The sequence below is a fragment of the Phoenix dactylifera genome, unplaced genomic scaffold (assembly GCF_009389715.1).
Source record: "Phoenix dactylifera cultivar Barhee BC4 unplaced genomic scaffold, palm_55x_up_171113_PBpolish2nd_filt_p 000261F, whole genome shotgun sequence".
Taxonomy (NCBI): Eukaryota; Viridiplantae; Streptophyta; class Magnoliopsida; order Arecales; family Arecaceae; genus Phoenix; species Phoenix dactylifera.
In genome coordinates, this window is record NW_024067752.1 from 436,159 (window position 1) to 580,337 (window position 144,179).

The 144,179-nt window shown below is 39.8% G+C and overlaps 3 protein-coding genes and 1 long non-coding RNA gene across 8 annotated transcripts; 1 reads left to right on the top strand and 3 right to left on the bottom strand.

Annotated features, from left to right (window-relative positions):
• Positions 1–7,727: 7,727 nt before the first annotated feature.
• LOC103717358 lies at positions 7,728–83,577 on the top strand. 3 transcript variants are annotated; one of them, XR_005507714.1, is made up of 42 exons: positions 7,737–8,099; positions 8,268–8,346; positions 10,962–11,039; positions 11,134–11,214; positions 15,493–15,569; positions 15,671–15,725; positions 15,846–15,894; positions 16,155–16,292; positions 19,535–19,616; positions 26,047–26,125; positions 26,239–26,285; positions 26,410–26,604; positions 30,652–30,727; positions 41,568–41,648; positions 41,760–41,840; positions 48,836–48,912; positions 49,045–49,099; positions 49,202–49,250; positions 49,354–49,491; positions 50,941–51,022; positions 51,111–51,189; positions 52,103–52,149; positions 53,017–53,231; positions 53,566–53,653; positions 53,842–53,961; positions 54,090–54,208; positions 54,289–54,361; positions 54,452–54,571; positions 56,906–56,974; positions 57,069–57,239; positions 57,332–57,379; positions 57,596–57,737; positions 67,011–67,108; positions 72,709–72,853; positions 72,934–73,019; positions 73,088–73,198; positions 75,123–75,197; positions 75,867–75,946; positions 76,110–76,298; positions 76,388–76,498; positions 77,176–77,256; positions 83,167–83,577. XR_005507714.1 is itself a non-coding variant. In XM_039117701.1 (42 exons), exons 1-42 carry the CDS (start codon positions 7,836–7,838, stop codon positions 83,347–83,349), a joined length of 4,299 nt encoding a protein of 1,432 aa, XP_038973629.1. In that variant the 5' UTR covers positions 7,756–7,835; the 3' UTR covers positions 83,350–83,577. The 3 variants fall into 3 exon arrangements, 1 of the variants encoding a protein (XP_038973629.1); XM_039117701.1 differs by having other exon boundaries at positions 7,756–8,099; positions 75,881–75,946; XR_005507715.1 differs by lacking the exons at positions 72,934–73,019; positions 76,110–76,298; positions 76,388–76,498; positions 77,176–77,256; positions 83,167–83,577 and having other exon boundaries at positions 7,728–8,099; positions 75,881–75,906.
• A 4,569-nt stretch (positions 83,578–88,146) lies between these two features.
• LOC103715045 (HMG-Y-related protein A-like) lies at positions 88,147–90,097 on the bottom strand. 2 transcript variants are annotated; one of them, XM_039117702.1, is made up of 3 exons: positions 89,762–90,097; positions 89,094–89,607; positions 88,147–88,514 (listed from the first exon to the last, which is right to left on the bottom strand). In XM_039117702.1, exons 1-2 carry the CDS (start codon positions 89,810–89,812, stop codon positions 89,119–89,121), a joined length of 540 nt encoding a protein of 179 aa, XP_038973630.1. In that variant the 5' UTR covers positions 89,813–90,097; the 3' UTR covers positions 88,147–88,514; positions 89,094–89,118. The 2 variants fall into 2 exon arrangements, with proteins under 2 accessions (XP_038973630.1, XP_008800773.2); XM_008802551.4 differs by lacking the exon at positions 88,147–88,514 and having other exon boundaries at positions 88,857–89,607.
• Positions 90,098–93,922: 3,825 nt separating this feature from the next.
• On the bottom strand, positions 93,923–95,979 carry LOC103715044 (3-ketoacyl-CoA synthase 6-like). Its single transcript, XM_008802550.4, has one exon. The coding sequence runs from the start codon at positions 95,776–95,778 to the stop codon at positions 94,312–94,314; it is 1,467 nt and encodes a 488-aa protein (XP_008800772.2). The 5' UTR covers positions 95,779–95,979; the 3' UTR covers positions 93,923–94,311.
• Positions 95,980–116,164: 20,185 nt separating this feature from the next.
• Positions 116,165–118,448, bottom strand: LOC103715043. Of its 2 annotated transcripts, XR_005507716.1 has the most exons (3): positions 118,110–118,446; positions 117,857–117,969; positions 116,165–116,524 (listed from the first exon to the last, which is right to left on the bottom strand). It is a non-coding gene; the product is annotated as an uncharacterized LOC103715043 (long non-coding RNA). The 2 variants fall into 2 exon arrangements; XR_003387167.2 differs by lacking the exon at positions 116,165–116,524 and having other exon boundaries at positions 117,711–117,969; positions 118,110–118,448.
• Between the last annotated feature and the right edge of the window lie 25,731 nt (positions 118,449–144,179).

Consider the following 144,179-nt stretch of genomic DNA (forward strand, 5'->3'; position numbering starts at 1 on the left):
CCCATTAAAGGTATTTTAGTTATTTTAATTTAAAACTATTTATTTTTTAATGGCATTAGATGACATAGGTACATATGCAAAAATAAGAATAAAAAAAGACAGAATAGCAAAATAAGTGTTTGACGAGGGTATACATGCAAATATCAATTTGGAAGGGTATCCACGCAAAATTCAATATTTAGAAGAGTATTTATGCAAAAAACTCTCTCTCTCTCTCTATATATATATATATATATATATATATATATATATATATATATATATATATATATATATATATATATATATATATATATATATATATATATTCTCTGGGTAGAAGGAGGCTCTAAGGCCATTATTAGGATAGTTGCATCGATTCGATATCATCCCTGCACTTTTGATCCAGAACGCAGGAAATGCTTCCCTTCATCAGTATGTATCAACTGAGCTTCAGATGCCATTCCAGCCAACCAGTCTACGGCACTACAACTCTTTTTTTTTAGGGCTCGTTTGGTTCGCAGGAAGCATTTTCCTTCCTAGGAACATGATTCCTGGGAAACAAATTCCTAGGAAGAGAATGCCTAGGAAAGTACTTTTGGCATGTTTGGTTGACCATGGAAAAGTGACAAATTTCCAAGGTGCTTATATTTGGTTGGCCATCCACTTTCCTAGGAAAGTTATATATAATTCCTATTATGCCCTTAATAAAAATTAGATTTTTAATGCCTCTTTAATGCTTCTTTAATGCTGAAGGGACTTTTTGGGAAAAAGTAAAAATGGAGTGATTCCCGCCTCATGGGAAAGTTACTTTCCCATGTTTCTCATGGGAAAGACTTTCCCATGAAATATGGGAATCACATTCCCATGGGAATACAACTTTCCCTTCTCTCTCCTTTGAAAACTCCAACCAAACAAGAGGCATATCATTACTTTCCCGTTGACCACACTTTCCCCCTTTTTTTTCCCGCGAACCAAACGAGCCCTTAGTAATATAACTGAAGAGCGGTCTGAGAAAGTCCAACGATATAAAGATATATTTGCTGTTCTATTTGTCAATGGAAGCACCCTGTAAGCTAATTCTTATCACTGGTTTAAGGTATTCAGGAGGTTAGAAAAACCAGTGTACCTATCTTTAAGCTAACAATTAGAAGCTAAAAAGAGCTCAATTTCCAAGGTGGGCTCCTTCAAAGCAGAGCTAACAAATTACAGCATAACCACAAGATGATGTACAATAGGAAAGCTGGCATATAGTATAATGTGGTATAAAAATAAGCCTTTTTTGAGGAAAATATAAAACTAAGACATTTATTTTTTTAAAAAAAACATGTTTAAACGAAACCAAATCAGGAGAAAAAAAATAAGCTGATGAACCATGTTCTGTTTATGGTCATAAAAGAGATTTTCGGTACCGTTGTTCTAATACATAGGATGTATCCATCAAACGATTCCATTTGGGCTATCAGCTTGCCTCAGTAAATGCAAGTGATGGTATCATTCTCTCAGAGCTTGTTATGTGTCATAAACTGCCATCCTGACTTTGTAAACTAAAGACTATCATTGATTCTAGCAACACATGCTAAAATTCCATGCATCCATGTAACATAGGCGCACGACATGGACATCAAATTTCCTGGTGTCCAGAAGAATCTGACATGGGAACTTCTAAAAAGCTGGATCAGGAGAGAGCACTGTATCTTATAGACTTACGTGTTGATATTTATTGATGTAATGAGCGAGACGTATTGCTCCTTGGTCTAAAGAATTGACAAAACATTTGATAATGTTATGTTAGACTTCGAGAATTTTTCATGCACAAGTGCCAATCATAGACAAGAAATAACAGCAACAGAAATTGTATGAAGTATAGGTGTGCAATGAAGCTTCATCAAGTGCCAATGCCCAACACATCAAGAAACCCAAAATTTGGATCATCTATCTAACATTAGCATGCTTTGTAACAATCCAGGACCTCATCCAAAATGACTAGTTCGAAGGTATTATTTGAGTTTTTTGGATTTGCATAAGTACTGATGTGAAACTAAACACACGCTCGCATGAGTCTTCACATACTCTTCTTGTTTAAGCTTTGGCATTCTTTCGTGCTGTAGTGTGCTTTGATACCATTTGTAGTAATACAGGACTTCATCCAAAATGACTAACTCGAAGATATTATTTGAGTTTTTTGGTTCTGCGTATAACCGATGTGGGACTAAACACACGTCCTCATAGGTCCTTACATGCTTCCTCTTTGAAAAAGATTTTAGATAAGGCACAACGTTTATCCATTTAAATAAGAGATGGGCGAAGCCAAGATGTGACATAACAGGTCAACCAATAGCCGATTGTATGTTGTCGCAGTTGAGCAATCTTACATCAAGCAATGAAGCCATTGGATCTTTAATTCAATGGATACACCCATTTGCAACCCAAACTTCGCATATTGACATCTTACAATTTTCACTAATTATTTATACGTTATTCCTCTAAAACTTTGTATCATTTATTAATTGTTTGAAATTTTCCTTTAAATCATTTCACCAGTATATTATCAATCAAAAATATTTTTAGAGCTGCTACAATCTCAAATTGTAAACAACCACTAAAATCTTTACTTAAAAAATATTTCAATTCCAAACACTAACTAAAATTTAGAATTTGTCCGTCAAAGCTTACATGAAGCATAAGCAAGAAATAATTTCTTGACCATAAAGATTTAGCAACATAGAGAAAGAACAAATGGAAAATCTTACAGCTTCTAACAAACTGGCCACCCATCCATCACAAGATGCTGCTCGAAGAACAACCTCTATCCTCAATCTGTAATAGTAAATAGCATATAAAGATGACCTTAAATTGGAAAACAAAAATTTTGAAATTTTTGATCTATTTACTAGAATTGATTCAAGGATGAAACATAAATCTTTTTACAGAGTGAGCAGAGATCAATAACAAATGGATGCCAGTAAGCCAAGTATTAATCAAAGAATTTATATATAATTCAACATTCACCCTATTAATAAAGATAGAGATAGGTCAAGAATACATGCTCATAATGAAACATACTTCCATTCAGTTGGGGCATAAAGACTCCCATAGGCACAAAAATTTCCCTTGACAAAGGCACACATGTAAAACAGGCTCTCCACTAAATAAGGTACATATATCTCCCATAATTTTGAGGTGTTGGTTTTTGGGTTTAGTTGGGCCGCCCATGCTGGGCTAGCCTGATCAAGATGTTTTAACCAACATGTTCCAAGTTTTAATTTAGAAAGGGAGTAGTTATAAGATAGAAGAAACTACCGGGTAGTTTCCCCTCTCATTCCCTCTCTTATCTGCATACAATTAACATTTAAAAAAGAACCAAGAGAAAATAAAGAGAGGAACAAGAGGGTTGTGTTCTAAGCAAGAAATTAACCTTCTTCCATCCTATCTTTGCAAAAGCATTTGAACGGTGATTGGTGTGTTCTTTCCATTGTGATTGAACATTTGGCCTGTGTATTTTCGTTGGAAGAGATTATTCACGTGATTCAACCTCTAGATCCTGTAAAATTATTTTCTTTTGGTATTCCTTCAGGTAATTCTTGAAACCTAAAATTCTTTTATATAGATATACATCATTTCTCAGATTAACATTGGTATCAGAGCCTAGAAAGGTTGAATTCATTTTTTTTTAATATAAATTTGAGGTGTTTCAGTTTGATTGAAATACTCCGTTTTTTTTTTCAAAAAAACCCATGGGATTCCGTTCAATTTATCTGTGGTTCTCTGAAAAACAAATACGGAGAATTATGCTGCCTTGCGCGCTGACGCCTGCGTCAAGGCGGCAAGGCCAGCGCATCCCGCGAGACCTAGGCGCATGTGTCCCGCGCGGCCTGCGTCCCGCTCCCGGCGTAGCCCGCAGGGCTAGGCCGTCCTCACGTGTCCTGGATGGGCCGTCCTCATGTGTCCTGCGCGCTCGCTGTGCTCACGAGCGCGCTGCCCCGCGCGTCAAGGCGGGCGCGTCAGGAGCGGCCCAGGCGAGCCAAAGCGTCCAGCGCGGCCCGCGGCTGCGCGCTGGGCCCTGCGCGCGCATGACGCGCAGCGCCCGCATGCACGCTGCGCGGTGCATCGCAACCGTACGCGATTTTGCGCCTCAGCGAGCACGAACGTGGGAAGTCCGCATGAAGCCCAGCACATCTACGTAGCCCACAGCTACAAGTTTCCAAAAATTTTCTTATGTGCATAAATATTATTGTTACATGTTATAATATTAGTATATCATTCAACACATTTTTTTTAACAAAAAAAATGATGATGTTTTTTTTTTGTGGTACTGCTTCAGTTAAAAAAAAAAAAAAGCAAGGAAGGGAAGTATGGACGAAGGATAGAATATTATTTTTGAAGAATTCAGAAATTATAAGATGAATTCCAAATATACCATGCAAATGCACATAGGAAAATTGGACATATTAATAAGATCTCTTAGATGTTATGGCATCTTAGTCCCTGTTCGGGAACAAATTACTACTTTGCTTAATTCCTTGACAGCTGAATGGAAAACTGTTGCACTCGCTCTTTGGGAGAAATATAGAAAGGGAGAAGTTAAAAGATTGTTCCAAATCTTAGGTTTTTGCGGACGCGAAAGAGATCCTAAGGATCCATGGCTAGGTAGAGTGGGACAAAAGATTGTTCTAGACCAGTTGGTTTTCGACATTGGGAATAGATTATCATAACAAGAGCATAGAAGACTAAGTAGAAATTATGCTTTGAAATAATGCTTTGTCTGATTATAGAGAATGTCACCGAAAATTTGCTTATTAATCATTTTATGTTAAATAGTCACTTATGAAAGTGTCTATATATGAATTTAATCTCTTATGTATGTGACAAAGTATGAACTTGATTTGCAAATTATAAATGGCATGGACTGTATCTTTCAATAAGCATTTTTTCCTTAGCTATTATAATAATATGCTTTGATATATGATTGAGTGGGAGTTCTTAGGTTGGTAGAATTTTTGAGAAAGTTCTCACCTAGAACTTAAATTGTTGGAGCAAATAGTTCTAAATCAATGATGATTCAACATTTGAACATGAAAGATGATTGGGAATATAGCGAACTTTCGATTCCGTGTCTTATGTTAGATTATCATCGGTTTAGTTCGTATTTTTTGCTAAAACTATATATATATATAGTCTTAGAGGGATTAGATATGCTTTAACTAATGTAACAAAATGCGTCTGGGGCACAACGAGACATTTTTATATTAATTATTATATTTTTCTTTTGGGTAGTAGCTACTATGTTTTTTCCCTAACAGGTGCATAGTATTGAGCTCTCAAGTGCAAGTGTACTCGTGGGTCACACGGTTCATTTGCTGAGTATGAATCGCATAGAATTTGGATGAAAGTTGAAAGTTTTTTTTGGTCTTGGCAAGCCCATCATGTGCGAGTGGGAGATGTTGGTTTTTGGGTTTAGTTGGGCCGCCCATGCTGGGCTAGCCTGATCAAGATCTTTTAATCAACATGTTCAAAGTTTGAATTTAGAAAGGGAGTAGTTATAAGATAGAAGAAACTACCGGATAGTTTTCCCTCTCATTCCCTCTCTTATCTGCATACAATTAACATTTAAAAGAGAACCAAGAGAAAATAAAGAGAGGAACAAGAGGGTTGTGTTCTAAGCAATAAATTAACTTTCTTCCATCCTATCTTTGCAAAAGCATTTGAACGGTGATTGGTGTGTTCTTTCCATTGTGATTGAACATTTGGCCTGAGTATTTTCGTTGGAAGAGATTATTCACGTGATTCAACTTCTAGATCCTGAAAAATTATTTTCTTTTGGTATTCCTTCAGGTAATTCTTGAAACTTGAAGTTCTTTTATATAGATATACATCATTTCTCAGATTAACATGAGGTATATAGATTATTGGCACCAAAGCTCAACAGCACATTCCTTATTGGTTAGGACAAGAGCCATATATAATTCTGATCTTAAAAGATGCAAATCACATATTTTTATCACCTCAAATCACATAGAAACTATAAGAATTTTGAGAAACATGGAAGAATTTGAAAAATGAAGTATGCACTAGAAGAATATAATCTAAGTGTCACACCAATGATATAACACAATAAAGCATAGTCAAAGAAATGGAGAAGAAAGGTATATCATGAGCATCTACATATAACAACCCCTACAAAGAGAGCCTTTCATAGTATATTTAACAGATAGTATACAACCATATCTAACTAGTATTAGTGACCTCTTAATGTAACCTATCATCAAAATAGCTTTTAAACAAGGCTTGCTAAGGTCCATAATCATCTATGTATAATTCTAAACTGCTAGGGCGTTCAATACACATACCAAATCCTAGTGGTCTTACCTCTTCAACTGAGGTTCTTCTATGGATTGAAACCTTGGACATGCCCAAAACCTTCTGGACAAAGTGAGAACTTGATGTTCCAAAGACAATTGCACCAACCTCCACTTTCAATACAAGCCCGTAGTAGCCAAGTGGGGTCACCCTCCCTCTGTAGATTAGTCTATCAACACCACTACACCTAACTTTTTTTTATCATTGTGCTCAACTAGCTCTTCAGTGAGTCTTTTCTCTCCGTATTCTTCATGAAGGAATGGACAAGACTAATTTGAGATTTTTAAGAAAAATAAAAAAAGGCTATATCATACCAAGTAACATTCTGTGGTTTATGCACAAATTGTTCATTCCTAGTTCAACAACTTCTATGAATTACAAAAGAATAATGGTCTATATTCTTCTTTCATGCCATTAATGCTTCTAATATTTATTGCTCCTTCCTTTCCCATAATGTGCTAGTTTTTTTTTCCTTGTTTTTTTTTTTGTGGTACACTAACGTCTGTACCGTATTACACTAAACATGTCGTTAAACTAAAGAGGCAAAATCTGGAGGAATTTGAGTAGCATCCCAGTCTGTAGCTCGATTCCGCTCTCACAGTGGGTTACCAACCTTCCCTTGCCGTGCTAGTTACTATAGTTATAAGTATTCCTTTTTTTTTTGTGGATTACTATCTTTATAATTAAGTATTCAATTAACTTAAATCTCAGACTTTTCATGTTTTGTCTAATTATTTGATATGCAACTATGTATACATATATAAATTCTTAATAACAAAATTTCGAATCTTTACATGGAGTACAATCGTTTTCAACCATATGATTACATAAACTTAAATCTTGGCAGTATTTATCAATTACTTTATCCATTTTCTGGCACCCTTTCAAAGCGCTGAATTTGGCTTTTGATGAGGGTTTTTTTTTTTTTTTTACAGATATTTTATAGAATCATGGACACATCTAAAAAGATCAAAAGATAACAAATTTTAGAGCACTTTAGGCAGCTCTCTTTTATCAACCTAAAAATATCTCCAAAATAGTTAGACACATATAAAGCTACTCAGTTCGTAGGCTTATTAGCCTTTTGTATACATAATTGATTTGAAAAATTATATTGTCATGGCTCAAATATTTCAAAGTAGGAGGTGGCACCATCCATACCGCCGATGCACGTGGATCCGGCCTTTGGTGAGTTCGCTTTGAAATATCGGATGCTTATCCCGAGCCGAAACTTTCCGGCCCTCGCGCGCTTGCGACCTGGTGAGGTGGTGGAGGCGTGGAGCACGCGAGGAACTTTTCGGCCTTATCCATTACTACAAGACAAGATCTCTGACACGCTCGCAGGCCGTGGATCGCAGGACGAGTGGGAGTATCCAAGATGCCGGACGGCGCCACTCCCAGTCCTCCGACACGTCACGTGACTGCGTATCACAGCCTCTGATGCCGTGATCCCTAATCAGAGAAAGAAGAATCTATTTCCACCGTCACGGACGGCCATGATGGTCCCAACTTCAACTCTTCTCGAGTCTCACACCCCGATTTTATTTTTATTAGACTTTCCCTCTCGACCGAACGGAGCGCTTGTTCTCACTCGCTCCATCGCGAGAGAGATCGATCGAGTAGTAGAAAGGGGAAGTCGAAGAGCTGAGATCACGGTTATGGCGTCTTCAAACGTGGTCGGATTCGTGGGGCTGGACGAGCTGAGCTTGGAACTCGCTTCCTCGCTCATCCGATCGGGCTTCCGCGTTCAGGGATTCGAGGTTTCGATTCTTGCCTTTCGATCTTCTGGAGATCATTCCTTGAATCAAGGATAGCGATCTTGAATCGAAATCATTGTCTTTTTCTGCTATTTCTCGATGTTTTGAAGTGTTTTGGAGGATTAATCCATGAGGTTTGTGTCTCTTGGTTCATGGCCTTCCTGGCTGTAGGTGGTTGGGTCATCGGTGATCGACCGGTTCTTGGAGTTGGGTGGAGCCAAATGTGCCAGCCCCATGGAGGCAGCAAGAAGTGAGTCCTTTGCTCTGTTTTGTTACTAGTTGGTTAAATAAATTTAGATAGTTCGACTTTTAAAGCAAGCCTAGTGTGTCTATATATATATATATATATATATATATATATATATATATATAGAGCTATTACATACGTTTTGATAACTAAGAAAAATGGTTGCCAAAGAGGTGTTACTTTGATGTATAACCTCGCCTTTTGCATAGAAATTTTATCGATCAATGTGATTGCATGATGCCGTGATGTTGAGGGGCTGGGCTGGCTTGCAGGATCTGGTTTCTCTAAGACATAGCACTGGTTTGGGGTGACAAGTGTGTAAAAGCTCTACATAGGCCGGGCATGGTAGTATACGATGCTACATACTTCTCTCATGCCATTATATCTGTCTTCAAGAAGCATATATTACATGAGTTGGCACTTCTCAAGGCTTGTGTTGGGAAGAATATCTCGCTCTGAATTTGGATGGAAGCATTTCCACTGTATTTCTCACTAAAGATTATTCAAATGATGATGTCAGCGGCCTAGGTGTCCCGAGGGTCGCTAAGGTGTCCTGAGGCATGTCAGTTTCAAAGGCACTTACCCAAGTGCCCAGGCGACTGTCTGTAACAACATTATCATGTAACTTCTATTTAGTTCTTCTGAATTTTTAGATTACCCTGTATAAAACTCTAGATACTGACATAATGGACCAAAGAAACCTTGGGGGTTGAAAGTATCTTTATATTGTTTCTTTTTCTTGTAGCATTCATCTTTTAAAGAGCATCTAGGCTTCTTAAAAAACTTCTTGTGTGACAAAGAAAAAAAATCACTTATAAGTACCAGTTCCTCTATACATCGCCAAGGCACAAAACAAAAATAGCCCTTTAACACATATATTGAATTGCTATTTGCCTCAATTCTGATATGATGGATCTCTGCTGAATTGCTATTCATTGCTATTTGGCTCAATCTGCTACATTGGAATTATTTGGAACTAAAATAATGACCATCCTGACAGTTGATACCTCCTTTTCTAATAGAAAATAATAATAAATAACAGAAAATTTATAGCATTATTTACCCAAATCTTTGTTCAACAAACCAATTTTTATCTTTGCTACAAATATTTGAATTAAAGAAGGTTCTTAAGCTGAGTTATGCAAGTGTTAAACAATAATAACTATTTCCATTAGACAATGATCATTGTAATGAAATATGAAAATTTCCATTATTGATAAATAATAAAACAGAGCCCCTCCAAAATTGCTATAAGACCATTCTAACGTTCTGACAAGCATTTTTAGACCTTTTGTTGAAATCCTAGTTCCCTTCTCCAGTTACTGTTGCCATTGAAGCAAATATTCTATGTATAAAGAATATGACATAAAGTCTCCAATATATCAAAAAAAAATCATTTTTAATAGGCTGCCTCCTTGGTTTTAGAACAGCCCCGCAAACTAGTTTCCACAGCTTTGGATCCATCTCCTTGTCACTAATACATTGCCTGTGGAAACAAATGTAAGCAATAAACAATTTCAAGTCAGAGCCATCAAGGGACATGTGCAGTTTTCCATATATGCTCAAGGGCATGATGGGGGAAACAAAAGTCCAGGATGAAAGCGAAAGGGAACAATGCAAAGCAGATTCCCTTGTGGGTTTTAATATAACATTATCAGTAGTCTCTTCAAGATATTGTTTGCTGTATATAGGATCATAAGATCATACGTATTATTTTGATTCTTGTAGTTTCCAATCTAATCCACAATTGCCTTAACACAATTTTGATCAGAATATTTTAATTTAGTTTGTGTCATCTATCAAGTATGTGGCCAACATATTTACCTGTTATGGCAGAGCAGAATTAAGGTAACTTATTTTTCTAAAGCCTTCAACTATTTTCTCCCCCCTGAGCAATTGATTAATTTAAACTTTCAATTATTACTTTACTAATATGTGCCTAACATGCATCCTGTGTCATACCTAAGGACATAGTATTTGTACTAGTGAAAATTGATGGCACATTCATTGTCTTACTGATTGAATTTTAAACATATATTATGCCAAACGTCACTTAATATGTTGAATAAAATTTGATTTTGTAAGGGCTGGAAAACCAAGTTGTAGTATTTTCTGTGCTTAAATTGGTCTCCATTTTGCTTAAATCTAAAAATATTTTGTGTAGAACAAGCGCGAAGTAAGTGTCAACCCTGTAATGAAGGCAACCAAGTAATTAATTCCATTTTTCTGAAGTCCTTTCTGAGATGACGGCAGTCCATGCAGAAAGATCAAAATGAATAGAGTATATAGTATTTAATTGTCTTCGACCACTCAGTATTACTATATGGTCAGGCAGAATTATGAACATCATTATCTAATAATGCCAATGATTGTCCAAAGCTTGGATGAAATGGTGGAGTGCTGAGACCATGTTAACATCAATATGTGAAAATGAAGCTATGAAATGAATCCTTAAGGACATAGTTTGCTCTTCATTTTAGGAGTACATTTTTCTTAGTGCTTCTTCTGCTTCTTATTAGTATTATTATCTGGTGCATATTCTGTTTATGAATGTCAATTTACTGTTATATTGATTACCAGATCTGGATATTGTTTTATTTTAATTTTCTTTTGTACAGATGCTACAGCTATGATAATAGTGGCTTCTGCAGATGAAATGACTGAGGTTTTCTTTGGGAAGGAGGGTGTAGTAAGAGGTCTATCTATATCTATCTATCTATCTGTCTATCTATCTATTTATTCCACTTGTTTACTAAGCTATTTTCTATTTCTTTTTTTAATTATTTTTAGGATTGTGTATGGAAGCTGTTGTTATTCTTCAATCCACATTATCGCCAAGTCATATTCAGAAGCTAGAGAAGAATCTCTCAGGCATGCAGATTTTGTTTCTTAATATTCTTGTTGTTCTTATGTGCCAACTTTGATAGATCACGGTTGTTGATTTGTCATATATCTTGAATAAACAATGAGCAATTTTCTATGCACAACTCTTTCTGATATACATTTAGCCATGGGGTACGCAAGCATGTCTATGTATGCATTTATGGTAGTAGAGTTCTATATGCCTGTTCCATGTCTAATGAGGTTTAGGTATTTGTAGTATGCACCAATATTGTCGATATGGCAAGAGCATCATAGTTCAATAAGACTGTACAATATTCTTAGAAGATTAGTGTGAGCCTTGTTGGTTGTTTTATTGTGACCTAGAGGTCATGGGTTTGAAATATAGAAACAACTTCTCCACATGTGGAGGTAAGGTTGTGTACATCTGACCCTTCCCAAACTCTGCAATAGCAGGAGCCTCGTGCACCGGGCTGCCCTTAATAATGCTTACAAGATATGTACTGAAAACAGTTTGAGTAACTAATGCCTAATCAGCTAAATTCAATAGCATATTAATGAGGCAAATAAGAATAAATGAAGTAGATGCAAGTGTTGATTGCATAATCATAAGATTAGTTAACAACTTGGTCTCATCATTTATACAAAGTCGTACATATAATTCCTTTTCTACAACTTGACATCAATTTGTATTGTTGCCCACATCTTTTCCATTAAGTGCTTCACATACTTGCCATTGCTGTTTTATTGTTAGCCCTTCCAGTATATGAAATTACAAAAGACATGGAGAAGCTAAGCAACGTGAGATGGATTTTGTAGAGAAAAGATAAGGAAGAAAAATGAGTTGTGAATCATAAAGAAATAGAGGTTCCCTGCTACACTATTCACTTTTATTCTCAAGCTCTTTCTCTCAAGTTTTGGATCCCCTCTTATGGGTGCTCTATGTTGTTGTTTTGCATGATTCCCATCTTTGTATGCATATTTGGTGTTACTCAAGGTTTCTCGAACTTGCTCATTCTTTCTTCCCAACATTTGCTAGAATCTACTTTTGCTAGATATCTACTTTGATATCTTTTTAGTTTTTACTATTATCATCTCATGTATGATCACTACTGCCTGCACTTCAATCAAAACCAAAACCAAAATCATTGCCTAACATTCGATTTTGTCCTTTCTAAAGTTAAATCAACTGTTGAATCTTCAAACTTGAGAAAATGTTTTTAGGCTTCTCCTCATAAGAAATAAAAGTGATGAATTATCCTCTTTTTGTTAAATATTAAGGCATTATATCTCATTATGTTGCTAAGAGAGTGCTTCAGCCATTGGATAGAATTTTGGGTACTTGCTTGCTTGTGCCATGCTTCAAAGTTCAAACATTGCTTATCAGCTTGAAGCCTCTAAACTTGCCTAATTAGCCTTCTTTGTACTTGCTATTTTTTTTTGTGTCTGCATACACATGTAGAGAACCACTTTTTCCAGTTTGGGGGTATGCTCCTACGACTTGAACCAAATATTTGTGTTACATAATTGGCCACACTGTCCTCCCTACCTTGCTAAACTGCAGAATAAACCAAGTTTATTTATACAATTAATTATTTCTATTATCTCAATTTTGTAAATTAGAAACTTTCTTAAAATGAGAAGTGGAGATGAATGTGGAGTGAAAATTGAGAATTATGAAGTTCTGAAGAGTAATTATTTTCAGCATTTGGATCGTTTATTTATAAAGAAGGAGAAATTGAAGAGGATATTATGCATAGGATCAAGGAAGGAGGTATCATCCCAAATGGTCCAGTGTGGAATGTACTGAGCCATACTTGGGGTAGACCTATAGTTTCACCCCTCGGTTCGAGAAATCCGATGAGGGAGAGGGAGAGGGAGAATGAGAGAGAGGAAAAAAGAGAGAGGGAGGGAGGGAGAGAGAGGGAGAGGGGGCGGAGAGAGAGGCCGAGAGAGGAAGGGAAAGTGGACCCCCACATAAGAAATTGAAAAAAAAAATTAGGGGTGGAGTCCCTATTTCGTGTAGCTTGCCACTTGCGGAGGATGAAGGCTCAAGAGCCATCTCACCCCCCCTCTCCAACCTCTCTCCCCCTCCCTCTCCCTCTCTCCCTCCCTCCCTCTCTCTCTTTTCCTCTCTCTCCTCCCTCTCCCCCTCCCTCACCAGCTCTGCTTTGTCGGTATGGCTTAGATCGGATGACACAGTACCATACCGTACTATATTGCTAGGGAACTGATATAGGTTCCAGTATTGGCACAGCATACTTTGCATAGAATATGGTAGGTTGGATAAAATGGAGAAATACAATTGGGATATTATATGATCGTAGTATATTTGCCAAGTTAAAGGAAGAATTTATAGGAAAACCATACGATCAACCATGCTTTGTAGTATACAATATTGGGTGGTAAGAAAACAACATATGCAATAGATGAATGTGCCAAAATGAGAATGTTGAGATGGATATATGATAATATAAGAAAAGATAGAATGAAAAATGAAGTCATTTGCAAAAAAGGTTGAGGTAGCACCAATTGAGGACAAATTAAAAGAAGAACAACTTAGATGGTTTGGATATATACAATATAGACCGAGGGATGTACGAAAGAGAAGTAGAGGTAGACTAGAAATCATATGGGATGAAGTAACAAAGACGGACTTTATAGCTCAATATCTTTTAGAAAGTGTGGTTCTAAATAAAACGGAATGGAGAGAAAGGATGCATGTAGCTGACCCCAACTAGTTTGGGTTAAAGATTAGTTGAATTGACTTGAATTGAGTATCTCAAGTTTGTGTCTTCTCAAACTTTTGGTACACCAAAGTTGACTCTTGATCCTATTTAGTTCAATCCATATGTGTTGTCATCTTTTCTTGGCAAGAGACAAAGACTTCTAGCTTATTCTGAAATATTTCATCTTAAGGTTTGGTGTTGACAAAATGCTCTTGTAATGATCTTAGTTTTTTATTTTATGATTATTCTGCTCGTTATTTTATCTTGATGTAATAGTGACTCAATGTCTACTCTATGGTATGCTAAACGGATCGGAACCGGTCGGTTTAATTCATGCCGAACCGATGCCGGAACTAAATGGTTCTGTACCGGTATCGAACCGGTACCGGAACCGAATGGTTCTATACCTGTATCGGTGCGAACCGGCCCGGTTCGCACGGTACAAGCCGGTATCGGTGCGAACCAGGCCGGTTCGCACCGGCCCAAGCCTGGGCGAGGGGCCGCGTGCTGCATGGTTTTCCGCACTGGGAACCATGCCTGCGAGCTGGGAACCGTGCCCACACGCTGTTCCCCGGCCCGCGAGCAGCTCTCCACGCCCGCGTGGCCGCGCGGGACAGCTCGCTCGCGCAGGGCAGCGCGCCCGGGCGTTGCCCCGCGCGGGATATTTAATGCCACTCAGTGGCATTTAACTCGGACGCGCGCGCGTCCGCTCGGTTTTTTTTTATTTTTTTTTTCTTTTGGTCTTTGCCAGTACAGTACCATTCGGTACTGTATCGGTACCGATGCCCAGTGGTATGTTGGTACAATCGGTATGGTGAACCTTGGTCTACTCCGATCTTCAATATTTCATTCTCCTATTTTTCTTGCGATTCTCAACACCTCGTTTGTTTATTGCATAGTATCTTTTGTTTTCTTTAAACACTCTAACATGAATTTCTTTTCAATCAGTTTCATTCTTCTCCGTTTTTGTATATTTAGTACATTTCAGCTGTTGTCACTTAATTAGGTAACCATTATATCAAGGTTCGCCGTCTCGGTACCGGACTCTGTACCGGTGCCACACAAGCATAGTATCGGTACGGTATGAAATTTTTTTGGCGTATCGAGTGTCGTTATGCCATCCGTACCGGTACCAGTGCCAAACCGGTACAGTACAGTACGCCCCGTACTGTCCAATTCGAGCCGGTACGGCATACCATGCATCATATTGTTCCATCGTAACCCCTGATCATATTCTCCCTGCTGCTGTATGCTGCTACTTAACATAATCATCATTTTTTTTCATGTATTTGTGCTTATCTTGTTTGATGGGATAGTCAAAGTTGTATGAGTTTAACAATCTAATTCTATTCTTGACATCTGGATGTATGGTTGGAGATCAGGAAATTGGTTGTTGATGTTAGAGAGCAAGTTCAAATATGACAATAATATCTCATTATTATTATTGCCTGATTGGAGATTCAAAATAAATTGCTATGGATACCTATTCAAATGTATATATAAGAAGAGTTCACATATTCTTCTATTGATGTACTTCTTCCACAACATAATGTAATTATTAATCTCTTTTATTGTGCAGTTGAGGCAGGGAATCTGGTTCTTGTCGATGCACAAATTTTTCAAGGAGTTTCGGAGCCTCTGAAAGGAAAAAATATTGTGAGCTACGTGAATTGCAACACTTATCAAGGATCACTTATTGTTTTTCACTTTACAAATGCCATTTAGTGGCATTGCTGACACTTCTGGTTGCATCTCAGGTTGTCACATCAGGAAGCCAAATTGCAATGCGGAGGGCTCGACCTGTTCTGTCTGGTAGAATCACTTCCAGCATCAAAATCTTGCAGAATTTGTAGGCTGGAGAGTTACAATCTTCATGCTTTCCTCTTTTACTGTATCTTAGCTATGTATCTGACTATTGGATCATTTGAGCAGCTATCAGTGAAAAGGTTTTTTCATATGAAGGTGAAGTTAGTGTTGGAAGGTATTCCTCATTCTGAGCATCAGACTACGTATTCCTAATATATCGTTGGGCTGTATACATATATTTTCAGGCCAAACTTTTTGGTTTTCTTTTAGCTTTCATTGGGATGACCGATGACTATTTGCCTAGTTGGACCTGCATGGGTCATTTTTTCAAAAAAAAGGGACTATATGCCTAGTTGATAAATTATGGCGTCTTATTTTTACATTTAAATTTTTTGATCCATATCAAAATTTTCTTACTTTCTCCTTTGCTTGCAGAAAGATCCGGATGGTAAATGATCTGCTTGAGGGTATTCATCTTGTTGCTTTGGTGGAGGCAATATTTCTTGGTGTTCGAGCAGGAATTCATCCATCTATTCTCTATGACATAATCTCAAATGCTGCTGGAAGTTCTTGGTAACCAGATTTGCTGGTTATGTTTTTCTTTGAGACATATCCTATTTGACTTCTTTTTCTTTCAAAGAAAGTTAGAAAGAATGGCAAGAATCCAAATACATTTCTGTCTTTCCAAATACAAGCCTCTATGCTAAAATTTAATGAAATAGAAAGTATGCTTCTCCAATTTCTTCATTCAAAAGCAATACATATAAATTGCTTGAATAACTCCCACAAAATTAAGGAAATGTTTGAAAACAAATCCCATAGTTATGCCAGGGTTATGCTACTACTAATTTGAGAAAAAATACCTTATCCATTAATGCTGAATATGGTATCCAATCTTCCCATAATTGAATCACTACTTGGTCACTGCGCAGTTGGATTTTGGATTGAATCAATTTTGTCATTTGGAGCAGTCTTGGTGCTATCAGTTTTCATTGATCTGACTTGGTTGAACAATGCTAGAAATATTTTCATCACTAATCATTCTTTTGTCAACAAATCTAAGGGAGGAAATTTGCTCTTTTAATTTCCTTAATCGAATTTGTGGTACGCGCTTACTACAATACCTTCTACTTTGTATATGCATATTTAGGCTATGGGCCCCTATTAGTGATTATATCATTACATACTTCTCTTCTCCAATGTTATTACCAAAGTAGAGAAAGACCAGCACTAAGCATCTTGGATTACATTTCATTAGCTATTATCATGAATGCAAAGTAAAGGGTTGTATTCATTTTTGCTAAATGTGAACCCTTTTTTCCATCTCTGAAGTTTATTCTATAATGCTAACTTAAGGGATGGGATAGATTTGGTCATTTTAGGAGTTTGTCTGGGAATAGTTAATCTCAAGGTTTTAAATACCAGTGGGACGGCGGGGCGTCCCACAATTCTGAGTGTTGAGACAAGGCACTACCCACATGTCGCGACGGGATGAATCAGGAAATGGTCCGGGACAGAATGGGGGTGTTCTATTCCATGGAAAACCTAGGATAGGCCCATTGCATGATATTTAAAAACTTGATCAATCTCCTTGTCCCTTCTCCATATTCAGGATACTTTCTAACTTAATAGCATAAGTTCATAAACGATAGGGGAAATAATAGCTATTTGAGTGGCAAATTGTGAAGTCTTTATAGACTAAGAAACCCACATGGCACAAGATCATGTTATAAAAACATGGCAGAACTATAAAATTAGTTGATAGGCTAAGGATTCTTGGGATATTTTATCTGAGTTCATGAACTATATGCTTATGGGATGCTAGTGACATTACATGTATGCTGTATGGAAGAGGCTCGAGAGTCGATACCAAGATCCGGCGTACCGCCCGGTACGGGGCATATTGTATCGTCCAGCCCGGTACAGGGCATATTGTACCGTATGGAAGAAAACTGGTACGAAACATACCTTCAAGTTGGTACAAGCCTCGTACGTCTGTACTAAGGCGTATTGCTCCGTATCGAGATATATCAGTCCGTACCGAGGCGTACCGAAGTACATATCAGTCCGTACCGAGGCGTACCCAGATAAAAATTGAGAAAATAGGTAGGATAGTTATTTCGGTACAGAGGTATGCCGTACTGTACTATACCGAACCGAACCGATAAGGTACCGATATGATATCCGGTACCAAGATTGTGGACCTTGCTCGAGAGTTGAGACTGTTGAGCGCTTTTCATGTTTTACCTCTTTTTTTGGGCTATGAATCTTATTATTAATATTGTTGTCTACTTCTCTTTGAAGAACAACTTTGTAAAAACTTTATTGACTTAGTTGTGATTAAGAAAATATCTGGCAACCCTAGCATATGGAATGGAATATGACTATTTTTGGGATGTGCCTGTTATTGTTGAAGGAGAGAAATGTGATGATCTTCCTTAGCTGGGTCAGATCTTGGTCAATTTCATAAGATGAGGATATTTGGGGTCATTGACTTTATCTGGCCTGTTTCTGGGGTCTTCCGACATGTTGGATGGTAGCTAAAGTGCTTGAGTGGGGCTTTTTCCTCCTTCACTCCATCTTTATGACATACTCTGATGACTAATGGGCATTCTTCTTCTTAGGGCCAGCTGTGTTTAAGCACTGGACTTTGACTTCAGGGATCAAGCCTCTTTCATCTGTTGGCTGTGAAGCAGTTGTGTGATGCTGGTTTTTTGTATTTTTGTTAGGTTTCTAGGGCCTTCTTTTCCTCCCGCTTCCTTATATGCCCTTCTATTTGTTCCCTCCTTTTCTCTTTCTTTAGACTGACAGTGGACCATGTATTGGTCTTGCTCATTTCCATTTTACTGATTGTGTAATGAAATTGGGTAGTTCTGTTTTTGCCACCTTTTTGCTCTTGAAAGAGCAAAGTTTGGGGCATAAACAGTGTAAATTATCTAAATTAGAAGTCTTGGTGATCCTCTTCTCTAAAATTCTCTTCCAAAGTGATAATTATTATGCAAATCTATATTTTGAAAGGCCAATTTAAGGTTGCAATTGTAATTTTAAGTTATAAATGATTTTGGGTCTTCTTACTTTTTAACCAGATTTCTAGGCTTATTCCCCACACTTGCCAATAGTTGTTTGGCCAGAAATTGGACACTAATTAGGAGTTAATGATATCAGGTTGAGAATTTGTTGTAGAGCAGTCTCAAACATTCCTTGATTAATAAATAGGATTGCATCTTAATAGATGAAACTTGCTGCTTAAAGTTAGTCAAGGCTATAGTATCCCAAAATTCCTGCATTAAGTTTTAATTCAGCGAAGTAAGATGAGATAAACTAAAGCTCCGCTAAAGTCAGCAAGATGCACCAAGCTGATGTACCATTTTTGTAGTATTTGTTCTCTTTCTTTTGCTATGATGCTGATTATGCATTGTTCTTAAATTTTGCAATCACTTCAAAATGCCATGAGAGAAATGCCTTGTACTTGGCTCATGAAAGCTTGTCAAAATTTGATACAAATTTTCATTAATGTCAAATGAAGAAATATTGAGTTGATTCTCCCTTTATAATTTATATGTAGAATGTTGATAAACTTGATGCCTTCACCCACTTTGGATAGCCAATTTTTGCAATAATTTACTAAAAAAAGTTGGTTGGCACCTAACTTATCCCTAGAGAAACCTTGTAGTCAATGTCAACATGCTCGAGGCCATCCAAATAACTAGTTTTGTGCTGTTTCTATTTTCTCTTTATATATCTTCACTCACTAAGATTTTCAAACAATTTGGTCAGTTTGCTTGTGATATCATAAATGAATTGTATTTGTGTAGGATCTTTGTGGATACAGTTCCCAAATTGTTGAGTGGTGACCACTTATTGACAAAATCTTTGAGCACTCTAGTAAAAAATGTGGTAAGAATTCATTATCTAATTGTGTACCTTATATGGTTTGGGTAATTTGAAATATAATATTGTATTTAGTAATCACATTTCTTAATGCCCTAGATGATAGTCGGTGTTTTTTTTCTTGTTTCAAGACATTTGCCACTTATATGATGGTGTATATGTTTTTCCTTTCTTTCATATCACAAGATGCATGTTTATGCTGATTGAGAGTAACACAATACCATACTTATTTATGTTTCACATATCTTTGCCTTTCTACTATAAGGTACTCTATGTATTGGATTGGATCATATTGTGTTTTTAGTATGGTAAGCTTTTAGTTGATGTAAGATATAGTCTATTTATTTCTCAGACGGAGAGGTATGGACTATTTGATGGAAGTAATTCCTTAATCATGATTTTAAGTACTGATTAATATTGTGTGGTGTGGGCTGTATTCTACTGCCTCTAGAACCAATATGGTACAACGATGGTACAAAGGCTTGGCATGCCCTTGTATCATTACATGGAATGGGTGCTGTGCTGACTTCAATGGTGTAATATGTGTTGGTATGGGGTATACCATATCATATTGTATCAATATGTTACAAGTATGGCAGTTGATACCAAGGTATGCCGTATTGGAACCAATAGGCGTACTGGTCGCCTATCGGACCGGTACGGTACCGGTTCAAGGCGAATAGAGGGGCGTCGTGGAAGAAAAAAAAAGGTCTGCCGGTGCGCGCGCGCCCGCATTAGATGCCACAGAGTGGCTTAAATGCCACTTTGTGGCATTAAAGGCCCCACGCAGGAGTGCTGCTGGCGGATTCGTGCGCGGAAACCATGCGCAGGCATGGTTCCCAGTGCCGCGTGCGGTTCTTGTCACGCGCCCCTGCGGGCACGCTGCACAGCGCGGGGAACAGCGCGCTGCCCAGCGCAGGGAACTGCGCACGGGGGCGTTGCCCCGATGCGAACCGGTCCGGTTCGCACCGGGATAGTGGATTTATCCCTTAGTTCCAACCCCGAAAGGGCCGGAACCGTTTTCCACAGCCAAACTGGACTCGTCCGGTACAGGCTGAACCGACCCTACATACCATGCTTGCTGCCAAGACTTAAAACATTGGCCCTAACAAAGCCAGAAATTGATGTACTAGATCACAATGAGGTAATGTTGTTTGTTTTTTCTCTAGTATGCATATACAGGCATTATATTTAATTTACAGATAACAGGGCATAGAGACATTGTAGGAATCTCAGTCGGTTGCTTTGGGTAATCGAGAGAGAATGAGATTCTAGCATCTTGTTCCTTAAATTTACCATATTTATGGATATGGTTGGGAGATCTAATTCATACAACTACCAACCATGGATGATAACTATAAGATGGTGGAAACCTTTCTTAGATGTTGGAGTAGTGACTCCATACCAACATTCAGGTGTGTCATGACATTGACAGGCTGACCTGAGAACATATCTGATAAAACTGCGCTGTTAGAATAGACCACGTTCTTGATAATGTAATAGCCTTTTCATGTCTTGTGACTTGAGTGATCCATGTGGACTAGTATGAGTTGTTGTCACTATGATGGCCAAGCTATGTAGGTTCAAATAGAGTTTGTTTGGTGGCTGATTGGATGTACATGATTCGTATAGAGGATTGGCAGAAGCTAAATGAAGGAACAACTACTTATTTGGATGGTTAGCATGGATTAGACATTTAAATAAAGAGTTTTGATGAATTTATTTTTGTATAAAAATGAAACCATGATTAATATACATTTCATTTTGAAAAATGTTTCTTGGAGAAAGAGTTTCTTCATGTTTGATCAAAGCCAATAGCCCTTGGATGCACCATATGCACCGTTATGGGTTTAATAATATTACCATTTATCACAAGGACTGTGGGCTGTTATTATGTCAGTGCAAATGGTTGCATTGTCACATAGAGGGACTTACATCTCATGATCATTGCAATATTATTTTTTCATGTCTCTTCCAACTTAGTTATTAGGTTTCATGAGGTTTGATAAGTCTAGCTAAATTGATTACCTTTACACCTAATAACCCTTTGAGTCTTTGACTATAGCATCATTTCTAGTCTACCACTGTGGCCTGGCCCCACATGCTTAGTATGTATCCAACTTATGTGTCAATCTAGGGCATGGTTGAAAATGGTTAGCTAGAAGGAAGTTGTACACAATTGATGTGGGACTAAATACACTCTTGTAAGGTTCTAAATCCTAGTCGAAGTGTTCCTTCATCTTGAGTGTCGAGACAGGACGGGTCAGGAAATAGTTCCGGATGGGCAAGACATCCGTAATCCTGAATGTCATGTGAAATGTTTTGCACTAGGGAGATCTTGGGTACTTATAACAGGCCAAGAAGTCCAAATAATATCTTTTGGCTGACCTTTATGGGTGGGGCCTTGGGTTGTTAAAGACTATGTAAAGGAAGATACTCAAATTTATTTGAATTTTGAAAAGTCAAAACAGAGAAGAGGAAGACCTGGGGAAACTCAAATGGAAATTCTGGGAAGGCATTCTGATAGGTTGCTTTGGTTTAGGTTTTAGTCCTTGGGGAGAATGAAGGGCTTTAGCTTCACATTAGATTGATGGGAATCATGAGATAATGCTTGTTGATGGCAACCATATTAACAGTTTTCTCTTTGTTGATAGTATGTATATGTAATGGATTTATGAGTGCCTAAACATACCGGCTTGATAGTCTCACTCGCTTGTGTGTGCAGTCACATTATTATTTACGAAGCGCATTGTACTCCTTGCATGTCTATTACTAGACTTCTTTTCTAAAGAGATAAGGCTGTACACTGTGCATCTGTTATACATTTCCTTAGATGGGATCGGTAGCACTGATAACTAGTCAACTCATTATCCTGTTATGAGAGTTTGAGATATAATAGGGATGCTTATTGCATACATCCTTTATAAAGATGATTAAATGCCTATCTAAAAATGCATAATTGATAATTTTATTCTACTCATTTGACTGATGAGACTCTGAAGTAGCTGATGAAAATTTAAATTGTAGTCCACCAGACCCTTAGAATTAGTCTACTATGGTCCAGGTGGAAGGTTAGGTGGAAGGTTATGGTGATGATAAAGAGAAGCTTCTATTAACTGCTGACCACTTTGAAAAAGATTGTTTTCTCAAATAGGAGTCCAAGATGAATGTCCGAAATTGCCAAGACTATTAAAATAAAATGCTTTTTTGGTTCTGCAATAACTTTGCCTTATGAAAAAGTGTAGGTTTTCTAGGATTTCTGTTTGAAAAAGGTTTAGGGCTTCTCAAGTTATAGGAAGATTGTGCAAATTTTTGGTGCTTTCTTGGTTAGGAACATTCTTGTCAAAATCTTACGATCCATGATCAAGATCTACAAGTTGTATCAATATGGCCAAAGTGATCTGGATCTGATTCTTGGATCGAGGCCATTAAATGCCATAAGATCTGGATCCATGTTACGAAACATCCAATCCCTTGAATCTCAAGATCCAGCTTGATTGTGTTAGTTACGTATTAATCCATGTGGAAATCCACTATCTATAATTTATTTGACCATATACTAGAATTATCTGTTTATCACCATAAACTTTGAGCATGAAAAATTTGTGGGCCTGTCACTATTTCCAACTTCTAAAAGTTGAGGGAAAAAGTTTTGTTCATGGAGTCAAAAGCAAAAGGAAAATTTAGTATTTTGAAGCCATTTGTTAAATCCCAGTTCTTTTCTTAAGATAAATATTCTATATAATTTTAATTATAAGTAGTATAACAAATATCATGAATAAGTAGACTTGTCATTTATTCCATTAGGCATGCTATCGCTATGACGCTATGTATGGGTTTATGGAGGAAACATGACTTCTTATATGTATGACATTTTTCTTTATTTGTTTGAGTATTCTTTCCCCCTCCCCCAATTATTACATTTATTTTGTATTTTTATAATTTAGATGAAATTGTAAAAAAGATCTTATAACTCGTGTTTCAATGCATGATTAAATTTGATTTAACCTCCTCTACTTTTATGATGTGATCCTGATCTTTACAACATTGGTTAGGAATAATCTGAGGAAGAATAAAGATTTAGATTTTATTTTGGACAATTCATAATGTTGTAAATTGTAATTATCTTTCTATCAAGCTTCATCAATATTGAAATTTCTGTTCTGACTTCTGAGCACTGACCTTCGTAACTTGAACTGGGAGAGGGTGTTAATGCATACTTTAGAAGCTTCACCAACATCCAAAATTCTGATCACAGTAGTAAACTTGGTAATTTGAACTGGGAGAGGGAGTTGAAGCTAATCTGAGAGTAGGAGTAGGGGTCTTGCAATCATGGAATATTAGAAACTAGATAAGAGTAGATATTACTATATAAAAGATTATAGATTAACATAGAACTTTTCAATGTTTATTAGTAGCACGACGTGAAGCATAATCTGAGAATATAGCAAAAAGAAAACATAGCACAAAATTAATTTAGGAATGGATAGAGTTGATTGAAGTGTGTACACTCATGTGAATGCTTGCATGTGTGTTTGTTTGCTTGTTTGTGCATGCATGTCCAGAGTGGGCATGTCAACCTAGGTACGAGATTTCAGCTACTAGCATGCTGGCTTTCATATAAGTTGAAATTGCTCCATTTTTGACTGTCATCAAAATCGCTAATGTCAGCCATCCAATTCTTTCGTTACAGAAAAGGTAGTCTAAGGTTTTAAAGGATAATATATGGGAGATGGGTGTCTAGGTGCATACCTAGCACGCAGGCATTCCAGGCACCTAGGCTGGTGCCCAGCATTTTAATGCTACAACAGCAGCATCTACCACTGCTGATAGAAGCAGCAGCAGGAGAAGCCACTTCTGACCTCAGTGGCCACACCTGTAGCAGCAACTGTTGTCAACAGCAACTGCTGAAGACAACAGGAGAAGCCACAGTTGACAAAATCTGGCATAGCACTAACTCCTGGTGACTGAAGGAAAAGAAAGGGGAAAAGAGAGAAGAATAAAACAAAGAATGAAAGGAAAAATAAAAATAATTCTTAGGCGGTCAGTCCTCCCTGATGGCTGCTGCAGCTACTAGTGCCATTACTAGCTCCTGCTGCCCTTCTTCTCGTTGGAAAAACCTTCTCCTACTTTCCTTTCCTCTCTTGGACAAACTGAGGATAATATTGGAGAGGAGAGGTTGGTGGGGGGAGTTATAACTTAGATGAATCGAGTACTGTTAGTTAGAAATCGATCAGTTATTAACCTGACCTGTTCTACCAGTTTAGAGTTTAGACTGGTTGGGCCTGCCCTCGATGCTCATCTTGGGCTAGGCAGCTGCCCAAGCACCCACTAAGAGTTGTGTACCTATATGGGCTGCCTAACACTTAAAGGGGTGCTTGAGGCCTAGCCTGCATAGCTACCCAACTAACATTTTTGAAAAAAATTACTTTATATGTAGAGGTCAAGTCTACTTGCATGTCATAAATATATATTATAGAGGTCAGGGAAAATTTCAGATGCTCTCCTTTTATTTTGAAGATACTGTTGGTTGGAAACTATTATCCATTAGTGTAGTGCCATCTTATGTCTGGGATTGAAGCTATCATGAAAAGCAAACGTCTACCCAATTCAAAATAATATGTGGTAGTTTTTGTTCTTCCTATCATTCAATTCATTGTTTTTAGTGGTTAGACAGACTGAACCTAAAGCTAGAGAGCGCAATTCAACTCATCATAGCAAAAATATGCTTGCTATTTGTGTTAAAATATCAGTCCCTTGTGTGGAGTTAGATTAGAGTGTTATGCATCTTGAAACCGATGGTCAATTATAAAGTTATTAACTTCAAATTTCAAATTGCTAAAAGTATGCCATTAGTGTGGCAAAAAAAATCAGAAAAAGTGAAATATGGCTGCTCGAATGTCAGTTTGGAGATCAAATTTTTATTCTTCTTGTATCAAAAGCTTTTTAAGAGCTTTAATCAAGGTATGCTGAACCGGTACCAATAGGCATACCGGTCGTCTACCGAATCGGTCTGCATAACAGAGCACGCGCGGCGCGCTGCGGTGAACCGATGCGAACCGGACGGAACCGTCCGGTATGCATCTAGTACCGGCTGGTTCCGGGGAACCGTTTTTTAATGCCAAACCAGACCGGTCGGCGCCGGTACCGGTTTGGTACGGGCTGAACCGGCTGGCACGGACTGGTTCAGCATTCTTTGGCTTTGATTCTAAAATGTTGGAAAGTAACTGTGCTATGAGAAAAATATTATAACCATTTACAAAATGTATGTTATGCGTGCTAGCTTACTCTTTTAATCGATTCATGCTGTTTCCCATTAAGTTGGCTTTGTTACCGTTCTACCAAGCTGTACACGTACTAGTGTTTATTGCTTAAGGTTGATATGCTTATGTTTTTCTGCTTAACTCACTTTCTTTTCCATTTCTGATGAAATAAGGGATTTGTGTTGGACATGGCCAAAGCAGTCACATTTCCTCTTCCACTTTTGGTCATTGCATATCAGCAGTTAATACAGGGTACTGGATATTAGTTACTAATCAAATTTGAACAGAGTTTCTTCAAATGCCTGATCTCGAAATGAAACATGCTTATGCATTACATTTCTCACTTGTACACCACTTTTGTGCAGCCTCTTCATGTACTTGTGGAGACTTTGCTTCTGCTTCACCATGGAAGGTGAATCACAATATATTTGTTATTGCTTTTTCAATAGGCTGTTGAATTTTTACTTGAATTTGTTGGGTTGTCAAAATATACTCTTGTATCTCTAGTCTCTCATAGTCTCATTACTCTCACACAGATCTGGGAACAAATGTTTGGAGTTAATATTAGAGATGCAGCTAATCAGAAGTCCTATAACCCTGGTCACCTAGCAGAGCAACTTTCTGTGACATCCAAAGGTGTAAAAAGAATTGGTTTTATTGGTCTTGGAGCAATGGGTTTTGGCATGGCAACACATTTGCTAAGGTCAAATTTCTACATCATTGCTTACGATGTAAGAATTCTTTCCGTTAAATTCTATATGGGTTTCCTGAAGTTTCAAGTTTTTGAGCAGTTAGGAGCTGTTGATTGAGAATACATTGATGCTGCATTTGTTACTTAACATGTTATATAGATTCTTTTGATTTTGATTAGGTTTAATTTTGATGCTTTAAATAACATCAGCATAGAAGCAAAATTTTGCACAGAGGGTTCTTCAAATATTGCACAAGGGATGATCTCCCCAATGCAATTAATGTAACTAATGCAATACATAATTAACTTATGTATGCCATCTGTGAACTAAGAACTGAGATTGACAGTCATTTTAGTTCAATATGACTTTCTCTCTCATACTGTCTTTTTCTTTTTAAATGCACCTTATATTATATAAGATGATTTTTGTACAAACTTTTGTAGTCTTAAGCTTATCTCTGTTCTTTCTTTAGTATTTCCTCTACATTGACTCATGGGAATTCTTTTTGCCCATCCTCTTTATATCTATTTTATTTTATTATTCATTTTAATTTTCTATCCGATTAGGGAGAAGAAATTAATTTTCTCAACCAGCTCAACTTGAATCTTTTAAGAAAATCTAGAAAACGTAGGAAAATTGGTGAAAGTAGGGTCTTGCTCCTCTTTTCTTTTATCAAAGAATAACAAACTGAGATAAACAGCTTATGTTTATACTTGTGAGGGCCATCCTTGCACAATTCAGGTCGAATTCCTTTTCTAATTGAAAGAGAACATAGGTTTCCCAAAATTAACATGATTAATCATAAAAAAGCTAAAATCATGCAGAAGGTAGATCTTGACTTCTACATTGATCTTGCCTTAAACCGCTCCAACTAATCTTCCTATATTTGAAGATATGGCTAGTTAAAGTCTATTTTGAAAAGGAAACTTTTTCTTTGACCAGCAATTTTGGGGTCCAAATGATGGAATTTGGCCCTGATTGCTTGGTGCACAGTACCCTTTATAAGGGTGGGTGCCACATCGTATAGCTCGAAAAGTTACCTAATTTCCGAAAAAAGAGCTCAATTGATATAGTATGGGCATGCTATGGCCTCCAGAAGTTTGCACGTGATTCTACTTTTTGATGTGGTGGATCTCTCTTCTGAACCCTGTCCAGTCCTCCTATAGAAGCCAAAATGATCCACATTAAGTCCGATGATCCTCTTGGATCATGATATCCTTGTTTGATCCATCATTACATCCCTTATGGGTCTTATTCCTTAGAAACTTTGACAACCTATAAAGATCTAGTGTCTGCCAGCAACTTTTTTCATGCTTAAGCCTCAAGGTAGATGATACTGCCATTTAAGTGGCTTAGCTACTAATTCTTCAAATGATGTAGCTATTCCAACATACCATTTTACTAGAGCTTTCTTTTTTATTCTGTTATTCTTGTTTCAATTTATCATGTATATCTTTCATTTGTTTCTTGCTTTTCCCTTTAATCTCTTCTAATTAACAACTTCAATCATCAAGCTTTGGGCCTTTAGTCCATCATTTTGTGAATGACAAGTAGATCCGCTCATGTTCAAGAATATTTTACGAGTGCTATCAACTTTCTATCAATCATTTTGAATTGATGTCATGTTCCTACTAAGACGACTTTGGTCAAGAGAGGAGCCATTTTTGGAACCTAGAATGCTAGTTGACTGGTAGGGATGCCTAATTTACTGTTTTTGACCTTTTGTAGTTTAACATCATGCTTTTCTGGAGCTCCAAAGTATGCCAAAATCACCAAAACTATTGTAACCGAAACTCTACGAACTTGTCCAAAACTGAAACCAAAACCAAAATTTCAAATCTTGATTTAATAGGCTCCACTAGAGTACTCCTAAGAATGCTCAAAACAACAATAGGATCTGTTAGATGGATGAGACCACCTGAAACCTGATAATTCATATAGTATCCATCTATCCTTAATAGATTCATATTCTATCTAGGATTCATAAGTCAGCTATGCACTTTCTCTTCAGTTAAGAGCTTCTTGGGCTTCTATGCTATTTCCATCCACCCATCTTCTCTCTCTGAAATTTTCTTTTGGAAGAACATGCGTGTGGAAAACAAAGGATGATAACATGTTAATCTTTTTTGTTTTAGGAAAAGTCATAGTAGCTTCAAGATTTGGAGATCAGTCATAAGACACATGAAAATATGAATATTCTAATATTAGATATATAAATCATGAAAGTACAATATAGAAAAGTAGGAGCTTGTTTTATAGATACAACCAGGGTTGGTGGAACCGTCCCGAATCGGTCGGTTTTGGCCGTTTCGAGCCATACCGGTGGCTCACCTGTACGGTTCCGACAATGGAAACGAAACTCATTGTCGGAGCCGAAGAAGGAGAAGGAAAGAGAGAGCAAGCAGAGGAGGGAGGGAGAGGGAGAGGGTGGGACACCGGCGGAGGCCGCAGGAAGCGATGCCGCGGTCGATTCTTCAGTTTTGAACGAAACAGGGGTCCGGCCGCAGCTTACAAAATTTTGCGATTTTTAAGTGAAGGCCAGCCTCCGCCGGCATCCCTCCGTCTCTCTCCCTCTCTACCCCTTCTCTCTTTCTCTCTCTCTCTTTCTTTCTCTCTCCCACGGTACTGTGCCCTCTCCTCTATTAGTATAGGTCTGACACGGCCCCTACCGACTTGTGCTGCCAGAGAACCGGTACGGTGCCTGGTATCGGTTCTGCGGACCTTGGGATACAACCCTCTTGTTTGCTCTAAAATATAGATACAATAAGGGTGCTTACTAAGAAAGCTATCCGTTTATGAATTATCAAGTAATATGCTATCAAAATAAAAAAGCAATCATGGATCTAACAGGATTAGAGCCCTCCATGAGGTTTGCTGTATCAGTGCATACCGCCCTATACGAGTGTACTTTATCATTTTGGTACTGAACCGAGACTCAATACACTGAACTGACCCTATAACAGTATAACAGTAGGGTACCAGTACGGGGTCTTGTATCGAGACGGCAAGCCTTGTTCCATGCTTTATGTTACCTACATATTTCTGATAAAAATGCTGAAATGTCCTCAATGTAATAGATGTATGAAGTTCAGGAATTGCCAAAGTTTGACACTTCCTTTCCCCCACTTGGGGTCCTATCTTAGGTCCCACAGCCTTGACAAGAAACCAATATTTCCATTAAAATTAGCATACTAACCATCCGATATCAGATCCATGACGGATTTTTTCTTAGATGGTTGTGGGGTGCATTATTTATTAATCATAGCTGATTTCACTGCCCTAAATGCTGCACAATGTGGGAGTCCTACAACTGCAGTTGGTGTGAGGAGAGAACAGTTATGAGGAAAACACCACTGAACCAAAGTAGCATAAAATATATTTTATCATTTAAAATCCAAAACATGTGGGCCTTTGAGGGGAAAAAAGAGGCTTCAAGCTCTGAGGCCAGCGGCATTGACTGGCCTCAGAGCATTTTCCATTATATATTAGTAGATGGTATCAAGTTAGGTTGAATGAGATGTTTGGAGTAGGCATTCTGCAGAAAAACTCCTTATGTCGCTAATTATTTGATTTGCACATTATGCGGTTATACATACATCTAGAGTTGTGCTAGGTATTTCGTGCTGATCATCTATTCTCATATGATATTTAAAATTTGCTTATTGTCATGGAAGATTTGAATTCATTGTGAGGCGCTATTCTGCTACAGCAAATTAATTAAATCTCAAAAGGTTAACTCCTGGTTTGGTGCCCTAGAATATTAGATGGAAGCATGAGTACTTAATTACCCTTTAAGTTTGTTTTAAATTGGCATATACCATACCAAATAATTAATTAGATGCTATTGAGAAAAATAATGACATATAAATTGTGTTAAATTTTCGCTCACTTCTTTATAAAACATTTTATTTTGTATCACCTACATTTCATTTCTGTATACTCAGCATGGACAACCTATTATGTGTAAATCATCAATAATGTGCTACAAAGCTAGTATAATTTTCTGATACTTATGTACTTTTTATTGAAAGTTTTCTAGTTTTCATTGACTTACTAGTTTATGCTTGTTTGATTTTATGTTTGTAGGTGTATAAGCCAACTCTAAATAGGTTTGCAGATTTAGGTGGGATAGTGGGGTCCTCTCCTGAAGGAGTAGCTAAAGGTATCTTCAACAATAGACCTCTACATATAGAATCTGCAATAGAAAGAATGAAGAAAAACTCTGCTCAAGCAGCATCATTGTCTTACTAGTTACTTTTTATACTGTGACCATGCTAGTATTGTGCATTGCAGCTTTCATTCTCTCCAGGCAATGCCACTCCTGATTAAATTATGTTATGATACTACAAAAGTAATCATTATATCAATTGCACCAAAAACTTGTCAATGTATAATAAATTATGCTTCCACTCAGATTAATTTATAGTGCAACCACAATTTGCAGAATTTTGTGTCTTTTCTTTGATGAAACCAACTATATGCTACCTCATACTTGCAATCTTGTCTAGTCTTTATGGATTTCACTAGAAGGGATTGAGTATGATTCAGTAGAGTTCAAGGACATTTTTTTGACTGAGTTCTTAACTCTGTAAATCAGTACCATATTCTTTTCCTAGGCAATATTAAATAAAAAGGGTTCTAAATCATGAAACTTTGAAGGCCAATTTATATGTACAAAAAGTTACCTCTTTGGGATGCATTTTAAACCCTTTCAACTGGCTAGCCTATATAATAAGATCCCTTTCTCCTGGACTCGAAAAGAATCTTGGCAACATGGGGAAAAACGTGTTTCAATATGGAAATTTTGGTCATAACATAAAGTAGAAGCAAAAGATTCAAATTAAGTACAACTCTGTATAATAAAATCCATCTAAAGAATGATACTAGATAGTAAGGAGCCAAGGATTTAAGTACCATGTTGTACTAGTTTATAACAGCTGTATTGTACCATACTTGTAACAACCCAGAACTTCGCCCAAAATGGCTAGCCGGAAGGTATTATTTGGGTTCCTTGATCTTGTATAAGTACCCAAGATCTACCCAGCGAATAACCGATGTGGGACTAAATACACGCCCGCACGGGTCCTCACATACTCCCCCCGTTCAAGCCCTGACGTCCTCGTCAAGCTAAGGGTTCATATCTATTCAAATCTAATCACAAACACCACGATTGGCTCGTGGTCAGTCCCAATGGATCCATGCTGCAGTGTCCCCTAGTCCACATAGGTTATGGGCCGGGTCCGCACTGATACCATTTGTCACAACCGAGGATCTCATCTAAAATGGCTAGCCGGAAGTTATTATTTAGGTTTCTTGATCTTGTATAAATACCCAAGATCTACCCAGCGAATAACCGATGTGGGACTAAACACACGCCCGCACGGATCCTCACATACTCCCCCCGTTCAAGCCCTGACGTCCTCGTCAGGCCAAGGGTTCATATCTATTCAAATCTAATCACAAACACCACGATTGGCCCGTGGTCAGCCCCAATGGATCTGTGCTGCAGTGTCTCCTAGTTCATATCTATTCATATAGGCTCTGATACCACCAAATCTGTCACGCCCCGAGCCCGAGGCGCGGCAGACGCCGCACGCCCGCACGGCGGGCCGCACGGGCGGGCTAGGCATCGGATCATATCAAAGCAGATACAGCTATTCAAAACTGACATAATTATTTAAATTGTTCAAAAGCGGACTCACAAAACTCCAAAATAACATATGCCAACATAATTCAAATGTCCAAACTAAACTAACTAAAATGCCAATAACTGAAGAAATCGTCGGAAAATCTAACGCACTCCTCAATCCCGTGAGATCAAGCCTCTGGATCTGAAAAATGAAGAAAATAGAATAATGAGCTACACTAGCCCAGTAAGCAACAAAATACCCCAAAGTGGGGTCAGAACATATCAGATCAAATGCAGGATAATATCTGGAATAAATCATAAGTAACATCATTTGTTGTTTTCAAAACTTATTATCATTTTTCAGAAAACATAATATCAGAATCTCAACATAATGGGCTACGGCCACGTAACCCAGTGGCATGGGTTGCACAAGGTGCCAAACACCACTATTATTAAGCACCGGTGGTACGGTGTCCAAATACCACTATTCTAATCACCGGTGGTACGGTGTCGAAACCGGTTCCTCACAGATTACAAGTCGACAGGGCCAACGTATAATCCCCATTGGCGGGGCCAGAACAGGACAGAACAGATCATAGCCATGCTGAGAATGCATATATACAGAAAAATAGATTTCATAAATTATCCAGTTATATTTTGCGGATTTCAGAGCATATAACAAAATTTTCAAATAAAATTTAACATGCCTGACCCATTTTACTGAATACAAAATATATGTCAAAACATAATCAGTTTATCAAATAATTTAGAAATCACACTTGAAGTATTAAGTTACTTACCTCTTCTCGCTTGATTCCTACTTCAGATAGACGGATCAGGTTCACCTGTTTAAATTTAATTAATTCCTTATTAATTTCAGAGCTAAGCAAAATCCAAAAATAATACTATTGGTCACGGCCCAACAGGGTCCAGAGTTGGCCCATAATGGGCATGGCCAGATAGGGCCCATATTGGGCACGGTCCAATGGGCCCACATAGACCCAGCTAAATAGGGCCCCCAAAGTTGGCTTCTAATTGGTTCATTTATGCAATAAAATTTATTGCAGGGACTAATACTTAATTATAGGGTATTGTTCTATAATAAACTTTAGTGGAAGGACCAATCAAATATATTTGGGGAGCCTTATGTAATAATCTTTCTTATAGGGACCAAACATAAATTACAGAATACCCTTTTTGTGAAATAATATACTGGCAAGGGCTTATCTACAAAATTTCATTTATTGGCCAAATGGGTTCGGATTCCGGATTCGGGTTTGGGTTCGGGTTTCATATTTGGACTGGGCCCACAAAAGGGTACGACCCAAATAGGGCCCGAACTAGGCTGAACTGGGCCCGATTTGGGCCCACAAAAGATTATGGCCCATCTGGGCCCAACACTATTGAACTGGGCCTAAGTTGGGCCCACAGTGAACCAGGCCCAAGTTGGCCCAGTTCGGCCCACGATGGGCCTTCATCTTCCCCAAACTCCCCATGGACAGGGGAGATGGGTACCAAGAGAAGGGAGAGGGGAGAGGGGAGAGGGCTGGCTAGGTGGCCGAAGGCCACCCCTCGGTTGACGGCCAGCCGGCCGCTGCGACGGCTAACGGGGAGGAGGGCAACCGAGATGATCTCGGTTTGTAGGGCCGAAACAGAGGAGAAATCAAAGGTAAATGGCAACGAAATGAAGAGCCAAAGAAGAGGCCTACCGGTGGACGATGGAGGCGGCGGATCCCAGCCGCAGGTGGCTCAGTTCGGCGGTCAAGTGGCGGCGATGGCCGTGGGGCTCTCCGACAGGAAGAAGATTTCAAAACAGGGGAGACTCGCGACGGGGTTTCGGACAGTACTCGGCCGGGAGGGCACGCCGGTCACCAAGGAGAGGAGGAGGAGGGAAGGAGGGAAGAGGAGGAGGAGGAGATGGAGGAGAGGGAGGAGGGCTCGGGTGATCTCCGAAGGAGGAGGAACGGGGGTTTTATCACCCCATTTCAACGGCTCTCCGTTGCGGGAATTGCGGCGGAGGCGAAATCAGCGGCCGTGCGTGCGGCCGCGAGGTGGACGCGGGACGACTGCGGTGCAGCCGCGGGATGCCCGCGGCGTCTCTGCGCCCGAAGAAGAAGGAGGGGATCGCAGACGCGATCCCCTGCTACGCCCCTTCCAAAAGAGGCGTTGGGCTGAAGTCGGCTGGGGCTGCCGGCTTCAGCCCAGTATCTCACATTCTCTCCTCCTTAAGAAAATTTCGTCCTCGAAATTTGAGAGATCTAGGCCTTTCAAATTTAGAAATGCTCAGCCTATTGAGTAATACAAATCCAAGATCTCGTTCTCCTCGGTCAAAATCAGTGATAGATAGCTTTAGATCAATTATCAAAACTTTCATATAAACTCGCAAGATTAACACTAGATAAGTGACTAACTAAAATCTCAGACTGAAATTATCATCTTGATGCATGTTCACTCGAGATCGGATCAGGATCGATTCACAATAGGATTGATTAAAATTAGTTGTGTTTGGGATAGAACTTGAAATAAAATGAATTTGATGCTCATATTATGGTAAGGAGCAGATCCCACAATAGATAATGACCAACCTTAGAGTCAAATCATTATATTGCTAAGAATATGATTCGCAAAATGAACATGTACTGATGATCATTAGGTAGCAACGATTTATCTCAAAAATGATTTGCATCAAATCACAAAAGCAAGTCTGGAAAGGCAAAGTATTGATACTATGATTCAATATGTCGCAAAGCTTTTAACTTAAACTTATAAATCATAAGATGGAAGCAAATAATGCATGGTTTATTCCGATACTTAACAAATTAGACCATATTTAATCAATAATCAACCAATCTTGGTCATGATATCCTCAAATTTTTCTTAGCATACCCAAAAATAGCAAAGTCTATCCAAGAGATAACATAATCTTATCATGATTGACCTGAGAATCAATAGCATACACCTTCCCTTATTAACAAAATCTTTCATTATTGAACAACATAGTCTTTCATAATAACATGTTACCAAAACACAGTCAATATTTTTGACCAGTTTAAATTGACTCAGTCCATCATACTTTCGCTGCGCAACTCTGATCAATATTTTCCAAACTTTCTTATTGATCCCACATCATCAGCAAAATTTTTTTTTTTTTTTTTAATATCCAAACAAAATTTTATCCTTGCTTCCCAAGTACACTAGATCATGATTAACCCTTGAGATAGTTATCGTATTTGTACCATCATATAATCAAGCAATCATATTCTAGATCCAAATTTGAACTAAGCCAATTCTAGTTTTCCTTAACAATTCTATTATACAAGTTGATATTTATTCGAAGCTTCGATAATTAAAAGATTCTCGATCGATTAACTTACTAAGGAGCTTATTTAATCATCCCGAATCTTTTCTTTTAGGCTAAACTTATTTTGGCCTCTCATGAAATCCCCCTTGCATTTCTCATACGGTGATACAAAATCCATAATCAACTCATAGCCTTGATTTATAAATATTTAACTAACAAGAATCTAATAATCTGGTTCAAAGATTTACAAGAAATTCCACAAAGATATAAACTCTATGATTTTACATTGAGATCAACTCCTCAAATAAGTAAAATATTTTTATTTGTAATACTGCAAACATTTCAGGATCTTGTAAATCTACTGGACTTAGAGAATTTACTAATAACACAATGATATCCATATCGATCAAAATCAAAAATACTATACTTTTCAATGATTTTTATTTTTATTTTTATTTTTTATTTTCTTTCAAGCATCAAGAACTTTTCTAAATCAAGCAAGTCCTATTTTCGACCAACCCAAAAAAAATATTTAAATCCACCAATATTCTCAAGATTACTAATTGACTTTCCATCAAAATATCAATCTTAATTGTTTTAAGTCTCAAGTAGAGCCAAATAAGAATTATTAAGTCTCATCCCAAAGTATATTTTCCTTCTATATACGAGCTCCATGCATGATCCACATACAGATTTCAATGAATATTTTCTAGTCCAAGCTTTAAACATCTTTTTATAGATGAATCTTAAATTGCTACCAAAATAATTAACTTCAACTAGAAGCAATATTCACAGTGCCTGATATCAAGTTAAACTTCCCAAATAATTACATTGCACGATAATAACTCATGATTAATATTCCTTCACTTAATTTAGTCAAAATCTAATTAATCATAACTTGAAATACAAGTTGCTCTGCCAAGAAAACTCTTAGAGTAGCTCATTCACACTTTGGTTACGACCATAATTAGGTTGCAGTCTAATTTTAGCATTTCAAAATTATGATAAAATAACTCAAATTTATCAATAACAAAAGCAAATAAATGCCTTCATCTAATGGCCTAATGTCTACCCATCTCTCAAACTTTCTGACGAATCCTAAAGATCCTAAAACTTAAGCTCCATCTGACTATTTCAAATACAATCCCTAGGAATCTGAAACCTAAGCTCTGATACCATTTGTAACAACCCAGAACTTCGCCCAAAATGGCTAGCCGGAAGGTATTATTTGGGTTCCTTGATCTTGTATAAGTACCCAAGATCTACCCAGCGAATAACCGATGTGGGACTAAATACACGCCCGCACGGGTCCTCACATACTCCCCCCGTTCAAGCCCTGACGTCCTCGTCAAGCTAAGGGTTCATATCTATTCAAATCTAATCACAAACACCACGATTGGCTCGTGGTCAGTCCCAATGGATCCATGCTGCAGTGTCCCCTAGTCCACATAGGTTATGAGCCGGGTCCGCACTGATATCATTTGTCACAACCGAGGATCTCATCTAAAATGGCTAGCCGGAAGTTATTATTTAGGTTTCTTGATCTTGTATAAATACCCAAGATCTACCCAGCGAATAACCGATGTGGGACTAAACACACGCCCGCACGGATCCTCACAATACTAGTGATAGATTGGTACTTGGTATGTGTCCTGTTACTGTATCATACCAACATATGATAGTTGGGGTCACCATTGCTATTCTAGCACCAATGACCATACTTAGGGTCAACGGAACCGCCCCGAATCGAGCAGTCTGGTCGTACTGAGCCGTCCCAGCAGCAGACCGGGACAGTTTCAGCAACGAAAACAAAACCCGTTGCCGAAGAGGGAGAAGAAGGAAAGAGAGAGCAAGCGGGGGGGGGGGGTGAAGAGGGAGAGGGAGGGAGAGAGGAGGGTGGTGGAGGGCTATCGGAGGCCGACGCCCGAGTAGGAGGGGAAGGCCGCGGCCGGATCCTCTGTTTCATTCGAAATAGGGATCTGGCCGCTTTTTAATTTTGTGATTTCTAAGTGAAGTCAGTAAATCGTTTGTTGGTCCATACTACTTGTTGGTACGATATATCATTTGTTGGTACTGTACTGTACTGGTACCAAAGAGCTTTGGGTACCAATACTGAGCCTTAAACCTTGTGAGAAATATTGTTTATGTCTTAAACTATCATAAATTGCCCTGTTGCAGTCCAAAGCATTCTTATGTATTAGTTTGATATTAAATATGGTTTGCTAGTCTATGAACTTGTATGTGTTAATGATGAATTGATTCTTAGAGCTTCAAGGTTGTCATCAACACTATGGTGTTGATTGGTTCCTATACTTGAACTTCTATATTAGTCCCTATGAGATCCCAATTTGGTATAAGTCGAGAATCTAAATATCAAGAGGTCCATGAGCCCATCTCCAATACGGACAATTTAAGATGTGGAACCTAGGTTTGTGTTAATTTAGACCCATTTATTTGCAACAACAACAATATTGGAAAAAAAGGATGCATTTTGTTGAACACATCAAGTTGTATACAACAAACAATTATAAAAATCTATTAAAAATGTTTGAAGGTTAATTTTGGATTTACCATAGTTGGAGTTGTGTGACACTTTCTTTTATGCATGGTTTGCCGAATCGGGCCGAACCACCCGGTTCGGGCAGTACCAAGCCAACCCGGTGCAAAATCGTTCGGCCCAGTTTGGGCAGTGTCGAGCCGGCCTGGTGCGACATTGGATCGGTTCTTCTTATATTTTAGGTTCCGGCCCCGTACCACTGGAACTCGTACCAAACCAGCTGGAACTGGTTCCGAACTGACCGGAACCGGGTGAAAAGGGTTTGAATCGGCCGAAACCGGGCGGAAAGGGTTTGAACCGACCAGAATCGGCTGGTTCAGTGCAGACTCAGTGCGAATCATTCCGGCCGGTTCAGTGCAGACTCGGTGCGAATCGGGCCAGTTCGTCCCGAGTCAACTCGGTTTCGAACTGAATTGTCACTATGAACTAATCTGATGCTTTTAAAGTATCATATTGCTATTGGAAAGGCCCCCAACAACAAATGAAAGAGGTGAAGAGATTTCAGCAGCTTGTCCTTCCTAAACAATCAAAAAACTCGCCAATTCAGCAGCTCAGCAGAAAGATAAAAGCCTAAATCAGGTGCATCTTATTCCCTCATTGTTTTTGGCTTTGAAAAAATAGCCCGAAAATTACAAAATAAAGAAAGATCATATGAAATTTTTTGATGTGGGCTTGATTTTGTTATATGTTGTAGATCTATGGACGATCTACACGATCACATAAAAATTTTTAATTTTTGAATTATATATAATTTTTAAAAATTAAAAATATGTTTTAAGATTAAAATAATAATATTTTTAAAATTTATAAAAATTAAATAAGTATAAAATCATAAACATATTTAGGGGCATGCAACTTACTCTCCATAAAAAAATGGTGTCTATTCATTCAAGTTTCGATGCGATCATGCGCATAGTGTCCTAGGCCTAAATTTAAAAAAAATAAAGAAATAAATAATCTTTGATGCATGCCCAAAGGCTTAGAAAAATATATGTAGCACACGGGATAGGGACTATGGTGCACGATGTGGTAGAGTCCGTAAAGATACGATTGCATATAAAACATGGGCTGCTCGAGGTCATTCAGGAAGGCATGATGCAGCTGCAGACAAGGTTCGCTGTACCGGTCGGTACCAGTCGGTACCGAGCGTACCGTACCCGTACCGATGGGTACCGGTATTGGTACACCAATGTCGGTACGGTCAGTACCGAGCGTACGGTACCGTACCGACACTCGGTACGCCTATACTAGTGCGGCACCGGTACGGGGTTCGGTACTGGTACGGCGAACCTTGGCTGCAGATGACCTCACACGTAAAGTAGAATTCATAGACATATAGGGTTTCGAGTCATATATTAGATCCTATTATTCGTAACCACAGGCAGGTTATGACCCATACGAATATGGATATGGTGCGTCTGAGACATTTTCCGATGGCACTATCCTACGCAGTCTGGAGCATCTTACGAGTCGAATTTTGTTGTCGACATATTCGGATGGGCTCCTTCACAGCCGTATTATCAGTCAGAAGACACCTCTCAGAGCCAGAGCTTCAGCGAGAGATCCGACAGCGCTTATAACCCGATGCGCATTTCTTACGAGATAAACGTGCAAGTCTACGCCGCCGCTTGATTAGAGGAGTGGGTTGATGTGCCTTCTGACTATGCTGATATCCAGATATCTTTGAAAGCCATCGCCATTCGACATGATTTTAGATATCAGTATGTTGTATTTTAAATTTATGTAATTGATTGTATTATTTTATAATTTTTATGTCGTTTCTTGATTTAAGAATATTTTATATTGTTCCTTGTAGCTGCAACATCTCACTAATCATTTTATGATTTATATCATTTTGAAACAATAAGATGCATCATTTAGGTTAAACCGAGATTATAGAAATATCAAAAAAAATCAAGAAACATCAAGAAAACACCAAAAAAAAATCAAATTAGACTTAAAATCATTGAAAAAGTTCAAAAAGAGTGATTGCCAATTAAATATTATAAAAAACTCAAAAAAAATGGACGTGCGGGTACGAAACCGGCGTGCCCTACTTGTACTGGCCACGGTACCATACCGGCCACCGACCGGTACAAGTCCTGGTACTGATTCGGCGGACCTTGCTTTTATGCCTTTTGAATGTACTCTTTAGGTCTATTTTTATTAGAATCTGTTGAGTTGGAAATCATACTGATCTTCAAGGCCTTCAAGTTGTGCTTAAAGAGGTTGCTTAACCTGATAACCTTTCATAGTTACGATGGCTACTGGTTGACCATGTTGTGCCATATGTGAACCATATTGTAGAGCTAATTTTCATGTTTATACATAGGATTGAGAATGAATGCTATAAGAGCTTCTAACAAAGGTTTCCAAATATAGCTTCATAGATTGATGATTGAATGATTCCAGCCCTTCGTTGCTTGGATCGATGGTTATGGCTTCTAGGCCTGTTCTTCCATTCATTGGATCCTTAAGCCATAAATCCCCTATTCAACAGCAAACTTGACTCACTCATGTATTGTAATGGAACATGGGTCTTATTTCTAAACTGAACCTAATTCAAACCTCATAGTTCACCAATTCTATATAATATATATAAATATATTACATACTATAATTTTATGCCTTCAACATTTCTTATTCCTACATGAAGGTCCCGAGGGACAAGGAAATCCCTCCGAGGCGTCCCTATAGCCTCAACCTCCTTGGAAGGTATATCTTCTTAAGGAAATATGAGCCAAGAAGGTTTTGGGGTATGAAGAAAAGGGCATTGAGGGGATATATCTTGATAGGCTGAACCTTTGTAGAACTTTTTGAAGTAATTTGTGAAGGTGAGGAAAGGAACTTCCAAACGAGCATATCGCAGACCAATGGTAGTAGCTTTAGGGATGTCGGTCATGGGTTGTTGGATCTCAGGGAAATATGTGAGCTAGAGTTGGAAGATCTACAAAGAGCCTCCATAGCCCTAGGTTCTTGAACTAATCTCCCTGAGGCCTTGGTAAAGGTTGGCTAATACTAGAGGGGTTAAAGCTATAGGACGATCCTCAGCCGAATAGCAAGCAATCGAAGATGTGCCTCCATAATCATACTGTTCAAATTACAGTCAAGTTGCATGTTATCTTCTAAGTCTACATTTGGCATTTTTTCCCTAAAAGAAACAGATTTCTCCTTCATCTTAATTTATTTTATAAGGTTAACCTTACTCTAGTCTCTGCATGCATTTTATAATTTACTTGGCTGAATTTATTGTTTTGAAAGCTTCTTATGGACTTCTTTAATTCAAAACAAAATGGAATTCCATGATCCACGCAATGTATCATATGAATATATGATATTTTCAGTCATATGTGAGGTGGTACTGCAAAAATATCATTATTCCTTTTGCAAGTTTTTGGTTAGCCCTTTGAGTGTATTTGGTTAAGAGATATCTTTCTGACTTGCAGCGCAGTAATTGCTCTTAGGGATAGTATATCATAAAAGCAACTTAGCATTCATATGTGTATATTTTCCAGATGTAGAAGTGCTTATTGTCATGGTTGCAAATGAAGCTCAAGCTGAAAGTGTTCTATATGGAAATTCTGGTTCAGTGTTTGGTAATTTAAGTGTTTTCTTCGTACTTTTGTAATTAAACTATAGCAATTTCTTTTGCATTTTCAGTATCCTTACACAATATATCATTCATTTAATTTACTATATTTTTGCAGCACTTCCAGCTGGAGCAACTATAATTCTTTCTTCTACAGTCTCCCCAGGTTTTATAACTCGTCTTGAGCAACGATTAAAAGGTTGAGCTTCTCCTTTGCATGATTCAATTAGTTGCAACGAAGTAATATTAGTAGAGCATAAATATGAGTAGGCATCATATTTTTACAATTTTTCATGATCTGCTCATCACTGTTAAAGTTTGTAAATGTATTAGTTACTGAAAAAGTTGTTATGCATTTGTGGTGACTTAGTAGATGTCTCCATTATAAGATTATGATTTTATATGCTTTTCATGATTATGCATCAATGTTTTATGAGGTAACATATGATTATTTATTTGAGAAAAGATATTGATGGGTTAGTTAGAAAAATATTGGTAACTACTTGCTGTTGCATGTCATATATGGTTTTGAATGGGTAAAAAAAATGGAAGGTTTCATAGCTTTCAATAAATAGGTTTAGATGGCACTCTCTATGCAAGATTTAGTGATTAGGCATGTTTATAATGCAACTAAAAGACGAAGTAGTTGGAATTTCAGACCAAACTGCATTATGTTATCTAATATACTGATGAGCTGGAGAAAAAAAAGGGAATCACTTCTGATTTGATATTTTTTATTGTCTGAAATTTGAGGTTCTTTTTTGGTATTCTGAGTCTTCTGGGTGTGCTTACTGCTGTTCCATTGGTCAGAATTGTAAAGGCATTTGAGCTGTGTTGTGAGTCTCATATAGGAGTAACACATGGATAGGCAGCCAAGTCTTTTCTGTATCACTTACATTTTGGATAAATGCAGTTTATGGACTTCATATCATTTCTCCTTTTGTAATAAATGTTTGCTATTTAGCACCAGATTATGTCTGCTCAGGACTGATGCAGAAAGATCTCAAGCTATTTGTATTTTAAATTTGAATTTGTCTAAGGTTTCTTGGGTTTTCAGTCTTAATAAAAGAAACTTTAAAATGCAGATAATGTTTCGGCATCTGGGATTCACAGGAATGCCACTTTAATACCAAAGAACTGTTTAACATGATTAAATGTTACAATGGATTGTCTGTTGTCATATTATAAAAGCAACAACTAAATTTCTGCTTTGGTAAAACAGGGATATCAGCATGGTTTTACCGTAAATCAGCTTCTTAATGATTTCTATCCTGGTCCTGCAATATTTAGTTTCTGATTGAAAAAATCTTCTCCAAAAAAGGAAGAAAAAGCTGTAGCTTTGTTCTAACTTCTAAGTCTGCAGAAGATGTGAATTGCATGTAATACTATATTTATAACATCCAGTTCTGATCCTAATACTGCTCTCGAAACAAAACTTTACTATAAGCTGGAGTTTTTGTCATCATCCTACAGAAACTCCTAATAAAAGTTAATATAACAAAATAAAGAGACATTATGCAACAGAAAGTAAAAAAAGAGGATTGTTTCTTGTGACTGAACTTGTTTTCAGAGGCCACTAAGGTGAGAAGAAATCCTACAAAAGAGATGAAAGTTCAAAATTTTGACCAGCTTGATAGAGTTTTCATCTTGAGCAAGGATCCAATTGAAGAATGAGTAAAGGTGGTTTCAAGGAGGGAGAATTAAACTTGATGACCCATTCTATCGCTAACTGATGCCAATAAGGAAAATAGACCCTCTGTCAGTTTCAGAAAGATTTTAAAGTGTGATTGAGAGAAATATGAAGGAAGGGTTACCTGAATTTCTATATTAGCTGCATGATAATGAATCTTCAAACAGTTTGATAATGTGATGAAGTTTTTGAATGATGGATCAACTTAATCTATAAATGGTCAAATTGTATTGACATAGTTAGCCTATCCCTTTAGCAAGTCATGGTGGAGTAAGGATTTTGAGGAGAAATCTTCTTATTTTTATTGGCTTTACATGTCCTTAACATGTGAAATGTATGAATGATGGATTTGAAATTGAATGATATGATTATGATAATTATGCAATCAAGGAGAACTAAGACTTCGTTTCTTATTCATTAAATATGTCAGGGTTATAGATAAGGTGAAACTTCATTCAAACGGCTGCTGGTTGTGGATGATAAGTTTAATTTTTCATATTAAATAAATATGTTGTTTATTCAAAGTTTTCCAAATGCTTTCGGAGAAATAATTCCTCCAGTGTCTGAGTAAATTCTAGAGCCTGATGGATGGGGAAAGGATTATGAGCTTGACATAGTCACTTTCCTTTCCCAAATACTAACATCAATTATTGGACATAGTGTAGGGAGAAAGTGGCAAATTATCGTGCTTACACAAAGGGATTAAATCTCAAGATGTTTCATCTTAGGGGATTCATGTAGTACTATTTTCCTAGGTCACTTACATTCATAGGTGTATACTGTATAGGTCACCTCAGATGTTACAGATCTCATTGATGTAATGTTTATCAGACACCCACAAATTTAAATACAGCCAGTTCATTACAGAATTGATGGACAGAAAAATGATGCTAGTATGGGTGCAGGACGTCGATTTTCTCTTGAACCAGTCTGTACCTACCAACCAAACCGGTATGTACAACCATATCAGTTAATTGCTGGTTGCTATTTATTCTTGTTGATATTTACTTTCTCGGGTTGTTTCAACGGTACCAGTACCGTACTAGTATTGTAGCAATTCGGGACAAAACTGGTAGGGACTCAGTACTGATATTTAAACCCTTGAATACACCTATAGCTCTTTGCTAGAAATCCCAAGCCTGGCTTGCTTGCACGGTCCCACATGCTCTATGTGTGGTTCAGTTTACTTTAGAACAAGTGCATGCATATAGGTGGGATTCTAGGGTGTGCACATGGGTCTAGAATTGTCAGTGTGGTCTCCTAGAGATTGTAGAGGATTTTTGTTAGCCCTATCGGGGCTTTAAGGTGTCCTATTGGCCCTATGGGCTATATGAGAGATGCTTTGGTCTTTGTATATTGATATGAGTCTACATTAATGGAGTATTGGGCTTCATATATTATTCAGACCTAGTTATTTAGGGTTTTGGGCTCTAAACACATTTAGGCCCTTATCCAGGCCCTTACTGAGTCCATCTGTCACAGCCTGGACCCAGCCTAGCTTGTGGGATCTAGATGAATAACTATCCTAGCTTACACAAAGTTTGCTTAGCATGAGCAAGATCATAATCTATAGTTATCAAAAAAGAATAGTAGCTACATCCGTAAGATAAACAAGTTACATCTAAACATAATTCTCCATAATTCAGAAATTAAAGAAATCTCCCAAAAGAAATGTGTTACAACAAATCTATTAAACACGAAATGTCATGAACAAAGAAAAAAGTTCAACCTTACAAATCCTAACTGAAGGAGTCTATGTCTATAAATTTGTTACATAAACAAATCTTAAACAAAATCCAAGGTTCCATAAATCAATTCATATAATTTAACCAAATGAAACAATATGTATGAAGCTCCCCAGCTAGCATTAATAGTCAATGCCTTTCTGATTTGTCAAGAAACTCTCTGTAGCTATTTAGTTTGTAATGGTAGAATCAGTGAGTTTGACAATGCAGTAAGCATCACACGCACACAAAGGTGGGGAACAACCATGGTATGGAAAACCAGCCACAGATAAATAGTATATCGCCACCAAGGTGGTAGCCTAGTGGTACTGGGCAGCAATTCTAACCACAAGGTCCCAAGTTCGAATCGCTGCGGCGACGATTAAATTGTGGACCGGAGCTCACTACTTTGGCCACTGCTTGGACTTGTGGTGTAGGACCGCTCTTGAATCGCTAGTAGCCGGAGTGGTGCCGGGTGTGACGTACTCACACGTGGGACTCGAACCAGAGCTCAGAGGAGTAGCTGAGCCGGGCCCACGGGTGGGGAGGGTATGAGTAAAACCGGTCGGGGTGCCCAACACACGGCCATTTCTGCCCGCATCGAACATTCTCCTAGCGGGGCGGGGGCCCAGTGGGGGCTGCTACGCGGGGATGAGCTTGTCCCTTCCTCCCCCCTACCTCTTTTCATTAGCAAAAAAAAAAAAAAAATAGTATATCAAAAACAATTGTGACAAAATAGAAATATTTAGCACTGCACAACAAAAAAGATTTTTAGCACAACAGCACAATACATAACAGAATGTAAACAATAGGCAGTGGATAGTGTATGGAGGATAATATGCAACACATACTAATTACTACAAGCTGCAAATCATATTTCAGAGGAAAATAATATTGTAATGAATAGTAAATTGCAATAATTACGCTCAATTATGGTATATCGTATCAGCCCGAACCGGGTGGTACAGAGTGTATCGTACCATACCAGTTCGGTATCGGTATCTGGTACGGGTGATGTACCGATATTTGGTATGCAAAAAAAAATCCGTACCATACTGTATTTAAACTGTGCTAGTGTAACACCGGTATGAGGTCTGGTACTAGAACAACGAACTTTGCACTCAATGCAATTAAACCATCAAATGACTTGGTATGTTGTAACATGTACAGTAACAGTGCAATGCATGAGTTGTATTAACTAGGAACTAAAGGCCAAAAACTTAGTCCTTGTTTTCCAGGACTGGGATGTCCTCCATAATGGGCCGCACATGCACATAATTCCTGGGGACTTAACAGTGCATTGGTACCAAAGTCAGCAAAATAAACCTCTGCTGACCAGGGTCATAGTGCATCATTTCTCCATTCTCATGAAAGCCAACTTACCCCTACCGGCCATGGTACATTTTTCATAATAAAACTAATTTAAGTTTCAAAAAGCTGTGCAAGTTGACTAAATAGAATTTCCCATGTGGTTTATTCAAAATATAATGACAAATAACCCTTATGGAATCATAACTAAAGTGATGAGCTGCATTTTTCCAAAAATTATTAGTATATAACTCATATACGACAATAAAAATACATTTAAAGTAACACCACCTCTCTTGAACACTAAAAAGCTAATTGCATGATGTGTCATGTGTGCGCATTCAATGAGTGGCATTAATCATGTATTGTTCATTATAGAAATGAACTCTAGGACCTAATAATCTGACTTAAAGGAAACTAATAACTTCAGAGTCTTTATCAACAAACAGTTAGACAAGTTGAAAGGTTATAGGTTTCGTTTCGGAGATGATCCGTAGCAGAAAATAAAAAGCACATTGTATGCAACCACTTACCATGAACTCTTTCAATTTCAACAACCAATAGCCCCAAAGATACTACATTTGTTCTGCATTCAAATCTAAAATCATTTACAATGGTGTTTAACAAGATGCACTGAAATTTGTCCCTTGCCTTCTAAGTTATAATAATTAATCTTATCAACCATCTGGCATATCCTTTTAATATTTCAACTCCTATGGATGACTTCCTAACATTTAATAGTCCTAAATCATCCCCAACAATTCATAAACCTCAAGGCATTTGATGAATATACAGCTATAGGAAACATATCTAGTATAATAGTACTCTAAATTTGCCAATCCTGGTAGCTTCAATAGATTGGTGCAGCCAAGGTTCACCGTACCGGTACCGATAGGTGTACCGGTCGCCTACCGGACTGGTATGGTTCTGGTTCGTACCGGAACCGGCCGCTGCGAACCATTTTTTTTTTGCATCTGTGCGCGGATGCGCAGGTCCCCATTAAATACCACAAAGCGCATTAATGATCACGCGGGGTAGCGCGCGGGCGGGGGAACCGTGCGCGGGGCTTTTCCCAGTGCAGGGAACCGCGCGCGAGGCGGTTCTCAGCTCGGTGAACCGCGTGCAGGCGTAGTTCCCTGCACGTGGGGGTGGGCAACCACGCGCGGGGCGCTTTTCATCGAGGTAGTGCATGGCCCTTTCGGCCACGCGCTTTGACACCACAGTGTCGCGCTGTGGTTTAAAAATCCATAGCACACGGCGCTATGGATAAAAAAAAATACTACACCGGTGCGAACCGACCGGTTGGCACCGGTATCGGCCAGTACACGGCTGGTACGCATGTGTACTGGTCGGTTCCGGCCCGAAATGCCCCAAAACCGGTTTCCACGCTGCTCCGGTACCGGTTTCAAGCCGGACCGGTCCAATGTGGTCCGAACCAGCCGGTATGGACTGGTTCGGCGAACCTTGGGTGCAATCTACCAACTTAGGATAAGATTTTCAAGCTGAAATCAGTTGGGGAAATGGTTCATGGGTGTATTAAAATCCTGAGAATTTGAGACCAAATCCAAATTTTGGATAGGCAAACAAGGTCCAATATCCGCCTCAAAGATGAAAATTCCAGCAACTTCCAAATATGCTACAAACTGAATTTTGTGAATACTATAATCTCAGAGGAAAATATTTAAACTCTGAAATTCTGTGGTCTAAAAGACCTATGTTTGATCCTATTGCATACTAAAAATTATGCCCTAACTCAATTTCTATGTCATGCCACTAAAGGATTTAATGCACTGCATCTTGCATTATCTTCCTTGCAGTACAACTCTAATTCTCATCCATGTTTAGCACCTCTAGGAGTAGAACTAGTTCTTGATTTTCTCCTTATTTCAAGATCTACAAGTAGACATTTCAACCTCTATGGGCCTGTTTGGATATATCTATAGGCAAGGTTTGCTGAACGATTACCGGAGGGTTTACCGGCCGGCAAACAGTTCACAGAATCGAGTCGCGAGAAGGAGGGGAGTGCAGAATTGAGTTGTGAGGGGGGAGGAGAGCATTGGAATCGAGTTGTGAGGAGGAGAGGAGTGCGGCATCGAGTCGGAATCAAGTCGTGAGGGGGATGGGGTCAAACCATTTTAAAAGGCAGAACCTTGCTAGTCCTCGAATGGTTTGGTTCAGTATGCCCCAAAACTGTGCTAGCGACCAGTCCTTAGTAAAGACATGAATAAAGAATTGGATTAGCTCATTATGGCCAAATGGTGGATACCATGTATCATAAATGAATTATGAGATGTTTTCCCAAATTTGAACTTGCCTCTAGTTAAAGCTACTGGCATTCACAGTTGACCTGAGTAGGACTATCATATTTTGTGCTTCTTCGATGTCATCGTTTGTGTCACTGTTTCCTTTTGCTAGTGCTTGTTGTTATGTGAAGTTTTATCTTAATTGTATGAAGTACTGAAATTTTAACAGATGAGAACAAGAGCTTAAAATTGGTGGATGCACCTGTATCTGGTGGTGTCAAAAGAGCAGCTGATGGAACACTTACGGTAAGGTCTAATTTATCTAATTCCTGTCTCATGAATAATTTTCTTATTAAGTAATACATATAGGGAAATTAGAGACTGATTTATGTAACTGATTAACTGAAACTGCTCTTTTTAAATTTCCTTTTTCAATAGATAATGGTTTCGGGCACAGATGAAGCTCTCTCATGTGCTGGTTCTATTCTCTCAAGTAATCATCATATGGAACAGTTACTGTTGGAAAAGATACTATCTTTTATATTATTAGATGAAATATGGAATGTGATGGGTTCTTAACCTTTGTAAATTACAGCGCTAAGTGAGAAGCTCTATGTCATTGAAGGTGGATGTGGAGCTGCAAGGTAAGATGTTTCAACTTAGCAAGCATGATAACTCAAGGATGTATTATCAAATACATTTTTAGCTTACTGGGAGGAATTCTAACTACCTCTGTTTTTCTTCCAGTTCTGTGAAGATGGTTAATCAACTGCTTGCTGGAGTTCATATAGCTGCAGCAGCAGAAGCCATGGCATTTGGAGCTCGATTGGATCTAAACACCAGAATGCTTTTTGAAATAATTAAACATGGAGGAGGTTATTCATGGTTCGCCTCTTATTTCACATATCTTGCCAATTTGTTATCTAAAAAATTGGTTTACAACTTTTGCTTCAACGGACATACTCATATCCTACCATTGGTAAATTATATTAGGTGTGAACATCAAATAAGCTACTATAGAGCTTAACTTGATATGTAGTGTAGAGAGTTCACATAAGTTTCCTGTTCTGTATAGTTACTAGGAACTCTGCTTATCAATGGATAGATGGCTAAGCGTCATAATGAACATTTTGTATTCTTCATTAGATGAAATGTTTGGAGATTTAGTGTATCCCTCATCGGTATTTTCTGTTTATCAGTCTGCAGTAACTCCAAGTCCGAGTACTGACTTCCTGTTATTAAGGTGAAACTCGTCACTTCATTTTATGGGAGTGCTTTGTGCAAGAAATAAAAGATAATGTATTTTGGGCAGGTGAAACATGGAACACCAAGGTGCATGCTTTACACATTATGTTCAACTTTCATCTTTAATAAGGAAGAAGCATGTGTTATACAAGTAGGAAATTAGACGTCTATCTTAAGGTGCCTAAAATCCTACCTGTTGAAAATGGACAACTAATTGTTGAGATAAACAGACAGTAGATGCACTTTGGATTCTCAAAATATTAATCTCCTGGAGTTCTGCTTTGAGCAGCCTATTTTATCTCTAACTCATGTATTCTGCATCGAATGGATTGTTCAGCCATCTCAAACTGTGGGCATGAGGATTATGTTACCTTTTATTCTTGCTTCTTATCTTGTATAAAGAAAACTCCTGTGCATAGAGCCATGGATAATAAATAGTGAATTGGTGGTTGTTTCCTTGGTGACTGGATTCTATCTCCATTTTTATTTCTCTTTTCTGTTGTCTTCTACAGTGGTAGAAGATACATGGTGGAGTGGAGTTCTTTGTTAAAGCTTCATGCTTTCTTTTGTTCCACTTATTTCTTCTTTATTAGAAAAATTAACCTCAAATGGTTTTGCTTTCTATTTGATTGGAGGGTGGAATTATAAAATTTGATAAAACTACACTAGAGTATACTTAAATAGCATAGCATGGTACAATAAATGATATCTGACTTTGTGAGCCATAGACTACCATGGGTGTGGCGGTTGGTAAAAAAAGGGCACTCCGCTACACCAGGCTCCTGCCATTGTCGGGTCTGGGGAACCTTACAATTGTGCCAAGGCCTGCCCTCAAATATAACAATTGGTATTGATCCTTAAATGTAACTTCTATGCAAGTATGTTAGAAAAAAAGTCAGGCATGGCAGGTGTATTTAATTGATAAATTATTGTATTAGTTTCATAAGACAAAACTTTTGACCGGTTACTTTAGTATGAACAGTCATGAAGTGTAAACTATTACATGTCAATTCTTAGAATCTTTGTCTAGAACAGGTTGTTTATGTTTTATTAACAATTGTATTAGTGCATCTATTTTTTTATTGGCAGGATGTTTGGAAATCGTGTGCCACACATGTTAGAAAATGATTACACACCATGCTCTGCAGTTGATATCTTTGTCAAAGATCTTGTACGCCTGTCTGCCTACTCATTACTATCATCTTATTATATCATGTTGCTTCTTATGTATATTTATTTTTCCTTTTTGATGTATTCAGGGCATCGTGTCTAATGAAAGCTCCAATCTTAAGATCCCACTTCATATTTCAAATGCTGCCCACCAACTTTTTCTTTCAGGTTCTATATCTTCATTTTCTCATATTGCTTCTTTACCCTTTAGTTTTCTAAGTTTAGTGGATATCTTGTTGTTACAACATGTCAATCATTGTTTATTGAGAGTTGAGAAAGGAATATCAAGGTCGGTGGAACTATCCCGAACTAGAGCGTACCAAGCTATATCGGCGGCGGACTGGAATGATTCTGGCAATCAAATTGAGAAACTGGTGAAGGAGGGGAAGAGGGAGAAGGAAAGAAAGGAAGAGAGAGAGAGGGGGGAGGGAGGGAGAGGAAGAGGGAGGAAAAGAGAGGTTGGTGGAGGCCAATGGAGGGTCAGGGGGGAGGCCCCTTCCTCCCTCCTCCGCCCCTCCATGCCTCTCCGCAGGCCATCCGCCGGCCGTTTGCCACCCTCTATCTCTCTCGTCCCTTTCTCCCTCACCCTCTCCCTCCCTCCCCTCCTCTCTCTCTTCCTCTCTCCCATTCTCTATCTCCCCCACCCTCTCTGTTGTGTCAGACCGTGCTTCGCTGACCTTCACCCTCTCTCCCTCCCTCTCCCTCTTCCTCCCTCCCACTTCTCTCTCTCTCTCTCTCTCTCTCTTCCTCTCTTCCTCTCTTCCTTTCTCCCTCTCCCCCGCTCTCTCTGCTGTGTCGGTACAACCTCAGCACGGAACAGCATGGGGGCATGCTGAACTGTGTTGCTGGGCAACCGGTACGGGCCCCATTATCGGCATAGTGATCCTTGCTTCCTATGTTCAATTCTTTTTGAAGGTTATGATTTTCGAACTTCATTAGTTCTGTATACTCTCATTTCATCTCAACTCATCATTGTTAAAATTGATAATCTGTCCTCTCTTTGTAATCTTTGTACTATTCTACTATTCTGAGTGCACATAATATTTGACTCAGGTTGCCTCATGTTATGTTTATTGACCAGGTTCTGCTTCTGGCTGGGGTCGATATGATGATGCTGCTGTTGTTAAGGTTTCACTATATTGTGCTCTATATTAATTTTATTTGATATTTAGTAGGTTGCTATCATATCAGACTTGAGGGAACTTACATGATGGCAAAGTAAAATAGAAGGAATGTTGTTACCCTCTTAAGTTCCTTAATGATTTGATTGTAATATCTGTTATTTTCATTCTGTGTCACAATTACAAACTCTACATGGTGGACTTCTGTTTTTGATGATTTCTTTGTTCTCTTACATAAAGGTCATCCATATATCATGGATAAATATATAATTATTTAATTTAACATAAAAAATAATGTAGTTTTATGATCATGAAGTTCATTGTTGTTCACTTTGATTGTTCACTCGATCGATATTACATCTGATGTTTGTAAGAGTCAAATTCTTCAAATCATGTTCTTAGAAGCTGGATTATTTCTGAAATTAGTTTAATACAATGAAAATGCTTATAAATTCTGTTTTATAGAATTATAGGTAATTATTGGAAAGTGCAGGTTTATCAATAAGTTGTTATATATGTATCAATGTTTTGCTTCAGAAACTAATAAGCATTGAATTCCTGAAGTGAGATTAATCCTTGTAAGTCACCATCAAACAAAAGAATTTTATATTCAGTCAGCAGAACAAAAGTCATCATACTTATGTATAATGTTGTCTACCACTAGTATGGCCAACACAAACTCAAGAAGGTTAATATGGTGCAATATTGTTTTATGGACAATAATTCAGAGTGAGCTAATTATACTATGCCAAGAGGCTCAAAACTACTCACACAAAGTACCTATGAGTTCATGGATTACATAAGCTGATGTGAAGTTCACATTTGTACATTTGATTGTTTGTTGATCACTCACAGCTTGGTGGTGTCCTGACAGGTCTATGAGACACTAACTGGTGTTAAAGTTGAAGGGAAAGCTTTTCTTCTTAATAAAGAAGACCTGTTAAAGTCTCTTCCATCTGAATGGCCAGCGGATCCAATGGAAGATCTTCATTTACTGGAGTACCCGACTACCTCAAAAGTTTTAGTAGTTTTGGATGATGACCCCACTGGAACTCAAACTGTTCATGACATTGAAGTCTTAACAGAATGGTAAACTATCCAGGTTTCTTTGTTGTTATCTTGTCGTAAGATTGAGATGAAGACATGAAAAGGTATTGGTAATGTATGATTAACTGTGATTATCATTTGTTTTATTAGAAAAACAATATGTTTTGATGAGCATGTGCTTTCTTATTTGCTGATAAAACTCATGATGTTTCCTCTTTCATTTACTGTTATCATAGATTTTTAAGTTTTAATGAACTTACAATAATTTTAAGATAGAAGGAATTGACTGTTTATGAGAAGAAGAGAACATTGTATAATTTTTGTTTGCCAGGTGAATTTCTTCATCTTAGTGTTTGTGCAATTTTGAAAAATGCAGGAGAATTGAGACACTTGTTGAGCAGTTCAGCAAAAGGCCTACCTGTTTCTTTATTTTAACTAATTCACGATCATTAAGCACTGAGAAGGTAGACACTTCTCAATGTTCAATAGCATTAACCTTAAGATTTGAGCAATTATAACCTTTTTTTCAGCTTTTGTTATATTCAATTCATCTGGGAAAGGTAGTATTGCTAAGAAACTTTATTTTAGAAACCACAAAATATTCTCATTTAATTCATGATAATTTTATTCTTGTGTCCTGGAAATTTCACAGGCTATCTTGTTAACAAAAGATATCTGTAGAAATGTAGACACTGCAGCTAAAAGAGTTACAGGCATTAATTACACAGTGGTGTTGAGAGGTGATTCAACTCTTCGTGGTCACTTTCCAGAAGTAGGTTATTTATGCTTTTTGTTTCTTTGTTATTATTATTAATCTATCAAATTATGTATCTGTTATAATATTTCACCTTGAAAGTATTTCCAATCTTAAGCCGAATCCTAATTACTAAATATTTTCAGGAAGCTGATGCGGCTATTTCAGTATTAGGCGAGATGGATGCGTGGATCATTTGTCCTTTCTTTCTACAAGGTGGACGTTACACTATTAATGACATTCACTATGTTGCAGATGCTGATAGGTAAATAGTGATTTGCACGTTGGAAATTTCAGTTCTCACATATACAGATTCTTTGAATGGGAGCTTGATCTGTTACATAGGCTTGTACCTGCTGGGGAGACTGAGTTCTCCAAGGATGCTGCCTTTGGTTACAAATCTTCTAATCTCAGAGAGGTAAAATAAATTCTAATCAGGCTGTCTCGTATGAAAGCATAAGTAAATAGCACTGAAAAGATATGTGTGAGTCTTGATCTGAGTATACAGTGGGTTGAAGAGAAAACAAAAGGGCGAATTCCAGCCGGCAGTGTTTCTTCAATTTCTATTGATCTCTTGCGTAAAGGAGGGCCTGTTGCTGTTTGCAAGCATCTCTGTAGCTTGCAAAAGGTAATTCCCTATTGTTCCTACTTGCTATCATTTCATGTATAAGAGCCACAACAGAACTAGGATTTTGGTCGAGACAATAAGTAATTCACTTTTTCATGATGGAGTTTTGAGATAAGGGAAACCATCACTACCATCCTTACCAAGGTCCGCTAAATTGGTATTAAGAGTTATATTGGTCAGTGACTGGTACGGTATGGTACCGGTTCAGCATGTTGGTATGGTATAGTAAACCATTCATCTGACAGGTACATTATATTCCTTTTTTTTCTTTTTTTTTGTTGTTTGTCATTCTTTTTGTTTCAGTTATTAATTTAATGGTTGTGGTTGTTTAATTTAGGATTTTGATAGTGTTGATATCTTTTTTGTCATCAAATGGACTGGAAGTGCAATTAATGCAATTATAACATAAATAAATGCATGAGTACATATAATTGAATATACATATAGTATATCGAATGGACTTAAAGTATAAAGGACAAACTGATATATATATATAGAGAGAGAGAGTGTGTGTCTATGTCCCTCGTAGATGTTGATATCACAGTCATAATCTGGGCTTAGGATATTACTCCAAATTTATAGATAATCTCCCCTATATCCCTGCATTCCCAAAACCTATGCTTGCTGGATAGCCACCCTAATGCCAATCCTCTCTCTGATACTAGACAGGCCATTTGAAGATCATGGTAGTGAAATCCGACCCATAAGCTGACTGAGGTTGTGGAAGGTAGTAGCCACTTGAATACGATGCCTCAAACGAAAAATATTCATGCGAGTCTAATTATTAGTAGCTGAATCAAGCAACACCCATACTGTAATAACAAATAATAGTTTTGAATTTCAACATATTCCCTTCTAGATTTTGTTTGTCAACATTTTAGACAAGAATGCCCTTAATCTTTTTTAAAACTACTATTCTCTCTGCATCAAATCTTAGGAAAAATGTAGATCCAGCCAATAAACAAATGACTTCCATTTTTCAAAAAATAAATGAGGCAGCATAGTAGCTCTTTTACGTTTATTTTTTTTTCTATTTTAATTATTTAATTTCCACATGTATCCAGTCCAAGAAATATTGAATCGGCCCATACCGGCCAGTTCAGCTTGTACCGAACCGGTACTGGCACTGACCTATTAGGTTCGGCAACAGAAAATAGTTTCGGCCCCATAGGTACAAGGCCGAACCGGATGAAACCGGATCGGTTCTGTCCAATTCGGCTAGGACTCGGTGCGAACTAGCACCGAGTGTGGTTCAATATGTGGCATTTAATGCCATAGCTGGGGCTGTGGCATGCCACTACCACAGCTTAATGCCATAACTGTAGGCCACAATGCGCTGTTTTTAGCCAGTTCGGACCTGTCCGAACCGGTACCTACGCCGACTGATACGCCAACCGGTACCAGTTTGGCGATCCTTGATCCAATCACGAACCAACTAAACTATAATAAATTAATTGACATCTAAATTGTAAATGTTAAAATTAATAGAACTATTCAATATTGAATATTTCATCTTCATATGGTAATTTTTTTCTTTTAGTCTAAAAATATATTTTTTACAAATATTAAATATCTTATTTAAAAATAAATTATTCAATCATTTTATTAAATTTTTATTTTAGTAATTTTCTCATGATGCAGCCTAAAGTTTTGTTTTCATTTTTCTCTTTAAACATACATTGCATGTGCATGATTGCTAGTAAATGAGAAAAAGACAAATAAATCAACATGACAAATAAGGAAACAAATTTTTTTACAAAAACCTGGTGGCCTCAGGTACAAAAGACAAGGTATACCGTACCGGTTCGGTACCGTTATTTGGTACGGATGGGGTACCGACACTCGGTATGCCAAAAAACTCCGTACCGTACCGTACCGACATTGTGCTAGTGTAGCACCGGTACGGAGTCCGATACCTAGACGGCGAACCTTGACAAAAGGTGTTCAAATTCGTGTCTATCAATGGGTCTTCAAAGAGGAGGCAACATCTAAAGCTATCATGGACGGAAGTTGTGAGGCACTAAGAAAGGATATCGAAATTTTTTTTATGACATCAAAGGTAGCTTTAACTCAGAACAATAGGCATATAAGAACTCACAATGCTGAGCCAGCATAGCTTAAGAATAGGCCTGTTGGTTATGGTTATGGATGTAGTCATTATGAAAAGCTTAGAAAATGTTAAGGATCATAAGAAACCTAAACTTTTTGAGTTGAAGTATTTCTTACTTTTGTAAAGATAACATGGTATTCACTTTCATACGCTACAGGTGTATTGTCAGTTCATCATCAATATCCATTTCTTACCAATGCATATTATTTTTGCATGTTTAATAGGGGTCAATATGTATCGTTAATGCTGCAAGTGAAAGAGATGTAACTGTAATCGCCGCAGGAATGATCCAGGCAAGCCAGCTTGTTGTATATTCTAATTAGAGTTGCTTAGCATTGTTCATGTATTGCTCAAGCCTCAAGTATTTTACAATTAATCTCTTGACAGGCAGAAATGAAAGGAAAACGTTTTTTATGCCGCACTGCTGCAAGTTTTGTATCTGCTCGAATTGGAATAAGGCCAAAGCCTCCTATCTGTCCAAGGGATCTTGGCATAACCAAAGATAAATTTGGAGGTCTCATAATTGTCGGTTCATATGTTCCAAAAACCACCAAGCAGGTCTGACTTTCTGATTTTTTGTCGTTTGCTTGTCTTATTCCCTTTCTCTTGATGTGAATCCATCTTACTTAGTATGATTATGTGCTGCTCAGGTTGAAGAACTAAAGGCGCAGTTGGGCCATACGCTAAGATGCATAGAGGTACATTACTTTTTCAAATGAAATCATTTACTTACAATTGGAATTTGGAAAGATGGATAAAACCTCCTATTTATTTCTGTGATTCCACGTAAGCTTCTTTTTAGATGTAATTGTTTTTGACTGTTGCAACATAATGTTTTTTAAAATTGTTTTATGATTTAAATTGTTTGTCATCTTTATTATGTATTTGAGTTCCTATTCTTTTTTCTTGAGTAGGTGTCTGTTGATAAAATTTCCATGAAGTCGATTGAAGAGAGAGAGGAAGAGATTAGTCATTTAGCTGAAATTGCATCTGCTTCCTTGAAGGCCAGGAAAGATACTCTTTTGATGACCAGCAGGCAACTTATTACAGGAAAATGTTAGTTTCATCTTTTCTCCCTCATCTTTTGTTTAGATGCAGTTGATTCAATACATGTGGTTGAAATTTCTTCATGAATGGGAAATCTTTCTACGTATGCTAAGTACTCCTTTTAGACTAACCATCTCCCTAAGCATCCTCATTTTAGATGAAGAGATATTTCAGTACGAACATAAAAATGATTGAAGAATCTGATCACCTGAGACTGTTGGGCACTTTACCGTAATAACAAATATTCTCTGAAGATTTTTAACCAAGTGATTCTTTCATTAGTCAAGGGTATATTGAGTCAAGATTATTAAGATTTGTTCAACTTTTTAGAATTTTTGTGATATATCTACTGTTGACTCGTATCTTACTCAAAGAGGACTAATTGATTAGACATTAATAATTCTAAGATTGTTGGACATGGTGCTTCTTTTGCTGTTGTGTGCAATTATTGCACTTTCTTGTTTTTTACTTTTTTTTGCAAATTAGTCCCTGACATCTTCCATATTGCAAATTGATCCCTATCTTTTTTGTATTTTCATTTTAATCCCTGAAATCTTAGAATATGCACCCCTTATGTAAAGTTAACTAGAAGAGGTCAAAGTGAGAAAGAAGAGGCCAAGCCCGAAGTCTCATTCATCTTTTAGGCCAAGGGTATTTTTGGCCTTATACATTCCTAATTAGCAAATGGACCAATTTGTGCAAATAAAGAACTTACAAAGATTTTTCTATAAACATGAAAACAAGAGGGTTTAACATGCATATATGCTAGATTTTAGGGATTAATATTCAAAAAACTCATTTTTACCTAAAGAAAAATAGATACGTCAAGAGTTTTATAGTGTTGCATGCAAAGTACGTGGTACCGACTGTACCAACGTACTGGTGGGCATCGGTACCGGTACGGTACCGAACCAAACCGAGCCGAACCGGTACGGTACCGATGGGGCTGAAAGCCAAAAAAAATTTGTAGCCGGTACGGACTGGTCGGCTCGGGTCGGTACTGGTTCGGTACGGGCCGGTACTGCTCGGTACGGTTCGGTACCGAAATATGTAGCTGTACCATACCGGTAGGACCTGGTACCGGTATGTACCGGCCGGTACCGACCCGTACCGACCGGTACGGCAGACCATGGTTGCATGGATGCAGGCATGAGAATCAAGTTTAGACATGTGCCAAAGTGTTGGACTTGGCACAAGGAAAGAAGGAGATGCATGGATAAATAGAAAACATCAAATGATATTATTTGTTAATGTCCTCTGATATGTATACTTATCATCTAAAGTTCCAAATTAGCTTAAGCATTTAGAAAAATGCTCCAAAGGTTTTTTAACATCTACATACTTCACTAGTCTCTAAAAAGAAAAAAATATCGCTTCTAACTTGATTATAATGTGTTGAACAAGTTGCTCTGCAATTAAATAAAACTAATTAGAATCCAAGTATCCGATGTGTATCTAGTTTGGATATGTATTTGAAGCACATTCCAGGAGCAGAATGTGAGTGTCCAGGTAACACAAGTTTTACATTCTTTGTACCTTTTTTACAATTACTTGAATTCCTGCTAAACTAGTCAAATCTCTGCAATTTAATGGGATTCTGAATCTTTACTCCCTTCCAAAAAGTATTAGATACCTAAGCTTGTGACTGAGCAGTATAAACAACATTGAGCATCCTGATACATAGACATCTAGAGAAAAATTATGCAAAACTATAGGGAAAACATTTTCCATAGATAAATTAGGTCATGAACAATATATGCAAAGTGACAAGATGGATAATACCCTTTCTTATGACTGTATGGATCAGGACTTTGGCCAAGAGAAAATTGCATCCAAGTTAAAAATAGTTAAGCTCAAGGATGTTGGAGCCCAAATTTAAAACATTTTGAAGCATAAGGAAAAATTTAAACAATTGAAAAATAGAGATGATCAGTACCAAACTACCAATCATCTTTGAGGGCTCGTTTGGTTCGCGGGAAAAGGAGGGAAAATGGTGGTCAACGGGAAAGTAATGAGATGCCTCTTGTTTGGTTGGAGTTTTCAAAGGAGAGACGGAAAAGTTGTATTCCCATGGGAATATGATTCCCACATTTCATGGAAAAGTTTTTTCCATGAGAAACATTGGAAAGTTACTTTCCCATAAGGCGGGAATCACTCCATTTTTATTTTTTTTCCAAAAAGGCCCTTCAGCATTAAAGAAGCATTAAAGAGGTATTAAAGACCTAATTTTTATTAAGGGCATAATAGGAATTATACATAACTTTCCTAGGAAAGTGGATGGTCAACTAAACATAAGCACTTTGGAAATTTGTCACTTTCCCATGGTCAACCAAACATGCCAAAAGTACTTTCCTAGGCATCCTCTTCCTAGAAATTTATTTCACGGAAATCATATTCCTAGAAGAGAAAATGCTTCCCGCGAACCAAACGAGCCCTGAGAAACAAAACAGAGAAAATTTGATGATTGCCGTGCGCTAAACTTGAGCTGCTGGTTGAAGAAAATGGATGATTATCCCACCAATGGAAAAAATAGGCTCCTAGGTGTCATTTTGTGGCAGAAAATACATAAAAGGGCCTCCTATAATCATCTAGGATTAAGTTAGGTTTGCTTTTGTTAAAAATTAATTTTTATTCTATTTTTTATTTTTTTATTTTTTATTGTTTTTACATTAAATTCTGGTTTAACTCATTGATACAGCCAAAACAACTTTTCTACTGGGCCTATAACTTCTTTGTATATGAAGCATGGAATTTTGTTTGCAACCGGAGGTGTCTTGCACATCCCATCCCATTCCTCTCATATTGTTGGGGTGTGGGGTGAATGATGGACCCTAGGTCCCTTACATGCAAGATGCTCCACCTGTCCTGTGATGGTCCCACCTGAGATGGGGGTTAAGCATGCGATCCATAGCCCTATCCTGCTGATCTGGATGATTGGAAGCTCCCGATCCATGAAGGGAACTGTGAGGTTGCGAGCAAAAGTGTGTCCCTTGCTACCTCTGCTCCTTAGGTGATTCCAAATATTTTTCTATTTTTTAATTAATGTGGGATCAGGTGGTGTTTGATGGTTTTGATGCTTTGGGTCTCCATCCCTGGGTGCAGTTGGGGAACTGCATCCCCTTGGCCTCATGCAATGTTGCTAATCATGTTTTCTTTTCAAAGTGGGACCAAGTCCCACACTTGATGTGGGTTGTTTTACTGCTGCCTCTTTTGAGTCATCACAAGCTCTGATGCCTATCACCCTAGCATCTAGCACTAAATCAAGAGAGAGAGAGGAAGAGGAATGGAAAAGGAGTTTCATGATTCGGGATTTCGATGAAGGTGGTTGGTTGCTTGACACCGGGAAGCTCTTAGTCAAGATGAGCTCTTTTTTGGCCATCGATATGGCCAAAAATAAAGAAAAACAAGGAAAACCATCCACGAGATTGTGGTATATTGTAGCGTAAAGATCAAGTAGCAAGATTCTATATTTTCAGAATTATTAATTATTAAAATAATAGAATAATAATTTTGGAAAGAAAAATTAGCATTGTTATATTATTATTACGCACATGCTACCTATTATGCAAATATCTTAATGGTCAATTTAACTACTAAATTACATAAAGGATTACTGTTAAATATTAGCGACAAAAAAATCAATAAAGACAAAAAGAAAAATTGATACAAATATATTTTCATAGCTTCTAACCCTAGAGTGCACTAAATAGGGCCAATTTATCCTAAATACATTATTTTTGAAGTCCAAGTACTCTTAAGAAACAAATAAACATATAAAATCTCCAAGAGAAATTAAAAAAAAAAGCGTGTTGCAAGGAAGTACTAGGATGCCTGACCGAGATTGCTGTCGAGGCGGGGCGGAAGTGGTGCATCCCATTTTGTAGGAAAACCAGGATGACCTCGATATGAATCGTTGATGTGAAGTTCCATTGTTGTGAATCCAGTTATAATTGTAAGGAAAATCCCAGCATAGCTGAGTCCTTGGTGGCCTTGGATATATCAAGTATTTGACCTTAACATTTGAGGGGCATCTTCACTAGAAAGCCTCATATCTTCTACATCTTTCATAGAAACTACCATTGCTGGGCATCTCAATGCTTTCCTTTTTTGACTCTTATTTTGCTTCCTTCTTGAAGTTAATTTGTCATTTTTTTCCTTAAAACTTTTTCATTTGAAAGACAGATTAGTTGGCCTCACATCCTTTTAGCCATGCGCATCAAAGGAGCAAAGCATCACTTGGTTCAATAGATGAGTGTGATACATGTTTAAGGAGGAAAGCAATAGAGAATTATTGTAGGATATGTAGTCAATGTACTAATAATCCTTTAACAGATTAAAACCATTTCGTTGTCAATGAAATGAAACACTTAGGAGAAGCTGGTGTGATCAAGGTTCGCCGTCTCGATACCGGACCCCATACCGATGCCACACTAGGACAGTATCAGTATAATATGGTACGAAATTTTTTCGGCATACCGAGTGTCGGTACGCCATCCGTATAGGATGCCGGTACAGTATGGCATGCTCCGTACCGCCTGATATGGTACGATATGCCCCGTACTGCTCAGTGCGGGCCGGTATGGCATACCATGAAAGAGTAGATGCCCTACAAGCCAATCGCAATATGTATTGTGAAGGATTTTCTTTTGATTTTCTAAATCATGTACATGACATTTAATATAAATAAAGGCATTGTGCTGTTGATTATATTTGTGATGAACCTCTTAAATTAAGACAATGATTTTGAGGCTATGATGAGATCATACTAGTGAGACCTAAAATCTTAAAATCCTAATCTTAAATATTTCCAGTCATTGGTACATTGAGTCGAGGATCAATGTTTACCGGAAAGACTGGCACATCTTATGTATGCTCGATGCAGAGGGTGATTGATCTCACAATCACTTGTGTGGAGACACTAATACAAAGATGTGGGTGCTCATTAGATAAATGAGTTCACTGAATTGACCTACAAAGAGAAATCTTATGAAGTCTTACTTACATGTCAAAAGATGATTCTCTTAGTGGGAGTTGTGCAACTGATCCTTTGACCTGAGATCACCATGGTATCTTGTGCACATGAACCTATGTTTTGGTTTACACTCATTCATGACAATAAGTTATGTACGAGGTCTTCTGGATATGGTGGATTGTGTACGAAGATTATGAGTAGGTCAACAAGGAATTAATCACTTCTAGTAAGAGAAGATAGCATCCTATTTATTCTAATCATATGATAATTCAGGAAGCCTTTGATCAAAGCAGAATGAAAATTAGAAAGAGTTTCTAATGTTTCATTATTTGAATTATCATTAAAAGATTGAGAAAAATATGAATATGAAATTGAGTTTGACATATATTCATACTCATATACATATTTGGGATGCAGTTTGATTAAAGGATTGAATTGCATGGTAACTTGCCACTGAAGGGTATTTTTGGTATTTCCACCAAATTCCATATTTTCCGGGTAGACATGACACGTTGCTAGACGTCAATCTTGTTTTATAGGTTTGATCAAATTAAAGAGTTTAATTCGATCACCAATTAGAAAGGATTCTAATTGTTAAGTTCGGGTTCGCGCAGTTTGGACTTAAATCGATTAGAAGAGTTCTAATCAAGTTGGGTCAACTCGCACTCACACCTATTGCTGGCTAAGTATGGAACCCAATGGGTCACACACAAGAAAACTTATCAAGGGTCTAATTAGATTAGATCATGTTTGCAAGATAAACATCCTAGCAGGTGTTGCAAACCTTAGCTCCTGATTCGAATTGGATTCGAATCTGATTCGAATTGGATTCGAATCTGATTCTTAATTGATCTAATTTGATTAGATCATATTCTAATATGGGTTAGCCAAGAGTTGGCACCTAATTGGCTTGGTTTGAGTCTAATTGGATTAGATTTAATAAATCATTCAATCTAGACCGTTAGATCTTGATCTACCGTTGGATGAAGACATAATGGAGAGTTGGTTTAACCCAATTGGATTGGGTTAGAGGATGGCTACCATAATTGACCATTGGATCTTAATCCCACCATTGGATGAAGACATAATGGGTCAAGTAAATGGCGCCTTGCATTGGAGCCCTTGGATCATCATCATGAAAGATCAAGAGGTGAGACGTGATGGACATGTGATTAGCATGTGATGTTGACTTGGTCAAAATATGGCACCACATGAAAGGACATATCATTTGATACACCTCTTCACTTGATCTGCACCTCCTCTTATTTGATATGGCCCTTAGATGATGTCCTTTCATGAAAGGATGTGTGGATGGGATGCATCCCTTGGAGATGCATCCCTACACCTATTATAAATAGGCTAGCACTCCATGGGTTTCATCATTCCAACTCCACCCCACTCCTCTCTTCTTTCTTTCTTACATTAGTTTCTTTCTTTCTAGCATTGCTTCTAGTGTGTCCTAAGCCAAGACAAGGTGGTCTTCTTTAGGACAAAAGGATTAGAAGTGATTTTAGAAGGTTAAAGAAAAATAGAAAGGAAAGGAAAGCAAGCCATTAGAGTTCTTTAAGAATTCTGCATTAAGGATCAAAGTCTTTGGAGCTTAAGACTTAAATCAAGTTTTCGTGTGGATCAACGTTGGAGGGTGAACACTTGGGCACCTAGTGGAAATTCTGCATATTGGATTAGCGTTAGAGGTATTCTTCTATTTCTGCATTTATATTATATTATTTGATTGCTTCCATTAAGGTGATCTTGGCTTATAAGGGTTTTATGTTAAGGAACTTTATCAAGAAATTTTTAAAATTCCTAACTTCCGCTGCGCATTATAACATGCTAAAACCCTTCATACCATGGGCGTGATCTTATGGATATTATTATTAGCAGGACTTCTTAAGGTATAGAAGACCCGGTAGTATCATGTTGACAATATCCTAGACAAGTTTAGTTACTTTGACTGCTAAGCTATGTCTATGCCTATGATTCTTGTAATGAATTTTGGCACCCTGGATCACAGGAAGAATGTGCTCAAATCCTAGGCTTTTAGGATGCATAGCAATCTGCACTAGACCAGATACTGCTGAGTCCATAAGCGAGTAACCTTGCAATAATAACTGGAATGCTTCAGAAACAAATTTAGGTACATTAGTTCAGCAGTAAATTAGAAATTGCACTAATTTTAGAAGGTCATAGTGATATCAACAGGATTAGTTATGCTATGGATACAACTTCCTAACAGACTATGTTTTCCTTTTAGATGGTGCAACAGTATGTTGGAATTCTGCTACATGAATTGTATCCTCTTAAAGCACTATGAAGGCTGAAATTATTGCATTAAATCCTACTTTTCTTTTGTTGAATGACCTAAAACATAGTAAAATACCTTTTATTAGCCAACCATTAGCAGGCATTTTTGCATATCGTAAAGCAGCTATTGAGAAGTGTGTTCCCAAAAGAGTAATGCATAAAATTGGAAAGTCATTTTCTTGTGAAACATGGAGTAATAATATGTCATCTTAGACATCATGCAATGACTTCAAATTTGTCAGTTTTGATCATTTTTTTCGGATCAGCACTTTATTATCTTGAAATCAAGGCTCAAGAATTGGAAAGTTTATCACTATGTGCTTTAAACGGGAATTAAATCAAATTATGGAATTTCCTCTTGAATGAGCTAATTTCACTGGACAATCTCCACAGGTCATGCAAATGGTCCTATGTGCAAATTGGGAATTCTAATGTCATGAAACTAGAGGAGTTGAAAGGCTGCAGAATGCTGCATTAATCCACTATTAAGAGAAAATTAAAATAATCCCTAAATATATAATCAATGGCTCCTGTAAGTAGTATGCAGGAACGATATTAAAGAAACTGTTTAAGTGTATAGTCTATATATATAGCATAGTTACCTAATTCTTTGTAATAAGCAATTTGTGGTTGCTACAAATTAAACTGTTTCACAATATAATTCAGTATAATACAAAAGAGTTAAGCAAGTTTATAATTTTATCTTAAGGTTTATTGGTTAAGACCTAAAAGATGCTAAATCTCTCCTTCTATATCTTTTTCTCATAAAAATATTCAGAGTATATAATCCAAGACACTTCTATCAACATTCTTTCTATTAACAAAAATAAATTTGACATTAAATTGTATAAATGATAAAGCTAAATTTTCTAGAGCGAACCTGATTAATTAAGAAGCAGATTGCTAGTTATGAACCCATACTGGAACTAAGCAGTAGGCATATGATGTCCTTAAACATTGATGGGTCATAATTTAATCTGTACAGCTAACCGGTATACATGAGATCAAGGTATGCCATCTCGGTACCCGGGCTCGTACTGGTGCCACCCTATCACTATGTTGGTACGGTATGATACGAGGCCGGTTCAGTGTATCGAGTATCGATACGCTCCCATACCGTGTATCGGTACCGAACTAGTATGGGTACGCCCCGTACTGCTCAGTTTGGTACGTACGGTGAACCTTGCATGAGATAAGAACTATAGGTGCATATAGAGTTTTGAAATATATCTTTATTATTCTTGATTTATAACAGGGTCCGTCTGCTAAAGTTTTGCTCTGACTAGCTCAAACATTTGTATATACAATTTCTATGTTGCATCTCTAATCTCTCTTTTGAATCTGAGTTGGGATAAATCTTGTGAATTATGGGTATATACACTTGAGTCCTAAACTCCTGATATTATTTTATCTTATGACCACTTGTGGCCAGTCACACTAGTTTACACATTAATGCAATTTTCAGTATTATATATTGACATAAGTGAAGGTATCCATTTTCCTAGTTTGCTATGGTTGGCCAATATTAGTTACATTTTTGTAGTAATTGACATATTTTGCTAGAATATGTTACTCTTCGATAATGCTACTACAGTGTTCATTCATGTGTACAAATCTTGTCAAGACTCAAGATGGAATGACTCATTCAAGTTCATCCTTGATATGAAATGAAAGATATTCTCAAAAGTTTTGTGTTAACCAAAATTGACTGCTCTCCAACTGATAAGTTCCATCAGATTTGCTTTCTTGTAGCAAAAGATCTGTGCATGTGCTTGATTTTTATCAATAATACCCAAGAACTTTTGAAGATACTTTTCTGTTGTTCATTCTTATCAGGAGACCCATAACACTGTAAAATGCTCAACTCAATGTAATCTTATATGAAATCAAATTGCATCTTATGGGGAATAATTAAATAATTGTCTTTGAAATATCTTTATTTTAATTTAATTTCTTAATCAGAACTCTATATAAAAAACTCTGTTTTGTTTCTTTTCCTTATGCAGCTCCAGAAGAAAGTTTAGAAATTAACTACAAGGTCAGCTCTGCACTTGTGGACGTTGTTAGGCGAATTAATGCTCGACCTCGTTATATCCTTGCCAAGGTATTCAATAAGCATAATATAGAGGTGCCTACTTACTTCATTGTGATGATCGAAACTGACCAAGTACTCCATCACAAGCTCCCTATGGTCCTACTTTTTTCTCTTTGGAGAAGCATTAACTCTTAACACCTAGAGCTGTTGGAATGGTAATTTATTCCCATTAATATTTTTGATAAAATTGACACGTTATATGCTAATGTAGAAATTTTTAGTTGTTCTAGTTTTGGAAACTTTAATGCTTGTCCTGTAATTGGTTTTCACAATATACAACATCAATTTGAACAAAGGATGGATAAAGTATAAGATGTGATTTGGATGGCTAATGTTGGTTTGCAGTCTAAAGAATCAAAACAAACTGTTGAAAGTAATGCTTATATTGCTATGCCCTGTTTTTATGGAATATATTGTCTTCTTCCTAAACATTTGTTTACTTTGTTTTTGAAAACGTTAGAGATTTCTAGTTATGTTGCTATGCTGTTGGATTAAGGCTTGATAGCTAATTATAAACTACGAATCTTATCTTGTTCTTCATTTTTGACATTAACTTTGTGTCGGTCTTTCTTCTTTTTAATCGGTACTCGATGGTTATTGTGATATAGGTTGAATAGTAAAGCATGATAGGATAGGGAGTGTGCCTAATGCTACTTGTCCTTAAAAATGCATTTCAAGGTCATCCACTTATCATGCAGCCCTTGGATCTTTTTTTCTTTTTTTTTTTTGTATGATATGGACCAATATTCGCCATACCATACCGAATTGAGTGGTATGGAGCATACCATGCCGTACTAGTTCGGTATTGGTACATGGTGCAAGGGGCGTACCAAGATTTAGTATGCCGAATAAGTCCCATACCGCACCATACCGACAGTGATAGTGTGGCACCAGTGCGGGGCCCGGTATTGAGAGGGTGTACCTTGATATGGACTACAAACCATTTTTTCTGACAAAAATTCATAACTACATTACAATTATCGACTTTGATATTATATTCTCTATTCTAGAATCCATATCTCACATGATGTGTACATAATAAATTTGTGGAAGCAACCTCAAAAGAAAGGAGAGAGGAGTAGATAATGGGGAAGGGCTAATTATACGATAGATTCAACTTTGAAGTCTTTAGTTTTATGGTACAAATATGATTTTTGATTTTAAACAATATTTCTAAAGGTGGTTGACCAAACCAATGTTGGGGTCCATACTGGTCGGCTATAGGCTTGATACCATACCGGTACATACCTTCCCGACCAAGGTGTACTGGAACCAACGGAGGGAGAGGGGGAGAGAGGGCAGAGAGAGAGAGAGGGAGAGGCTTTGTCAGCCTCATCATTGGTGTCGTTGTCAATGGTGATGACAACTAAAAGTCAAAATCTTTAGCGACGAGGATCTCAACCTTAGGAAGAATTGCGAGCAAGAGGCTCGCATGAGGCAAGTAGGATTGAGTGAGAACTGGGGTGGTGGGTCTAAAGATACTTGGACCAATTCGGCCCTCGAACTGAGTCGATCTGCTTTGAATCGAGTAGGCACAAACCCATACCGAGACCAAGAACCATTTTGATTCAAGATCAGTGTGGTATGGTACTGGGTAAACTAAACGGTTTGATTCGATATTATATACCTTACTATATACCCTGTTCTGAACTTAATCTAAAACCTAAAAATGACACTTGATATATTTTCTATCACAAATTGATACCAACATCAAATAGTTAAGGCCTAGACAAGGGTGTTTACTTGGTCTAATAAAAGGATATTATTGTAAAAGAGCTGGAAGCTGAACCTTTATTATATATATGTATATATATTGTAGAACTATAAGCAATGATACTTAAAATATATTATGATTTTTTTTTCTATTATAGGATTTCCAAATGTGGTTGCTTATATCTGTGTTTATCATAATTTTGGTTAAGTGGTAAATCTTGTTCTGCTTTAAGTCTATCCAGAGATTTTTGAGGAAGGGTTTCCTGTTACTTTCTCACTATTTGGTAGGCATGCCAACAAGATCTCATGAGAGCTTTGAATCAATCAGTAAGCTGCAACTATGGATTTCGACCCCTATTCGGATCTGTATAGAATCATAGCAATGCATATTACGGGTTCATACAAAAAAGTTAGTAATATTGTCTGGCAGATTATATGAATATTCGGAAGTATGACATTGGCAAACTGTACTATAAAAATGAGGATCGTCTCTTCAATGCCTTGATAACTGGGGAGAAAATTCATCAAGAATATATTGCATCAATGTAGGATAATGGAATTTTTTTTCTACAAATGATCCCGTAATTAATATCATTGATTCTAGAAATTAAGGATTTAGGCATAGGCAGAATGGTTTAGGACTATTGGTATCGTAGTATTCCGAGAGAAAAGCGGTACCCAATACGAGTGTGGAACACGAGTATGTTATTAGGTCGGGACATCCTGCTTGCCCCGATTAGGACCACCTAGTACCAATGCTGGTTCGGCTGGGACTAGGTGCAAACTGATTAGATTGCATGTTTTCTAGAAAAAGTGTAAGAGATGAGCAGGACGCCATGCTTTCTTTTCTCATAGGTCTAGTCATGGAGGGGTGTGCAAGATAGAGATAGAGAAAGAGAGGGAGGGAGTGAGGAAGGGAGAGGCATAAGGAGGGAAAAGACGGCAAATCTGACTTGCCCTTAGTGTGACCTGGCATCCTTAACACTGAAATCCTCGCACATCCTGTAAGGCTTCACTCCCTCTTTTTCTGGCCACTAGTTTGGCCAAAAATGAGAAAAACAGGGGAGTGATAAGTGATGTTTCAGTTCTATCTATTGGTAATCTTTTAATTTTATTCAAACCTTGGTACTAGTATTGGCACCATATACCCCATCGTTGACTCAAAAACATATGAGTATTTGTTAAAATTTTATTTAAGATAAAAAATTAAAAATTAAAAATAATGAGAAAAAAAAAAAGAATAGTTGGCATCCTAGTTATATATCATTACCCATATGGGGCTTGGTTCTAGTATTGTAATTCTTGTTAGAAATGCTTAGGCCCCATTTGCCATTTTGTAGGTAGTTGCGCTTTTTCCTGTAAAGCTTGGGTAGTAAAGCTTTCCCTACTAGAGCTTTTAATAAAAATTGTTTGTTGTTTGGTAACTACATTTCTAAAGTTCCACAGAACTTTAACATATATTTGGATCTTATTTCATAGCTTGATTAGCTTGATTATTATTGTGGGACCTGATTCAGAGCGGGTCCAGAAATATGTTAATCAAGTACAATCATGTTCAAGGGGATCACACATCAGGTGGAGTTTATAATTTGTTCAGAGTACTCCAAAAAATTCAATAGTGGAACATTATGAATTAAACATCAAAATAAAGATCAAGTTGATGCAGCTTTGACTAAAAAACTCGAGTCTAGTTCCTATGCAGCTACAGTGAATGATGGAGATCAAGATCACATCATGACGCGTCAGATTGCTACAGGACTTAGGTTTTCTGTTAAATTTATTTAGTTTCAATTTACTGTATTTTCTTTTATTTTTTGTTATTCTTAGCTATTATTGGGTTATTTTGAATCAAGGGCCAAGATTAAACGATCTCAGTCTTATTGAACCTTGATGGGCTCAGTTATTGTAAGTGATTATTGTCCAGTCAATAATAGTAGTGCCATTCCAAAAAGGAGAAGTCTCTGTCCTTACCTTCGACGGTAACCCCGCCGTCTCTTTTCCGGCAGTCCCTTTTTCAAGCGAGCAGAAAATGGAGGCATTCAACTTCTCTCAAGCCGGGAAAAAGGCAAAAGCTCTACTAGCTTCCTTCTACTATAGTTTCTTTAAACGGTAATTAGTGCGGTTTGGAGGGTATTTTAAGAGTCTAAAAGTTTCTGTGTTGAGTTATATAATCAGAGGTTTTATAGATGATCAATGAAAATTTGGATTTTCTTTTCTCCTTTCATGTGATGCTGCAGGACAAAAGTAAGACTCATGACCCCCTGAGTTCCACTGTCTTTTTTTTTTTGGGGGGGGGGGGGGGGGAGGCGGAGTTGGAGGTAGGTATACCAGCTTAGTAATCTGTTTGAATGATAAGTAGGATTTTTCACTGATTTAGTATAATTAAGGTAACTCTAGACCAAGAACGGCGGAATCGTCCCGAACCAGGCGGTTTTGGTCGTTCCGAGCCATACTGGTGGCTCATCGGTACAATTCCGGCAACGAAAACGAAATTCGTTGTTCGAGCCATACCGGTGGCTCACCGGTACAATTCCGGCAACGAAAATGAAATTCGTTGTTCGAGCTGGAGAAGGAGAAGGAAAGAGAGAGTGAGCGGAGGAGAGAGGGAGAGGGCGGGATGCCAGCAGAGGCCGGGCCGCGGCCGGTTCTCCTGTTTCAAAACCGGAGTCCGACCGGGGCTTAAAAAAATTCGTGATTTTTAAGTGAAGTCTGCAAAATTTTTTAGTCGCAGTTGGACCCCTGTTTAGTTCGAAACAGGAGAATTTGCCGCGTCCTTCGTCAGGCTCCCTCCCTCTTTTTTCTTTTAAGAACACTTGACCTTACCCCTTCTGGGAATTGGTCGCGTCCTCGCTCCCGCGGCCTCCGCCGGGCTCCCTCCCTCTCTCTCCCCCTTCTCTCTTTCTCTTTTCCTCTCTCCCACGGTCTGCGTGTCGTCTCCTCCATCGGTACAGGCCCGACATGGCCCATACTGACTCATGCCACTGAAGAACCAGTATGGTGCCCGATACCGGTTCCACCTACCTTGCTCTAGACTCTATACTTCTAAATGGCATTTTAAAATTATCATAATCTTGTCGATTTTTTTGTTTATTCTAATATTTCATTTGTAGGATTTTTCGTTGTTTGACTATAATTAAGGTAACCCTACAACTATTGATAATAATATTTTAATTATAATCATGTAAATGCTATTTGTTTATTTCGATATTCCTATATTGGTCACAACAATGTGGAACTTGGCTTCTAATATAATGAGCTTATTATAGAATATTAATCATCCTTTTAAGCATGTGATTTTGGACTACTTTTCTTGATTTTAGTTTCTGTAGTGCTTGTTGTTTCACTTGTTTGTATCATCAATGATCTTGAAGTACAAAAAACTATAAACTTTAAGAACAAGGTTTGTCGTACCGATCAGTACCGTACTGTACCGGTTGTACCAAATCGATATACTGTACCATACCATACCGACACTCGGTATGCCGAGTTATACCGTATTGGAACCACGTAGCGATACTGTAAATGATGGTACCGGTACAGAATCCGGTATTGAGACGATGAATCTTATTTAAGAGTGAAACATGGAATCAACAAAATTTGATATATGTGCTCTGTGAGAACCCAAGCAGGGAGTGTGTTTAGTCCTGCATCGTTTGTACACTGGGTAGATCTCGGATACTTATTACAAGAACAAGAAATCCAAATAATCCCATCTAGCTAGCCTTTTTCAGTGAGGCTCTATGTTGTATTATTGAAACAAGTTGCGCCTCATCTAGTATGGCTTCAAACAATGGCGATACTAGACATGCCTTTTGTAAAGTTTTGAGTCAGTTAAAAATATACTTTATATAATTGTGAAATTTCTGAATTCTGATATTTAATCGAATTGGTTTCAGGGTGGAATCACTTCATCAGATCTTGCTACGAAAGCTTTAGAAGCCCAGCGTGCTAGGGTAATTGGACAAGCATCAGCCGGTGTGCCCTTATGGCAGTTAGGACCAGAAAGTAGACACCCTGGGGTTCCATACATTGTTTTCCCAGGTGATTGAAAATTTTCACCAATTTATCTCATAACAGATTGTAACCTTAACTTGTCCTCAGCTATTTCTACTTTTCAACAGGTAATGTTGGCGATAAAACTGCACTGGCTGAAGTTGTAAAAAACTGGGCCTGTCCTCCTAGAAGTTCAACCAAAGCTATTCTTCTTGTAAGGTCCTTATATTTGAAGGTTTTCAATATATCTTTTAGTTTTACTGAAGTATTTTTATTTTGAAGAATGCGGAGAAGGGTGGATATGCTGTTGGTGCATTCAATGTTTATAATCTTGAAGGGGTAGAAGCAGTTATTTCAGCTGCAGAGGCTGAAAGCAGTCCCGCTATATTGCAGGTGAGCAATTGCTGGTCATCCAACAGTTAATGGAAATTTTTCAAGCTTCTTCAATAATTGATGTAGAATTTATGTAGGTACCTCGAGTTTCAGGGTTATGTAGTAAGTAATATGTATTGCTGTCCATCTTACTTGATCAATATCATTTCTTCGGTCTACAACCATGGAGCAGTTCAGACCCCATACATAATAGTGGCTTGTACTTTCTTCTTGGGTCCTGTATTTGACCAACTTGAACTATTCCCCTCTTTTCTTCCCTTGGAAGATTTGAAGGCATAATCTATGTATTAGACTAGTGACCATAATAATCATACAAGCACTACATAAGCATCTCACAATACAGAACACGTGTCACACTCAGCATCTACGATGTATTAATGTATATCTAAAAGTATCTCTGTAAACCCTCTTTTCTGTTCTGGCCCCAGATGCAGCCATGTCATCAATAGCTAAAACTAATGATGGCCTTTCCCCATTAGGCCCTAGAGGTAGTATCTTGTGGAATGGATTTATCAGCATCATGCTTCAGTTAAGGTCTTCAGGCTATGAATCGCATTGGCAACTTTACCCTGCCCATGGTATGCTGAACCGGCTCGTGCCGTCCGATTCAGCCCATACCGAACCCTGACCGGACCGGTTCCAGTGTGGAAAACGGTTTTGGCTCTCTTTGGGGCCGGACTGAATGGTACAAATCCGGAATGGAAAAATCGTACCATTCCGATAGGTGATCGGTATGCTTATCAGTACCGGTACGGCGTACCTTAACCCCCGCCTGATGGGCGTAATGCACCTGAGTTTGCACTCCCACAGGGGCAAGGCCATAATAAATAAATTGAGATGATCTAATGCAGATATTAGAGACTTAGACAACAACCAACATAGATTTTTAGAATATATACTTGTACACATGTTTGCACATTGTCTTTCTTATGGAAAAATAAGCTTGTACATAGCTTCCAAAATGATTTATTGATTTTGACTAATTCTCCCTCGTCATGGAATCTTACTTCATTGGGTGTTTTTCCATGAATGAACACTGTTGTTTCTTGGTAGAGCTAATCATCTCAAGTGAATCCATGGGTACTTAGTACTTACACAAAGTTACCATTATAATACATATTTCTTAAATTTCAAATTGAGATTCATGTGATTCTCTGTTTAGTGTCATCTGATATTTTTGTGTACATGCTGAGTTTGCAGAGTTATTTTTATTTATAGATTTTTAATATGTAAATTCGATGTATTGAGTTAATTTCAATGGAATATATTTTTTTGTATTAATAAAGATTCACACAAGCTCTTGCATAGGAACATATTATTCATAAAAATAGGTGCACCATGTTGCATGTTATGTTATTGATCTCTATTCATATTTTCCAGCTTAGCTTTTAAATATTCAGATATCTAGTTTAACTACTTTTACAGTGTTGTGTTAAGAATTTTATTTTTTAATGGATTATGCTCAGTAACTTGAGTTCCTTTTTTTTCGAAAATATGTATCATAACTAAGGTTTGCCATACTAGTGCATACAGTTGTACCATTATATACCGGTATCGAACCAGTACACGGTATAGAGGGCGTACTAACACTCAATACGCTGAACTAGCCTCTGTACCGGGCATACCAATATTGTAATAAGATGGTACTAGTATAGGGTCTGGTACCAGGACGGCGAACCTTGATCATAATTGTTTTGCGATTTCTTCTGTTATGTGATATATGCTGGGATAGGCGTGTAATAGTTATATTGCATTTGCCTCATTTAACTTGCAGATTTTTTATTTTGAATTATTTAATTTTGTTCTATGTTATCAGGAAGTGCAAACTAATTGGAGGATTAGAATGAGAGGAAGTTAGAGAAATTGATGACTGTTTTATATATTATAGCTGTTGCATCTAAATTTATTGTCTTCTGCAATCCAGGTACATCCAGGTGCTTTGAAGGTAGGAGGGCTCTCTTTGGTTGCATGTTGCATTTCTGCTGCTGAACAGGCCAGAGTAAGTTCATGTAGATGTGGTACCATTGTGCAAGTCTTCTGTCTTAACCACCTGCATTATGTTAGAAATGCATGGACTTACTACATATTTCAAGGAAAATACCGATTGTTTTTTTAGTTTTAGAAGTTACTCATGGCACCTCCCAGGGTAATAGGTTGTCAGCTTATGTATGTAGTATGTACATAGTACATACATATGTAGTGTACATACATTAATATATATATTTACAGGCATTTATTTTGAATATAGTTCATTTTAAATGGGATAACTTCAGAGAAATTTTAGAAATTTTCTGTGGGGAAGAGTCAAACAGCAAATAAAAGTGCAAGGTCTGTCATGTTAACTTGATGTGCATTTCCATGTTTGGACTATCATCATCAGGTTAAGTTTTCTTGCTTAACCCATTTACTGCAGATCGAAATGCAAAATATCTAGTTACAGCTCTTTAAGAAACATGTTTTGTTATCCAAAATGTCCATACATTTCTTTGGTATATAATTCTGCCTTATAAGCTACTCTTGTAGCAGTGAGTAGCACAGTATCTTTTCATAATGTTTGAGAACAGCACTTGGTGCCATCACTTCTCTGTGTTTCTACTCAAAAATTATTAAGATGGTGACACTTTTCTTTATTCATCTCATTAAACTTCTATATGGTTTTTATTTACAGCCTTTTTTTGGCAGGTGCCAATTGCTATTCACTTTGATCACGGAAATTCAAAAACTGAGCTGCTTGAAGCTCTTGAGTTGGTATGTATTAGTGAAAGATGGTTCGGTTTCCCTGAAGTTACTCAATACCCTAATAGTAGTGTATAATTTCATCGAATGCGCATCCATGCATCCAACTTTTATTGTGGACAAGTTGATCATTTAGTGTATTGATCAGTGTGCTACTTATCTTTGAATCATACAGGGCTTTGATTCAGTCATGGTTGATGCATCACATATTCCTGTAAAGGAGAATATCTTGTGCACAAAGTACATATCAGTTTTGGCGCACACAAAAGGACTGCTTGTGGAAGCTGAACTCGGGCGGTTGTCAGGCACTGAAGATGACTTGACAGTTGAAGATTATGAAGCCAGATTAACTGATGTCACTCAGGTATATATAACTTCTGCAAAATTGGGCAACTGTTAGATATTAATCTTACTCGGGATTTTTACTATTAGTTTTCACAAATTTGTTTTCAGGCTCAAGAATTTATTGATAAGACAGGCATTGATGCTTTAGCGGTTTGCATAGGAAATGTACATGGAAAATACCCATCTAGTGGTCCCAATTTAAGACTTGACTTGCTAAAGGTAAGATATCTTTATACAAGGTTTTCAGGTTGTTATACATCAAAGCAGACTTCCAATTAGGGCTACTGTACTTTGCACATGCAAGGCACATAAGAAGAAGCATGATGGATGACTTTGAGCTCAATCTAATAAAAGATTTACAAATACATCGTTTTTTTTGTTTTGTTATTGAACTTCTCTTGTTTCTCTCTCAAATAGAGGGACAGCTAAATTAAGATGTGTGCATTCTATTGAAAAGAGTTTGTTTACCAAAATGCCCTTTTTGCATGGTCAAATTCTCAATCCCCTAAGAAGTCATTAAAGGAGAATATCTTGTGCACAAAGTACATATTAGTTTTGGCACACACAAAAGGACTGCTTGTGGAAGCTGAACTCGAGCGTACTACCTGGTACGCCGTACCGGCCCGAACCAGGTAGTATGGGGCGTACCGTACCATACCGGTTCGGTATCCGTACATGGTACGGATGGCGTACCGACATACGGTATGCCAAAAAAATTTCATATTGTACTGCACCGATATTGTGCCAGTTGTGGCACTGGTATGTGTCAACAGTCATGAATCATGTCACCGATGATTGATATTTCATATCGAAGCATGGTCAAAGAATTTTTTTGCAGCTGCTTTTGCCTTTTTTTTCTTTTTCAAATTATTGTTAACTCCTTGATTTTGTTATAGAAACTTCGTGCATTAACTGTTGAGAGAGGAGTAAGTTTGGTTCTGCACGGAGCATCCGGTCTGCCCAAAGAGATTATAAAGGTACTGCTATGTTTTCGAAGGGTTACGTCAGCTTTTTGACAATTTATTTTCAGGTCTTTGAGAGTTTTCAGTTTGCATATATAAGGTGGTACCTTTAATGATATTATATTTTGCAATGCTACAAAAGCCGAAAGCATCTCTACTTCTGTGTTTTATCATCCAAATACTTGTTAAACATATTCGGTCTACTTGTAAGGCTCAATAGGTTATATTCATTTTTAGAAATGTCTCCATGGTAAAAGGATATAGAATTATCTTCGGGGATGATAAACACTGAACTACAAAGGAATAAAATGCCTATTGTACCCTCAATTTGTAACAGGGAAATTCACACTCACTGTCGGCAAATTTTTATTCCATTTCCTCTGTTAGGAAACAAATTAGATTTACATTTAAAGTTTAAACAGTCCATTTAGTTCACTATAGGCTCTCCCGTTAATGTGATAAGATAGCAACATACCAGAACCATCACATTTTGATATGCCTGCAAATGCACACTTCCTCAAACTTAAGTAATTTGTTCCAATAATCATAGTTTTGTCCACGGCAAAGAACTGTCTGGACACTCACCATTCATGTGAAGATATTTTTATACTTATTGATTAATCTGTCTTGGAAGCTGGAATGACAAGATAGTTCATTTCATCCACAATGCAGGATGATTGCACAATATGTGTAAATAGTGCTTTTGTGGTCATCTTAGCAGCATACTAACTGTAAACTTTCCCATTTGGACATAATATACATATTAAAAGTCATGGATAAACATGGAGAATTAGGTTGTCGCAGAGTAATGTGATTTTTGATTGCAGGACTGGGTGTGGAAAGTCAGGTAGTTGCAGAGTGAGGAATAAGAAAGGTAAGGTGATTCTACCACCGAGACATATTGAACAAAGTGATTGAATTCTTGTTGGAGGGAATACATTAATTCTGATTAAGGAATTCAATCTAGACTCTCAACCAACATGAAAGCCACCACAAAAGGAGGTTTATATATGAACAAATCCTTGAATTAGTTGAATATAATCGACAGATACAAATTAAAAGAATGTGTTGGAACTATTATAACCTCTAGATTCTGAGGGCTACAGCCCAACATTGGGTCCTATATAAAGAAGAGAGATCCTACATTAATAAGGTAATTCAGACCTATGATGGACTACTAATACTAAAGGACGCAGCATAATAAGCCCCTCAAATATCAATTTAGGTGACTATTGATTAATAGATGAATAGGGAATCTCAGTCATATATCAACTGTAAAATTTCACCCCTAGAAATCAATATTGTCCTAAAGGTTGGAATTGTTTATTGTTACTCAAGATTCAAACGTAGACCTAAAAAAAGTACTCTGAACCTAATATGAGTACAACAGAATCTTCCTAGATCCAACAACATTGAGTACAACTACAGGGATCTAATTTGAATGGGATCTTTGCTCCTTGTATGCTGCAATGGTCAAACTGTTTTCAACACTGGTTAGTTATGGCCTTTCCCCTTGTCAATCCAAATTATGTAAGAGATGGTGCATGCTGATGAATCTGTACAAGAAAGGATCATCATATTACTTCAAAATTATTGTTCAAACATGGGCTATCTCTTAGTGATTGGAACCTTTACTTTTTAAAACATTGAATCTTTCACAAGCACAACTTCCTGGTTAACCGGTAGTTGAATTTAGCAACCGATTGATCTTCCAATGAATAATTTTGTAATTGTTGACCATCAATATTATGATCTTTGGGTGGCTGATTTTATATTATTTCCTATTGGAGCAATCACTATTGAGTTGTTCATCTTTTTTACCATCTACTTCATATCTGAAGCTTGTGGTATATTTTGACAATGAAACGTGGATATCATGGTATATGTCAGGTAGCATCTTCCCCATGCTATCATACCTAGCATTAACTCTCTTGCATTGCCTTCTCAAGATCTCCTAAACATGTTTCGGTGGTGTCAAATAACCTTGTCTGATACCAGAGATATGGTGCTGTTGCATCTCAATAAAAGTAACTTTGAACATAGAGAGCATATGGAAGATCAATTGCTTCACTGGGATCAAAAACTTCCCAATTACAAAGAGAAGCATCATTTACCTCCTTAAATATCTTTTTTCACTGATTTAACAACATTGCTTTTACATTTATACTTGTATGGATAGCAGTCATGGAAACAAACTCATGATTACCTCCTAGGTAAAGATGTAGTTGTCATACCCTAAAAAGGTGACTAAAGAGTCTTAGACCCTTGAAGCACTCCTAATATCAGAATGCCTTAGTATAATTAGCCTTCAAATAGTAATGTAAGAGACAGAAAAATGAGAAATCCCAATGAGATCTAGATTGTGTCATACACGTGGAAACCAAGACGACCGGTAGATCCTTGAAAGTGATGTTCCTATACAAATCTAGGCACTGCAATAATTCCATAACATAGTCGCTTACCTAGCACTTCTCATGTAAAGTTTACTTACATTCGACAGCTCAAAGAAATCAGAGAACCATTATCTGCAAGTGCAAGATATTCAAGATATAAAGATCACCTTTTAGATGGATTTTGGTATCCTGAAAACATTAAGATTGCAAAATCAGTCGCAATGCCTAATCTTTTGCATTCTCCTTCCTTTTTCACTTTTAACTTCCTGCCTTACCCACATAGATACAGTCAAGATATGCTGAACCGGGCCGAACTGTCCCATACCAAACCGAACTGGCGAGAAACCAGATCAGTTCGGCCCTAAATTTCGAAATCCTCTCCAAATTGCCCTGAACCACTCTAAACTGTCCCGAATCGCTCCGAACCGGGTGGTTCCGAGCAGAACTAGTGCGAACCGCTCTGCTCGGAGCCGAACCGGTGCAAACCGCTCAGCTCGCACTAGTTTGGGCTCCCTACCTCTTTAAAAAGTTTGAATCATGGTCTATTGAACCAGGGTGAACCGGAACTAGTAGCCAACGAGCATGGGTCTCGGTATTGGCTCGGCGGACCTTGGATATAATAGTTAGGCATCTGTATAAGCAGGGCCGGCCTGAGTCCTAGGCGACCGAGGCGGTCGCCTAAGGCCTCGGGCCAATGGAAGGCCTCCGGGAGGCTGACCAAAAGGAAGCAAAGGCCCCATATAAAATGGGAACAGGAGCTGGCTACGATTCTTCCCCCTTGATGGAAGGGAGGTGGAGAGTTTCCCGGCCTGCAGAGAGGCAATTTGGGAAGTTGGGGACAGTAGTTTTGTTTTGGGTGGAGACAGGAGAGAGAGAGAGAGAGGAGGGATTTGGTTGGCTTGATACACGTCTGAAGCCACTCTTATCTTTCATCCCTTCTCTTTTTTGGTTTTGTTCTTGGTTTTCCTTCCCTCACATTACTCCTAATCCAGCTGGGCCATCAGGAAGAAAGATAGGGGGATTGGAGATGGACTTCTTGGAGGGTAGAGAAAGAAAAGGAGGGAGGGGGGGTTGAACGGCTGCTGTGCTGTGATGTTGCAGTGGCTGCTTGGGTACTCACTTGAAGGGGAGATGGTGGGATGGGACTTCTATTAATTAGATGGAGTGAATTTCCCATAATGCCCCTACTTTCTCCCATAGAGAGGTTCCTTTCTGGACAAATTCTTTTCTTTACCTTGACCATGAAGTGCCATGGAATAACCTTTTTTTTTTTTTGGGGTCAAAACGGTATTTCATTTCATATACCTCTAACGTGAATACAACCAGACAAGCATGGTAAACGGTATTTCATAACCTTTTCCTACTCTGCTCTTGCTTGACATGGTAAACGGTACTGCCAAGCATTATCTCAGTTATTTAATCAGTTTTATGGCCCTTCCTTAAGCATAATTACTTTTCCGTGCTTTCATTCAAAACTTATATTAAACTGAAAAGGCTTCTTGTCCATCTTTGTTAGATTCATGTATCTTTGTTGAAATAGTGTACTTGATAGCTATCTATTTTCATATCATTTTTTAAAGTATTTTATACTTATTAAAAAAATTATTATTAAAAAAAAAAGGCTTCATTTATTGGATTCGCCTTAGGCCCCCAAATGTATTGGGCTGCCTCTGTGTACAAGCCCTTATTAAAAGTCATGGATTTAAGTTTCGCTGAGACAAGGGCATCCTGTATGTCCTGTCTGGTTCCTTTGAGATTGTGGGGCATGGGATGGAAACAAGACCCGGATTCTATCATACATGGGATGCCTCACTCGTCCCGTGATGGTCCCACCTAGGACGAGGGCAAAACTGGCAATGCACTACACCATCCCATTGATTTGGGTAACTAGAAGCTCCCAATCCTAAAGGAACAACGAGGCTGCAAGCAAAAACACATACCTTACTCCCCTCGGACCTCACATGATTCCCGATAGTTTTTTATTGTTTAATTAATTCAGAATCGAGTGGTATGTGATGGCTTTGCCACTTTGAGACTCCCGATCCCTGAGTGAAACTAGGGAAGTGCATTCCTCAACCTTATTTGTGTCGCCCATCACTTTTTTTAAGTGGTACCAGGTCCCAGACTTGATGTGGGCTATCTCATTGCTACCTCTTTTGAAGTGTCGTGGGCTCTGATGTCCATCATCCTAGCGGCTAGCACTAAACCGAGAAAAAAGAGAGGGGTGAAGGAATAGGAAGGGAAGAAGAGTTGCATGATTCGGGAATTTGATCAGTATGGTTCGTTGTTCAACGCTAGGAAGCTCTTAGTCAAGTTGAGCTCTTTTTGCCATTAATTTGGCCAAGAATAAAGAAAAACATGGAGAACCATGCCTTTTTCTTTGCACGGACTGTGTTATGTTGTAGGGTGAGGATGACGCTACAAGTCTATAAATTTTATTTTTCCAATGTATATTCTATTTTTTATAAAATCATAATGTTTTTAAGAAAAAGGAAAGTCTATATATGGTCTACCTTGATTTAGAAAATGCTTATGATAGGTGTAAAGAAAAGTAATTTTGTAGGCTCTAAGAAGGAACGGCATATATAAATAGTATCTTGAAATAATGAAGGACATAAATGCTGAGGCATTGACAAGTATTAGAAGTTACTGCAGTACAACAAATGTATTTCTTGTTACTATAGGCTTGCATCAAGGGTTAGCACTCTGTTTTTTTTTTTTTTTTTGCTTGTATTTCTTGTCACACGCACAGAGTATGATTCGTTGGTCAACACTAGGAAGCTCTTAGTCAAGTTGAACTCTTCTTGCCATTAATTTGGCCAAGAATAAAGAAAAACATGGGAAACCATGTCCTTTTTCTTTTGCATGAGTTGTGTCATGTTGTAGGATTAGGATGAAGCTACAAGTTTCTATTTTTTTTCAATGTATATTCTATTTTTTATACATTATTTGGGCGTTGCAATGCATGAGGCTCCTACCACTACGAGATCTAGGGACTGCCAGATACACAGCTTTACCCCCACGTGCGGAGAGGTTGTTTTCGTGTTTCAAATCCATGACACCTAGGTCATAATGGAGCAAAATAACTATTGAACCAAAGTCTGCCCTCTTATTTATAAACTATTTGGATCATTTATTATGGGAATTGGTTCATTCCTGTCTGCATACAGAATTGGGTCGATCAAATCTACATCTTTATCAAGTTATTGGATAGATAACTCTTACCAATTCGAGACAAACAGATCAAACTCAGTTCAGATCCATATAAAGTCCTGATCTATCGACAGACCTAGGGAGCATCAGTGGTTGGTTCCTTTTATCAGCCCTTGAGTATTTTAAATCACCGTGTGAGCAACTTGATGCAATCTTTGTATATATATTTCCCAGTCCTCAGGACTCCGTATATTTTCTTGCATTTCTACTCTGTAAGTAAAATAAATATTGGGTCAAAAGACAAAAAAAATGGTTAAACAACGAAAGAAAAGATGTGAATGCCTGAAATACTACTAATATTTCTTAGCTTTTTGGACAGGAATGCATAGCATTAGGTGTAAGAAAGTTCAACGTGAACACAGAAGTCCGGAGTTCCTACTTGGAGTCTCTCCAGAAGCCCCACAAAGACTTGGTTCATGTGATGGCGTCTGCAAAGGAGGCAATGCAAGCTGTGATTGCAGAGAAGATGCATCTCTTCGGTTCGGCAGGAAAGGCATGGTAATAATCACAAGTTTATAGCTGATTGCAGAGAAGAGCTCATTCCTCTTCCCTATATCTGTCATTTATGTTTAAAACCTTGTATTGACTGCTAGACTTGGTGCATATGCCTTCAAACATGGCATTGTCTCCTTACCATTAAAAAAAATCTTGCCAAATTGTTATTTATTGTTCTTTTTATTGACCCTTTGATCTGCATTTTAATAGATTGTTCCTGCCGGGCTTGGCTCAACCAATGCTAGCCACAAAGTTACATTAAACATACAAATTATAATAAAATAAAAATAAAAAAATAAATAGTAGTTGTTCATGGATTAAAGCATTGCCAAAATACAACTATACTCGTGTTTGTCTGGAAATGTTTGAAAAATATATGGCCCTTCAGTGCAGACGGCCTTCATGATCTTCAGCTTGCTGAAGAAAATCACTGAGCTAATGTCCTGCATTCAATCATTTGGTGTCGCAGCCATTGAGTGAATTCGTAACCACTCTTCTGAGAAGAGCTGTAACTGGAGCTTTCCTCATGAAACTTTCAATCAGGCAAGCTTTTCAGTTGGGTTATGCTGACATTTCATCTCCATGCAGTTTTGGTCTCCAAATGCAACAAAAGACCGGTTTGCAGCAATGGAGGTTATAAACAATATGCTTCATAATTACCCAAAAAAAAAAAACAAAATGCTCCATGGCCTCTACACCACTGATCTATGGTTATATTGCCTCTCAGGTGTGTTGGTGAAGTGAGAGATACTCTTCTCAATATCTTTCACCATATGTACCAACAAAAGAATCTTTAAGTAGGAGGAATGGATCATGTTCACCTAAAGAGAGAACTAAATTAATCCAGATAGGAGTCGATAGTTTAATCAAGTAAACAATCCACTCCTAAAGAATATTCAACCATCTCGCACCCAAAGTGACCACAGAAATGCTTTAATGTTAGACTTTAAATACCATGTTCTTTTTTTCTACCAAAAAAAAAAATACCATGTTCTTTGACAGACATATGCAGCAGAACATCATTACCAGTCCTTTCCACCTTTTATAACTATTAATCAGAACAACTGAATGATTGGCGATGACAATGTGGCTGCACTCCCATCTTCATCAACCTACTAAAAATCATATTCCAAATTCACAGAACATAGAATTCAGATTCAGGGGACTTGTCCTGGATGCATGTTAATTATTGTGCATAGGATTCATATGAGACTTCTTTTGAAAATAAACAAAAAAACTCTAAACATTTTCTCTACTTGAATAAGCCGACATTAGAAAACAATGGATGTACTTCTGAGTGGTCTCTGATATGTTTTTATTAGATACTAGAATTACCGATGTTTTGCATCTTTTGTACAAAAGGGTCCACCTTCTTTCGCACGAAACCACCGTTCGATCACCCACCGCATAGATATGTTCGATCACCCACCATATAGATCTCAAAGCAATCCAAACTTTATCATTCACTCATTCATCCTTTAGCACAGCTCTCAAAGTGAGCAGCTGATGAACAGTAGATTTGTTTGAAGGAAGGTGAATCATTCTTTCACACGAAAGATACACCCCTAACCCTTTCTCAAACAGCTCTTAGAATGAAAAATTCAAATACAATATGTCAAATAGAATATTCAATAAAATACATGGAATGTCATACAAAAACATCATTGAACTAAATGCAAAATCATTTAGAACTACCTTTTCAACTTTAGAAAGACTTTATAGTTCGCAGCTTCTAGAGAAACCATATATTTGCAAGAATAACCATCACAATTCTCATATCTGATATAGCAAGAAATACTTCAAAACTCAAAAAGATAAAATAAAATATTTACAAATTTGTAAAAATAAATATAGAATTATATTTCCAGTATAAATTATAAAATGGCACTTCAATTAAATGATTGCTTCCAAATATGTTTGAAATTTTAATGAGAACCATGGCCTTCTAGAATATATAAGAAATACTGCAATTTTGTGCAAGTGGACATAGCAAGAAGCAATATCAAGGTATCAGCATTGTCAAGTTTCCCCATTATACAATCATCAACAGTTGCCCTTCATATGCTCACTAAACATCTTCTGTTCCACAAAGATCCTCATATGATACTCAATCATCTCCTCCATCACATAGATGCATTGCTATTTATTTTAGACAATACAATAGTTACTACCAGTTTCACAAAGCTTTTGACCCAAGTCACCATCCAAAAAAGGATGAAAATCCCCTTGTCCTTGACTGAAATATGACAAGGTTGACAAAAGCCCCTAGGCCCACCACACACTTCAAGGTTCCCAACTTCCAATTGATCAAAAGAGGGTACCAAGGTTGTAAATCTCAACTTGGGTTTCAGCCCCTAGAAAGAATTCTGATTTCAACAATTTTGGCTATTTCAGTAATTTCTTTCCTAGTTTTAGAAAAACAATCATATAAGAAAGTTATTTTACATTATTTTACTATGTTTTGAGTTATCAGGATCATACTGTGGGTAGTTATGGACCAAAATTAAATTACATAGATGCTTAACATGTTATGCTAAGCTTTTCACTCACTATAAAATGTACTGTGTTTTCCTACACTTCTCCCTGACTTCTATAATTTTCATACACTTTTCTCTATTTTTTGTAAATTTTCCATACACTAATTTTTGCATCCTGCTAAACTTCTCTCTATACATATCACAATTTATTTCATTTTAACAAACCATTTAAGTAAAGAAAAATTGATCCAAATATATTTATTTCATTTTATTTTTATAACTCATCTAAGCAAGAACTATGCATCTAAGCATTATTTCATCCTATTTCATTTTCATAACTCATCTAGCAAAGAAAACCTACCCAAAATATATTTTATTATTTTATTCAAAAACTTGTTCAAACAGAAAAAAATATAAACAATTATTATTTGAGATTTGAGTAATCCATCCAAGCAAGAAAAAAATCATCTAAATAAGAAATATTTTATTCATTATTTTAGATGCAGCTTATGCATCATCTAGTTAAATAATTGCAATCATAGATAAATATGTGATCGAATAGTACTAATAAACTTTAAAAAGAGCTAACTATATTTAGATAATAGTAGTTTCCATTATTTTTTGGCCAAAATTCCCGAAGCCACACAAAATCGACCAAAACAGATAGAAAGTAACCAAGATTGATCAAACACAAAAGTTTCAACCAGTTCCAAATTAATCTTTGGCTGGAATAAACCAGATTCAGCCAAAAAAGAGGTCAATTCTTGCTCTTTATCATGCCAATAAATCAATAACATAGGCCACATGAAATAATATATCACGCACAAAACTAGCTAATCCTACAAATACAAACCTTCAATCGGAACCCAAACAAAATCAAGCCAGGCTCAACATGCAAACTTCTTGGTGTAGAAATTTGGAAATTTAGAATCCAAGAAAGCATCCAAATTAATCCCAATCCACAAAATGATCTAAAAAGAATACAGTGCTAAAGTGGCACAAAGAATCACAACCAGAATTCAGAAAGAAATGAAACCTTAGGAGCAATCTCCTCATATTCAAGGCTATCTTTTGTTGAACAAAGTGGGCACAAAAAACATGTAAGTTAGAACCTCTTTCTGAAATTTGGAATAAAAAAAAAGTCCAGGAACTCATGCAACTGACCTACGGTACATACTTCCCACTCTCAAGGCATGACTTACAATATATACTTCCCACATTCACTTACCACTTTCGAGGCATGAGTTAACTTGTTTTGATATAACATCCATAAGATCAGCATTCCAATGTTTTGACTTCTTTAATACAATTTTATATTTACATTCAAATAGAACAAACCCTGTTAAAAAAAAATTATACGACTGGGAGTGATCGAGCAAGTTTGATTATGGTTGATCATAACTGAGCATTTCATTATCATGGTTCTAAATTGTAAACCTTTTGTTACACCTATTTCCAGAACAACAAGTCAATTTAAGGAACTCACATCCGAAAATTTTTCACGGCTTTCAACTTATGTAACCAGTTGTTTTCATTCAAGAGCTTGCTTGCGCAACTTTTGGGAGGCAAACTCAACAAAAAAAAAATGAAAGAATAAGGAGCCTGTGCCTACTGGAGTCTGGAGACATCATTAAATAAGATTAAAAAAAGAAAGATATGAACTATGTCTACTGAAGACATCATTAAATAAGATTAAAAAAAGAAAGAAACGAACTATGTATCACCTTTCTCTCAGCACAGCCAGTAAATATGGACATAAGTTGGTTGCATAGAAATGAAATTTACTAGATTGTACGCTACCCATACAAAAAAAAAAAAAAAAAAACCTGAACACTTAAGCCACTAATCTTCATAGTTAAGATTAGAAGGTTCAATCAAACAAGGTCTAACAAGCATAAAACAAACAAAGGAAACCAAAGCCATCACAACTAGGATGAACAATTTGAAACATCAAACACGACCCACAAAATTTAAGCTTCAACCATCGACATCCTGCTCAAACGATCTACTAAATTGTTCGTGTTTGGAAAGCTTCAACCATCGACATCCTGCTCAAACGATCTACTAAATTGTTCGTGTTTGGATCAAGATAAAATTCCATTCCGAAAATCCTGTCTGGTTATATCTAACTCAAACCAACCAGTTACCTTCATTAAAGAACAAATGCCCAAACAAGTTCTCAGCAAATCAACTTAAGACCACAAGTTTGACAATTCAACACTGAAGAAAATAAGAAAAAAGTTACAGCATTAAAAAAAAGGGCATATATAGCTATACAACATTGAAGACAGCCTTATATGAAATTTCATGCAACAACCATGAACATCTAAAAGAATGTCGGATATAAGCTCCATATAATGCACCATAGTTAAGAGTGAATCTCTAGTCTCATGATGCATGAAGTAGTCCTTTAGACTACAATACGCATTATCCCAACATAGAGTGAATAATGAGTACATAAAGTGCAAAAATTAGAAGCTACATTGGAGATGATGCTAAGGCAACACAAGGACATTATCACAAAGCAACTGGCAATCCATCATTTAATTGAATTCGTCCATCACTGATGTTACGCTATTGAACAATGTAAGGCCTGAAAATAAATTTTGGAGCACCTATTGCTTTTACTCCAGCTCAGCCTCAAGATGATGTCCCTTTTTCAAGAACTCATCAAGAAGTACCATGAACAAGTCTCCTGAAATGAAACAACAAGGGGAAAAAAAATTAATCTTCACACCTGCAATCAATTCTTACGTGCAAGACCAGCTCTCAAGTTCTACCATTTTTCTCTCGAAACAATCACTAAAATTACTACAGACATCACAGAAAGAGATCATGGATCATTAAAACAACTACAGACACCAATATACCAGCAGGCAGGCAAAGTTACCGCACCATCCTATTAGTTTCTATCATCAGAAGAATAATATGAAATTTTTTTACAATAAGCATCCCATTTTATCATTATTTTTCTCAACACCCATAGCACAATTATTTGGAAAATATTATTATAGAAAAATTGAAATCTTGGACACAGTAAAAAGAAGAGATTAGAAATCGCGATAACCACCATTAATTCAGTCAGTCATTTTCAATAACACGGTCAACGAGTGCAGCTACCACAACGTACATACAAATTACAAACACAACAGCTGAGTCCATCCATCCATCCATCCATTCATTCTAAGAACCCCACAGCAGCAATTAGAGAGAAAAGAAAAAGAAACAGCGAACAACAACAAGAACAGGTTTAGAGCTCTCATCAGCGGTCGACCTCCCCTGAGACTGATTGATTCAAGTCAGGCCTCGTCGTTCGCCGCCACGGGCTTGGGCTTCGGGGGCCGGCCTCGGCCCCTCTTCGCCGGAGCGCCATCGGAAGCCGGAGCCGCCGCGGCGGAGACGGCAGGCCGGGCTTTCTTGGGCGGGCGGCCGCGGGCCCTGGGGAGGCCTTTGTTGACCTTGGCGACCGCGGCAGCGAGGGGGTCCTTGGGCTTGGGGGGCCGGCCGCGGGGGCGGGGAGGGGGGAGGACGGCGTCCGGGGGGACGACGGGCTTGGGCTTGGGGGGCCGGCCGCGGCCCCGCTTGGGGGGCGCTTCGGGCCCAGGCTTCAAGTAGTTGTTCTTGACGAGGAGGAGCTCGCCGCTCTCCTTCATCCGGGCCAGGTGGGCCGTCAGCAGCGACGAGTGCGACTGCGGCAGCTCCCCGTACGACGACTCGATGTACTTCGATATCGCCGACTTGTTCGACCCCTCCTTCTCGTTCAAAGCCTCGATCGCTGCAAGTATCATCTACAGTCCACACCCAACCGATCAACCAAAAACTCCCAAAAAAATCCAAATTTTTTTCCAGACTAACTAAGGATTAACAGAATGAAACATTCACACCTAAGATTTCGAGAATATTTTTTGTTTTTTATGTTTCTTTGAGTGTGTAGGGACGTACCTCAGGATAAGGAGGGAGATTGGGAGGCTTGCAAACTTCCTCGGTAGCCATGGTGGGCGAGCGCAGAGGGTACGCTCTGGGGTTGGGGTGTCTACTAAAAAGAAAAGAAAAAGGGTTTGGAAGAAGGAAAAGAGTGTAATAATAATTTAAAAAAATAAAAGCCAAAAAAAAAAAGGGAGAGAGAGAGAGAGGAAGGAGACGATAAGAGAAGGGGAAGGAAGGGAGGGGAGCGCTTGTTCAGGGGTGGGGATGGACGGATGAGATGTGGGGAGGAGGTCGAGATCGGAGCGTGCTGAGTGGTGGAGGAGACATGACACGGATCGCCGAAGTGGATGGGATGAGCAGTTGCCATTCGTTTTGTTTTCTCTTTGTCGACCCTTATCATTGCTGGTATGTTATTATTATAATAACTTGGTAAACAAATGCCACCGAACTTTAAGGGATTAACTTCAAATGCCACCAGCGTCTTACAAAGCGCCGACTTACCCAGACCAGTTTTTTTTTTTTTTTTTTGATTTATACAATTTTAGTAGGAACATAAAAAAAATTAAAATGCAGTACCTCCAGAAACGCTTTAGAGAGCTCCTTCTTTCCGACCCATAAAGCATCTTCTGATTGGCTACATATGAGGCTATCCAGTCCGAAGTCCTATTAGCCTTTCTATATATATATATATATATATGTAGATTGGACAACCACGCCACCACTAGACCCAGCTAGGCCAATATATTCAGTTAATTTGCAGCACTTTTTCTAAAATATTATTCAACAATATAAATAATGTCGATTATACGCCCGGTCCAATACTGGAATGAAAATTTTGAGGATGAAAAAATACTTATTATATTGGTGATCAATGAAAAGCATGCTAAAGTGTAAGTGCTAGTTATTATCACTATTTGCATGGCAAACTATTAGACATGGTGATTTAAATGATAATTGTCATGATGCTTGTTCACGGCCATCATACTATTGAGTATTGACAATTAATAAATAGTATTATTATTTATTGCTATTCGTATGGTAAAATATTGAAATATCCCCCCTCAAACAAGCAAGTGGAAGTGGGGAGTGATAGCATAATTATTTATAACTCAGGTGGCAATATGGGCATTAAATATGGCCCTTGGTAGCTTGTAGCTGTACTAAAGTACGTCATCTTTCAAAATTCAAATTCGAATCGAACGAGTGGCCAATTGGCTGGTTTTGCTTTGGCTGGCGATCACCTCACCTCCGTTTACTCTTTTATTTATTTCCGTGTTCGAGTCGAGGCTTCTCTTCCGGGTTCTTTTTATTTATTTATTTATTTTAATTAGGGCTCCCACCCAATAGGTATGAATATAGCTCATAAAATCAAAAAAAAAGAAGAGAATATATAAGAAACGAGACTGGGATCGAAAAGAGCTCCAGACTCTTAGGGCTCGTTTGGTTCGCGGGAAGCATTTTGCTTCCTAGGAATATGATTCCTGGGAAACAAATTCCTAGGAAGAGGATGCCTAGGAAAGTACTTTTGGCATGTTTGGTTGACCATGGGAAAGTGACAAATTTCCAAGGTGCTTATGTTTGGTTGGCCATCTACTTTCCTAGGAAAGTTATATATAATTCCTATTATGCCCTTAATAAAAATTAAGTTTTTAATGCCTCTTTAATGCTTCTTTAATGCTGAAGGGACTTTTTGGGAAAAAGTAAAAATGGAGTGATTCCCGCCTCATGGGAAAGTAACTTTCCCATGTTTCTCATGGGAAAGACTTTCCCATGAAATGTGGGAATCACATTCCCATGGGAATACTACTTTCCCTTCTCTCTCCTTTGAAAACTCCAACCAAACAAGAGGCATCTCATTACTTTTCCGTTGACCACACTTTCCCCCCTTCTTTTCCCGCGAACCAAACGAGCCCTTAGGATCGAGTTTGAGGCAGTTTCTCACCCCAGCACCGGGCTATTAGAGAACTCAAGCTAGGCTTACCTATGCTTAGGTTTGGGCCAGCCCGAACATCGAGCTCACATTTTTGCCCTTTTTTTTTTTTGCTAAAATCGGAAGTATCATAACAAACGTCTATGAATACAGCCAAGAGAATCAAAATACAAAACATCGTGAAGAGCACTAGGTAACTCTGCCTCACCCACCTATTGGTGTCCCTCCGAATGGTCGGCAACAAAGGAATCCACCCAATCGGCCGCCCCATTATCCTTCTGGTAGACATGCTTTGCGTGAATCGAGCTCACATTTTTGCTTTGGCCCAATCTCAAAGTGCCCATCCCAGACCCGCCCATCAAGCCCAAAATCCTCTTCCAACTACGTACTATTATCTTAGCCAAACAATATAATTGGTTTATTAACTGTACCATAATTATTATTTTATTATAATATATGATTAGTTAATATAATTGATATATAATATATAGTCGAGCTATTTTTCAATTTTTTCAGGGTTGGCCTGATTTTTAAATCGTGTCTACCTTTCGGTCCAGACCCGTCCCAGGGTGTTCAGGCCCAAGCCCACTAAATCTCGAGCTGGGCTGGCCAGACCGTGCTTTTCTCCAGGGACTTTGTTCTTCAATCATTGTTCACCAAAATAGGACAAAATCTAGCTTCAAAGTATGAGGATGGGCCTTGTCTCTGGGCCAGTTGATGTAAGACGTCAGGATAAGCATGCGGAAACAAGAAGGCTGTTAAGCTTCGGCTACTGAAGCGTTGGATTAAGGATGCATGGGAGTAAAAAACAACTTGATATACAAATAAAAAACTTGAATAAAATTTTTAATAATGCAAAACTAAAACAATAATTTTATATTCTAACAATAATTATGGAAACAAAGAAAATAAAAAAATAGCTGAAAACTAGTTCAAAATATGCTCTACCCCCCACCCAATTTTTTTTTATAAAAAAGATAAAGTCTTTTCCTTCCCTTTTTTTTAATGAAAACAAATGACACTGTGGATTATAAACACCAGGCGTTTCCTCGGGCTGCAGCTGTGTACAGGTGGCGGCTTTCGAAGAGAACATGTGGCACATCCAATGGCGGTAACACGTAGCCGGCCCGCACACCGCATGGCAGGGTGCTCATCAGGCCCATCGAATGTTTAAACAAAAAAATATTTTTTGTTTGATTGAAGTTCTTAAATGAGAGAGATAAAAAAATAAGATTCTTATAAAAATAAAATTTTTATATTTTTTAGAAAAAAACTTAGGGGTTGGGTCAAACTGAATTATGAGTAATTCTAACCCAATCCAATATAATTTCTTATTCAGGTCCTAATGTTGGATCTAGACCTAACCCAATAAAAAATCGAATCGGATTCAATGGCCACAATTTTTAACCCATCGGGTCATTCGAGTCGGGTCGGGTCCATGTACAACTTGATCCCAACATCAAAAATTCGGATTTGGGTCGTGTCCGATTCGAGTCCAAGTAGGGATATAAGCCAGTACTCTAAGCACCAGCTAGGTGGCCGGGCCTGGACCCTTACGGCCCACAGGCCCAAATGGTTTAGCGGGTTTGGGCGGATCGGGTCGTAGGATTGGAAATCCAAAACTGTCCAAATTTAAAACGGAACGAGTCGATTCGGGTTCAAATTCAGAAAGCCCAAATCTTGTCATAAAAATGGAGCGGCCCAATTTTAGAATCCAACCCGGCCCTACTACTTTTAAACTGGTCGAATCGGGTCTAATCGGGTCGGGTTAAGTCGGGTCATGGGCCAATCCGACTTATTTGCAGCCTTACCTATGACGAACATAGAAAAGCTATTTTTTTCACAGGTTGGAATTGGAATTTTTTTTAAAAAAACTATCATTAAGCTATCAAAATTCATAGACAAGCTTTTTTTTTTTTTTTTTTTTAATCGAGGGACACAATAGATAGGTGATGTAATTTTTCTACAAAAGTAGATGTTAAGCCTAACAAAAGCCGTTCTAAAATATGTCACTTTTTTTTTTTTGCCAAAACTATTTTTAAAACATTATTTTTTTCAAAAATTAATTGATTAAAAAATATTTTGATGTACTAACTCTGTATTTCTGTCCCTGCATCCATCATATTTATTATTTGGTATCAACTATCAAGACAACGCAAGGTTCAAGCTGAAGCAGATATACGCCTTTCTTTTCTCTCATACAAACTGCGTGACATGACATATAGAATAGTACAATACCTGAAAAAGACAGTCAAAATAGAAGCACATTTTGCATTAAAGTGGCAATGTCTTTAGTATAATTTATTTCATACAGATTGATCATTCATATGGCAGTGAAGTCACATACACCCTTTGGAATTCCTTAATTTCTTCTAGAACCTGTATGAATTAAACTACTCCAAGTATTACGTAACTTAAACAAATGAAGTACGATACTACCATGCATGCAATAAGAAAGGTATATCGAAATAACTTGCATCACAACTTCTACTATTTATTGGACGAAATCATTGCAATCGAAGCCTCTCCCTACCCCACACCGCATCATCATTCACCAACCACACCACAATCCACTCCATTCCATAATTAAATCTAATCCAAACCTTATTGTAGAGGGCAGGGCGGAGGTAAATTTCTAGTGTTGCAGGTCCCTCTCCGCCACTTGCACCGGGTATTGGTCGATGCAGTCGGCCCACGCCTCCTCCTCCTCCCTCCCCACCGACCGGCGGCAGCGCCAAACAGCGCTGTTGCACTTGAACCCACTCCCCAGCCCGATCTGCCACACCCTGTCTCCTTTCCTCATCCTCCCCTTCGCCTCCACGTAGCCGAGCTCGTACCACGGCGAGCTCGACGAGGTGTTCCCGAATCGGTGCAGCGTCATCCTCGACGCCTCCGTCTGCTCCTCGCTCAGCCTGAGTTTCGTCCCCATGTCCAGGATCACCGCCTTCCCCCCAGCATGTATGCAGAAGTGATCGAAGGCCTTCCTGAAGTCCGGCACGTACGGCCGCCACTTCGGGTTGGCGAACCGCCGCCCGAGCGTGTTAAGGAAGAACAGAACCTGTTCGGAGAGCGGCAGCACGAGCGGACCGAGCGCCGCGATGTTGGCCTTCAATGCGGCCCCGGCGATCGCCGTGAGATCCCTGGACAGCGACACCCCGATCTTCTTCTCGGCGTCCTCCTCCTGGTAGACGCACCGGTATGCCCGGTCGTCGGCTCCATGGTGCGTGCGCACCACGTGGAGGAGCTCATACTTTGCCTTCCGTTTCTCCTGGCGCTTGTTGGAGAGAAGCACGGCCGCGCCGCCCATGCGGAAGAGGCAGTTGGCCAACAGCATCGACCGCCGGTTCCCGGTGTACCATTGCTCGGTGATGATCTCCGTCGTCACGACGAGCGCGTTGGAGTTGGCGTGTACCAGCAGCTCGTCGCGTGCAAGATCGATCGAGATGATCCCCGCGCTGCATCCCATGCCGGAGAGGTTGAAGCTCCGGATGTTGCCTCGCATCTTGTACTTGTTCACGATCATCGCCGAGAGGGAGGGGGTCGGCGAGAAGAGGCTGCAGTTCACGACGAGTATGTCAATATCTCTGGGCTTGACCTTGGTCTTCCGGAAGAGCGAATCGACGACGGAGAAGAGGACCAGCTCGGACTCCTCCCTCGACTTGGCCATGGTGGGGGTAAAGGGGATGACATGGTGGGCTGGGGGGAGGGAGGTATCTTCGCCGAGACCCGACCGCTCGAGGATCTTGCGTTGGAACTCGATGCTCGAGGGCTCGAAGACCTCGTTCTTCGTCGAGTGATTCATGAACTTGGAGAAGGGGAACCGGCATGATGCCGGTGGCTTGTAGCATGCGAAGTCTACGAGATATATGGGGCGGGGCCTTGACATGAAGTATACGGTAGCCAAGACGATGAAGGCAAGCCAGAAGAAGAGAAGATAGAAGGCATCAAAGGCCTGGAATGAAGTCCAGAGCTTTTGAACCTCGTCAGGACCAAGACCAAGCACCTCGATGAGGGCGGCCATAAGACTAGACACGAGTGAAATAGCAAGGAAATTATTGAACAAGCAGTGGCAGCAAAGCTTGAAGTACTCGGCTATGGACATGGCTGTGGTGGTGGTTGGTGCAAATAGCTAGATGAAAGAAGGTCTAAGAGTTCCTTAGCTAGTAACTGGCGAGGGAATGCGAGTAGAAGGAGTGAAGGATTTAAAGGCTTAATTTCTTCTTAAACAAGCCATAAGCTGGCGGCCGAATATCTTACGAGTTGATTGTTTAATTTGGTTAGGTCTCCTGTAATCCCGGTCTTGCAAACCGACAAACGTGTGGCTCCAAGCAAGCTAAGCGGGTTGGCTCTGGGATAACCCGCGTATGAGGAATTGGACTTTTTAAAGGGGGAGCAGGTCGGACAGCAACATACTGCGAGTTGGTCCTATTTACATGTGCATGCCTTTGGTGAAAGGTCATTTGCTTGACCCGGTCATCTCCAGCAAATCGCAACGTACATTCTTTTAATAAGGAATAGCTTTCATAAGCATGAGTAAACACATTGAGTTCTTTGCAGCTTCACAAATCATATACGGCGAGAAGATTAATCACGAAACTGGCCCGTCACCAGCACCAAGCCAAGGCCTTCGTACTCTTGGAGCAATCCTATACCTAGCCACACCTATATTATTTTAAGGCCTCGTCTGGAATCCGGACGGTCTAATCGAGAATAAGATAGTCAAACATGGTAGTGTTTAGCTTATGCCAAGTTTAGTGTATGTAAATCTTATTTGCTGTTTAGAAAAATAGAAGATTATCCTATATAATAATTGCAGTTATCCTGCATGCTTGAGTGTTTGGCTGCAGACAAGAAATAATAGAATACCGTTTGCAGGTTATTTAGGTGTAAGAATGGCATTTTTGGAAATTGGACAAGTGTATCTATCCTTCCAGTCTCCATTATTCTAAAATCATTGAATGGGTGAATGTATTTGGCTAATTTTGCAAGATGATAAATTATTTTAAAATTATTAATTATAGTTAAAATATAGCAATATATCAAATTATATTATTTAATTTTGAGTAATATCTATATAGCGGATTAAAATATGAGATAAACTATGCTTCTTTCTAGATGAGAGAGTACCTACTCTTCTCTAGAAATCAATAATAGGGCATCTAGATTGGAGTTTTATACTGCTAATGATGACCTTTACCACCAAAAATGATTAAAAATCAAAAATCACATATTTTGCTAGTCTCTAATCTACACATGCTAAAATACATGATAAAATATTTAAATTGAAAATCTATCTTATTGGTCATAATCTACGCATGCTAAAATGTGCATGCGTAGATTGACAATAAATAGATTTTAATTCTTAGATCATAATGAAATATGGTTTCATATCATTTAGCCCATTCATTTCTGCATCCACTTGATACATAGAATAGAGATCACCAAAATACGTGACTTTTGGTTTATAGGAACTTCTAATGATATATATAACAATAAATATATGGATCTTGAATTTGAATGTCCTATTCATAATTCTCAAATTGAAAGATTATATACCCTCTCCTTTTGAGAGAAGCATAGTTCATGTCATATAATGCTAAAACATGTTATAAAACATCTTTGACAAAGGATGACATACTACTATTATAATTTATTGTAATAGACGATGAATTGTTTTTACTATTACCTTAATGATGCCTGTTGGGGGGAAAAGCAGATCGCCCCAAAAACGCATGAACACATCGCCGGCACGTGACGAAAGCGCCCAACCTGAGGGTGTCCAACCTGGAGGCGCCTGACCTGAGGGCGTCCGACTTGGGGGCGTCCGACCTGGCGCCCGACCTGGAGGCGTCTGATTTGAGGGCGTCTGACTTGGGGGCGTTCGACCTGGCGTCCGACCTGGAGGCGTCCAACTTCAAGATGCCCAACTGGAAGCTCGACCTCAGGGCCCTCGACCTGGCGCCCGACCAGGCGCTCAACTCCGAGACGCCCGACCTGAGCACCCGACCTCAGCATCCTCGACCTCGGAAGTCCGATCTCGCTATCCACCTGCAGCGGTCACATCCTTCTGCAGCTCGATCAAGGACCATGCCCTGCTACTGCTGTCAACAATTAATGCGCATGGCCTCTGCTGATCTCCGGCTTACTCAACAATCAATGCGCGTGCTATCTACGGATCTCAAGCCCTCCACGGCAAGCAGCTGACCCGTTCGGCTACATCCGATCAGCCACGACGACTCATTGGCTCCGGTCTGATCTCCTACGGCAATGCATTAATTCACACGATCGTGCATTAATTCTTACGACATGCTCAATCATGACGGTAATCCGTTCGCCCCGTCACATCACAGGTAATCTTGTACCTCTCTATAAAAGAAAAACTCCTCCATCTTAGAAAGGGTTGGACTCTGAAACTCCGAGATATATTTTCTCTCCCTCCATACACTTGCCCCCTCTGACTTAAGCATCGGAGGGCCGGCGCCGGAAACCCCCGGCCACCGGCTTTTTGCAGGTCCCCTGGAGGACGCCGCTCGCCGACGGACCGCCACCCGCCGTCTCATGCCAGAGCTCTTCCTTCTCAGCCACTGGTCGCCCCTGGGTCCAATTTCCAGCAACAGTTGGCGCTAGAGGAAGGGCCCGAGTTGCGGCCATGAAATTAAGAAGCAAAGGAGCCTCCAACGTCTCCCGACGTCCCCCACCAAGCTCTGGACACTCTGTTCAGAACTCACCGCCAAGACCTCCGGCGGACCCAGTCCCCAAGTCCAGCCGGAACAGTTCAACATTCTGGTGCAACAAGTTCAAGCCTTGGCCACGGGGTCCAAGGCTTGCAATGTGTGGAGCCCTTGCCACCTCCGCAAGTCCAGGTCCAATCAGTACTCCCCCCAGACAGACTGGCACCCGAAGGCCAAAACCTCCATGACTCCTCGAGGGCCAACAACGAGGAACGATGCTGCTGCCAAGGTTCAACCCGAGCGTCTCCCTGGAGAGAGCCGCCAGGGAGGGGCCTAGGCAATGGGCCGTAGCTATCGGAAGCTGAGTCAGCCCGGGATAGCTCGCACTAGAGTAGACTACCGTGGCGATCCCTCAGGGTGGGGAACTCGACAGAAAAATCGAGAAGCTCGAGCGCCAGATTAAGGCGCTCCACAGAAAGAAGGCAAGGTGCGAGGGTGACTTTGAGTTTACCACTAAGTTCCCCTTTTTTCGCCAGATCGAGAATGAGCCAGTCCCACCGATGTTCAAAATGCCCCAAGTGGAGCCCTACAATGGAATTACCGACCCTCTCGACCATTTGGAGAGTTACTGAGCCCTCATGGCATTGCAAGGGTCCTCGGAGGCTGTGCTCTGCAAGGCCTTCCTAGCGACTCTTCGGAGAATGGCCCGGCTCTGGTTCTCTGGACTGAAGCCGAGCACAGTATCCTCTTTTGAGCAGCTCGGCAGGCAGTTCGCCTCCAACTTCGTTGCCAGCCGATGTCAGCGGCAGACGTCGGACTCCCTCCTTGACATCAAGCAAAAGGAGAGAGAGAGAGTCTCTCAAAGACTACCTCGACTGTTTCACCGCTGCAACCTGAGAGATCCGCGAGCTCGACCAGTCGATAGCCATGTCAGTACTTAAGACTGGGGCTCGATCCTACAGGTTCTTCTTCTCTATTAAGAAGAGCTTCCCCGCCGACTTCACGGAGATGTTGGTCCAAGCTCGGAAGTATGCGAAGGCCGAAGAGGCTATCGCCTCCAGGCGGGGCGCGACCGAGCAGACCTCATTCTCACCAGCTCGGATGGGCTCTACGTTTCGAGTTCCCCGCCTCGAACAATGTGGCAGAATACGGGACGCTCATTGCCGGGCTCAAACTGGCAAAGGAGCTGAAAGTGGAGGACCTAAAGGTCTTCAGTGACTTCCAACTAGTCGTGAGCCAGATTTTGAAAGACTTCGAAGCCAGAGAGTCATCGATGCAGAGATATCTTCAAAAGGTGCGAGACCTCACGTCCACCTTGGGCTCCTTCAACATCCAGCATATTTCCAGAATAGAGAACCTAAGGGCAGACCAACTGTCGAAGTTGGCGACTTTCCGCATGAGCGAGCTCCTAAAGACGACGGTACTCGAATACCTCCAAACACCCAGCATTGAGGAGCCCGAGCCAACCCTTTGCATCGAGGCCGAGCCGAGTTGGATGGACGAACTCATCAACTATCTGCAGAATGAAATCCTCCCTGATGACGAGTTCGAGGTCCGCCGAATCAGGCGTCAAGCCTCTCGGTACATGTTATATGAAGGCAAGCTCTACCGCAGGTCGTTCACCTCTCCCCTCCTCAGATGCCTCCGCCCGTCAGAGGCAGATTATACTATGCGAGAGGTTCATGAAGGGATCTGCGAGAACCATTTGGGAGGCCGAGCATTGGCCCACAAAATCCTACGCCAGGGATACTACTGGCTCACACTTCAGAAGGATGCAACGGACTTCGTTCGAAGGTGCGATCGGTGTCAGCGGAATGCCAACATTCAACGCCGACCTTCGGCTCCGCTGACCTCGATCGTTGCCCCCTGGCCATTTGCCCAATGAGAAATTGACATCCTGGGACCATTCCCCCTGGCCACCGGATAGAGGAAATTTTTGGTTGTCTCCATCGATTACTTCACCAAATGGGTCGAAGCCGAACCAGTGGCCCGAATTTTCGAGAAGAAGATGTGGAATTTTGTCTGAAAGTCAATAATCTATAGATTTGGACTCCCCCGCATCCTTATATCTGACAACGGCCGTCAGTTTGACAACGCCCATTTCAGAAAATTCTGTTCCGAGCTCGGCATCGACCACCGTTTCACCTCGGTCATCCATCCACAGATAAATGGAGAAACCGAGGTGACGAATCACACCATTCTGCAAAAGCTCAAGGCTAGGCTCGACCGATCCAAGGGGCAATGGGTCGAAGACCTATATAATGTTCTCTGGGCTTACAGGACCACGTTCCGACTGCCCACCGGCGAGACCCCCTTCAATCTGGCGTATGGAATAGAAGCTGTCATCTCCTTGAAAATCGGACTCCCCTCACCAAGGGTAGAGCACTACGATGCAAGCTCCAACTCTTCTCAGCTCAGGAACAATTTGGACCTCGTTGAAGAGGCAAGGAAAGCCGCGCAAGTTCGCATGGCGAGGTACCAATAGAAGACGGCACAATACTACAATTCCAGAGTAAAGGCCAAGTTTTTCAAAGTTGGAGATCTCGTCCTCAGGAGAACTGAAGTTTCTCAGCCTACTGAGCAGGGGAAGCTTGCCCCAAATTGGGAAGGACCCTACCGGATCGTGCGAGTCCAGCGGCCCGGAGCATACAAGTTGGAGTCTCTCGAAGGGACCCTCATTCCACGAGCTGGAATTCCGAAAACCTTCGGATGTATTACCAGTAAAGCCCCCAGAGGTCCTCAATGATTGGAAACACAACTCTCGCCCCCTTCTTATGATAATTCGTTTACAGCTCACCCTTAATTATTCCATGCTCTTCCTGATATTGGGACGCTTGTGAACTTCAGGAAAACTGTCATGCCCCAGCCAAGTCTAGAACACCTCGCCACATCAACATCAAGCTCGATCTCGATCTCCCTCAAAGACCCCGACCAAGATCGGGATGCCCCGTTGTTCGACAGTGAGCCCAAGCTCCCTCGACCTTGAAAAGCGTCACCAGGTCGACAGCGAGCCCAAGCTCCCTCGACCTCGTGCTCGATCCTCCGATTGAGATCGAAATGCCCCGCCGAGTCGACAGTGAGCCCAAGCTCTCTCGACCTCGTGCTCGATTCCCCGACTAAGGTCGGGATGCCCCGATTGAGTCGACAGTAAGCCCAAGCTCCCTCGGCCTCGGAAAGACATTCAACAACGGGGTAGTATCTATGCGGACCCCCAAGGCCTTCAACGATGGGGTAGTACCTACGCGGACCTCCGAGACCTTCAACGATGGGGTAGTACCTACGCGGACGGCCGCAGCGCACGACAACGGGGTAGTACCCATGCGGACCCCCACAGCGCGCGACGATGACGATGGAGTAGTACCTACGTGGACCCCCCGTAGTGCACGACCTAGGGGTAGTACCTACGCGGACCCCCTGGTGTGCAGGCACGCCCAAAACGGACTACAGGGCAAAGAGCACCGCTGAAAGCCAACTTCAGAGCGGAGTCTCTTACCTCAACATGAGATGCCCGATTCCGATGGTGCGAGAGGTATATCCGACCCAGGGGTAGTACCTACGCGGACCCCCTGGTGTGCAGGCACGCCCAGAACGGACTACAGGCCAAAGAGCACCGCTAAAAGCCAACTTCAGAGTGGAGTCGCTTACCTCAACATGAGATGCCCGACTCCGATGGTGCGAGAGGTATATCTGACCCAAGGGTAGGACCTATGCGGACCCCCTGGTGTGCAGGCGCGCCCAAAACGGATTACAAGCCAAAGAGCACTACTGAAAGCCAACTTCAGAGCGAGATCGCTTACCTCAACATGAGATGCCCGACTCCGATGCTGCGAGAGGTATATCCCACCCAGCACCTACATCATTGTGCTTACCTGTTTATATTATAGGACGATCAACGAAACTCCGACTAAGACCGGGATGCTCTCCTGAATTGATCACGAGCCGAGGTTCCCTCGACCTCGCACGTAATCTCCTGATCGAGTGCGAGAAGCTCCTCACTGTCAATCTCCGGCTCAATCTTGCTCCGGACCCCCTGGACGAGGGCTTTGCCGAGTCCGAACGTCGACTCAAGCCGAGACAGCCTGTAACGGCGACCTCGAGCTCCGCCCGATGATGCTCTAGCCAAGCTCCGAGGTGCCAAGCCATTCACCATAAGACCTAATCCTACCTGCTGGTGCGCCAACCAAGTTCGAGATCGAAAGCATGGAAGCTCCAACGATATTCCGACCTCGACCTATGTTATCTTCGGAGTCCGAGCTCAAAGCTTCGGCAATCTGGAAGCCGAGCCCAAGAACTTGGCGAAATTTTTTCAGAAGATAAGCCTAAAGGCCTAGTGGAACTTCTTCGGAGTTCGAGCTCAAAGCTTCGGCAATCTGGAAGCCGAGCCCAAGGACTTCGCGAAATTTTTCTAGAAGACAAACCTAAAGGCCTAGCGGGACTTCTTCAGAGCCCAAGCTCAAAGACTTAGCGAGTTTTCCTAAAGTCTAAGCCTAAAGCCTCAACATGATCCTGTTTAGAGATAAGCCTAACAACTTGGCGAATTCTACCGAAATCTAAGTCTAGAGACTTAGCCAAGCTTGAAGACTTGAAGAAATTCACCAAAGAGGAATCCAACCCAATCAGCCAAAAACAGAAGCAGGCACAAGTTTGGAAAAAGAAAACTTTTCATTGATGAAGGCCCGAAGGCCAAGTACAAAATTGAGGTTCGACCGTATATAAAGGCCGACCTCACTTACAAAAAAAGACAAAGAAAGAAAAAAGAAAGGCTAAGTCCTAGGGGGCGGCAGCTGCATCGGCCTCGACTTCAGGGTCGTCCACAATGATCACTCGGGGGTCCTTGGCAGGAATTAGCTCGGGACCTTCCGGGGCGGCCTCAGACGGGGCTTCACCAGTAGCCTCGGAAACGCCCCCGGCAACTTCCCCAGGGGGAGTCTCTTGAGCCGCTTGCTCGGCCGCGCCAACTTCGGCTTCGACTATCTCCTGCTCGGCCTGGAGGATTGTGGGAATGTCGAGCTCGCTCTCCGCACCGACCCCCATTCTTGGCCGAATGCTAGTAAGGTTGATCTGAGGGCAGAACCGCTGCATCTGCCTCCGAAAGTTCTCGAAGCCCCGGAGGAATCCGTCCACAGTCTCCTCCTCCAACATATCGCGGAACTCCTCCGATTCCTTGAAGAGTTCCACCGCGTTCTGGGCCTGCTCCAGCGCCCTCTTCTCTCGGGTTTCAAGCTGCTCGACCTTCAGACAGAGAACCCCGCCTTTATATTTGTGGCCGGCGGCCTTGGTGCGGGCCTCGGCTAGATGCGCCTTGGAGGCGCGCAACTCCGACCTCGCCAGAGTATGCGAGGCTCTCTCCTCCTCGAGCTGGTCGACCGCTGATCGCCGCTCGACCTCGGCAGCCTCCATCCGCGTGATGGCCTCCGCCCGCGCGGCCTCATAGTCGGCGAACCTCTTCTCGGCCACCTCCAGCTGCCTTTGGAATCTCCGAGCCTCATTCTGGCATCCCGAAGCTATGAATACCAGCGTGTTGATCTCATGGAGATGTTGCAAGAAAAACAACAATAAGTGAAAGTGGGGAAAATGCCAATAACCAAAGCAAAAATGAGAAGGCGACTTAGCCGGACAGCGTTGTAGTAGGTCTGATCGACAAGATCCCCGACGTCGATGGCTTCGAACTCGGCCCGATCGGCCGGGAGCAACACGCGGCGAAATACTGCGTGCGCGACGTCGCTATCTCGGAGGGCCGAACTGTCCTCATGAATCGGGGACTCCGGGTCACTAGACCCCCTCCCGGAGCGATCTTCGGCCCCTGACGAACTCGGCCTGTCCGAGCTCGAAACTCCGGGGCCTCGAGCGTCGCAGACGAACGACTGGCCGACCTGGCCGCTGAGAAATGGGGGCGAGGCAAGCAGGGGGCGTCGAACCCGTCACCCACCTAGAACCCGAGCTCGCCTGCTCGGTAGCCGGGCCTCTACCCGAATGAATCCGGAAGTTCCGGCCTCAGAGCCCCTCGCCTTGGCGGGAGCAGAAGTTGAGGCCGACCTGGCCTTCTTCCTAGGCTCGGGAAGAGCCTCGCCAGCCTCGGCCGCCCTCCTCTTCAATCGGGCGAAAAGCGCGGTATTGCTAGTCACCATGTTGGGAATGTCTGGAAAGAAGAAAAAATCTCTAAGTATCAGATCAGAGAAAGAAAGAAATGAATAAGACAAAATGAAGAAGGAGCAGCGCGACTACTTTTACCCCCGGGGCACGCCGAGCTCAAGCCGACGTTCACCAGAGCCTCCTCGCTCAGGAGGCTGGTCAGAAGGATATCTCCTCCGAGGCTATGTAGAGCATCAAGAGCCCTCTGCTCGTCCGCCAAAAGCTGGGTGAGCCGGTTGAGGGCCTTCAGCCGGGGATGCCCCTATCTCGGGTCAAATCCCCATGAAAGCTCGGAGGAAATGCAGAAAAACTTTCCCTTCCACTCATGAATAGAGGAAGGGGCACCTCAGAAGAGTGACATATCGCCCCAAAAGGCGAAGTAAAGCCACTCTCTGTTCGCCGGGTTCGACTTTAGCAAGAAGCACCGGCGAAAGACGTTCACCAAGGTCGGTATCCCATGCGCAAGGCAAAGGGATAGGAACCCGATGATGGTCCTCCACGAGTTTGGAGCGAGTTGTGCTGGGACGAGCTGGTACTCTACCAGCAACTCGTTCACGAACTCGTGAAGAGGAAACCGCAGGCCGGCCTAGAGTGTCTCGACGTACACTCCGATCCGACATGGAGGAGGTCTCGTCACCCGGTCCTCCGACCCCGCGAGCTCGAGACGAAATTCAGGCCGGAAGAAAAATCGAAAATGGACCAACTCCAGTTCCTGTTCGGTCAGGGTAGACTCGACCTCACCAGGACCACGACCCATCCTAGAAAAGGAAAAATGAAGGAGAAAACAAGGAATAAAGGAAAAGAATAAGAAGAAGAAAGGTCCCCCGAGCCAATATGGGAAGATAACCTACTGTGGAGTCAACAATTAATACGCATGGCCTCTACTGATCTCCGGCTCACTCAACAATTAATGCGCATGGCCTCCACTGATCTCCGGCTCACTCAACAATTAATGCGCGTGCTATCTACGGATCTCAAGCCCTCCACGGCAAGTAGCTGACCCACTCGGCTACGTCCGATCAGCCACGACGACTCATTAGCTCCGGCCTGATCTCCTACGACAATGCATTAATTCACACGATCGTGCATTAATTCATACGATATGCTCAATTATGACGGTAACCCGTTTGTCCCGTCACATTACAGGTAATCCTGTACCCCTCTATAAAAGAAAAACTCCTCCATCTTAGAAAGGGTTGGACTCTGAAACTCTGGGATATATTTTCTCTCCCTTCATACACTTGCCCCCTCTGACTTAAGCATCGGAGGACCGGCGCCAGAAACCCCCGGCCACCGGCTTTTTGCAGGTCCCCTGGAGGACATCGCTCGCTAACGGACCGCCACCCGCCATCTCACGCCGGAGCTTCTCCTTCTCATCCACTGGTCGCCCCCGGGTCCAATTTCCAGCATTGTGTTTTAGCAGGCTTTAGTTATGGTCCAAATCAAGATAATTTGCAAACTGAGTTAGGTTTTTGTAATTGTTTTCTAGTAAGATTAACCGCCTTTTTTTTCTTGTCATCTATTTTACAATACAGTATGGTTCCTATTTAGTTGAGGCCATAATTGGGGTAGTTATGGATAATGCTTATCGTTTGACAAGTCTAGTAATAAAGTAAAGGGAACTTGTATTATTTTAAAATTTTTTAACTAAGCTATGTAGGACAAATCATCATATTTGAACAATCTTTCACAATATTACTATGTATGATGCCAATCATTAGCTTTTGTTATACTTAATCCCATATTTATATTATGAATCTTTCACTCACTCTTTGTACATATTTGGTTCAATCCCCAGTCATGTTTTCTTCATGCAACTAGAATTTCACTTGTTGCTTCCAAGCTGCTTCTTTCTTGTGGGATAATCTCCATGGCGACCAACGACTATTTATTTTTTCGCATATATGTTTGCTGTTTCATTCATACAAACTAAGGAGAAAGGATGAGTGTTGTTGGGGAAAAAAATGGCTCCACAAGGATAATTAAAATACCCAAATCCGACAGCAGGCCGAGCTCATGCAGGCCGAGCCGAGCTCAGAAGGCCGAGCTCAAGCAGGCCGAGTCGAGCTCAAGCAGGCCGAGCTCATGCAAGCCGAGCCGAGTCATGCAAACCGAGCTCATGCAGTCGAGCTTAGAATATCGAGCTTATGCAGGCTGAGCCGAGCTCATGCAGACCGAGCTCAGAAGGCCGATCTCAAGCAGGCCGAGCCGAGCTCATGCAGACCGAGCTCATGCAGGCCGAGCCGAGCTCATGCAAGTCGAGCACAGAAGATCAAGCTCATGTAGGCTGAGCTCATACAGTCCGAGCCGAGCTTATGTAGGCCGAGCTCATGCAGGCTAAGCCGAGCTTATGCAGACTGAGCTCAGAAGACCGAGCCCAGAAGACCGAGCTCATGCAGGCCGAGCTCCGAAGGCTGAGCTCATGCAGGCCGAACCCAGAAGACCGAGCTCATGCAGGCCGAGTTCATGCAGTCCGAGCTGAGCTCATGCAGGCCGACATCATGCAGTCCAAACCGAGCTCATGCAGACCGAGCAAACCTCAGAAGGCCGACCTCGTCGTCCACATGCTGCGGCCATGCCCTGCAGCAGCCTCACCGCACCATGCTTTGCTTGCCGGCCACACCACGACATATCAACAAGGGACCATATCCTGCTACAACTGTCAACGCCTCACCATTTCCAAGAATGAACTGCACTACGCGCCACAAGCAAGCTCTGGCTGTGCACCATCTCCTCCCATGATGGGAACGGGCTATCCATGAAAATTCGTTGACTAACTCAACTCCATCTAGTCAATCATGAGGTAACTCATTAATTCGTCCAGTCACATCTCAGGTAACCTTGCACTCCTCCTATAAAAGGAATATTTCTTCCCCTCGAAGGAGTCTCTCGGACTTCCACGGAGAGTCTATCTCCTTCTCCAAAATTAAGCCCTCCTCTGACTTAAGCATCGGAGGGCCGGCGCCGGAAACTCCGGCCACCGGCTTTTTGCAGGTCCCCTAGAGGATGCCGCCCGCCGACAAACCGTCACCCGCCAACTCTCGCCGAAGCTCCTCCTTCTCAGCCACTGGTCGCCCCCGGGTCCAATTTCCGGCAACAGTTGGCGCTAGAGGAAGGGCCCAAGTCGTGATCATGAGGCTAAGGAGTCATGGAGCTCCGAATGCATCAAGTAGCCGGGTCCCACCACCCAGCCACCTTCTCCAAAGTCTACCCCCTGCTGAACCGGCGGACCAAATTTTTTAAATCCAGCCGAAGCAGTTCAACCTGCTTATCCAACAAGTCCAAACGCCCATTGTGGCCCACGCTCGATGAGGAGGAAGCTTGTCATGTTCGTGCCCACCCATGCACGACGAGCCCTGGCGGTTCCGAGTTCCACGCACGACGTGCGAGACCCACGCATGATGAGCTCGGTGTCATCTTTGAGTTTTCCCAAGCTATGTATGAGTTTGGTTGCGAAAGCATGGGACGCGGGGAGCTACGTTAAGCGGAGGAAGAAACTTTCACCCAAGCCGCCTCGAATCAGGCATGGCTCCCGCTGCAACGACGTGGGACGTGGGGGCAAGTAGTAGCCCAAGTCTCACGTCAACGAGTTGGAGGGAAAGAGAAATAAAAGCTGAGGTCTGGAGGAGGAGAGTTATGGAGCTTTAAAATGGGATTGTAAGCCTATGTGGCAAAGGGTACAGTCTCATTAATCCCATTGCCCTTCAAACTCTTCTATCTTCCTGCAGCAAGTAAGAGACCAGCATGTACTCCCTCCTCATGGGTGTAAGTCCTCAGGACGGCGTTCGCAATGTTGCTCTCCTGCAGAGCATCGCCATCACCGAAGCCCCCGTCAAGCTTAGAAGGTCGAGCTCATGCAGGCCGAGCCGAGCTCAGAAGGCCGAGCTCTCATCCAGGCCAAGCTCATGCAGGCCGAGCCGAGCTCAGAAAGCCGAGCTCGTCATCCACATGCTGCAGCCACGACCTGCAACAGTCTCATGCAGGCCGAGCCGAGCTCATGCAGGCCGAGCTCAAAAGATCGAGCTTATGCAGACCGAGCTCATGCAGCCGAGCTCAGAAGACCAAGCTCATGCAGGCCGAGCTCATGCAGGCCGAGTCGAGCTCATGCAGACCGAGCTCAGAAAAACGAGCTCCAAAGGCCAACCTCAGAAGACCGAAGCTGAGCCAAGTCCTAAGGGACTTCGAAGCTCGAGAGCCATCAAAATAACTCCAAAAGGTACAGGACGCCACTTTGGCTTCAAATAATTTTAATATTTTATCTATTTTCAGGTCGGAGAATCCAAAAAACGACCTATGGGTATCTCTATCTCCAACGTCGCCCCGCTCTGAATAAGGGCGCACGATCACCAACGGACGAAGTCCGTCTCCTGTATGTGTCTCCAATGATGCTCCGACCAAGCTTGGGATGCCCATTTGACGCCACTTCGACGACATTCGACGCCATTCGATAACATTCGACGTCCTTCGATGATATTCGACGCCATTCGATGATATTCGACGCTATTTGATGCCCTTCGACAATATTTGACGCCATTCGATGACATTCGACGCCATTCGACACCATTCGATGACATTCGACGCCATTCGACGCTATTCAACGCTATTCGATGTCCTTCAACACTATTCGATGCCTCCTACGATAACACACCCCGATCTGAGTGGGGGCACCCTGCTGAGTCGACCACGAGCCTAAGAAGACTGCTGAAGTAGATCTCAAAGTAAAGTCGCTTAGCTCTGCTTGGACAGTTCGGCTTAAGGACGTTAGCTCTGACTACACGAGAGGTACATCCTACTTAGCACATACATTTTCATAGATATTTGGCTATATTACAGGATGATCGACGATTGGACTACTTCCTTCGCCCGAGCCAAAAAGCAGCTCGAACTCGAAAGTCGGGGGTAGTGTTGGGAAAAAAATGGACCACCCCACAAGTACAATTAAAGCACCTAAATCCGACAGCAGGCCGAGCCCATACAGGCCGAGCCGAGCTCAGAAGGCCGAGCTCAAGCAGGCCAAGCTCATGCAGGCCGAGCTCCAAAGACCGAGCTCATGTAGCCCGAGCCGAACTCAGAAGACTGAGCTTATGCAGGTCGAGCCGAGCTCATGCAGACTGAGCTCAGAAAGCCGAGCCGAGCTCATGCAGACCGAGCTCATGCAGGCCGAGCCGAGCTCATGCAGGCCGAGCACAGAAGATCGAGCTCATGTAGGCCGAGCTCATGCAGCCCGAGTCGAGCTCATGCAGACCGAGCTCAGAAGACCGAGCTCATGCAGATCGAGCCCAGAAGACCGAGCTTATGCAGGCCGAGCTCAGAAGATCGAGCTCATGCAGGCTGCGCTCCGAAGGCCGAGCTCATGCAGGCCGAACCCAGAAGACCGAGCTCATGCAGGCCGAGTTCATATAGTCCGAGCTAAGCTCATGCAGGCCGACATTATGCAGTCCGAACCGAGCTCAGAAGATCGAGCCAACCTCAGATGGCCGACCTCGTCGTCCACATGCTGCGGCCATGCCACGACATATCAACCAGGGACCATACCCTGCTACGACTGTCAACGCCTCACCATTCCCAAGAATGAACTGCACTGTGCGCCACAAGCAAGCTCTGGCTGTGCACCATCTCCTCCCATGATGGTAACGGGCTATCCACGAAAATTCGTTGACTTACTCAACTCCGTCTAGTCAATCATGACGGTAACTCGTTAATTCGTCCAGTCACATCTCAGGTAACCCTGCACTCCTCCTATAAAAGGAATATTTCTTCCCCTCAAAGGGGTCTCTCGGACTTCCACGGAGAGTCTATCTCATTCTCCAAAATTAAGCCCCCTTCTGACTTAAGTATCGGAGAGCCGACACCGAAAACCCCGGCCACCGGCTTTTTGCAGGTCCCCCGGAGGACGCCGCCTGTCGACGGACCGCCACCCACCAACTCTCGCCGGAGCTCCTCCTTCTCAGCCACTGGTCGCCCTCGGGTCCAATTTCCAGCAACAAGTGTATGTAATACATGTGGTAGAATTTGTCCATATTTACTTGGCATAATTAAGTTGGTTGTATTTTTGTTTGACATATGAACCTATCTAAAGAATTACTAAGCAATAATATTTGGCAAATGCAGGTTCTAATCTCAGCTAGGATAGGTTGAGGTCCGAAGGAAGGATCTCAAAAAATATATCCAAAAGGTACATGGAAAAATGACTATCGACGTACTTGAAGTGAAGGGGAGAACTTTTAGTTATGTGCAATCTTCCAAATTATTATCTGTACTTCGAATCATATCCCGAGGGTTCATCTCGTGCCAATGAAAATGAAAGGCTATAAAAGATCATGAGAAGAATGAAGCGCTTGAGCGGCGCATGTAATTAGAAAGTTATTTAATGCTATATGTGTCAACTTTTCTAATTTTTCTTTATGTATTTTATTTACTTACTATTAGAATAACAATATAGTTATTTATATTCTTGTTGTCAAAGTTTCATATACAATTAGAGATAGATCATGTGAGAGAAAAGATGCGAGAAGAAGTTAATAAAATTGTTTAGACAAGCGCGATATAAGTTAAGCTTGTGTTTTAAGAAGCACAATACTTCGGAAGAGGCACTTCAAGATTGCCCCTTTGGATTTCTCAAAAAAATTAAAAAGTTCAAGGCATAAGTTTCTACTATTGAAATTTCATTGATGTTAATTTTGTTGCTTTGCTACTAAGATATATGAACTTATAAGTTCTAACATGTCATGAAGGAAAATATGCAAAAAAATAAGAAAAATCGAAAGAAGATGAATAGATTGAGCTCATCCATCATATCCAAAATAAAGAAGGCAAGAGAAATGTGTGCAACGAAGCTAAAAAGGTTTACATAAGAAAATATCGTGTTTTACAAGATAAATTTTATATCGTCGTACTTGAGATGTTAAACTAATATATATTACTTTTCTTTTTTCCTAGAATAGAATAATAGAGCTACAATCTCAGTGCACACCGGAGGGTAAGACCCCTATGGGTCCTAATGAAATATATGATCATGTTCTTTGGATAAGGTCACAATAAATTAAAGGCTTTGGGGATAGTCCAAAATCAATTAGTTCCACTTCATTCATTAAAAGGACTTTGAGTTGGAGAAAGTTCTTCAGAAAACTCGGAAGGAGGTAGATAGAGTTCAACGTAAGCTGAGAGATAAGATACAAACTTATTAGTCCAAGATGGAAAATATCTTAATGTAGATGGGGGCTACATTGACTCTCTAAGATGAGTATAATTATACTTTGATCTATGGCTACTTATGCATCCTTTCCAAATGCACCTCCTAGTTCATGGTAAGATCAGAGCAATATACTATTCTAAACTATTGTTTAATATCCCTTTGGTGAGTTATTCTAATATATTTTTATTAATTCTTTTACTATGATTCTCTAACTCATCTTTGATATTCTGTATATAGATTGATGATGATACTTGTGGCTTATTATGGTTATGATGATTTTAAAGTTTTATGTAATCATGACTCAAACTCTATTCATTCTCTCTTTTGTCTATGAGTTATTAGGAGATTTTATACTGGATATTATCTCCTTCTTTATGGATGATATTAAGTTTAGAGCTATTATTGATGTTATAGATATTGATTAGCTTTATATACATTGATGATGAATATTGGTTTGAAGATTCTTGATAATTTTAGAATCATTATCTTGATCGTGGATTCAATGTGGCGAGTTATATTGATCATATTATCAATAGTGAAATTAGTGATGAAATTTGTTTGTCACAAAATTTAACTTTAAAATTAATTCATCACAAAATTTCATTACTATTTACTGATAAAATATTTTGTCACCATAATTTTATCATAGATGTAACACTTTTGATAATGAAATTTATTTTCATAAATTCAATATTTGGTGACAGAATTTGTTTGTCACCTAATCATATGAAATTCAGTAACAAAAATAATTACAATAATATTCAACATTTTATGATGAAATCTGACTCATCATAAAACTAAAATAACATTTATTGATGAAGATTTTTTAAGACCGAATCCGAGCTATTACGTTTGTTGAATTATTTAGTGATGAAGATGTATCATTTATTGACATTTTTTTTTTTACTTTTTGTGATGAATTATATTGTTAGAAAAAATATAACCTCTTTGACAACAAGTTTATTTATAGCATCAGAGATTAAACCTTGATGTTCAAAAATATATTATATCATGACAAAATTTTTAGTTTCTTGTGATAAAAACTATCATCATCAAATATTTTACTATTTGGTGATAAATATATTTTTATCACAATAAATAATTTATTTGTTGATGAAATATTTTTGCTATCACTGTGTACCTTAGCAATGCACTTTCTTATGGCATCATCGTGCTAATTTTGTGTTCATCACCAAAGATTTTTATGTTGAAATTGATTTTTTGGTGATGATATTTTTGATAGCCTAAGACAAATAAATAATTGGTACTAGGAAAGTTATCATAAATATTTTGAAATAATTAGTGATGCAATTCTTTTGTCACCAAATACTAATTATATAGAATTATATATAGTGATCCAAAATTTTGCATTATATTTGTGGTGATGATAATTTATATGAAAATGATTTTCATCACTAAACAATCAATAAAACTCATTTATGGTGATGAAAACCTTAATTTTTGTCACAAAAGAATTTCTCAATATGGTTGGTGCGATATTTTGGCATCATATTTATCATTATAATTTTTTATTAAACAATTTATTTATTAAAGATCACTAAAAATAATTTGATGGCAAATGTTATTTTTATTAGAAAATTGTCATCAGTGGATTTGTAATTTCTTGTCCCCAATGATAGCTACAAATAATTATTTTCTATACTTTTTAAATGACAATTGCATTAATATTTAGTGACATAATAGATTTTGTCCCAAATTATATGAATTATTAATGACAATAATTTTTTGTCATGGTTTAGTAAAAATCATCATTGAAATTTTTTCTCAAAGCTATGTGAAACATTGGCACCATACTTGGGATGATAAAATTTTTCTACGAAAATAATTTCCATCACTAAAAAAGCTACAAGTTTGTTGACAAATCGTTATTGTCATCACCACAATCGCAATCATTGGAGGTGCTATCATTTTCTGCCACAAACAGTAATTATAGATAATTTCTAATTCTTTGAAATGAAACAAGAATAGATGATGAGCAATTTAAGTTACCAAAAGCATAAATATTTATTGATGCAGAATACTTCATCATGAAAATTATGAATTGTCGGTGATGATAAATTTATAAATAAAATTCTCTCTTTATGGACGGAATTGGCGCCATTGGTGGTATAATTTTCCAGCAAAAATAATTTTCATAATCAAAAAATCGCTAATGCTAGTATCATGATGAAAGTTAATTTCAACACCACAGTTATACTTTTGTTGATGATTGTGTTGTCATAAAAAAATTCTGCCATTTATAGTCTTTTTGATTGGAGTGCCTATCTTTTTCAGGTAACTTTAATCATTTTGGTATGAGTAGATTTTGAATTTTTCAATATAAGTTTGGAATAATATTGAAGATTGTAATTCATGAATCAAATATGTGGTGCCTATCACAATTAACTATAGCTTCTCTTTATTCAAAAGATAAGGGTATTAGCTTCATGTATTTATAGTTACTTTGTGGAGACCTTAAAAGATTTTTAATATCACTTAATTTGCATTTAGTACATGGTTGCATAAAATGTTAGTGCAATGAAGGAACAATAACACATCCCTTTGCTTCTAGGTTCAATTCTTTTGTGATGCATCCCCAAATATTTGGACATGTTATAATATTGGTGGGTCGCTGTCTCTGTACCACCACAACAACACCACCCCCCCCAACCTTTCTCTTGATAAAAGACAACAATATCATTTCTTGGTTTTTAGTTGAAGTATTAGACCATGTTTTAGGTCAGTTTAACAAAAGAAATAATCTCAAAGGTTAATGATAACATAGTAAAACAGCGTTTTGTTTGTATAACTTGTTAAATTATCGAAGTCCCAGGGGTTGCCTTTATATTACTTATAATGCTAACATTTTGGGATATATATATATATATATGATATAGTAATTGTTTCACAATCTTAAGTAAGAAAAGACTTTTTCCACTATAGAGCTTGCCTATTTTATATCCTTATGTTATTTATAATACTTAGGTAACTCAAAAACGTAAATCAAAAAATCATCCCACCGATGTGCTATACTCTTATTGCTTCCTTTGTATTTTTGTATTTGAATTGTACCATTTAATGTAGAAACGGAAATGGTGGAAGATAGTTGAGTAGATTTTTTGAGTGATTTTTCTAAGTTAACATAGCATTTCTTTGTTTATAATTTTACACATTTCTTTTTATTTTTGGGTTCTATCTATGAGTACTTCTTGTAAGTCATTTATGGAGTTCTTACTTTGCAAGGTAGCTGTACTTGTCTCTTTTAGTTAGTGTCTTGAAGCTAAGGCTATAAAATGCATCATTTATGAAAAGAAATTGCTGCAAAATAGAGATAAATTCTTAAAAAAATGTCAATATTCAACTAAATTACAACACGCACACCCTAAGCTATAAAGAGAATAGAATAGATTGCATATGTTAATTTATTGATCTTTTTTTAACTCAATTGTTCATTTCATATAAGAGAATATAAACAAAATCACTATTCTTATTCTTATAAGCAAGGTAGTAGTTTTACGTACCTTGCATAAGAAAACTGCATAAATTATATTTAATAAGGATGGTTTAATCCATGCCAAGCCTTGTCAAATACACAGTCCTTTGCTTATACCTCATCTTCGCTCTCTATTCGACCTTGAAGTTGGATTATAAAGTTCCTTCTCACAACAAGAAAAAACAAAAGAATTTGGGAGTCTACAAGTTACTGGAACATGGTTAACTATAAAGAAATAATCGGGTTTATTGAGATCTTAATAATAAAGTAGATTTTTTAATATTACATGTTTGCATTAATCTAAGCAAATAAAGTTACTCCATAATAACCTACTGCATGCTATATACTTATTTGTTTATGTGTTAATATCAATTATTCTGTTATGTAATAAACTATGATATAAGAACATCAAGGACACATAATGGTCACCAAAATATTTTTCAGTAAGTAACACAGTCTCCACCAGCTGATATTAGAACTAAAGATCTTATAAATGAAATAGAGACGCCCTAGTATCCAAATCTCCGAGATGGATATAATATGGTAGCCCTGTTTGGTGTAAAGCATGCGTAGTAGAGGATCCCAACGCATCAACCTACCACCAGCTATTTGACCTCAACCTAACTGGTAGGAAACATGGTGTAGCTAAACATTTTCTTTAATGAAATGATCGGCTGTTGGTTATCCTCGCAACACGCTGCATTTGGCACCCAATAGGACTCTTTTAGTAGGGTTGTGTAGCTTTGTGTGGCCAAAACACAGACCATAGAGGATCCCAACTTGGTAGTTGGCCCTGGCAATTTTTTGGCAGTTTTTTGCATGGATGTGTGCGTGGTACCCATGTAAGAAAGCTTCCAAAGGAGTTTCCAGTATGGGTCCAAGCAGTTTGCCTGGTCCCCAGAGAGAGAGAGAGAGAGAGCCGGAAGCTCAAGCTAAAACATACGTCGGCAACTAACCGCATAAATTCAGTTGCCACGACAGTTGAAGACCCCACAAATGCTCGATCAAAGGCGTATCCAACCCCATAGGGTTCTTATTTATTGAAAGTTTTGGACAATAACTCCTAACACAGCTTCATTTCTTTATATATATTTTCAGAAAAAAAAAGATCTTAATTAGATAACTCATCACTGGAGTTCACTGCTTTTCTTGGCTTCTATGCGATAATGTATTGTAAAACATTTCCGGAGAAACTTTAGTTGTTGGCAAATGGTTAATTTTGATCTCTCTCCCTCCCTCGCCTTCCATCCCTCCCCCTCTCCCTCCCTCTCCGAGAAAAAGAAGGACGATTTGGATTAAAGGAGGAAGATTTTTCAGCTTTACTGTGGGAGCCATGACCTCCCCATCGTGAGGTGTGCTGAAGAAAAGTGGATAAAGAATTAGCATGTTCAAAGAACGTAAGACATAGTTGGTTGTACCAAGATATGAGAGTAAAGGTGCTCATCAATATTAATTTTTCTTTCCTTTCTTTTTATGTTTTATGTGTGCGCGCGCGCGCGTGCGAGTGTGTTTGTGTGTGCGTGGGGAGAGAGAGAGAGAGAGAGAGAGAGGGACAGAGAGGCAGCTTAATTTTCTATGATTTCATGGTTACTGCATGAACTTCATGTTGGTCAAGTAGTCTTCAATTGAAATCAACCTAAACTGTGTTACAAGTAACCATTGCTTGCTGATTCTAACACACCAGACATGGACATCGTTTCCACCTAGCTAAACAAGTTTTCATCCATGTAGAGGGGAAAAAGTTCTCCCTATTGGATGTGCATGGAAAGATTCTTTCCTTGTTGGTTATCCTTGAAGTCATAATAGGATGAGGATGCGAATTTATGAGACACCATATGTTGGTCGGCGTACTAAAGAAAAGAGATACCCTCTTTCTTTGTTAATGAATGAAAAAATGATGGGGAAAGCTAAAGATATGGGAACTGCCTGGGGAGTAACAATGATGATATATAAACAGTCCCCGGTTCACACTGTATAGAAATCTGATAATTTTTGGACCAAGAAGGTGGTCATACTGTATGAAAGAATTTTTTTGGTAGTAACCATCAGTATATATGTATATCTTAATTTCCTCTTCAAAAAAAGAAAAAGTATCATTACATGTCAATAATATATTGTTTACTGATCACACTTCATAAACCTTAAAGGTCAACTCTATGCACTACAATCTGTCCCACTCTAATCCATCCATAGATGATATGTAGTGACATGCTGCAACCAAGTTCTGAACAACTAACTATTTAACGTTTTTATAACTAGAAATGCTCTTTCATTTACTATCAATAACAAGAAGCAATTGTTCAAATTCAGAAGCCTTCCACACATAATTCATAACCAGGGTTCAGTCACACAACTTCTTGCTAATGCTTATCTAAGTGTTATTTAGACTATATTTTTCACGTTTCATATTAGTTTACATACGTATATCATCTTTTGCCAATAACCCTAACTTAGATACTATTACTAAAGTTATTATTATTTTCATAGACTGAAAAGAAGCTATATATTGATGATCCAACCACTATTACTACTCGGAAAACGAATTAGTAAAGCTGAGCAGTAAATTCCTTGAGCATCTCAATTTTTCCTTTTATATGTGTAAGAAATTTCAGCATCTTCCTCTTTAAGCATGCTTACTATATACCAGAAAGATGCAAGGTCGAACAGACAACGAAAGCAAGGCTGATACCCTAAGGACTGTCGACTTGACAAAAGCATGGCAAGGATATCACACACCCAAACATGCTATCGAACCACCACATCAATCTATCCCCTCAGACAGCGCCTATCCTCTGAAATTACCTACAAAACGAGAGCAAGAAGTATCAAAAGAGAGAGAGAGAGAGAGAGAGAGAGAGAGAGAGAGAAACTCCATAGCTTTAGCTTGTTCTTGATAAAACATTTGATGATGCTATTGCACCAAGGCCCAGGGCAACACATACCTTCACTCCAAATCCCATGGCATGCTGATCCGTTCCAGGGCTTCAAGTAGTAGAAAGTTATATAGGCTATCAAGTCATACCCATCAATCTTTGTGGCTGTCCAATTTGAGAGGAGGTGAACTTTGACTTGTGGGTGGAGTTCCCATGTGATAACATAACAACCTCTCTCTCTCTGTCTCTCTCTCACGCGTGCGCACACACACACACACACACACATATAGAGAGAAAGAGAGAGGAGGAGGAGGAGGAGAAGGGGGAAGGTGGGGGCATTAGGGAGAAAGGTGGAGGGTGCAATTGACTAAGTGGAGAACAGTGAGGAGAGGTGGATAACGTAGTGAGATGGCTTATCAATTAGAGAGGTTAGCTGTGCTCGTGGGCTTTTGAACCGCGGTTTGTGGACAGAAACGCATGCGCCACTTCATTTATCTACCAACACGAACTTCTTACAGTCTCAAAAGAATCTTTATCTCTAAGAGATAGAAAATAAACGAGATCCTCGTCACAGAAGAGCTTCAGAAAATGAAAGAGTACGACGCGTGCCCTTTGGTTGGCCTTGGCCCCAGACATAAACATAGACGTAACTGAGATACAAGAGGCGTCCATCCAAGTTTAATTGCTAGAATAATTCACCCAGTTCCCCAAAGCACAGATCAATGGTCTTCTACTCTGACCAAAATTCTCTCATTACTGCTGTCCATCTCAACGGGCCACATGGCCCTCATGCCAATGATGCATCATCCTGCTACGTACCATCCCTTTCATGACCTCACACTAGAAATTAAATAGAGGGGCAGCGGCCTATTGATTTAGGTAGGCTAAGGAGTAAATTTGCAATAGAAGTTCCTTGGCGCCTATTATATGTATAGTATGAATTCACATAAAGTAACTTATGCTCACATTCAACACTGCGCTGCTTTCCACCCTTGACATAGACAGCATCATTGGAGCAAGGGAACAGCTTGATGAAATTTGCAGCTGTCTTGAACAATTAGAACATAAATGCTGCACTTTTACCATCAACTTGGTAGGTAGCACTGTCAAACTATTTATACCTCATACTGAATTGAAATTTAGTTACAAATTGTTTCCTCCAGCTGACAAGGCCAGAAGTGTTTAATTTACACGGAAGGAAGAGGACAGAGTTTGTATAAAAGCTATTCTGTGGTAAAAAAATATGGCTGTGTGCTGTGAAGGATCAAAGTTTTCAACAAGAAGCTCTGGTGATGGCAAATGCTAAAAATAAAAATATAATACATTTACTGTAACAACCCAGAACCTCATCCAAAATGGCTAGCCGGAAGTTATTATTTGAATTTCTTGATCCTATGTAAGTACCTAAGATCTACTCAGTGAATAACCGATGTTGGACTAAACATACGCCCGCACGGGTCCTCACATACTCCTCTCATTCAAGCTCTGACGTCCTCGCCAGGCTAAGAGTTCAAATCCATTCAAATCTAATCACAAATACTACGATCGGCTCATCGTCAGCTGTAATGGATCCGTACTGCAGTGTTCTATAGTTTACATAGGTTATGGGTCGGGTCTGCTTTAATACCATTTGTAACAAGCTAAAACCTCACCTAAAATGGCTGACTGGAAGATATTATTTGGGTTCCTTGATCCTGTATAAATATCCAAGATCTACTCAGTGAATAATCAATGTGAGACTAAACATACGCCCGTACGGGTCCTCATATTTATCCCAAGCCTAATTTGTCATGAAGGATTTGCCCTCCAATACGGAATTGCCCACACTGCAGGTCATTGCCATTTTGCAACACAACTAAATATGTTGCTAATGAACAAAAAGTACTGGAGAGAAGCCATTTGGTGTGTCATTTGCCATTTGGGTTGAATTTCTTTTAAGGGATAACTGTTAATTCGTTTATTTGATTGGTTGATTTGGACTGGCTCATCCAGTGGAGACTTCACTTTTTTGCGCACGTGCGATTCCGGTGGCAACTAACCCCTCTAATTCTTGAGCAGGTCAGCTGCATGGCCTGCAAAGAAATACAATCTTGATAAGATGTGCATGAACTGATGCAAAATCATACAAGTACATTCATTTTCAAGCATTTTGTCACCCCCCGAGCCCGAGGCGCGGCAGACGCCGCACGCCCGCACGGCGGGCCACGTAGACGTGCAAGGCATCGGATTACATCAAAGCAAATACAGATGCTCAAGACTTTATTTAAGGATTAATAGCAGATGCTTAAAATTGACAAAATACTTAAAATCATTCAAAAGCAGACTTACAAAACTCCAAAATAACATATGCCAACATAATTCAAATGTCCAAACTAAACTAACAAAAATGCCAATAACTGAAGAATCATCGGAAACTCTAACGCACTCCCCAATCCCGTGCGATCAAGCCTCTGGATCTGAAAAATGGAGAAAACAGAATAATGAGCTACACTAGCCCAGTAAGCAACAAAATACACCAGAGTAGGGTCAGAGCATATCAGATCAAAATACAGGATAATGTCTGGAATAAATCACAAATAATATCATTTTTACAAAACTCTGATATAATAATCTCAACATGATAGGCTACGGCCACGTAACCCAGTGGCATGGGTTGCACAAAGTGCCAGAAACCACTATTATTAGTCACCGGTGGCAACGGTGTCCAGAAACCACTATTCTAATCACCGGTGGCGCGGTGTCGAAACCGGTTCCTCACAGATTACAAGTCGACAGGTCCAACATATAATCCCCATTGGCGGGGCCAGAACAGAACAGAACAGATCATAGCCATGCTGAGAATGCATATAAATAGAAAAATACATTTCATAAATTATCCAAACATATTTTGCGGATTTCAGAGCATATAACATAATTTTTAAATAACATTTAATATGCCTGACCCATTTTACAAAATACAAAATATTTATCAGAATTTAATCTATTTATCAAATAATTTGGAAATTTTACTTGAAGTATTAAGTTTTTTACCTCTTCTCGCTTAATTCCTACTTCAGGTAGGCGGATCAGGTTCACCTGTTAACATTTAATTAATTTCATTGTTAATTTCGGAGCTAAACAAAACTAAAAATAATATTATTGGACACGGCCTAACAGGGCCCAGAGTTGGCCCATAATGGGCATGGCCCAATAGGGCCCACATCGAACACGGGCCAATGGGCCCGCATACCCCAGCCCAATAAGGCCCCCAAGGTTGGAATCTAATTGGTCCATTTATGCAATAAAAATTCATTGCAGGGACTAATACTTAATTACGGGGTACTATTCTATAATAAAACTTGAGTGAAGGGACTAAATAATATATTTGAGGACCTTTACGCAATAAATCTTTCTTATAGGGATCAAACATAAATTACAGAATACCCTTTTTGTGAAATAATATACTGTCAAGGGCTTATCTGCAAAATTTCATTTATTGGCTAAACGAGTTCGGGTTTCGGGTTTCGGGTCTGAACTGGATTTCGGATTTCGGGTCTAGACTGGGTTTCATCTCTTTCTCTTTTTTTTTTTTGTTTTCAGGTTCCAACTGGGCCCAAGTTGGGCCCACAGTGAACTGGGCCTTGGCTCAGTTCGGCCCACATGGGCCTTCTTCTTCCCCAACGCCCCCCCCCCACGGCAGGGGAAAACTGAGAGGGAGAGCAGAAGAGGAAGAGGGCGGCGGGGTGGCCGGAGGCCACCCCTCGGTCGGCTGCCAGCTGGCCGCCATGGCGGCTGGCAGCCGTTGCGGTGGCCAACAGGGAGGAAGAGATAGAGAGTGGTCTCAGTTTGGGGCCAAAATAGAGGGGAAAATCAAGGATAAATGGCAACGGAACAAAGACAAGGAGGAGAGAAGCTTACCGGCGGTCGACGGAGGTAGTGGGTCTCGGCCAAGGGAGGCTCGATCCGGTGTCAAGCGGCGGCGGCGACGGCACTTTCCGAAGAGGAAGGAGATCTCGAAACAGGGGAGGCTCGGGTGGTGGTGGTGGTTGGCCGAGGCGGCTCGCCGGCGACTTGGGAAGCGGGAGCAGAGGAAGGAGAGGAAGAGGAGAGGGAGGAGAGGAAGAAGAGGGGGCTCGGCGGTGGCCCTAGGGGAAGGAAAGATGGGGTTTTAACGCCCCATTGCAACGGCACTCCGCCACGATTTTTGCGGCGGTCAAGCGAGATCCGCGGACGTGAATTGGCCGCGGATGGACTGGGAGGGGTGCCGCGGGATACCCGCGGTGCCCTTGCCCCGTTTGTCCCCCGGAGGAGCCGGAGAGGATCGCAATCGCGATCCTCTATTCCGGTTCCTCCCAAATCGAATCGGGGCTGAAGTCGGCAGCCCTCGCCGACTTCAGCCCCGTATCTCACATTCTCCCCTCCTAAAAAAAAAATTCGTCCTCGAAATTTAACATACCTTAGCTTGCAAGAAGGTCCGGATATTTTTCCTTCATCTCGTCCTCTAGCTCCCACATAGCCTCACGTTCTGAGTGATTGCTCCACTGAATCTTAACATAAGGAATCGTGCGCCTCCTCAACACTTGCTCTTTTCTATCAACCACACGTACAGGCTGCTCGGGATATGTCAAATCTTCTCTAAGCTGCAAGGGAGCCACTTCTACCACATGGCTCATATCTGGAATATACTTTCTTAGCATGGAAACATGAAAAACATTGTGAACTCCAGACAGTGAAGGTGGAAGTGCCAATTTGTAAGCCATAGCTCCTACTCTTTTCAAAATCTCAAAGGGGCCCACATAGTGTGGACTGAGTTTTCCGCGTATTCCAAATCGCATCACCGCTTTAGTAGGAGACACTTTCAGAAACACATGATCTCCGACCTGAAATTCCAATTCCCTTCTTCTATTATCTGCATAACTTTTCTGTCTGCTCTGAGCTATCCGGAGGCGTTCCCTGATCAGCTGGATCTTCTCTACTATTTGTTGCACAATCTCGGGGCCCATAATTTTTCTTTCACCAACATCATCCCAACAGATAGGTGATCTACACTTTCTTTCATATAGAGCCTCATAAGGTGCCATTTGAATACTTGCCTGGTAACTGTTATTATATGCAAACTCAACCAAAGGCAAGTGATGGTCCCAAGAACCTTTCATATCCATTACACAAGCTCTTAGCATATCTTCCAAGGTCTGAATGGTTTTTCTGATTGGCCATCAGTCTGAGGGTGGAAAGCTGTGCTGAAGCTCAGAGTGGTCCCCAAGGCTTTATGCAAACTACTCCAAAAGTGAGATACAAACCGCGAGTCCCTATCGGAAACAACGGATACGGGTACTCCATACAACCTCACTATTTGTTCAATGTAGAGCTCTGCAAACTTTTCCAAGGTCATTCCTACTTTGAATGCCAAAAAGTGTGCCGACTTTGTCAATCTGTCCACAATCACCCATATAGCATCATAACATTTAGGAGTGCGAGGCAACCCGGAGACGAAGTCCATAGTGATGTGTTCCCACTTCCATTCAGGAAGTGGTAGGGGCTGCAACAACCCTGCCGGTCTTTGATGCTCTGCTTTAACTTGCTGACATGTCAAACACCGAGCCACAAATTGTGCAATTTCTCTCTTCATATTATTCCACCAAAATGTACCTTTCAAATCCTTATACATCTTAGTACCCCCAGGATGCACTGTATATCCAGTATTATGAGCTTCCTTCATAATTTCATTCTTTAAATCAGAGTCATTTGGAATACACATTCTATTCCTGTATCTCAATGATCCATCCTCATGAAGTCTGAATTCTGATTGAGAATCTGATTCAATATCACTTCTAAGCTTTTGCAATTGAGGGTCATCTGCTTGAGCAATCCTGATCCTCTCTATCAAGGTAGGTTGGACACGTAAGTTTGACAATTGTGCATCAGGGTCATGCCAACATACCTCAATTTCTGCTCTCCTCAGATCTTCCAGAATTTTCCTCTGAGAGGTGAGTAAGGCAGCAATACTACCAGTGGATTTTCTGCTCAGTGCATCTGCTACCACATTAGCTTTTCTCGGATGGTAATGAATAGACAAATCATAATCCTTCAGTAACTCTAACCATCTCCTCTGTCTCATGTTTAGTTCCTTCTGGGTAAAAAGGTATTTCAAACTTTTGTGATCAGTGTACACCTTACAAGATTCACCATATAAATAATGTCTCCAAATTTTTAATGCAAACACAACAGCAGCAAGCTCCAGATCATGAACGGGGTAGTTCTCCTCATATGACTTTAATTATCGGGAAGCATATGCAATAACCTTATCATTCTGCATCAGCACACAACCCAATCCTTTCTTTGAGGCATCACTGTAGATGGTATAACCTTCGCCACTAGAGGGAAGGGTAAGGATGGGAGCGGACACCAAACGTTGCTTAAGCTCCTGGAAGCTCTGTTCACATTTATCTGACCACTCAAACTTAACTCCTTTACGAGTTAGTCGAGTCAAAGATGCAGCAATAGAGGAAAAATCCTCAACAAATTGTCTATAATATCCTGCTAGGCCCAAGAAGCTGCGAATCTCAGTAACACTGTTGGGTCTGCTCCAGTTGACCACTGCCTCGTTCTTCTTTGGATCCACATAGATACCCTCTTTAGATATTACATGCCCTAGGAACATCACACTATCTAGCCAGAATTCACTTTTCTTCAACTTACCATACAACTGCTCTTGTCTTAGAGTTTCCAGTACTAACCTCAAATGTTGCTCGTGCTCGGCCTGGCTCCCAGAATAGATCAAGATATCATCAATAAAGACTACTACAAATTTGTCTAGAAAGGGTCTGAACATCCTGTTCATCAGATCCATAAAAGCTGCAGGGGCATTTGTCAGTCCAAAAGGCATGACCAAAAATTTATAGTGCCCATAACGAGTACGAAAAGCAGTTTTAGGCACATCTTCAGCCCTTATCTTTAATTGATGGTACCCAGAACGAAGATCAATTTTAGAGAATATCTGAGCACCCTTTAACTGATCAAATAAGTCATCAATTCTTGGTAGAGGATACTTGTTCTTTATTGTTGCTTTATTTATCTCTCGATAATCAATACATAATCTCATACTACCATCCTTCTTCTTTACAAATAAGACTGGAGCTCCCCAAGGTGAAACACTAGGTCTGATGAAACCCTTATCAAGAAGATCCTGCAACTGCTCCTTTAATTCTTTCATTTCAGCTGGAGCCATTCTATAGGGGGTCTTAGAGATTGGTGTGGTACCAGAAATTAAATCAATTGCAAATTCAATTTCTCTATCTGGTGGCAAGCTAAGAAGGTCTTCCGGAAAGACATCATGGTATTCATTCACTACTCGAATATCTTCCAATCTTTGATCTGATTGTCTGGTATCAACCACTGTGGCAATATACGCCATACTCCCCTTTCTAAGCAGCCGCTTAATTTGCATAGCGGAGACAACTCGAGGGGAGGTATAAGCACCACTCCCTACGAAGCTGAATTCGGTATCTCCGGGGATCTGAAAGTTTACCCGTTTCTCATGGCAGTTAATGGTGGCAAATTGTGATGCTAACCAGTCCATCCCGAGGATTATGTCAAAGTCATGCATATCTATAACTATCAAATCAGCAGACAAGTCTCTACCTACTATCTGAATCGGACAAGTCTTGCAGACCTGGTTACCAATCATCCCGCTCCCGGCTGGAGTGCTAACATGCAGATCATACTCTAATTGCACATAAGGCAGGTCATATTTTTGCACAAATGTAGATGACACAAAAGAATGCGTAGCACCAGAATCAAATAATGTATAAGCATAAACAGAAGCAACTGGCAATGTACCTGACACCACAGTGTTGGATGCCTGAGCATCCTGCTAAGTCAGTGCATAAATACGACCCTGTGTGTGCGGTCTCCCCCCTTTCTGCTGCTTAGGAGAAGAAGGCTGAGCTGACTGAGCCGGAGCAGGATAAGTTTGCACTTGCTGGGTTCTTGTAGTTTGAGGCCTCTGAACTGATTGAAGGTCCTATTGAGGACACTTAGCTACCTTATGACCCTGCTGGCCGCATCTGAAACAAGCACCGGATAATCGTCTACAGTGTTCAGTCTTATGCATACCACCACATGCATCATACTTATGCTTCTCTTGCTGAATAGTTTTTCCATAAGATCCTTGCTTCCCTGATTGCCAAGATTGATTATGAGATTTTGCAGTCTTGCTAGAATTCTGTCCACTGCGAGCATCATAATCTCTGCTTCTCTTCTTTTGTTCCCTATCTTTGGCATCATATGTTTCTTTCCAGACAATTTCCAGATTCTTAGCCCTGTCTACCAGATCATCATAATTCGTCGAGTGTATTGCGGCCAAACTCCGACGTAAGTGAGGCTTCAATCCTTCTTCAAATCTTCTCATCCGGGACTCTGCATCCATGACGAGGGTGGGAGCAAACCGAGATAGCCTGTCAAACTCTGCCTCATACTCATCCACAGTCATAGTTTCTTGATTCAGATTGAGAAATTCCCTCTCTAGCTCCCTCAGGCGACTGGAGGAAAAATACTTGGAGTAGAATGCGGTGCGGAATCTTTGCCAGGTAAGTGCCTCCTGCTCGGGTGCCAATGTGCGCTCCACAGACATCCACCAATGATGAGCTCGATCCTGAAGCATATAGGTGGCAAATCTGACCTTTTCTTCATCGGTGCACTCTATTGCCCTGAAGACTTTCTCCATTTCATCTATCCAGGTTTCGGCCTCTTGAGGACTAGTGGTGCCTTTAAAAGCCGAAGGTGCCATTCTCTTGAATTCTGCAATACTCCTTCTTTGCTCAGGAGGAGCAACATCCTGCTGGACTGGTTGCTGAGGTTGTTGCCTCTGTTGGCGTACTAACCCGATGACCTCCTCGATCAGTTCGAGCATCCGAGTTTGATTTCCGGCGGCAGCTTCTGGAGTTGATTGACCCTGGGCCCCTGAGTTATGCGGTGCCTCGCCCGCTTGGTTAGTGGGGGCTCTTCCCCGAGAGCGCCCAACCATCCGATTCAAGCTACGGACACGACGAGGCGGTATTCTGATTCAGTAAAAATATATAAATGTTATAAATTTATCCAAACAGAATAATACATAATAGTTAACAAAACAAATGAACATTATCCCCTTATCTGGTTCCTACCCATCTCTCAACTTTCCGACGAATCCTAAAGATCCTAAAACTTAAGCTCCATCCGACTATTTCAAACACAATCCCTAGGAATCTGAAATCTGGCTCTGATACCACCAAATTTGTCACGCCCCGAGCCCGAGGCGCGGCAGACGCCGCACGCCCGCCCGGCGGGCTGCGTAGACGTGCAAGGCATCGGATTACATCAAAGCAAATACAGATGTTCAAGACTTTATTTAAGGATTAATAGCAGATGCTTAAAATTGACAAAATACTTAAAATCATTCAAAAGCAGTCTTACAAAACTCCAAAATAACATATGCCAACATAATTCAAATGTCCAAACTAAACTAACTAAAATGCCAATAACTAAAGAATCATCGGAAACTCTAACGGACTCTCCAATCCTGTGCGATCAAGCCTCTGGATCTGAAAATTGGAGAAAACAGAATAATGAGCTACACTAGCCCAGTAAGCAACAAAATATCCCAGAGTGGGGTCAGAGCATATCAGATCGAAATACAGGATAATGTCTGGAATAAATCATAAATAATATCATTTTTACAAAACTCTGATATAATAATCTCAACATGATAGGCTACGGCCACGTAACCTAGTGGCATGGGTTGCACAAAGTGCCAGAAACCACTATTATTAGTCACCGGTGGCAACGGTGTCCAGAAACCACTATTCTAATCACCGGTGGCGCGGTATCGAAACTAGTTTCTCACAGATTACAAGTCGACAGGTCCAACGTATAATCCCCATTGGCGGGGCCAGAACAGAACAGAACAGATCATAGCCATGCTGAGAATGCATATAAATAGAAAAATACATTTCATAAATTATCCAAACATATTTTGCGGATTTCAGAGCATATAACATAATTTTCAAATAACATTTAATATGCCTGACCCATTTTACAGAATACAAAATATTTATCAGAATTTAATCTATTTATCAAATAATTTGGAAATTTTACTTGAAGTATTAAGTTACTTACCTCTTCTCGCTTAATTCCTACTTCAGGCAGGCGGATCAGGTTCACCTGTTAACATTTAATTAATTTCATTGTTAATTTCGGAGCTAAGCAAAACTAAAAATAATATTATTGGACACGGCCTAACAGGGCCCAGAGTTAGACCATAATGGGCATGGCCCAATAGGGCCCACATCGAACACGGGCCAATGGGCCCGCATACCCCGGCCTAATAAGGCCCCCAAGGTTGGAATCTAATTGGTCCATTTATGCAATAAAAATTTATTGCAGGGACTAATACTTAATTACGGGGTACTATTCTATAATAAAACTTGAGTGAAGGGACTAAATAATATATTTGAGGACCTTTACGCAATAAATCTTTCTTATAGGGATCAAACATAAATTACAGAATATCCTTTTTGTGAAATAATATATTGTCAAGGGCTTATCTGCAAAATTTCATTTATTAGCTAAACGGGTTCGGGTTTCGGGTTTCGGGTCTGAACTGAATTTCGGATTTCGGGTCTAGACTGGGTTTCATCTCTTTCTCTTTTTTTTTTTGTTTTCAGGTTCCAACTGGGCCCAAGTTGGGCCCACAGTGAACTGGGCCTTGGCCCAGTTCGGCCCACATGGGCCTTCTTCTTCCCCAACGCCCCTCCCCACGGTAGGGGAAAACTGAGAGGGAGAGCAGAAGAGGAAGGGGGCGGCGGGGTGGCCGGAGGCCACCCCTCGGTCGGCTGCTAGCTGGCCGCCATGGCGGCTGGCGGCCGTTGCGGTGGCCAACAGGGAGGAAGAGACAGAGAGTGGTCTCGGTTTGGGGCCAAAACAGAGGGGAAAATCAAGGATAAATGGCAACGGAACGAAGACAAGGAGGAGGGAAGCTTACCGGCGGTCGACGGAGGTAGTGGGTCTCGGCCAAGGGAGGCTCGATCCGGTGTCAAGCGGCGGCGGCGACGGCACTTTCCGAAGAGGAAGGAGATCTCGAAACAGGGAAGGCTTGGGTGGTGGTGGTGGTTGGCCGAGGCGGCTCGCCGGCGACTTGGGAAGCGGGAGCAGAGGAAGGAGAGGAAGAGGAGAGGGAGGAGAGGAAGAAGAGGGGGCTCGGCGGTGGCCCTAGGGGAAGAAAAGATGGGGTTTTAATGCCCCATTGCAACGGCCCTCCGCCGCGATTTTCGCGGCAGTCAAGCGAGATCTGCGTACGTGAATTGGCCGCGGATGGACTGAGAGGGGTGCCGCGGGATACCCGCGGCGCCCTTGCCCCGTTTGTCCCCCGGAGGAGCCGGAGAGGATCGCAATCGCGATCCTCTATTCCGGTTCCTCCCGAATCGAATCGGGGCTGAAGTCGGCGAGGGCTGCTGACTTCAGCCCCGTATCTCACACATTTTGATATAGATGCAAAATGAAACATAATGTTATGAAATGTTCATTGGTGTGATATGAAATTTTTTGTTATTCTAGTCTGGTTTCCTCAGCATATAGATCTTTAAGTAGTCCCCAAGTGACTGCTCTTTCTTGGGCTTAATTTCTTACAAGGTTTATATTGACGCAATAGAGACTGTTGTTGCTGTTGTTGCTGCTATTGTTATTATTGTTTAAATTAAGTTGATGACGTGCTTTCCACATATACATTAATTGACATTGGATGTGTTGGAATAATGCTGAACAGCAACCTTAATTTTCTTAATTTGTATGAGAATGCTGGAATATTAACTGGAGATATCTATATTGATTTGATTTGAAAAACCAAATCTCACCTGACCATTAATAGGATTGGGATCATACATAAAAGAAAATGAGAATTTGGGGCAGAATGCCTACACCAGATGAAGCTTATTTATCTGAATTTTCTAGTGCCTTTCAAATCCCATTATTTTGAAATCTTAGTTGGGACTGGACACTACAGGAAAAGCAAGATTTTCCGACGCTCGGGAGAAGCATTGGAAAATTTTGGTTCAGCGCCAAATTTTACCGACACTTCTAAAAAGCGTCGGTAAAGCTTTAGAATCGACAATGCTTTTTAAGCATCGTCGAAAACGGGACCTACGACGGCGCTTATAAGCATCGTCGGAGGCCAAAATCTACCCCCATCTCACCCTCCTCTCGATGCCCTAGCTCTTATAATTATAAGCGTCTCCTCTCCTTTCCTCATCCCTTCGGCGCCGACATCAATCCACCACCTCCCCCGTCTCTTGGATCTGAGCCACGAATCCAAGCCACTCTCCTCTCCTCCTCCCTCCAGCACCGACATCAATCCACCGCCTCCCCCGTCTCTTGGATCTGAGCCACAAATCCAAGCTACTCTCTTCTCCTCCTCCCTTCGGTGCAAACATCAATCCACCGCCTCCCCCGTCTCTTGGATCTGAGCCACGAATCCAAGCCAGAGTGTTTCGCCACCAACCTCGCTTTCGAAGAAGAAGAAGAAGGGAGAGAAGCGAAGTATTTGATGGCGGGTTTGGAAGCCCAGAGGAACTCCCCAAAGAACACCCAAATCCTCAGCAAGACCTCCGTCCTCCGAAACTCTCTCTCTCCTCCATTCCATCTCCAATCCCCCCTCCTCCGAAGCCCAGGTGAGCATATCTTTCCACTCAGCCCCCATGTGGGTATTTTGGGAGTACAAACTCCTCTCTTTTTCTCTCTTTAGAAGTTCTATTTTCTTTATTGTTGTTGCAGGGGTGATAGGAACAAGCGGATATGCATGGACGAGGAGAGCTTATTTATTTATTTTTCTTTCTATTTTCAAATCCTATTTTCCTCATGCTGGTATTCAGATCTCCTCCCCTCTCCTTGTCTATTTATTTTTCTTTCTATTTTCGGAAACTTGACTCCAAGTGAAGAGGAGGAAAAAGAGGAGGGAAGATGGTGTTCAGATCTCCTCCCCTCTACGAGTTCCCGAGCACCAAGTTCAACATCCCCTCCCCCTTCTTTTCTTTCTTTCCGATTTTCCATTTCCACACTCTTCTTTCGATTTTGAAATCCCGGCACAACGACCATGATCTGGATCTAAGCCTGAGGAATTCGAGTCCCGGCCTACACGCGGTCCCCAGGTCCACCTAGTGAAGAAAATAATTTTTTAAAAAAAATTGAAGGCTAACACCGGCGCTTATAAGCGTCGGCTTTGATGCTTTTAGCGACACTTTTAGGCGTCGCTAAAAACTGACATTTTACAACGCTTTTCAAAAGCGTCGCAAAAAATTTTTCCCACTCAAGTATCATCGACGCTTTAGGTAGCGTCGGACGGATCTTTATCGACGCTTATAAGCGTCCATAAAGGATGTAAAAAATGCCGGAAAAGATCATTTTTCCTATAGTGGGAGTAAGAAATATGTCGGAAGATTTATGGAACATCAATTATCATGTTTTTTTTTCTGTTCTTTAATGAACACTCCAATTATATTATTGTGATAAAAAAACACATTATATGCATATATAGTGAACTCTATTAACGGTTGATGATTAGTGAAGCTAATCAATATATATCATCAAAAATTGTCATGCCTAAGTTATGCCACAGAAAATGAAGAAATCAGAAGTATGCAATTAATTAAAACAAGAATCTCTTTTTGTCATGAGATTTGGTATCTGTAAGTATTGTCTTCTAAATTTGAGATATGAGAATGCTCACTACTATGTTATATAATCTAGTGTAGTTCAAAATACTCCACCTTCTTTCTGTATCTTCCAATTGAAATCTGGAGTAAACTCGTCTCCTCTCAAGCACTCTTAACAGTTATGCAACAGGTTAGACTAGTCTATCTGCCAGCCTTCATTGGTCTAACGAGCATCTTACCGAACACACCTACCACCTAATTAATTCCTGAGGGAAGTAGTATCTAAAATGTGAGGACCCATAGGCATGTGTTTAGTCCCATATCGGTTATTTGCTGGGTAGATCTTGAATACTTATACAGGATCAAAGAATCTAAATAATACCTTCCGGATAGCCATTTTGGATGAGATTTTGGGTTGTTATAAATAGTATCAGAGCGGACTTGGCCCATAACCTATGTGGACTAGAGAACACTGCAGTATGGATTCATTGGGGTTGACCACGGGCCGATCGTAATATTTGTGATTAGATTTGAATGGATTTGAATCTTTAGGCAGACGAGGACGTCAGAGCTTGAACGGGGGAGTATGTGAGGACCCATGCAGACGTGTGTTTAGTCCCATATCGGTTATTTACTGGATAGATTTTGGGTACTTATACAGAATCAAAAAATCCAAATAATACCTTCCGGCTAGCCTTTTTGGGTGAGGTCCTGGGTTGTTACATGAAACTCATAATTTGGTAACTTTTTCTAGGAGGATTAATAATGAAAGATTTTAGAGAACAATAATAGTTGTTGATGATGTTTACTTGCAGTCGATTTGCTGATTTAGTCAGGAGAGCTTGAATCGACCTATTCCATTCCATTCCTTCTGTCCTCATCCCTCAAACCTTACGTATTGCTGCTTGACAAATCTACACTTGGCTTATAATTCTTGTAGGCCCCAATTTGCCATGGGAATGAGTTTTGAGGCACCAATACGCACCTCATGTTCGAGTGGCTCGAGAGTGTGGGGCATGCAACTACCTGGAACTAGCAAGGTTTTATTCTGGGTTATGATCATAGAACCATTCTCAATCCATTGTCATATTAGATTTGTTTTGTTAATCAGGTCTAGCCCATATAATTTTTGTTTTTAAACCAATCTTTCTTGATCATTCAGGGCGGGTCAGCTCGAGCATTATTCAAGTTGAGTGAGAAGTAGATTAATGCCCAATGCAAGTTGAAAACACTGTTCATCTTGCCATTAGAAGTAAAATTAATAATAACATGGGCAAAAAGTAGAAATAAATAAAAAGGATGGTACGTGGAGTCATTACTTTAGGATTTTATTTCTTTTTTTTATTTTTAAAAATAAAACCATAGAAACCAACGCAAAAATATATTAGGTATTATTTTTTTTCTATTTTTCAAAATTTAATTTCATTATTTTTGAAAAAAAATGAAAGTACAAAATTCTTATTTTCACTATTTTGAAAAATAAGAAACTCAAATTTTTTTACCATCATCATTAATAATATCTATACTGCCGCAACCATCATATCCACCACCATCATCATCTCCACCCTCGCCACCACTTTTGTCTTCACTACAACCATCATTGCCGCCATTGTTGTGTTTTCATCATTATTGCTACTGCCACATTGTCATCTCCACCATCATTATGGCTACCACCACTACTACTAGCACCATAACTAATACTCCCGTTGGCCCCCACCATCACTACCATAATATCGCTGTTGCTATGACTTTTGCCACACTAGCACCGCTATCATCACTGCCACCACCACATTATCCTTGCCTTCACCACTGCTACTACCACCACTGCCATATCATTGGCACCCTTTGTCATCATCGCCATGACACCTACTATCATCTCTCCTCGCTATCACTATTGTCATCTCTGTTACAATCATTATGTCTATATTTTTTAAAAAATAATTGACCATATTAAATATATTTATAATTTAAAAATTACAAATTAAATAGAATAAAATTTTCATTTTCTGCTTCTATAAATAAGAAAAATAAAAGTGATACCAAATAGCACCTAAGTCCTTCTCTTCTTTTGTTTTTAAGAAAAAGAGAGGCAAGAAGCCTCCCACAACTTTGTTATAGAAGGGAACGTTTTTATTTTTTAGTGGCCTTGGAATCCTATTTTCTTGTTGGTTTTTCTATGGGATTTTACAAATGTCTTGAGAGACTGAGGTAAAGGAGCAAAAATAGGAACAAAGAGAGGGGCTTGAATGAGAGAAGAATATTATTAATTTTTTCCTAATCAAAGAGGATGCATGGTTGCCTTGGTATTTTGCACGCCCTTTCTTCTTCCTTTTAAATAGAAAAAGAGTCCAAGTCCATATAAACTCCTAATAATAATAATAAAATCTCCACTAGCTTGCATCCTAAGTGCAGGACTCTTCGCTTTTTAGAGTCCAAAACCAACCAAAGTTGTACACCATACAAAATAGTCAAGTTTTTTTCTTTTAGTTTGACTAACTCAGCAATTTGGATTATACTTCTATCATGCCCTTGTAGTTCAAATTGTTGGTGTCTTGAGCCAATACTTTTGCAAAAATATCACCTAGATAGTCTTTGGCCATGCTGTGCTCTATGCGAATTTCCATTTTATCCAACAGCTCACGAATGAAGTGATGCCAAACTTTGATCTCTTTGGTGCATCCATACAAAACTGGATTCTTTTGTCATAATAATAGTAGACCTATTGTTTCAAAATATTGCTGTTGGTGCATTGTTTTTTCTTAGAGATCAGCCAGTATTCTCCTCAACCAAACTATTTGACATACAGTGCCGATAGCCACAACGTACTCCGCTTCAAAACTTGAGAGAGCGACTGAGTACTGCTTCTTTGATGTCCAGGAGATAACCCCGAACCCAAGATTGAGATTTAGTAGAAACTCGGAGTGCTTTCTTTGTCATCTGCACAACCAGCCCAATTCACTATCAATATAGGAAATAAGTTTGAAGTCCTTTGCCTGTTTGTAATGGATCTCATAATTTAGAGTTCCTTGAATATATATATATATATATTGTAGAACCCTTTTAGCTGCTCCATAATGATGTTTACTGGGACTAATGCATGAATCTAAATAACAAACTGACTGCAAACATAATGTCTGGCCTAGTATGCGCGAGATAAATCAGCCCTGTAATCAAACTTCAGTGGCACTATTCATCTGTTCTCGCTACTCCATCATCAAGTACAATCTTCTCATTTATGTTCATTGGAGTTTTTGCTGGCTTATAATTAAACATGTTAAATGCTTTTAATCAACTAAATCTCGAGCATATTTCTCTAGCATGAGAAAATTCCATTTGCATCTTGAACAATTTCCATTTCCAAGAAATAATGCAAGAGACCAAATCTGTGATTTCAAACTCTAACATCATATTTTTTTATTAAATTTTGTTTTTCAATCTCATAGAGTTGCCGGTATATATTATATCATCCACATATAAACAAACTATTATAATTTTCATACTTTGGGTCCTTACATAAAGAGTTAACTCACTTGCACTTTTTAAAAAATTGTTATCAAAGAAATACTTGTCAATTTTGCTATACCATAATCTAAGTGCCTGGTTTTGCTGCAACTTTTCATTCAAAAAAGCCGATTTTATGTCAAACTGATACACCTACCATTTCTTCTTTTTTTTTTTTGCTAAAGCGGGTGGATCATACCTGACGAGTACGGATGCACCCAATAAAATCAAAAAACAAAATACTTCTAAATGCCAAGAGCAACTCTCTATCTCCAGCCCACAAGGTACTACCGGAGTGACTAGCTACATAAGCAGCCATCCAGTCTGCAACCTCGTTAGCTTCACGGAAAATATGCTTGGCCTGTAAGGCCCCTCCATCCCTCACCATTGCCCAGATATCTCGGAGCAAGAGGTGGACGCAACCATTACCCCTAGGGCTCCTCCGGATCCAACTGATGACCGTGGCCGAGTCCCCTTCCAGGATAATGGAACTGGCCCGTAACACACACTGGGCGTGACGAAAACCCGCCCACGCGGCCCTCAGCTCCGCACCCAAAACCAATATATCGAAAAGTTGACTGCCCCCTGCAGCCATGATCCTAGCAGATGGGTCCTGAATAACAAAACCTGCGCCACCTCTCGAACCTCCGTCCAATATAGATCCATTGAAGTCTTATTTGGGAGAGTTTTTGAAGGGCCAACAAGCACTTTCTGCCTCTCCAAAAGTACTTTTAGATAAAATTGGAATGTTTGTTAAAATTTTTGAAAAGCTGTTTTAGCTTTTCCAGAAAGCTAAAACAACTTTTTGGATTTTGAAACTTCTCCAAAACAATACTTTTAGAAATTGTTGGAAAGCTATTTTGAGTTATAATATTTTTTTTCTTTTTAGACCAACATATCCATAATAAAATATAATAATTACAAAAAAAGATAAATGGTCATTGAGAGGGTAAAAAATTAATTTATGCTAATAATTATAATATTTTATATCTTTATTATTGTATTAAACTATAAATATAATATAATATTATATTATATCATAATACATTAATAAGTTATATTAAATAATTTAATATTATGTTATATTATACACAATCATCGAGAGGATGAAAAATTAATTTACACTAATAATTATAATATTTATACCTTTATTATTATATTATACTATAGATATAATATAATATTATATTATATCATAATAAATTGATATGTTATGTTAAATAATTTAATATTATAATAAATTATTATGCTATAATATACAATATTATATTACTATATTATATTAATATTACATTACATTACATTAATATTACATTACATTATATTAATATTATACTATATCACATATTTATGTATTAATACATATTATATTTATTATGCTCTATTGTATAATACTATGTAATATTCTTTATGGTCATTTTGTAATACTAAAAATATTTTCTCAGTTTGTTTACCAAATACATATTAAAGTTCTATAGTACTTTAGAAATATAGTTACCAAACAGCAAACAACTACTTCCAAAAGCTCTACTGTCAGTAACTCTCCCAAATGGGGCCTAAAAATAAATAAAATTTAAGCTCGAGGTCCGGCCCATAATCAGCTCTAATCTTGGCCGAGAGGCAGTGCACCATTCTCCCATAGTATGACCAAAGTTCACAACCACTCAAATCCAAAACTCGGTCCATCACAGGGCTTTCACATGACCACTACTTTCCATTGTCAAAGTCAACCTTTTTTTTTTTTTGCAATCATGTTCTCAACATTCCTGATAGAACATTGATTCAACTTGATTTGATTAATTAAAACAAGGACAAGCTTACATCAAAATCTGTTTAATCTTACATATCAAACAGGCAAAAACAGCAAAAGGATGGCACATCTGTTTGAGTCCAGAAACCCCTGTTTCCATATTTTGATAATATATAATTATTTTTACTGGATGGTATGTGTCAATTGAACCTATTTGGATGTTGGCGTAACTCATCATGATCCAAGTATTATAGGTTTGATGACTAATTTGGACTGGAAAAAGCTAAAGACTGCTGCTCCTAATCAGGAGCTAACATGGTGCTGGTGGAATGGCAGAACTGCACCTGGGCTGCACCTAACTCACAGGACCGCACCAATCACCACCTACCACATAGAACCGCTGCACTTCGTAGTTAATTTAGCTGCAATCAGTAGCAGTACTCATTTGATCCAATCAGAGAGGAGAAAAATTTCAACCCGCTCAATTTGAATCTCTCAAAAGAAATTTAGAAAAAAAATAAAAAAAATAGGCAAAGTAAGACTTACGTTTTCTTCTCTTTCACTGATGACTAAAACTTTTATATCAAGGGCACATTACATAGAAGTCTGCAGTCTTAGTTTCAGATAATACGTAATTTGATTCGAGATGAAGTCTTAGCTTTTGCCTTGATAAGTATTGTTATGTGATTCGTGGTCGAAGGTGATAAGGACTTGCAAAATAGGACCACTCTACTCACTCGTTTTTGGTCCATCTCTTAAATAGGACCACTCTACTCACTCGATTCTCACAAGACCTCCAGAGGATCCTGTTAGAAGATATCAGGTCACTGTATTGAGAATGGTATAGGAACATTGGTTGTTCAAGGTATAAACAAAATAATAGATTTTTTTTCTCTCTCTTCTAACTATGAATTTACTATAACAAAAAAAAAAAAGCTTTTCAAACTCATTTAGTTAACAAATTTAAAGTATTACTGTAAATTTGTTCTAAATGCGAAAAACAATGGCAAGCAAACTTTCTTAGTCCTTTTTCTCCTCTGCCTCATAGTAAATAGAAACATTTGTTGGATAGCTATTTGCTAAACTTTAAAAGAAGAAGACACCAGGATGTTTGCCAAAACATCTTATATCAAGAAGCTTGAACCTTTGTGATGGAAAGGTCAAAGGTTAAGGCTTCAAAGTACTCCACTTGCCATGAGCTTGGACTTTCAAGGGCTTTCTTGTCATTCAAAGATCAAGGAGCCATATATGTATTCTGCTCTTATACTAGAGCACTTGGGAGTTTCATGTACTATAGAGTCTACATTTGTCTAGGCATTTTACATGTAATTAGTATAATCTAAAGATATGTCAGTTGTTTAAGATAACACTGACGACTATAAGATGTAAATTTCCTCATTCACATTCTTTTAATTAATTCAATAATTGTTACTTTTCTTGAAATTTGTTTGTTGAAGATTTTCAGAGAAAGTTAACCTTTACTTCTCATGGTACTCATGAGAACATCAACAAATTCGGGGGACATTGCAATGCGAACACAAGCTTGGACCATTTTTAATTGACTCTATCACGGCTTTGATCTCAGAATCACAATTTGAGGGCGTGAACAGCCGCCGCATACCACAAGAAGATTTCACCATCCCATTAACAAGGTGAGAACCAATAATAGCATTTGGTTGTGCAAAAATAAAATGCTTTATGCAATGCATGCTGATAGAGGATAGCATCTGGATTGAGAAAACAGCAACCCCGGCTTCAAAGTCTTCCTTTCTACCCGTGGAACTTTCCAATTGAGCTCTCTCTTTCCCGATTCATGGTCTTCTCAACTGGGGGCTGGCTGTCTTGTATACAACTCAATTGCCTGCAATTCAAACATAGGCTGCAATTGCATTGCAAAAATTATTTCTGTTGGATTGTACGAAGTTTGAAGAGATATGATAACCATGAAAATAATCTGGTAATATTAATTACCTCCTGGAGACAACAAGCCATTTATTTTTTCTAATAATTATAGCATAATAATAATATCATTATTTTGATAACTAGAAAATATAATAGTACTGTTATCAAATTATTAAGCAATTATTATAACAATAATTACTACAGTAATTATAACACTATAATTAGAAATAAAGTTTTTTTAAAAAAAGAAGAAATAAGATTTCTATTTTCTATTAATTATGATTGTCTTTGTGCATGGTTAGTTGGAAAATTTGGTTGTTGATTATCTGTGTAATTATAGGCTAAATTATTGATAGTAGTGTTGAGTGACAAGTTCCTATTGATATGTTTGACCGGTTTTCTACTCGTTGTTGATGTGCTGAAAAATAAGTATTGACCATGTTTCTATTGATATGTTTGTTTTTCTACTTGATTTTTGACAGGTTCCAATGTGCTTGGTTTTCTACTTAATTACTAACATGTTCCTATCATTCATTAACTTCTAGTTGTTGGCTAAAAGGTCCAGTTGGCGTGCTTGGTTTTCTACTTGATTATTAACAGGTTCTTATTGGTAATTCAACCATTTCAAGTTGGCAACAAACAGGTTCAGGTTCCTATTATTAATTCAACAATTTCCAGTTGTTACCAAACAGGTTCCATGGATGCATTTGGTTTAAAAAAAATTGGAAGCAGACAGTGATGGATTCTAGATTGAACCTGCAGTGATCTTTTTGATGTTTAATGATGTCTCAACCACAAGGACACCTTCTAATGGGCATTCATGCCACGATCTATATTACTTATATAGATATATATGTCATTAGCTGAAACACATATTTGTGTCATGCATTAACAAGTGTCTATTGTTGACTATGGTAGGTCCCTTTATCCACGATTAGTTGGACTAGTTAGCCATTGATTAATTATAGGTTGAATTGGTCCATCTCGACGCGTTCTCCATTTCGAAGAGCCATGTAAGTAGTTGCGAAGTTCTTATCATCCTTTGTTTTCCAAAAGCCTTGTATTGGACTTTGTCTCTGAACCTAGTAATTTTGACTTTCATGAATGTTACAAAGGAAGTTACCTTGTTCTCAATTCCAGCCTTGTATTTCAAGCGAAAGAAAAACTCTTGCAGGTAATTACTCAGCTTGGCATGTAAGTTTCTTTTATGAGTACAAGCATTTCAGTGTTTCATAGTTAAAGTATGAAATCTTGATGGATCAAGCAATGTCGCTAGTGTTTCAAAGTTTGGATATCTTCATAAAACTCCGGATCATAGGTAGAGAACCCTTTCTTGGTGCTTGACCAACTTTTGAGTGAAGTAGGTGCGTGGATGTGTGTCACGCCCCGAGCCCGAGGCGCGGCAGGCGCCGCACGGGCGCGCAAGGCAGCAGATCATATCAAAGCAGATACAGCTTTTCAAAGATAACATAATTATTTAAATTGTTCGAAAGCGGTCTTACAAAATTCCAAAATAACATATGCCAACATAATTCAAATGTCCAAACTAAACTAACTAAAATGCCAATAACTGAAGAATCATTGGAAACTCTAACGCACTCCCCAATCCCGTGCGATCAAGCCTCTGGATCTGAAAAATGGAGAAAACAGAATAATGAGCTACACTAGCCCAGTAAGCAACAAAATACCCCAGAGTGGGGTCAGAGCATATCAGATCAAAATACAGGATAATGTTTGAAACAAATCACAAATAATATCATTTTTGTTTTTATAAAACTCTGATATCATAATCTCAACATGATAGGCTACGGCCACGTAACCCAGTGGCATGGGTTGCACAGAGTGCCAGAAACCACTATTGTTAGTCACCGGTGGAAACGGTGTCCAGAAACCACTATTCTAATCACCGGTGGTGCGGTGTCGAAACCGGTTCCTCACAGATTACAAGTCGACAGGTCCAACGTATAATCCCCATTGGCGGGGCCAGAACAGAACAGATCATTGCCATGCTGAGAATACATATATATATAAATAGATTTCATAAACTATACAGTCATATTTCACGGATTTCAGAGCATATAATATGATTTTCAAATAAAACTTAACATGCCAGACCCATTTTACTAAATACAAAACATATTTCAAAATTTAATCCAGCAATAATTATTTTACCAAATAATTTAGAAAAATGCACTTTGAAGCATTAAGTTACTTACATCTTCTCGCTTAATTTCTACTTCAGATAGGCGGATCAGGTTCACCTGTTAACATTTAATTAATTTCTTTGTTAATTTCAGAGCTAAGCAAAAAAAATCAAAAATAATACTATTGGGTTTCGGGTTCAGGTTCGGGTTCGAAACGGATTTCGGGTTTGGACTGGGTTTCGGATTTGGATTGGGCCCATAAAAGGGTACGACCCAAATAGGGCCCAAACTAGGCTGAATTGGGCCCAAATTGGGCCCACAAAAGATTATGGCCCATCTGGGCCCAACACTATTGAACTGGGCCCAAGTTGGGCCCCTAGTGAACCAGGCCCAAGTTGGCCCAGTTCGGCCCACGATGGGCCTTCATCTTCCCCAAACTCCCCATGGACAGGGGAGTTGGATAGCAAGAGAAGGAAGAGGGGAGAGGGGAAAGGGCCGGCCTAGGTGGCTGGGGGCCGTCGCCCGATCGACGGCCAGCCGATCACGGTGGCGGCCGGCGGCCGCTGCGGCTCCCGGCGTGAAGAAGCAACCGAGAATGGTCTCGGTTCATGGGGCCAAAACCAAGGGAGGAAGGCATGCATCGGCTAAGATCGGAGAGCACTAAGGGAAGAGGGCTTACCGGCAGTCGACGGGAGTGGCGGATCTCGGCCGGGGGAGGCTCGGTCCGGTGTCAGGCGGCGGCGGCGACGCTTGAACCCAAGGAGATGGGTCTCAGAACAGGGGGTGGCCGCGAGGGGGATCCGGGCGGCGCTCGGTCGGGAGGGTACAGCGGTCGGAGAAGAGGAGGAGGGAAGGAAGAAGAGGAGGAGGAGGAGGAGCTCGGGATGCCCTAGGGGAAGGAGTAGATGGGGCTTTATAGCCCCATCGTAACGGTTCTCCGCCGCGAAGATCGCGGCGGTCAAGCGAGATCCACGGCCGTGGATGGACTAGGAGGGGCGCCGCGGGAATCTCGCGGCGCCCTTGCCTTGTTTGCCCCTCCGGAGGAGCCGGAGAGGATCGCCCACGCGATCCTCTGTTCCGGCTCCTTCCCCAAATGAATCGGGGCTGAAGTCGGCGAGGGCTGCCGACTTCAGCCCCGTGTCTCACATTCTTCCCCCCTAAAAAAAATTTCGTCCTCGAAATTTAACATACCTTAGCTTGCAAAAAGGTCCGGATATTTTTCCTTCATCTCGTCCTCCAGCTCCCACGTGGCCTCTCGTTCTGAGTGATTGCTCCACTGGATCTTAACATAAGGAATCGTGCGCCTCCTCAACACTTGCTCTTTTCTATCAACCACACGTACAGGCTGCTCAGGATATGTCAAATCTTCTCTAAGCTGCAAGGGAGCCACTTCTACCACATGGCTCATATCTGGAATATACTTTCTTAGCATGGAAACATGAAAAACATTGTGAACTCCAGACAGTGAAGGTGGAAGTGCCAATTTGTAAGCCACTGCTCCTACTCTTTCCAGAATCTCAAAGGGGCCGACATAGCGTGGACTAAGTTTTCCGCGTATTCCAAATCGCATCACCCCTTTAGTAGGAGACACTTTCAGAAACACATGATCTCCGACCTGAAATTCCAATTCCCTTCTTCTATTATCTGCATAACTTTTCTGTCTGCTCTGAGCTATCCAGAGGCGTTCCCTGATCAGCTGGATCTTCTCTACTGTTTGTTGCACAATCTCGGGGCCCATAATTTTTCTTTTACCAACATCATCCCAACAGATAGGTGATCTACACTTTCTTCCATATAGAGCCTCATAAGGTGCCATTTGAATACTTGCCTGGTAACTGTTATTATATGCAAACTCAGCCAAAGGCAAGTGACGGTCCCAAGAACCTTTCATATCCATTACACAAGCTCTTAGCATATCTTCCAAGGTTTGAATGGTTCTTTCTGATTGGCCATCAGTCTGAGGGTGGAAAGCTGTGCTGAAGCTCAGAGTGGTCCCCAAGGCTTTATGCAAACTACTCCAAAAGTGAGATACAAACTGCGAGTCCCTATCGGAAACAATGGATACGCGTACTCCATGCAACCTCACTATTTGTTCAATGTAGAGCTCTGCAAACTTTTCCAAGGTCATTCCTACTTTGAATGCCAAAAAGTGTGCCGACTTTGTCAATATGTCCACAATCACCCATATAGCATCATAACCTTTAAGAGTGCGAGGCAACCCGGAGACGAAGTCCATAGTGATGTGTTCCCACTTCCATTCAGGAAGTGGTAGGGGCTGCAACAACCCTGCCGGTCTTTGATGCTCTGCTTTAACTTGCTGACATGTCAAACACCGAGCCACAAATTGTGCAATTTCTCTCTTCATATTATTCCACCAAAATGTGCCTTTCAAATCCTTATACATCTTAGTACCCCCAGGATGCACTGTATATCCAGTATTATGAGCTTCCTTCATAATTTCATTCTTTAAATCGGAGTCATTTGGAATACACATTCTGTTCCTGTATCTCAATGATCCATCCTCATGAAGTCTGAATTCTGATTGAGAACCTGATTCAATATCACTTCTAAGCTTTTGCAACTGAGGGTCATCTGCTTGAGCAATCCTGATCCTCTCTATCAAGGTAGGTTGGACACGTAAGTTTGCCAATTGTGCATCAGAGTCATGCCAACATACCTCAATTTCTGCTCTCCTCAGATCTTCCAGAATTTTCCTCTGAGAGATGAGTAAGGCAGCAATACTACCAGTGGATTTTCTGCTCAGTGCATCTTTACCACATTAGCTTTTCCCGGATGGTAATGAATAGACAAATCATAATCCTTCAGTAATTCTAACCATCTTCTCTGTCTCATGTTTAGTTCCTTCTGGGTAAAAAGGTATTTCAAACTTTTGTGATCAGTGTACACCTTACAAGATTCACCATATAAATAATGTCTCCAAATTTTTAATGCAAACACAACAGCAGCAAGTTCCAGATCATGAACGGGGTAGTTCTCCTCATATGACTTTAATTGTCGGGAAGCATATGCAATAACCTTATCATTCTGCATCAGTACACAACCCAATCCTTTCTTTGAGGCATCACTGTAGATGGTATAACCTTCGCCACTAGAGGGAAGGGTAAGGATGGGAGCGGACACCAAACGTTGCTTAAGCTCCTGGAAGCTCTGTTCACATTTATCT

Excerpts from the sequence above, each read along its gene's own strand:
- LOC103717358 (XM_039117701.1), top strand. The coding sequence starts at position 7,836 with ATGATGGTCCCAACTTCAACTCTTCTCGAGTCTCACACCCCGATTTTA. Across the intron at positions 48,913-49,044 it reads CAGCTGATGGAACACTTACG|ATAATGGTTTCGGGCACAGA; the intron begins GTAAGGTCTAAT and ends CTTTTTCAATAG. Across the intron at positions 51,023-51,110 it reads ATATCTTTGTCAAAGATCTT|GGCATCGTGTCTAATGAAAG; the intron begins GTACGCCTGTCT and ends TGATGTATTCAG.
- LOC103715044 (XM_008802550.4), bottom strand. The coding sequence starts at position 95,778 with ATGTCCATAGCCGAGTACTTCAAGCTTTGCTGCCACTGCTTGTTCAAT.
- LOC103715045 (XM_039117702.1), bottom strand. The coding sequence starts at position 89,812 with ATGGCTACCGAGGAAGTTTGCAAGCCTCCCAATCTCCCTCCTTATCCT. Across the intron at positions 89,608-89,761 it reads ATCTCCCTCCTTATCCTGAG|ATGATACTTGCAGCGATCGA; the intron begins GTACGTCCCTAC and ends TGTGGACTGTAG.